General features: G+C 32.3%; 3 protein-coding genes and 1 long non-coding RNA gene across 6 annotated transcripts; all 4 read right to left on the bottom strand.

Moving 5' to 3' along the window:
* Positions 1 to 7,261: 7,261 nt before the first annotated feature.
* Positions 7,262 to 14,431, bottom strand: LOC139488438 (uncharacterized). Of its 3 annotated transcripts, none has more exons than XM_071274025.1 (2): positions 14,280 to 14,431; positions 7,262 to 8,419 (listed from the first exon to the last, which is right to left on the bottom strand). In XM_071274025.1, the coding sequence occupies exon 2, from the start codon at positions 8,405 to 8,407 to the stop codon at positions 7,484 to 7,486; it is 924 nt and encodes a 307-aa protein (XP_071130126.1). In that variant the 5' UTR covers positions 8,408 to 8,419; positions 14,280 to 14,431; the 3' UTR covers positions 7,262 to 7,483. The 3 variants fall into 3 exon arrangements, with proteins under 3 accessions (XP_071130126.1, XP_071130137.1, XP_071130115.1); XM_071274036.1 differs by lacking the exon at positions 14,280 to 14,431 and adding an exon at positions 14,050 to 14,203; XM_071274014.1 differs by lacking the exon at positions 14,280 to 14,431 and adding an exon at positions 9,423 to 9,539.
* An 8,635-nt stretch (positions 14,432 to 23,066) lies between these two features.
* LOC139488427 (protein arginine N-methyltransferase 6-like) lies at positions 23,067 to 56,890 on the bottom strand. The gene is made up of 13 exons (XM_071274001.1): positions 56,746 to 56,890; positions 48,253 to 48,339; positions 43,901 to 43,966; positions 43,234 to 43,343; positions 41,428 to 41,528; positions 37,466 to 37,513; positions 36,430 to 36,498; positions 35,855 to 35,925; positions 35,168 to 35,250; positions 33,755 to 33,864; positions 24,743 to 24,852; positions 23,479 to 23,589; positions 23,067 to 23,168 (listed from the first exon to the last, which is right to left on the bottom strand). The coding sequence occupies exons 1-13, from the start codon at positions 56,781 to 56,783 to the stop codon at positions 23,084 to 23,086; spliced, it is 1,089 nt and encodes a 362-aa protein (XP_071130102.1). The 5' UTR covers positions 56,784 to 56,890; the 3' UTR covers positions 23,067 to 23,083.
* Positions 56,891 to 65,209: 8,319 nt separating this feature from the next.
* LOC139488422 (uncharacterized) lies at positions 65,210 to 68,700 on the bottom strand. The gene is made up of 3 exons (XR_011656000.1): positions 68,647 to 68,700; positions 65,985 to 66,085; positions 65,210 to 65,558 (listed from the first exon to the last, which is right to left on the bottom strand). It is a non-coding gene; the product is annotated as an uncharacterized lncRNA (long non-coding RNA).
* A 4,696-nt stretch (positions 68,701 to 73,396) lies between these two features.
* Positions 73,397 to 96,618, bottom strand: LOC139488413 (sodium- and chloride-dependent creatine transporter 1-like). The gene is made up of 14 exons (XM_071273984.1): positions 96,424 to 96,618; positions 95,567 to 95,698; positions 94,239 to 94,383; positions 85,574 to 85,666; positions 83,759 to 83,891; positions 83,101 to 83,235; positions 81,981 to 82,084; positions 81,373 to 81,497; positions 80,296 to 80,408; positions 79,174 to 79,311; positions 77,578 to 77,680; positions 76,427 to 76,527; positions 75,339 to 75,509; positions 73,397 to 73,791 (listed from the first exon to the last, which is right to left on the bottom strand). Exons 1-14 carry the CDS (start codon positions 96,551 to 96,553, stop codon positions 73,645 to 73,647), a joined length of 1,770 nt encoding a protein of 589 aa, XP_071130085.1. The 5' UTR covers positions 96,554 to 96,618; the 3' UTR covers positions 73,397 to 73,644.
* Between the last annotated feature and the right edge of the window lie 15,026 nt (positions 96,619 to 111,644).

Below are 111,644 nucleotides of genomic sequence, written 5' to 3'. Positions count from 1 at the left end.
TCCAAGTAAAATCTTGAAATTTAAATTTGTAAATGTTAGTATATATTAGATTTTATTGTGTAAGCTAAGAAATAGCAAGACATTTTACACTGTTTTTAAGTCTTTTTAAGCTTTCTACAAATATGACTTTCATAATGCTTAAAATCCATGCAGTACTAGTGTTAGTGTATGTTATTTTTTTAATTAATTTACGATGTTGCAAATATACATGTGGAGCTTATTTCTTTCTTATTTGTCTATACATTTACAAATGATAAGGAGATGGAGACATGAACAAAAATATATACAGATAAGATATATAAGATTCATTTGCAAGCAGTGAATAATCATTTGTCAAAAACAAAACAAGAAACAGATTCTTCTTATTATTTTATTTTATTCAAATAGAGAGGCAATAAGGGAACTATAAACATTACAATTTGATGGAAATTTGAAGAAAAAACACAATTTCTACATCATTTGGTTACATTTACGACAAAATTTATGTCGATAAAAAAACATGATGTTTTGACCATTCAGTACTTAATAGATGCATAGTTCTTGGGGAAAATTTTCATCAAATAATATGAATATAAATGACTTTTTTTGTGCTCATTTTTTACAGTGGGTTGTGATGATCTTCCAGTTAGGTTACCCTCATTTGGAGTGTTGTTCCCAACCTGTTAAAGGTCCATCTTTGTGCATAATTCAAAATTGGAAATTTCAACAAGCATTTAATATTCTTAATCTGGAAAATAAACCCTGGTCTGCTAGCTTCATGTTTATTTTTTCTACCGATTTAATATATAACTAGAATCATGCAAACAGACTTAAGGAAAAGGCATGTAAGTTCATCATACAAATATGACACTTTTTCTAGACAATCCAGATCTTGCAAAATACGTCGCTAAAAATCGTAACCTTTAAAATTGTTGTTGTGCAGTAAAAACCCATATGGGAACTTTCAAAAGTTGGCGGGTATGTAACAAGTCTTACTATTTTTATGCTCCATTTATGGGCAATATGTTTTCTAGTTTGTCCGTCCGTCCTGCTTCTGGTTATAAAGTTTATGGTTGAGGTACTTTTTGATGAAGTTGAAATCCAATCAACTTGAAACTTAGTACACATGTGTTCCTCTTGATATGATCTCCTTAATTGAATCCGTGTCCGTTCGCGCCCATTCACGTTCGCACCCACCCATGTTCGCCCCCTTTCACTTTCGCACCCTACATGTTCGCGCCCAATTTTATTCGGTTTTGTGTTTAATAACTTTGTAATGAAGTTTTGGCAAGTGTATTCTTATCAGTATATATGTTGTCATTATCTCAAATTAAAGTGAGACAGCATTTTTTTTTGTGTTGAATAAATCTTTATCATGTTTTGGATAGTGTATTGTTAAAAAAAATCCTTCTAAATAAAGTGAGATTCTGTTAACGTTTTATTTTGTGTTGAGTAACTCTTCGTCATGTTTTGGTTAGTGTATTGCTATAACTTTGTTTCATTGACTTGTTTCAAAATAAATTGAATTTCTGACTACGTTTTTTTTTTGGGGGGGGGGGTGAATTTTTTTTTAATCATGTTTTGATTATAATAGTGTATTGTTATATTTTATTGTTTCATTGTTTCAGATCAAAGGGACCAAGCTGTTAAACACAATTATCTTTTAAAATCTTCAATATTTTACTCATACCAAGCCAAATACATTCAATTAAAGCAATTTAAAACAACAATCATGATTTTCCAATTATTCTACTGGAATTTGATTAAAATTGGTCTCAAACGTGTAGAGTGCGAACGGACCTTGGGTGCGAACGTGCGAGGTGCGAAAGTGTATTGGGCGCGAACGGACCCGATACCTCCTTAATTACTGTCAAATTAAAGATTTTTCCTAAAAAAATAAATTTTCATAGTCAACTGAACATAGAAAATGATTGTACGGATGGGAAATCCATGTACTTATGACCTTTTCTTGTTTGAAGAAAAAAAAATACATTTTAACGATAATAGAACAAAGCAGCCTGGGTAAGTGGGGCTGCTTTTATGGTAATTCAAGTAACCTTTTATTCACCTTCTTCCACTTCAGAGCTATCAGCTCTTTGATTAAAAAAAGTAGGAAAATGCGTTGCATTCCTGTCGCTTCTCTCTTGGAGAGAAGCTCTACTGTGATAGTCGCTTTGGTATATTTTTACCTCCTTATTGATAGGATTTCAAACTCCTGTGCTAAAAGCTTGCATACACCTTGTTTCCTAGCCTCGTACAAATACAGCTGATATTCAAAGACACTTAACAGTTATTGTCTATATCTTCTTCTTCTTCTTCTTCTTCTTCTTCTTTCTTCTTCTTCTTCTTCTTCTTTCTTCTTCTTCTTCTTCTTCTTCTTCTTCTTCTTCTTCTTCTTCTTCTTCTTCTTCTTCTTCTTCTTCTTCTTCTTCTTCTTCTTCTTCTTCTTCTTCTTCTTCTTCTTCTTCTTCTTCTTCTTCTTCTTCTTCTTCTTCTTCTTCTTCTTCTTCTTCTTCTTCTTCTTCTTCTTCTTCTTCTTCTTCTTCTTCTTCTTCTTCTTCTTCTTCTTCTTCTTCTTCTTCTTCTTCTTCTTCTTCTTCTTCTTCTTCTTCTTCTTCTTCTTCTTCTTCTTCTTCTTCTTCTTCTTCTTCTTCTTCTTCTTCTTCCAAGTAAGGAACCGTATTCATACTGAATGTGTATGGTCCCGCGAAAACTTAGCGCATTGCCGGGCAAGGCAGCAGTCCTCTCAAAGTTATATACATTTAAAACATTCGCCAATTTACAATTAAAATTATGTACACTTTATGTTGTTCACTTCCTTCCAGAGCCTGCTTTCAGAGCAGCTCTGAAACCCTCTATCGAGTCGGCTGATGTTGTTTTAGCTGGAAGTTGATTCCAATCCCTGATGGTCTTTTGGAAGAATGACTGTCCATAGGTTTCAGTTTTTGTTCTTTCTTGGTAAAAGCGGCCTATACCTCTGGTCCGGCTGTCATTGGGTATCAGATATTGTTGTCTATCTATATCAATAAACCCATGCTGGATTTTAAATAGCATACATAGTCTGTTGGTTTTTCTACGTTCTTCCCGGCTTTCCCACTGTAATTGTTTAACCATGTGGTCCGAGACCACAATTGTCGTCCCTTAACGAATATAGTCCCTAGTGTTGAAAGTGGGTTACTTGCAATTAATTTCTATACCACTTCCAAATTTATTTCTCCATGTTTAATGCTTCCAATTGCAAGTAGGGGGTGAAATTACACTGTAAAAGAATTTGGGTCCAGAATTTTAAAGGAAAGTAGTGATTTGGTCCAGCTGAAAAAGGTTAAAAATTAGCACTTCGGAAGCTGTCAAAAGATTTCAAGACGCCCTAAACATAAAATTGTCCATATTTTGAGTTAGAGCCGATGAAGTTTTCTATATTTTTGATATAATTTGTCCCAAAAGTAGTACAACACACTGTAAAAATTTCTTTGAGAAAGCGCAGGTGGGATTTTTTTTATTTTCATTTTTGTTCTAAAAGAAATGCACTACGAAAAAATTGTAGTCTCGGACCATGTGTGTTACACAGCCAGGTGTTCGGTCTGAGCAGTTATTATGAACAAATCTTGCTGCTCTTTTTTGAACTTGTTCCAATGATTTAATCTTTTTTTTGGCTCGATGGATTCCAAACTGTGCAGGCATATTCCACTGAAGGTCTTACCATGGCTGTATATGTTGCTGCTTTTACTGGTTTTGTGCAGTCTTTTAGATTTCTTCGGATAAATACCAATGTTTTATTTCCTTTGCCTACAATATTGTCAATGTGTCTATCCCAAGATAGGTTGTTGCTGATTGTTACGCCTAAGTACATGTATTTGCTTGCATCAACATTGTCTAGTGTATGTCCGTGGAGTTTATATGATGTATCTCTCATTTCATTGTTCTTCTGAGTTATTCTTATAACTATGTATTTTTTGGAGTTAAAGCTCATTTGCCATTTATTCTCCCATTCTTCCAATGATGTTAAGTCTTTTTGTAAAAGGTCGCTGTCTGCCTGGTTGTTTACTGTTCTAAAAAGTAGACTATCGTCTGCAAATAGTTTTGTTTCAGATGATGTTGATGTTTCTGGCATGTCATTTATGTAGGTCAGAAACAATAGCGGTCCAAGAACTGTGCCTTGGGGGACGCCTGAAAGTACTGGGACTTGAGAAGAGACAGCTCCTTCTAATATTACGCTCTGCATTCTGTTTTCAAGGAATGATTGAATCCATTTTCTAGCTTTAGGGTTTACTCCATAAAATTCTAGTTAATGTAAAAGGCGGTGGTGTGGTACTTTGTCGAATGCCTTTGCAAAGTCAAGAAGGATGATGTCGACTTAAGATCCTTTTCCCAGTTTTTTAGCAATGTCGTTGATTGTTATTATAAGTTGCGATTCGCGAGATCGTTTTTTTTTTAATCCATGCTGTGCGTTGGTAAGTATGTTGTATTTGTCAAAATGGTCCATAATACTGCTGTGGACTTTGTGTCCCAAAACCTTACATGTGATGAAGGTTAATGATAATGGTCTATAGTTGGAAGCTAAATGTCTTTCATCTTTCTTGAATAGAGGTACCACGTTAGCATCTCTCAAATCTTGTGGGACTTTTACGGTGTTAAGGGATGTTTGGTACAGATCTGTTAGAAAAGGAGCGAGTTGTCTGCTGCTGTTTTCAGAATAAATGATGGAATTGAGTCTGGACCAGTAGCTTTGTGTGATTTAAGGTTTTTGAGTAGTTTGTGTACTCCCTTAGTGCTGATTTTGATTTCATCCATGGTGGAATATGGACTCTTTCCCTTGTTGGGAAAGTTATTTAGGTTTTCCTCTGTGAATACTGACTGGAATTGATCATTGAGTATCTCAGCTTTGCTTTTATTGTCACTTTGCAGAAATCCCAATTTATTCTTCAATGGTGCTACACCTGTCCATTCTTGACCTTTGCTCTTTATAAATGACCAGAATTTCTTCGAGTTGTCTTTATAATTGGTGCTTACTTCTTCCATATATTTTTTGACGGTAGCTGTAGCTAAACAATCCGATGTAACGAATGAAGATAAAATTTTAAAGCTCATTTGATTCGAGAGCAGAAAATTGATGTTTCACGATTGACGATAAGGAACCTTTCAACATACATGTACCTTTAATCGTCATTCGAGACAGAGATTTGTTGTTCATTTGTCAATAGATGTGTCTTTGTCGTTTTATTTTTTCTTGAATGTACGTATTGATAGCTTTAATAAGGCCATTGGTTATCCATTTTTTTTACATTTAAGGGATAACCGTTAGGATTTCAGGGGTGGGACTGTAGGGAGGATTTAAAAAGTTAATGCACTGGCCTGGTCAGAGCTTTAAAAAAGTCTTGCATAAGACCGGATGAAAATGAATATTCCGCAACACAAAATGCAGAAGAAAAAAAATTGTGTACAAAATTAACGTGAAAAATATTTATTCGCGCGTGGAAAATAAGTGACAACAGATGAAAATAAATGTTCAATCCAACACCTCCTCCATCTCCCCAAAATCTTAAAGATCGTCACTATTAAATGGGAACCTAATATTACACATTTCGTTAAGATTTTATGTCTCGTAAACGACCGATCTTATTTGTTGAGTGTTAGTGTTATAGTGGATGATTATAATACGCCATAACCATAATTTCAGATTGTTTTAGTCCGAGACACTAAAAGATGATGCTCAGGTGAATTATCAATTAACTTCAGCTAAAATCCCTTCAAATATTTTAAATTTTGTTTTGAAAATACAAAAAAAAACAACATTAGTTTTCCTAGTATGCAATAACAATTTCTACAGATGATCGACTGGAATACCTCTGCGTAAATTAAACATCTGGTAAGAAAATAGAAAAAGTGAAAACAAGATTCTTAGATTTATGAAATATGGTCACCTTTTAACCTTAAACGTGAATGTCCAAAGAGAGGCTGCATTTAACCTAAATCGTTTTGGACTATTGGCTAAAACGTGTTCACTGCATGTATACCACAGGGTGTTGTCAGAAGCATTCACATCATGTGAAAATCGTAAAAGAAATCTTCAGATAATGAAAGTCAAATAAAGTTCTTGAAATTTATGATAAATATAAACATAAACAATTGATTCAAAATTCTATAAAGATATGCTATATAATTCATAGACTAATTGGTTGTATATAAAAGGGTTGAATTTCGATTTTGTAATATTTTGAAGCACCTGCGTTTTAAAGAAAATGGATAGGTCGACTTATTTAGATTCGTATCTCTTAAAATTAACATAATTGGCCTTCAGTTTTTAACCCAAAATCTGCCACAATGTGTTTCAATGAATTCCTGTTTATTTATAAAATCTTACAACGAATATTTCCATAACATAACAAGTGTGGACACAGATCAGTGTGGATAGTATGTTTCTCAATAATATAATTTTAAAATACAAGTTTAAATTAAGAATGATGCAGCATATATATTCGCACATACATATACATGTAATTATTATTGAATTGATAACTTTAATAATTCAATTTGATTTATCACGTTCAAACCGTAGTCTTGCAGCAGAAAATGTATTTGCAATAGAGTGGCATGAGTTCTTTAAGATTTTTACATGTTCATCAAGTCGAAATTTAAAAACAAAAATTGTGTTTTTTTATGATAGCATAACAAATCTGTTGGTGTTCCATTTTGCTAAACGTCAGTTCATTCATCTTTAAGAATAGGTGTGACAACCAATTTCAAAATTAGAAGACTAAGTAGAGTAGATAAAAATAAAAAAAAGTCCTTACATTTTAGCGGTAAACCATTCTTTGAACATTTATTTACACTTTATACATTGTATTTCATATTTATATAGATTTTCAGGGGTTTTGTTCTCATTTATTTCGTAACTACGGAAACAATTTACAGATTTCGCTTAATTCACTATGAATTAAAATAAATGAAAATCCTCAATAGAGAGGGTTTACCTTTTAAATTGTTGTTATATGTCATTGTCGAGACGACCATGACAAGCAAGACCAAAACATTCAAGTCTCTATTATCCCTTTTCAAAACAAGTTCTGAGATAACTCCCATGAAAGTTTGAATGTTTGTTGTAAAATTCAATCCAGCCGGGAAGGGGGAAAAGGGGGGCCACTTTAGGAGGACTTAAGTTTGTTTCTGCTTTTGAAGCTATTGTAGAAATTCTTACGTAATTAACTTTTAATTTAGCAATTTTAAACATGCTTCAAATGACGTCAGCAAGTTGCAGGTGGGTTTATTAAGATAAATGACTAAATGTGGATTAATTATTTATTAATATTGCTGTAAAAGTTTCCAATTTTGTTATACACATAAGTTAAAATACATGTTTTACTGTCTTCAAATTATAATTAAACATCATTTGAAACGATAAATGAAAACATAATTTATAAGTTTAAGTTATCAATACCAGCTAGGAAACTAAGTGTAGTTTATGAAAAAAACAAATGTTTTAATTCCTAAGAAATATTTCTGATTTTTAATGTAGTATAGAATTTTGATTGAAGTGATGTGTCACATATTCAATCATTTTCCTGTGCCTTCGTTCTTCTTTCTCCTCTTTGTACGTTTTAAAGTCCTTGACTATTGCAGAAAACGTTTTATCTCTCCGAATGATGTCTGGTAGTTGTGCTCTTTCTACCATTTTCCTAATACTCTCATCCTTTTTATGCTTCGGTGCTGTCATTTCTTGCATAACTAGTTCTGTCTCATGTTCCATGAATCTCCTTAGAGCAGCCTGTGTTTTGCACTCCCCGGGGAATATATTCTTTCGTTGTGGCCTCTCAACCTCCAGTTTAGCCTTTGCTTTCATTGTAAGTTGAGGCTCTTTATGAGCTTTGACTTTTTTCTCTTTCATAAACAGTTTCTTAGTAGCACTTTTCCAAAGACAAAGAGCGTTGTAATGTGAGTTACTCAAACTTTTATTGTCCGTTTCTTTTTCTACTGGTTCCATTGTTGAAATTTGAGGAAAAGTTCTATTCAGTGCAGCAATTGTTAGAGTGCTGCGTTGAGGTGAAAGAGAAAGTAATGTTTCCGGGTCATCCTTTTCCGGATTTGCAATTGTCTGGAAAGTATTCGGTCTAGGTTTTTGTTTCCTTTTCCGCTTCCTACGTTTGGCTTTTCCTTCGAGAGGATCGTCTTTGAATGGGTCATACTTATCAAAACTATGAAGTTGATATACCCGAGCGTATGCTAAAGTTTTTAAGTGGTCGTCTTTGGCCTGTTGTACATTTTTAGAACAAATTTCTTCTGCAATTTTAGAATTTATGTCTATTTTATGAACAGCATTTTCATATCTCCACCTCTCGTGGTCCATTTTTTGTTTTGTTAAGTTTGCTGTTTCTGGTTTGGAATACTGGATCCCTTCAGAGAACGATTGGCAACATGGTGCCAGTTCTGGCATCTTTTAAATAATCTGAATCGAAAAATAAAATAAAAAATTGTAGAATAACAAATATGGAGGTAAATTTATGTGGTATGATTGCCAATGACACAACACTCCACCAAATGACATAAAAGTTAATAACTATAGGTCACAGTACGGCCTTCAACAATAAGCAAAACTCATGTCGCATTGTAAGCTATAGAAGTCCCCGAATTGACAAATGTAACACAATTAAAACGAGGAAACTAATGGCCTGATATTTTTAGAATCATTCTGCTTGTGTTCTTTTTAGTGCTTTTGTATATATATACTAGTATTCAACATCATGTTGATGCAAGACATTCTGGCTGGTCTACTTGATTGTTTTATAAACAGATAGTGGAAATTAGATAACAATGAATAATGGTTTCCTTCTGAAAAAAAATATTGAAAGTAAAGAGCATTTTCTAGTGAGGCCCCTCATGGGGGGGGGGGGTCATAGTAATCACATAATCACCATTTTTTTGCCAATATAATCACATAATCATTAAATATTTGCTTATCTTTAGTAATCAAATAATCATAAACTAAAAATACAGTCCTAGGTAATCAAATAATCATGAAATATTTGGCTTAATAATCAAATAATCATTAAAAAAACGGCCAAGTAATCACATAATCAAAAACCCCATGAGGGCCCTCTCTAGTGTCTAAACAGTTTCACTTCTAACATAAAGTACACACATACTGGTTTAACTTCCTTATACTCGTTTATGTTTTCTATATTATAGTTTGTTTGTGATTTTATAGGCGTGTACGTATATTCCATCAAGTACTATTGTATTTCCATATTCCACATACTTTGATGGCTAAATTATTTTAAACATCTTTTGTTGTTGACATACCACTATATATCTATAAGAATATCTTTAAACATATTTCACGTTCAAAACTTTTCCGTAGATGAATTTTCCAGCAAAGGTAAAATGGTTCGACTTTCACACATAATTTATGATTAATTAGTATTTATAAGTCAATGCTGTAAAATCCTTACCGTTTGATGTCGAGAGATCCATTCCTATTTTGATGAAATTCTTTTTTTAGAAAAATATTATAAGACAAATATCTTGGCATGTAGATACTTCAAAATAAACCTTGATATGTTCTCAAGTAAAAATGATTTCAAATTATTAGTTAATGAACTGAAAATCAAGATGGTATTTAAAGTTTGACCTTACTTATTTTGATTTGAGATTTAAGTTCTCTTCAATTTGGCAATTTTCATTTTAAAATTATTTCTTAAGAAGAAATAAAAATACTATAGCTAGCTCAAATAATGACAAATTCATTTAAATAGTTCGTTATCCGTGTATCCACTTAAGAAAGCTATTCACACTTTAATTAAGAAAAATTCACAATGCCAAGGATTTAAAAAAGTATTTTAGCTCTCATGAAGAACAATCAATAAATGTTGTTAAAAAATTTAAAAGATTGTTGAGAAAAAAATATTTTGAAATAATTGAAACCAAATATATAAAAAAAATGATACCTAATTAAATGTATTCGTGTTTGTAGTACCATATTGCTCCAGTCACAAATGTTCACGTATTGAAAAGGTTGGCATAAAAATTATTATTACATCAACTTGTTGAAAACCTCGTAGATTAACTTTTTTTCGTTTGATTGATGCAAGGAAAACATACGATATCAACTAGTATGCAACAAACTATATGGTTTACGGGGAACTAGGTCGCCATCCGGTTGACATAGATATAAAAATTCGAGCAGTATTATTTTGGGCAAATTTGATATCCGGCAAACAAGCAAAGTTTTCCTGTATATTATATCAACTTTCTCGCCATATGAATGTTCATTTTAACATGCAGACTAAATGGATTCTTTTTGTCAAAACAATATTTCAAGATTGTGGTTTCTCATATGATGGGAAACACACAATTTTATAGATAAAGATTTGTTAAAAACTGTTATGAAGCAAAGACTGTTAGACCAGTTTCTTCAGAATTGGAATTCGCTAATTCAAAATTCGCCAAAAGTTATTAACTACAAAATTTTTAACAAAAACTGGGAATTTGAGGAATATTTTAATATTTTGAACTTTAAAGATGCCGTTGTTCTTTGTCGATTTCGAACGACCAATAACAAATTGCCGATTGAAACAGGAAGGTGGCAAAATGTACTGAGAGAAAACCGTGTTTGCCATCTATGTAAAAATCGACAAATTGGTGACGAATATCACTAATTATATTGGAATAAACTTTTTTCTATCAAAAACGTACAGGGTATTTATCCTCCTATTTTGTACAACGACATAATACATTTAAATTTTCAGAACTAATGTCGAGTACACGAAAACCAGTCCTTAAGAAACTTTGTTAATTTATAAAAAATATTAATACTTGTGTTTGTCCTCCTGGCTAGAGACTTCTGTAACCTATCTCCTTGTTTTGTATATCTCACTGGACGTTAAGCAACCAACAATCAATCAATCATGTTTTGTATATATTGTAAATAGTTATTGTTATCTCTGTACTGATGTAATGCACTGGCTTTATGAGAATAAAGGTATAACATTGTGCAATAAAACTTTTTTCTTTAAAATTGCCGGCATCACTTCTAACTATTAGTTACTGTAGCTTATCAGCAATGCTATCAAATACAGACGTTTTAGTACGAAATAATTTGTGTATCTCGCTAAACCTATACCACAATGGAGAGCCGTCAAAGTGATGTCTTCTGTTGTAATTAATTCTTTGTGAAATATATTCCTATCGCACTTAACAGTGTGTTAATATTATCAAAAAATTATTGCAGAAAGTTTAATATTAAAATTCCCTTCTGAGAGTAAGAAATACCGTGATGCGTTTTCATTAGTTGTTGTTGGCTTTGAACTAGCTGTCAGTAACTGCGAGTACTCTCAGATATGTACTTTTTGTTGTTGGGATGTACAAGTACCGGGCCACATCCACTCTGTGTATTTTGTTTGATGTATTTCAATTTGTATCCATCTGATGAGTTAAGCATTTTTCAACTGATTATTGTGACACCACTATCACAGGTTAGCGGGAGGGTTGGTATCCCGCTAACATGTTTAACCCCGCCACAAGTTCTGCATGTATGTGCCTATTTCAAGTCAGGAGCCTTTAATTCAGTGGTTGTCGTTTGTTGCGGTGTTACATCTTTATTTTTCGTTCATTTTTTGTACATGAATTAGGCGGTTAATATTCTCGTTTGAATTGTTTTACATAAAAAAAATTATGTCATTTCGGGGCCTTTTCAAGCGGATTATGCGGTATATGGGCTTTGCTTATTGTTGTTCTGTGTCGTTTAGTCTCTTGTGAAGAGTTGTTGCATTGGCAATCATACCAAATCTTCTTTTTTTATACATGAGAAAGCTTATCTTTGGCAAAAAAAATTAGATAAAATAAAATATCAGTGGAAGTTATGATCCCAATTTAAAAGTAAAGTTTATGACCCTAACTACAATTTAATTAGCCACCAGAGCAGCTGAAAATATATATCAATTTAAAGTATATATTAGTAATTTAAAAGGCGATATCTACAAATATGCGATTGAATAGGTCGAATTTTGGTTTCTTTCTGTGCATATTGCAGGAGACTATACAGCATTTATCTCGAAATCATACAAACCACTACACCTAGTAATATTAATGATAAGTGAACGATCATGTAACTTCAAAAAGGGGAAGGGTTATGTTTTTTCCATAAAAAAAATATCCTGATTCCCACATTGATGAAACTAATATTCTGTTGAAGCAGAGGACAACAAAAATATTCTTAACTTCAATCAAGATTTCCCGCTTACCTTGTTGTGGTAATTGTAAGAACATGATTTGATTATTAGCGTTGAAAAACTAAATAAAATTGATCTTGGTTTACGTGGAAAAAAAATCTGACTCAAACAAGAAACCATACCCCCCTTTTTTTGGAAGTTAAATGGTTGCATCATTACGGAATAAATGATCAGATATACTAGATCTGTAACATGGCAGAAACCAGTGGATGACTCCTTAAGGAGTTAATGCCATTAAATTACTATTCTAGACTTATGTTTTATTATTTGTTATAGTTTTGACAATTAAACCGAAAACTATGACACGTAGGCAGAAACTACAAAATACAAATATCGTCAGCCATATAAGATCTACAAAAATGCAAAATGTGACAAAAACCCTAAAGGAGTTATTATCGTTGAAAGCAGATTTTTATCTCCTTTTTGGTTGCTTTTGGCAAAATCTATAGGTGAGACTACACATGTTTTGAAAGGAACATAGGAAAATCTGGTGACCTCATATTAAAACTGTTTTATTGTTATTTAAACGGTTTACAGCTACAAAAAAGTTTTATAGAAATATATTCCAGGTGAAAAAAAAAATGTTTTCGCTGCTTTTACTGACATTTTAATTGACATTTAGATAACTATCTACTAGCGACCAAAGGAAGAGTAAAGAAGTAAAAACTAAAGGTTAAAATCCACCTTTTAGAATAAACAAAACCCATACTATGTAGTTTAGGTTGAAAAAGAATAATAAGTTGTAAATGCGAAAAAAATATTTATTAAAAAAACAAGAAACAGCAACCATGCATACTACTTTGGACAAGTAAATAAAATATAGCGGGAATAAAGATGACAGTAGGCACTCAATCCTCCTTCTAGCTGTGGACATGGGTATAGTAGCACAACATTAAGCTGTTGTTAAACGAGATTTAAATTCATTTATTTCGTGAAAAATCGAAGCACAGCATCAACAAAATCTGTAAAAAGTCCAGTAGCAAGTTTTTTGGGGGGTTTGGTACAAAATCCAATTTCCGAAAATGTTTGAAAGCAATCAAAATGACCACCAGTTATGTAAAATTTAAATATAAATTTGATGTAGAAATGTTGGAATTTATTGTAATAGTGTTTTTGATATTATGTGAACGTTCTATATAAAAAAAAAATAAGAAGATGTGATATGATTGCCAATGAGACAACGATCCACAAGAGACCATTTTTTTTTATAGAAATTAACAACATTACGTACCGCACGGTCTTTAACAATGATAAAAGAAACCGTACAACATAGTCAGCTATAGTCAGCTATGAAAGGCTTCGAAATGACATGTGCGATTCCGAATGTAAAACAATTCAAACGAGAAAACTAACTGCTTGATGTATGTAGAAAATATTGTACGAAAAAAAAACCCGCCATACAGTAACAAACCACAACCACATAACTTATTACTTGTCTTAAAACAGACACGAACAGAATGTAGCGGGGTTAAACTAGTTAGATGGCGTGAACCCAGTTCCCTAATACAAAATAGGAGCCATTTATAAAAATCAAGGCATCGATAACATTTTCACATCCAATTTCTCCGAATTACTTTATACTTCTCTGTGTATCCAAGTTATAGAATGATATAATTGTGTGTTGTAAGGAAGATTTTATTAGCGATGAATTCCTTTGTTGTGCATTGCATCGACCTTATTGTTAGATTATCAGAGAGACACATTGTAGAACAAATCAGATTTCGAAAGTTTTTCAACTTGATATGCATATGTAGATGTAACATAGCTATCACCGCACTCATTTCAAAAGACTTAACGAAATGTGCAAAATTGAAAAATAAAGAATCTCATTCAGAAACTTGCGACTTACCTTTGTTTATAATCAGACAAAATACTGTGAAGTTATCCATTATCATGTTGTTTTTGTACAATTAAACTAATTACAAATATCAATAAATATCACGAATTATCGACGATGTTGATTTATATCTAAGAAAAACGCAGGTTCTTTCTCGTGTAAGAAACACATTTACGTGACTTAGTAAAAAATAGGCTTAAAAAGTTATACTGTTAATGAGAAAAGGTAACTTAATTATTTACCTCAAGTAGAACTAATTGCATGTAAACAAAAAGATATCCCAAACAGGCTTTTGTTGTTGATACATGTACAATATACGAACAAAAAGTTCTGTTATTGTGGCGTTTTTATCTCTTGTCGTATCTTTTCCCGCCTTCCTTTCACTTAAGTCAGAAAAACACTAATAGATCAAGCGATTTCAAGGTACCCTTGTCGTTGAAAGAAAATTGCCATAATCGTCTTAATTTATGAAAAAATATTGAAATATAAGTTTAAAAAACGATCCGAAGATTGTCTATGTAGACTTTTAAAGAGTATCTTTTAGTTAATAAGCTTATATTGACAGAGAAATTATTTGTCATTTTCAGAAAAATATGTCATCGGGGTTTTAACATTTTATTGTCTGGCTATCTTTATTTTTAATCAGTTTAATAAAAAGTTCATTTATCATAGTATAGTTAAGTGTCGATCAGTGTATTTAAATAGACCACGCTAAGGACAAATTAAATGTGTATTGCCTCTATTATAGATGTATTGTCATATTAAAAAACAAAATTAAAAATAATATATTTCAGAGTTTTTTGGAGTCCGCTGAAAATGTAGACCACTGAAACAGTAATTGCCTATCTGTAAAAATATGGGTACTAAATGTATAAGACAAATAAGAGGACATTAAGGATAATCAATGGGGATGTTGTTTTAAAGGAATTAGATGGATTTTCAGGTGTTTTAGTGCATAATTATCTGTTTAGTGTTGTTCATTGATCATTTTTGAAAAAAATAAATTGGCTAACATCCAAGGTCAAAAACAAATGTCAAGAGCTTACTCTGTAATAAATGTGTTTGCTTGTATTGATCAAGCACCAAACCAAGGGCGAATTGGGTATGTTGAAAGGCAGATATTGTGATTCTACTAATCCGGTCCGTACTTTAGAGTGGTAATACTATTAATTTAACCATCATATCAAATCCATGATCAAATCACCCATATCCAATACAATTTCTGTCTGAATATGCATGCGATTACAATCAGAGGTATATCAATCTTTTTGAAATCTGGTCTTAGCTTTGATCAATTTTCCTAATTATTATAATGGATGTCTTGTAGATTTTGCAAGGATGTTCTCATATCTTGTCGTTTATTATTAGAGGTTTTCAGCAACTGTTATTTGTTATCAAGATATTTCTTTTGTTTTATTATTACAAGGTCGGTTTAAAGCACATCGAGATTCCACAATAGCAAAATTGTCAATAGTAAGTTCATAACCGCCTAACGGCTGATATGTCAGGCATATTCAAGAAACAAACATATTTGACTTGATACTGACTTGATTTATAACAATTTTTTCTGAAATTTTTAGTTTTTAAATTTTGAAATTATAAAGAAACTAAGCTTAAACTCACTCGTGCAAAGTTTTATACGGATTTTGACTAATGTTTTTGTATGTCCACGCAGTCCTGTTTAATTATATAGCTCTTCAACTCTTTAGGTTTTATTCATCTCCGGCTTCAAATATTTGGCTGTGAGCGTTCGTATAATGAAGGTAAGTCCAGGAAAGCACTTTATGGCATTTATAACGTTTTGTTTTCATTTAACATCAAATGTTCTATATATGTCCCTTGGAAGTGAAGAGAGCCTAAGTGACCAACAAGGAAATAGACTGAAACCGAAAACATATTTGACCACATAATGTTCGTATAAATATATGTATGGGGAAGTGAGTGGGGGATACAAAGTGACGCTTTAAACGGACGATGTGTCATCCATTTGTATTAATGTTCTAGTTATGATTTAGAACTTTTTAGCTGATGGGATCCTGTTACTTAAAGATTAGATTTCTGCGGTGGCAGTTTAAAGCAAGGCTGTTTTAACTTAAAATTGAAAGATTTAAAAAAAAAAATAATATTGGAATAAATAATAATCGACATGACTCATTGTATAAATGTTGTTAAGAATAGGACAGCGACAAGAATAGGAAAGTGAACTACAGCTTAATACTGATTTTTCAGTAGGAGTAGCGTGCAATGAATTAAAATTCGTATTTATCATGCATACGATTCTCAGATCAGTACTTAATATATGTTATCTCTATGCTTGTTGTTTTTTTTTGTGTGCATCAGGTCAATCTGAAGAGCCATCATTTACACATTCTACGGTTTCATCAAATGTAATAACCCTTCCAAGCAAAGACATTAAATGTCATTTAGCTCTTGTTTTCTATCTATAGTATTTTGTAGACTTGAGTGTTTCTTTTTGTTGTTTGAGTCTGTCAAAGTGTCATTGTTTTTCGGGCTCCCCTCCTTTTTTTGAATAATTTGAGATACCGTATCTGTTCCAACCGTCAATAAAACATGTTGGTTGAATAAAAGAAACAGAACCAGACACCACTAGTTTATATAATCTCAACCTTCTTTTACCCTCTTAACAAATTAGATATACTAGTACTGTAAAAAAAAATTCGGCCCACTTTATACGTTTATACGAAAGCATATTAGGGACATAGAAAAAATAAAATTGGCAATGAACTTTTTTTTCAAAGTTGAAATTTTGACATTTTAATTCTAAAAATTTCGACTTTAACTCGAAATTTTAACTTTTCTAATCTTGAAATTTTGACTTTCAAAAATCTTGAAATTTTGACATTTTAAAAAGTCAAAATTTTGAGTTTCAAATGGAAATTTCGAGTTTTAAAAAGTCAAAATTTCAAGTTTTAAGTCAAAATTTCTGGATTTGCAAAGTCAAAATTTCAAGTTATAGTTATATAATTTCGAGATTTGAAATGTCAATACTTCGACTTAAAAAAAAAAGTTTACTGCCAATTTTATTTTTTCTATATTCCTATTACGCTTCCGTACGTTTACAACGGAAATCTTAATTCATTTTGAATTTGGAACAAGATCGTGTTTTCCAATATTTATTAAATCTACATACAGTAATGATGGGAAACTAAATGTTTGTAGCCAAAAAATCCATCATTGATACCAGAAGTAAAACATGCCTCTAAAGCATAACACAGTTGTTATTTTCAAAGCACCGTTGTTCCAATTTTGCAAATAACAGGGACTCTCTACGTCTATACCGTAAACAAAAGGTTAATATAAGCATAACTTAATGGACAAGAAGGCGTTTTGTTATTGAACTATATAAATCTAAATAAAAACAAATACGTTCAGTCTACTTGAAACATAAAAACGTAAATTTTTTTTTAAATGCCTACAGCCTTGTTATTGAACAAAATTTATAATAATTTTATATACGATGTATCAATATTTTTTTAAAAGTGGTCAATATTTTAATTCACCATAAACCGCTAAAGTTTTAATAACATTTTAATAATTTGAAGTGTTATGATATTTAGCTTCGTTTCAAGGTTTGATAAAGAATGCATTTGCGTTAGAAAATGAATAATTGGGAAATACATCATGAAATAAGAAATCACAAACCTAGTGGAGTGAAAGAAGAAACTTTCTGTTCAAGTTTAATTAAATTATTTGACCAAGTTATTGACGTCTCAAACAACTTCAGTTGCATAAATATGTTAAATTCCAAAAAAACAAACTTATTCATATGAGAAAATGAAGAAAAAATATTTAAAAGTTCGCTCAAGATGTCTCTTGAAAATGTAGAAGCTTCTGTCCTATTTTGATATGACTCATCGATGGTTTGACGGAGTTTATAAATGTCTAAAAAAAAGTCAGTATCTAAATGTCAACTGTTAAACTAGCAAGCCAAAAAACACAAAAGACGAAAACATTCAATAAAAAACAAATAAGAAAACAGTTAACAAAAGGTAGATGCGAACTCAGGTCCTGGGAAAGGGTAAGGTGTTCAACTGTAAACAAGAAAAGTCAAACTTAATTGTGATAAAACGAAACTTTAAAAAAATAATCTGATATACTAATTGTTCTGAAATCTAGACCATCGCTTATCATACTTATCTGAGTATATAGGTCACGATATCATTTGCAAAAATATAATTAAATGTTAGTGATATTGTGACAAAAATTAAATCGACCTCCACAAAATCGCTCATTATTTACAATCTAAATCCATTTACCCGAGATTTTTTGTCAAATTTAAGGGCTGAAATTAGAGCAGTTGCATGCAAGTAATCGCTCCTATAATTATTTTTACAGTTACTAAACCCAGCAATAATGATAATTGCTGTAATGTCTTGACAGGTAAATTCCAATGTCAGTTTGTTTGTTCCCATTTCGGTCCATTATACTATTATAGTGCATTCTTTTTATCAAAGTCAAAAATGTATTGTATATATATGCAAGTCTAATAGAAAAGCAAAGGATATGGGATATCCATCCATCACACAAAGTTAGTACATGTACAGCATAAAACTCACAAAAAACAAAGGAGTAGTTCCTTTTCTTTAAGTAAGGATATTGTCACGGATTTGAAGTTCAAGGCTCTTTCAAATTGTTATTTGTATAAGGTTCTATTAAACTGTTAGTAGTACAAGCTTCTAGTCGATCTATGAAAATTTTTATGTCCCACGCCTCACCTATGCTAGTAGAGGGGCATTATGTTTTCTGGTCTGTGCGTCCGTTCGTTCGTCGTACCGTCCGTCCGTCTGTCTTTCCGTCCGTTCGTCCCGCTTCAGGTTAAAGTATTTGGTCAAGGTAGTTTTTGATGAAGTTGAAGTCCAATCAACTTGAAACTCTTTACACATGTGCCCTATCATATATGACCTTACTAATTTTAATGCCAAATTAGTGTTTTGACCCAAATTTCACGGTTCACTGAACATAGAAAAACGATAGTGCAAATTTCAGGTTAAAGTTTTTTTGGTCGAGGTAGTTTTTGACCAACCAACTTGAAACTTAGTATACATGTTCCCTGTGATATGATCTTTCTAATTTAAAGCCAAATTAAGAATTTTTACCCCAATTTCAGAGTCCACTAAACATAGAAAATGATAGTGCGAGTGGGGCATCAGTGTACTATGGACATATTCTTGTTATATATTGTTTTGACGTCTAATTATATACACATATCTGTTTTAGTTTCAGATAACCCTTATAAAGAATACACTGAAGATATGGGCAATGTTGACTTATTTGTAGATCTTGTGATAAGAGTGCCTTAGTTAACTTCTGCTTGATCTACATTCCCAAAAAAATGTGTCGAGACGAGTACTGAAGATTGTCATCGACCAAGCGTTGTAAAAATGTGTACTGTAATAATTTCCACTGTAATAGTGAGCCTTGTAAGATTGTCCACTGTGATAGCTTCCATCGTGTATACCGTGTAATATTGGCTACTGTAACTGTCTACTGTAATAGTCAGGACCTTAATACTGTCGATTGAGATAGTATCACTGTAATGATAGTCTACTGTAATAATGAGCCTTGTAATACTGTCCACTGTGATAGTTTCCATCGGGTCTGCTGTAATAGCGTCTACTGTAATAGTCAGGACCTTAATACTGTCGATTGAGATAGTATCACTGTAATGATGTCTACTGTAATAATGAGCCTTGTAATACTGTCCTCTGTGATAGTTTCCATCGGGTCTGCTGTAATAGCGTCTACTGTAATAGTCAGGACATTAATACTGTCCACTGAGATAGTATCAACTGTAAAGATGTCTACTGTAATATAGAGCCTTGAAATACTGTCCACTGTGATAGTTTCCATCGGGTCTGCTGTAATAGCGTCTACTGTAATAGTCAGGACCTTAATACTGTCCACTGAGATAGTATCAACTGTAAAGATGTCTACTGTAATATAGAGCCTTGTAATACTGTCCACTGTGATAGTTTTAATCGGGTCTGCTGTAATAGCGTCTACTGTAATAGTCAGGACCTTAATATTGTCCACTAAGATAGTATCATCTGAAATTATGTCTTCTGTAATAGCGAGTCTTGTAATACTATCCACTGTGATAGTTTCCATCGGGTCTGTTCTAATAGTCTGGACCTTAATACTGTCCACTGAAATAGTATAAACTGTAATGATGTCTACTGTGATAGTTTCCATCGGGTCTGCTGTAATAGCGTCTACTGTTATAGTCAGGACCTTAATACTGTCCACTGAGATAGTATCAACTAAAATGATGTCCACTAATACTGTCTACTGAAATACTGTCAACTGTGATAGTGTCTACTGTAATAACGTCTATTGTAATTGGGAACCGTTATACTGTCTAGAAATAGTGTCAGTCTATTGTGATAGTGTTCATTGCAATACTGACTATTGTATTCTGGACTATCCAATCTAATCTGCAATACTGTCCTTTATCATACCGTCTACTGTCCACTGTGATACTACAGACTGTTTAATACTTTCCATTGTGATATTCCCCATTGTTTTCCTGTCTACTGTTATACAGTTCACTGCAATATTGCCCACTGTAATAGCGAGCCCTGTAATACTGTCAACTAAAATGTTAGATACTGTAACGAGGTTTGGACTGTAATAGTGTCCACTATAATTATGTCTACTTCAAACTTGTTTAGTGTAAAAGGTAATTGTAATAGTGTCTACTGTGATGATGGTCAATGTTTTATTGTTCACTAAAACTGTCTACTGCATACTGTAAAAGTGTGCTTTGTAATACTGTCCACTATTATTCTGTTTACTATAATACTGTCTACCGTAATAGTGTCTAGTGTAATTCTTTTTGCTAATAGTGTCTACTGTGATACTTTTTACTGTAATACTGTCTATTGTAATATTGTCCACTGTAATAATGTCCACTAAAATGGTGTTTACTGTAATGAAGACTAATGTAAGTGTGCACTGTAATAGTGTCTAGTTTTAAAGTCAGCTGTAATAGTGTATAGTTTGATGGTGTTCATTGTTAACCCTCAAATAAAACTGTCTACTGTGTATAGTAACAGTATGCACTGTAATTCTGTATACTGTCAACTGTGGTAAGTGTCCACTGTTATGATGATTACTGTAATACTGTCTACCTTTATATTGTGCACCATTCTACTGTCTATTTTGCCCTGTCATCTGTATTAATGTCACCTACTGTGCATGAGGTTTGATGTAATAGTGTGACAATTAAACTTTCCATTATAAAAATGTCTACTGTAATAGCGTCCAGTGTAAAAATCAGCTAAATAATGTCTATTGTAATGGTGTTGTTATACTGTTCACTGTAATAGTGTGCTCCATAACTGTCCATATTGATAGTATCCACTGTAATAATGTCCACTTACTGTGCACTGTAATGATGTTTATTGTTATACTGTCTGCTGTAATAGTATAAACTGAAGTAATGTCTATTTACTGTGCATTGTAATACTGTTCACTACAATACTGAATACTATTATAGTGTCAAGTGTAATAGTGTTCACTATTAGTATAGATTATAACATGGCATTTTTCATATCAAACCCTTTATCGGCCCAAGGTTGTGATATCAGCCCAAGAGCCGCAGGCTCGAGGGCTGATATCATGAACGAGGGCCGATATAGGGTCTGATATGAAAATGACATGTAATTATCTTTTTATCATATACTTCAGCAGAAGATATACAGACAAGAACTATTAAAATTTAATTTTGTTTGTCTTTGCACTTTCAGAAAATATTTACAGACAACCAAAACAAATTCTTTACTTTAATTGTTTTATTGATAAAAAAAAAAAGCATTTTATTTGTTTTTTTTTTATGTTCTTCAATAATATTGTCACCTCATTTATGTCTTTCAAAACAAGTTTAACTTAATTCATTTTTGCTCCTCAACTATTTTGGGAAAAGTCTCATCACTCAGTGCCGTTTTCCGCGTTCTGTTGTTTCAATCAAATTTCCGGAAATGCACGAAGTTGTATGTGATAAACGTCACGGAAATTAACGGAAAGGCATGTGATAACATTCCGGAAGCAGTCAATAAAGGTACCTTTATCAGCCCGCTATGGAAATTCTTAAGAATCTGGTCAATAAACCTAGTAATCCTTTCATAGCCTTTTGATATTTTCAAATGTTATTGAACTGTAAAATTTTAGTGATATTTTATACAAGTATATGATAATACAGTCTACTGTTAAGGTGTGCACTGTAATACGGACTACAGTTATATTGACCAGTGTAATACTGCCAGCTTTAATATTATCTACTGTGATGGTGTTCATTATAATACTGTTTGTTGTATATACTTAGTGTGCACTATAATACTGTCTATTGTAATAGTGCCAACTGTAATAATGTCCAAGGACTGTGCACTGTAATAATGTCCATTTTTAAACTGTAAACCCACTAATTTTCACGGAAACTTTATTTATTTTATCTTACAACTACTACAGAAAAAAGTTTTGCACGGTTCGAAATTAAGTGATATGTTACAGACAGGAAAATGTAAAATGTGAATTGTGACATTGTTTTTAAAAGTAGTTTTAGAAGAATCTTTTTTAAGTCAGTAAAATCAGTTGTTAGGATATGGATCAACTGAAATAAGTTAAAGAATCTTTTGTTTTCCATTCAACATCTCTTGGAGCAAAACCATTTTTTTTTTTTATATAAACACTGACCAACCATTATTCTGAAATTATTTTTGGTGGCTGTTTTAAATATATTAAACTGTTAAAACACAAGTTGTCTATTTGGTTTTTAAAAAAAAAGGTCCAAGTATTGTTTTGAAAAATTTAATATGTATCTAAATTGTCATGTAGATCTGGTTTTTGGAATCAATATTGCATATCATATTTAATAAACATTATAACAGAATATAAAAGGCAAAATTCATATAATTTTTGTAATTTGTACTTCAGATGCATCCAACCTTAAACATACCCTTGGCTGGGAGCAACAGTATTCTAATACAATTGGAAGTGAATAAACACATAAATAAAAGTTATACGTTTATTATGTTATACAATCGTTCATATAATAATACTTCTTAGTTTCTAATCCATTATTTACTCTGTAGTTTATGTTGATATCTAAAAACCTGAAAAATAATAAGGAATATTTAGTAATAAAATTATGACGTCATATATTTAGACATGTACATGTGTAAAGGCCAATCTGAAGAACTTGCTGTAATCAAACTTTATTTTAAAAAAACATAATAAAAAAGAAAACACACAAATAATATTACGTTAATTAAATGTAAGATCATCAATAAAATAATTTTAAACAAGTGTAGTCAATTTCATTTCTCCTCTCACAAAATAAAAATTAAAGGTTCCCATATCTTCAATAACTGCTATAAAAAAGTGGTAACAATAACCTTCTTTATTACTAACTAGATTCATTACCTGGATTTAAAATTATTTGGACAAAGAGAAAATTCTCCAGTGATAAGAGTCCCTTGATCAACATCAAATGGTTCTTCGAAGTAAAATATTGTCTGACCCCAATGTGTATCTCTAAAATAAAGAAAATAATTATCAAATATTAACAGACTTAACATTCAGTGACAATAACAGATTTATATGGATATTAATACATCATTTCAAGCCAATAATACAACAGCAATATTCTTTTTTAGCTGATTTTGAGGATGACTGTTATTAATAAAGAAATTTTAAAATAGAATAACCCTACTATAATTTTATGTTTAATTATTAGCTTATACCTTTTTAAAGTGCTAAAACTGTGGATCAGCTGATGAAAACATCATAAAGTTTCCTATCTAGTCTAATATAAGTGGCTGTACATTGGAGTATACTTTAATTATACAGCAATGTTAAACAGTGTATGAAAACTTGAACTTGTGCAATGGCAAAAATATATTTAAGAAATAATTGATGCAAGCTATACTTTAATGTAGTTTTAACATGGGTAGGCATTATATTCGTGATTATTTTTGCCCGAGCGATAGTGAGGGCTAATATAACACAAATATAATGCCTATCCATGTTAAAACTACATTAAAGAATAACTTGCATCAATTATTTCGATTCTGAGTAGGACAATTAAGGTAATTTCTAATTCTATGTCTGATGTGTATAAGTGTAGAGGACTTGTGAAGGCTCTTCCATGAAATTCCCTTGAAAACAAGCAAATGGCTGGCATTGTGATTTTTCAGAGGGAGGAGTTTGAACAGCCAGCATTAACGGATGTCGTATCTAGGTCAAATATGTCAATTTCCAATTGCAACACATTACAGTCATAATAAATTAATTAGTAACAACATGTGCATCATTTAAGAGTTTGGAAGTGTTTTAAGTTAATGAAATATATCAAATGCATGCCAATTTGATAAAATTCATTATTCTGCAGTAGTCAATATACGCATGTGCAAACACATTTTATTGGATTTAGAGCATGGGTTTATTCACAAAGCGAAAGAAGCACGTCATATTAGAATGTACAATATTTTCAAAGGTCTATTATTTAGACAGAAAGCAAGATGTAAATATTTTTTTATAATTCATTTCTAAAAGGTCAAGGACTTGTATAGTCTTACTTTACAAATCCTTGAAAAAATGAATCATCCCTATATGTCATATAATTATATACATTTATTTCTAGGGATTTTTATTAATGCATGATTTAAATCCATGCTGTAAAACATACTCTGAATAAGGTGATGTTGACAGAGTTATGTCCCCTGGAAACGTTACTGTAAACCATGTGATGAATCCATGTATTGTTGATCGTCCAAAACATTCTAGTTTAAATTGTTTCTGCAAATAAAAATCATAAAACATATTTGTTAAAGGATTTTGGCTATTTAACCTATAGCTTTGACTACCTCAGCCAGTTCAACAATTATAGCCATAACATTCTCAATCAAGTGCTCCACAGGGCACAGCTTTATACGACCGCAGAAGTCAAACCCTGAACAGTTGGGGCAAGTATGGACACAACATTCAAGCTTGATAAAGCTCTGAATTTGGATTGCGATCAAATTTTTGACATAATATGTGTTTCTGACACAAAACAAATGTCAAGATCTTACAAATCTATTGCGCATTATTGTGCAATTAAAGATTTCTTCTTTTAACTTTTCAGAAATTTGGAATTTAAGAAATTTGAAAAAAAAAAATTGAAAATAACTGCCATCCCCCTTTTATTTTGCAATTAGTCCAAACCTGCATTTCTTTATACATAATATACAAGTAGTATAAGGGAGGTAAATCCAAACATACCCAACATTGTATGTTAAATGTTTAAGAATTACCTCCCTGACACTGCCTTTAAATTGTCTTAATTGTCCATTGACCAGAAATACCTAGTTTTTCCCCTTTTTTGACCCTAATTCCAAAACCATTTTGAGCCATAATCCCCCAATGTCAATTCAGTCTTCATGATGAACTATTAAATCTACAGGCCCGGAGCTCAATTTTCATTTTATTTTAAGTTAGATTCTGTTGGCCTGTAGATATGATTTTTACAGGCCCGAGAGCAATTTTACTAGCCTGGGCTGCCTGGACTGCCACTCAGCGTGAAGACTGTCAATACTAACAATCTCTTCATGGCATGGAAACTTGTGATTTAATTTCAGAGAGATTCATACACTTACACATATAAAGTTATTGTTTGAAAACTACAATAAACAGCTGCGCCATGAGCGTATGATACGCCCAACGTCTTGTGTGGATGTTTTATGCAATAATCATAAATAGTTTCTGAGAAAGTTTTAAGCAATAACCATATATTGTTTTTGAGACACGGCGGGACATGTGAAACCCCCAACCCTGTTTTTTTTTACAAAAAACTAAATATCACTAAAATAAAATTTTGAATCAAAACCAAAAAAACAACCCTCCCCTGTTTAACAAAATACTCAATAACTCCAAAATGAAGTTTTGAATCATCACCAAAAAGTATACAGATCTTTAGATTAATATAACAAAGAAGTAAAAGTGTAAAGTTTTAAGCAATAATCATAAATCGTTTTTGAGATACGGCACAACATGTAAAAAAACCCTCCCCCTTTTTTACAAAATACTCAATAACTCAAAAATGAAATTTTGAATCATCACCAAAAAGTATACATATCTTCAGATTAATATAACAAAGACATGTGTAAAGTTTTAAGCAATAATCATAAATCCTTTTTGAGATATGGTGCGACATGTAAAAAACCCCTCCCCCTTTTTTACAAAATACTCAATAACTCAAAAATAAAATTTTTGAATCATCCCCAAAAAGTATACAGATATTAAGATTAATATAACTCAAAGTGTTTAAAGTTTTAAGCCATAATCAAGAATTGTTTTTGAGATCCGGTGCGACATGTGAAAAAAAACACACCCTTGTTTTAGTTACAAAGTGCTGTAACTCCAAAAGTTTTAATCTTATTTTCACCAAAAAGTATACAGATCATTTGACCATCATAAGAAACAACTATGTTAAGTTTCATGAAATTTAGATAAGTCGTTCTCAAGTTACGGTGCGACATGTTTACGCCGGACAGACAGCCGTATAAAAATTATTATTTTGGACCCCTTTTTGGCCCCCAATTCCTAAACTATTGGGACCATAAACCCCAAGACCAATTCCAACTTTCCTTTAGTGGTATTAAACCTTCATGTAAAAATTTATAGAGATCCATACACTTAAACACAAGTTATTGTCTGTAAACTTGAAAAATGCTTCTTTTTGGCCCTTTTTTGGCCCCTTATTCCTACATATTCGGGAAAATTAACCCCAAACTGAATCCCAGCCTTTCCTGTGTTATATGGAAAAATGTGGTACAATGTGAAAGAGATCCATACAGTTACTCACAAGTTATTGTCTTGAAACTAGAAAAATGTTTGTTTTGGCCCTTAATTCCTAGACTGCTTGCCCAATAACCCCTTAAAATAAATCCAAACCTTCTACTTAAGGTATTACACATTGTGGTACAATTTCAAAACAATTGAAATACTAATACACAACTTTTTGTCCTGAAACTAGATAAATGCTGTTTTTGGCCCCTTCGGGCCCCTAATTCCTAAACCTTTGGAACAACCCCACAATCAATCCCAAGCTTCCTTTTGTGGTTATAAACATTGTGTTAAAATTTTATTGATTTCTTTTTACTTATTCAAAAGTTATTATCCGGAAACAATCCGTCTTCGGATGACGCTGACGATGACGACGTGACACCAATATACGACCATTTTTTTTTAAATTTTTGCGGTCGTATAAAAATGAGCTGTGTCGAAAAGAAATAGACCTTATGCAAATCAATACCAATACATCTGTAAACCAATTTGAGTTTTCAAAAAAATGCAACGGTAAGTTAGGGACTTTTTCAAAGATGAATTGTTAATTAAATGCTACAAAACGGACCAAACTTCATCTGTTCTTTCATTGTATATCGTATATGAATGTTTCAAAATTAATTAAGTCTTATACATGTACATATTTATGTACACTTGCATAAGGTTGACTTTTATCCTATGCAGTTTTAATGTTATTCTTGTTTATGATATTTTAAAAGCAATGTTATTTTTATTTGGAGAATTTGCTGTCAATAGCATTTCTTTGGTAGGTTCTATTTTAATTGTTATTTAGCAGTTATTTGTTTTTTTTCCCTTCCAGAAAGTGATTTCTGCGCTTTCCAAGTTGTATATTTTAAGTGCATTTTGTTAGTTTATTTTATGGTATGTCATATCTAGGTGTAAAACCACCAAATCATAGTACATCACATCCTGTTACATATGAAAAAGGGTAAAAAAAATATTGACAGCTAAATTGACTTATTTTTCTATTTCTGTAAGTAATATGATCTAGTTTTAATAAAAAATGTCATTGTTTCCTTATAAACATTTGTTTTACCACAACAGGCTTGATTAAACTTAAATATAATCAAGGAGCTGATAGCTCTGAGGTGGAAGAAGGTACATACAAGAGGCTGTCACAACGACAGCAAACCGGATTTATTAACATTTATTTGTGTCCTGGCAATATCACAAGAACCATTACTGATGAATGGTGAAAGTGAAAATCGTCAATATCAAATTTGACCTCCATTTTGTCATCAGTATCAACATATTAAAATTTGAAAAGCTTAGATTGAATGGTTCATGAGTAAATGCAACAACCTGAATGGAAACGCCATTTTACGATCTTTCAAGAACCATAACTCCTGAACGGTAAAAGTCAAAATCGTCATTATTGAACTTGACCTCTATTTTGTCATCAGTAACAACATATTAAAATTTCAAAAGCTTTGGTTGAATGGTTCATGAGAAAAAGTTTCAAGTTGATTGGATTTCAACTTCATCAAAAACTACCTCCGCAATAAACTTTAACCTGAAGCAGGACAGACAGACAGACAGACAGACAGACCAGAAAACATAATGCCCATAAATGGGGCATAAAAATAGTAAGACTTGTTACATACCTGCCAACTTTTGAAAGTTCCCATGGGGGTTTTTAGTGCGCAACAACAATTTTAAAGGTTACAATTTTTAGCTAAGTGCACAATCTGGATTGTCTAGAAAAAGTGTCATATTTGTATGATGAACTTACATGCCATTTTCTTAAGTCTGTTTGCATGATTCTAGTTATTAAATCGGTAGAAAAGATGAACATGTAGCTAGCAGACCAGGGTTTATTTTCTTGTGTAAGAATATTAGATGCTAGTTGAAATTTCAAATTTTGAATTATGCACAAAGATGGATCTTTAACAGGTTGGGAACAAAACTCCAAATGAGGGGTAACCCTCATTGGAAGTACATTACAACCCCACTGTAAAAAATGAGCACCTTTATATTCATATTATTTGATGAAACTTTTCCCCAAGAACTATGCATCTATCAAGTATTAAATGGTCAAAACATGTCAAAGAATTTTGTGATGATTCTAAACTTATATCTTCTTTATTAATTTGAACCCTAATTTAGAAAAGTTGTTCCAAATATAATGAATTTTCCCGCTTTTGAGTTAAAAATCTTAAAAATGTTCTTTCTTAATTTTTTCAACAGTAAAATGACACCTTGTTTTATGGACAGTCCCTCATTTAAAGAACACCACTCATAATGGGGGAGGGGGTCCCAACCTGTTTGTTTGTCATCATGAAAAAAGAATAGTACATTGTCTTTTAAATAATTTAATTGAATACAAAAATAAAATATATTACAACAAGTATTATGTCAAAAAATTAGTGTAAAAAATAATATTTATCATCTTTATGGTAGTCCTGCATCATTGAATTTTGTCAATCAGTCATGTTTTTATCCTTCAGCTGTGTAAGAACCTGCTTGCAGATGAAAATTCACATGCCATGTTGAAGACACTCGCGATATTACAACTAGATAATAAACAGCTGCGCCATGAGCGCATGATACGCCCGACGTCTTGTGTGGAAGTTTTATGCAATAATCATAAATAGTTTCTGAGAAAGTTTTAAGCAATAACCATATATTGTTTTTGAGACACGGCGGGACATGTGAAACCCCCAACCCTGTTTTTTTTTCGAAAAACTAAATATCACTAAAATAAAATTTTGAATCAAAACCAAAAAGTATACAGATCTTTAGATTAATATAACAAAGAAGTGTGTGAAGTTTTAAGCAATAATCATAAATTATTTTTGAGATACGGCGCGACATGTAAAAAAAACTCCCCCTTTTTTACAAAATACTCAATAACTCAAAAATGAAATTTTGAATCATCACCAAAAAGTATACAGATCTTTATATTAATTAAACAAAGACATGTGTAAAGTTTTAAGCAATAATCATAAATCGTTTATGAGATATGGTGTGACATGTAAAAAAACCCTCCCCCTTTTTACAAAATACTCAATAACTCAAAAATAAAATTTTGAATCATCACCAAAAAGTATACAGATATTAAGATTAATATAACTAAGAAGTGTTTAAAGTTTTAAGCCATAATCAAGAATCGTTTTTGAGATACAGTGCGACATGTGAAAAAAACACACCCCTGTTTTAGTTACAAAGTGCCATTACTCAAAAAGTTTTAATCTTATTTTCATTAAAAAGTATACAGATCATTTGACCATCATAAGAAACAACTATGTTAAGTTTCATGAAATTTGGATCAGTTGTTCTCAAGTTACGGTGCGACATGTTTACGCCGGACAGACTGACGGACAGACGGATGGACGGACACCAGACATTTGTATACCATAATACGTCCCGTCAAAATTTTGACGGCGTATAAAAACAACACAAGTTCAAAATCTAGCATGTGAGAATAATCTTCAGAGAAAACATTTTTGATTGGCTTATTAATTGATCATGAGAAACACAGAATCTGATGGCTGAACATGATTGTCTTACAAGGAACACGTTTTTTAGAGTTTTTTAACGATACCCTTAATATTAATATTTTTTAATAAATGCAACAAATTATTATAAAACATCCTTGATAAGAGTAAAGAGAATGAATACAGGGCTATACGGGCGAAAGAACTCAGGACGAACAGACCAAGGGCGAACATGTAAACAGGGCGAGATGTCGCTATACTCAATTCACGCATGCGTACTACAAGTATCTACAGTTAAAACATCCGGTTACAAGTAAACAAATGACGTTCATGTAGATGAAATAATTTACATAAATAAAAGGGTACATATTTACAATAGTGATTGTCTTTCAATCCTAATTTACAAATTAAATGATTCAGATGCTTAATTATGTTAAAATCGGTGTCAGGAATCGAAAGTTGTTATGAAATTGTAATACACAGAAACCAATGTGGCATACAGAGAATTTAATGATTTTAAAGTCGGCACCATTGGCCTTCTTTCACCAAAAATCAATACATGCTGTGTACTTTAATATTCATGCATGTGTTGCATTCTTATTTTTAACAGCTTTAAATGATTTATTTTCAGCTAGTACATGTAAACTAAAGAAAATATTTTATTGCATTTTACAGATTACAATTTTATGTACTCCCATTTGGCCTATAAAATTCGCTAATTCTCTGTCTGCTTATTATTATAATCCAGATTAGAGCAATAAGAACACTTTAAAATAGAATTATAGTGTACTTTACTACTTTAAGTAGATAGTTCAGAATATCAATGCATTAATGCTTTTCTACTATAATAATTAAAAAAAAAGAAAAAAAAAGAATAAATTTATGAAATACATGTACAACTCATTAAGTCTTAAAGTTTTGTCCATAGTATTGTAACATCATAACTAAATAAATAAATTGCTTCGCTGAGCGCAGCTGGATACGACCGAAGAGGTCCAACCCTGAACAGTTAGGGCAAAAATGGATGAAATATTTGCACTTGATACAGGTCTAAATTTGGATTGTAATTAAATATTTGAAACATAATAGGTTTCTAACACAGGATAACTGCAGTCAAAGAACTTAGAATTGGTTATATGATTTGAAATTATACTCAACTTTTTGCTATTGTGCAATAGACTATGCTGTGGCATATTGACCACGCCCTTTTTTTTTTGCAAAAAATGAATATTTGAAGAAACTTTCTTTTTTTTTTATTTCTGAAATCTGGAATAAGAAAAATTGTCCCCTCCCACAATTTCTTGTTTACCCCCCCCCCCCTCTTTTAAAAAAAAATCTTTCCCTCAAGACATAGTCATAATCTCTATTCAATTTCCTAATGGAGTTTACAACCATAATTACCCATTAAAATACATCATAAAAGTCTTAAAATAGAAAATGACATACATAATCAAGGCTAAAATCAATATTTGTTAATAGTTATTTTTAAAAATAAATTGACAGCTAATCACCAAAAGACAAAACAACAATACAAAATTTCTCTATACATAATTTACAAGCAGTGTAAGGGAGGTAAATCCAAACATACACAACATTGTACTTGAAATGTGATTGGATTGCCTCCCTTACTCTGCTTTAAAATTGTCTTAGGGTGCAATCAGCAGTTTTTATACGACCGCAAAAATTTTTGTGGTTGTTTATTGGTATCACGTTGTCATCGTCCTAAGACAGATGGTTTCCAGATAATAACTTTAGTGTAAGTAAATAGAAATCAATAAAATTTTAATACATCTTTATAACCACAAAAGGAAGTTAGGGATTGATTTTGGGGGTTTATGGTTTCTAAGGTTTAGGAATTAGGGGCCCAAAACAAGCATTTATCTAGTGTCAGGACAATAAGTTGTGTATAAGTATATCAATTGTTGTGAAATTGTACCACAATGTTTAATACAAGTAGGAGGTTGGGATATATTTTAAGGGTTAAATGGGACAGTCTAGGAATAGAGGGCCAACATGGGGCCAAAAAAGCATTTTTGTAGTTTCAAGACAATAAATTGGAGTTATCTTTCTTTGTCCAGAATGGTTGTTGAATCACCTAAAACCAATGCTTTATGAAATCTTTTTGGGAAATTGGAGTTATCTTTCTTTGTCCAGAATAATAGTTGAATCAACTTAAATCAATGCTATATACAATATACAATGCAATATTCACTGGGGGTCTCATTGGGGGTTTCCAATCCCAGATCCCCCTTACTGTTTTGTCAGATTCCCATATCCCGCTTACACTATGTACTTAAGCAATTCTCATTTTTTGTCATTTCCTGGGTCCCGCAAGACCTCATTTCCTTTTTTCATGACACATTAATTTGACTTTCACGTGTCACGCTTACAAAAAAATCGGCAATCCTGCGTCACGCTTAGACCCCAATGAGACCCACTTCACTTTACCATTCAGTGATTACAAGAACTTTGATTACCATTTAGGGTTATACCCCTTTACAAGTAGAAAAATTGAAGATTTTTTCCGTTTCTGCTCTCGTTAATGAAATGTGTATATAATACTTATTACCTGTAAACTCAGTTAAAGTTAAATTTTTGGCAGCTTCACTAATACAGTTCTTGAGTTATGTCCCTTTATAATGTTATATTCTAGCGGGAGCATCATGTGTCTCCCTTTGGACACATTCCCCATTTATTTTATTAGAAGTTACTATTGATTAATATCAATTTGAACCATGACTGTATGAAATTTTATATTTTAATACTTTATGATGTATTTAAATGAGTAGTTATTGTTGTAAACTTCATTTGAAATTTGAATTGAGATCATTTGTGGAATAAGGGAAGGGGGGAGGTGAAAAAAAATTGGATGGGGGGGGGGGGGGGTCAATTTTTCTCATTTTAGATTTCAGAAAGTAAAAAGAAAATTTCTTCAAATATTTTTTTTTTGAGAGGATTAATATTCAACCGCATAGTGAATTGCTCAAAAGCAAAAAAAAATTTTAAGAACATTAGGCCACATTCATTCTGTGTCACAAACCCATGCTGTGTCAACTATTTAATTACAATCCAAATTCAGAGCTGTGTCCAACTTGAATATTGTGTCCATACTAGCCCCAACCAGTCAGAGTTCAACCTCTGCAGTTGTATAAAGCTGCGCCCTGCTGAGCATCTGGTTTTCTATGACGTTTTTTATACGAAACTGTTTATAGCACCCTTAATTGTGCAGGAAACTGCTGACGACGTGATACCAATATACGACCGCAAAATGAAATGTATAACTAACTACAATTCAATTATAACCATGCAGAATGTTATCAAATTATTAAGATTTAATAAAATAATTTTGAAACAATGGATTTTTACAGTGTTAAATGGTGTTAAGATAGGACATGTGGCATTATTCGTCAGCTTACTTTGATATTATGTAGATCTTGCACTGTTACTGTTTTCAGATCTATAGAACAAACTGTTTGACCATGGGACATAATACTCATAGGTGGTACACTTCTTACTTTTACATTCCCTGAAATAAAAATCATTAATTAAACACCTTGTGACAGATCTTATACATAGTGGAATACACAAATACAATAGGTACATATTGTGGCAGCACACTGTAAATTCAGAAATTATTGCATGCAATTATTATTGTGATTTTAGTACTTTAGATTAAAATGCTATTTTTATTTTGGCAATATTGAGAAAAAAACCTGTTTAATTCATATAAAAAATTATTGAAATTATAACCATGTGTAACGGGAGTGGAAGTTTCCACTGGCTTCGTTTTCCCGTTGTCTACCCAAGTTCTGGGATATTGGACAAAGTACGTAAAACTACGTAAATATAAACAAGATGTTTATGTTAAAGACATATAAATGGTTGAACATAAGTTTACATAAATAAATATACGGTGGTGGCTAGTCTACTTGTATTATAAATAAAGGTTCCATATTCCCAAGCCAAAGTATGAGCGTCTGCTTATTTCAAATCCTTAGTGTAGACTGCCCCGAACCCGGTGAGTGACGTCATACTTATAGTTCCTATGGACAACAAGCCCGGCCGGGCACGTGCCAGAACAGGAAGTCCCGACAAGGATAATTTCATGGCCGGTCTCGGAAGAAAGAGTTACGGAACTATAAGTCATACTAAAGTTAACCAATTTCCCCAGATAAATAGAATAAACAAGTAAACAAAGTGACCACCATTACACATGTCTCATTTTTTCGCAATAATAGAAACATCGCAATAATTTCTGATTAACTGTATATTGAATAAATTATATGAAATAAGATAATAACTAAAGAAAAATAATTTGTGGTGGTAAACATCATCAATCATACAAAATAAACATAGATGAAGGTTTCTACAATACAAGTCCACATCATCTCTCCAAATAAGCCTTGTTATAATAAATATGTCAATAATGATGAGGTTTTTTTTACGACCTTAACTACCTATCCATGAGGGTCTTGCTAGCAAATATGAAAATGTGTTCCATGGACACAATACCAACATGACAGATCACTGAGCATGTAAACAATGTAGTCCAAGCAGGGTCGGGGATCCTAATAAATATGAAAATGTGTACCTAGGAAACCATGCACTGCCCAGATGCTAAGTAAACTGCAAAATCTGGGTAAAATCCCTAATTTGGCATATATTTAAAAAGTAAACATCATAATGAGAAGCAGTATTGTTAAATTATATTGGCTGCTGAGTTTCTCTCACTATACATCCATCCACAAACAAATCTTTATACTTTGTAGTCAAAATATATATCAGCACTTCACTATTTGCTATAAATACAATGTAATGGTTCAACTTACTTGATATACATTTCTTTGAGCATTTTTTCATGGACTCCATTGAAACCTTGTACATTGATTTAAACTCATTCCATATATCTAATCTACAAATACAAGAGTTTGCATTCTAATTTTCTAAATATATTTCACATTTACTTAATACAGACCTTATAATAAGTTTTTAGGTAGTTACTTCATATATAAAATCTTAAACTTAGTGTATTCACCAAACTCTGTCCAGGAGGGTTATAAAAACTAGGAAACTAATTATAACTAAATTTAATACTAGTCTAATGGTATCATTTACTATTACAAGGTTTAGTGTGTATGGATGTCTTATGCTAATACATGATAGTTCTGGTCAACAACTGATGGGCACTGAATTTTAAAATGCCAAGAAAGATATCTCAAGGTCTTTAAACTCTTTCCTCATTGGACATCAAATAAATCTAAGGCAGATATTCTAAGAATATCCTTTTCATATTGGATACAAATTTTATTTTAAGTCTGATGCAGACATTATGTAGTCAAAGGCTTTCAACAGAGGTTCTACACAGGCCTCAATATGGAGTCAAGAGGGTGGCATCAAAAGGCGTCATAATGGAGGAAAGGGTTAAATTAAAGGTGCAATTATATCAATGGTAGTTGTATTTGTTTGAGGATATACATTTTTTTATCTTACATACAGTTTTTACCTGTAGAATTTACCTTGCGTCATATTCTTCATCGTTATATGCAGCTATGTACAGTGTTGCCTTGGCTGGAAACATTAATCCTTCCTACAAAATGAATATGAATAATATATAATTCTCCAATTCTTATCTGTGAGTATGTACTTTGCTACTCTTGTTTGACATTTAATCATTATACATTGTACCATTTTTTTTTTTAAATTTATTGAAAAAGATATTCTCAATATTTTATAAAATGTTTATCAATAACTCAATCATAACAGAAATGTTCTATATTTAATTACAAATTACAGACATAATAAGAGAGTTGTAAACCAATCTAAAAAAATTAAATCTCCACACTCTCTAATTTTTTTAAGCTTGGTCACATTAATGCTTGGCCAATGCGACCAAACAATTCCTCATACCTTTTTTTTTCTTTTTTTCTTTTACACTATAAATTATCCATGCTTACTGCAGCAATCTGAGTTCATCATGATCAATAGACAAATAGTCCCAGTTCTATCATGAATTAATTGTTAGTTGCTTAACGTCCAGTGGCAATTATTTCATGCATGTTCATGATGTGCTCTAACAAGTAGATGTACATACCTTTTTCAACCATTTATCTCTAGTATCAATAACTGATTGCAACATAGACTCATACAACAAACAGTAACCCTGCAATATACATATATAAAATAAATATATCGTCGCTGGGCTTCTGAAATGTCGTATATGACTTTTTTGGCTAAAAATACTTTTTGACACCAATGGTCTGGGCGGGAGGAAAGCTTTGGTATTACAAAATAGCATACAGTTAGACCAATCAAAATGTGTGAAATAAGACATATTACAAAATTTGCCAATGTCAGTTGTTTGTAAAGTTTGCTTCCAAAATGTTGTATGAAAACTTGAAAATCGTTGTAGAATGGCTTTGGGAAAAAAATAATTGTACATTTCTTTATTTCTGTGAAAATAATTTAAGGTCTTTGATAATCCAGAAATGTCAAAGTTTTATTTCACTGCTATTTACAAAAATGTTCAAGTTCACATACAACATTTTAAAAGCATGCATTTTGCCAAAATTTTCAAAGCCTGTTTGTGAAGTATTTTTTTCTTGAAAAATTTGTAATTTACAACATTTTAGAAGACCTGCGACAATATATACATGATACATCCAATATTGATTTAGATATTCTTCTAAGGGTGTATGTGACAAAAATTAAGCAATATTTAAATCTTCTGATGTTTATAATTGAAAAGTTGCATTTCTTCATCATATAGTATTACGTGTTTATTAAATTGTAATAGGTAAAATTAAAGAGAGAAATGCTTTTTCGCCACACAAATTCATAAATTAAATTTCTGGTCTTTTCAATTAACATACATTCCAAAGTGTAAGAATACCTGTAAATGACAAATTGACCAATGTGAATCCTAGACAACAGTGACGTTCCCACAATGCAACATCATTTTTGAAATATACTTTATTATTTTTTCGTTTTCAGTTACAATGATACATGTCAGAAAATTATTTCCCATCAGTGGAAACCTGAAAACCATAAAATTTACAATGGCCTTAAAGCTTATATCAGTAAATTAGTGAATTGGCCTTTTTTCAATTTTTGACACTATTACTACTCACCATCCATTCACTGACAATAGCATCTAACTTTTCTGGATAGGCCACATCCTGATAAAAGAAAATTGTTAATACAATGAAGGATCAAAGCAAATAAATCAAGAAGTTGCATGCATTATTTTACTTAGCATATCCTCACACATAATCCCAAGCAATGGAAAAACAAAAAGTTGTTATCAAACAGATCTGAAAAGCTGATGACAAAATATGAAGTAATTCTGTTTAGTACCTTATGAGAAAACTGGGTCCAAATTATTTTTAAATCTATTCAACAAATTGAAAAATTGACAGTATCGACCAATAGTCAAATTTCGAGGTATTAATCCTTCATCAGAAAATTCGTCAATTGTGTGCATTTTATAAAGTCAGATATAGGGGATCGCCTGTTTCCCTGCACTATTAAAGTTCATCAAGTGCCTTTGTGCTCATCATTATGCAGAATAAACTAGAAATAACATTGGTACTGAATCACAATTCCCCAATGACAGCAGTGCTGATTATCAATTATAAGAATTTAATTTGTATAATTGGTGCAATATAGCATCATATTTTTTCAACCACTCACCCAACATGGGAAAGAAGGGACAATGTATCTAACCTCTTAATGCCCAAGCAATGTTTACTAAAACCAAAATTTTTGACGAAAATGCCATGAACTCATTAGATGTCTATTAGATGTCTGAGAGATCAGAAAAATGACCACATAATTATTAAATAGAATCTTTTATTTTTAGAAATAATAACATTTATAAATAAGTCAACATGGTCAAAATCTTCAATTGATCAGGCCCTTTACATATATTATACAAGTTATTATTGCCTATAAAGATGATTTTTACCCAATTTTTTATTTTTTGGCAAAAACTATAAAAGATGGATACAGAAGTATTTGCCCATAAATGAACATTTTTAACCACTTCTTGCATTTTTATAGTATTACAACTAAGAAGATAGAGAGAAACTCTTAGATGCATACATGATCAGCCAAATAAGATCTTAAAATGAATCAAAATAGTTGCAATTGACATGAATGATTCCCTTTTGAGTCTTATATTGTAAATTCAAATCTATAATAAATAGAAATACTTTGTATGATCATGTAGGCAAGGAATATGCTGGTTATAACCTCCATTGAAACAAATACATATGCCACAAACTAAATCCTAACTATATTTACCTGTATATATTATGAAAACCAGTTTTTATTCAAAAGTGGTTATGTTCTATTTAGGGTTGTTAAATATTTGCGATGGTGTTTTGCCATGGCTTTGTTTGGACTTGTTTATTTGCTTTTTGGCCTTGAATGTTTTTTATATACGGTAGATCAGCCCGTTGGTTTTCCGGTTTAAATGGTTTTACACTAGTAATTTTGGGGCCCTTTATAGCTTGTTGTTTGGTGTGAGCCCACATCTTCCTATATCTATATACAGTCAACTCTCTTTATCTCGAAGTCAGCCGGACCAGAGAAATATTTCGAGATACACATAGTTCGACTCAAACGAAAACCGGAAGTTTGACAGAACAAGGGAAACAACTCTTGCTTAGCTTGGTAAAGCTAAAATAAATCCGGTTGAATATGGGAAGGGGATCGATATTCTGGTATCAGATCGATGTATTTGTATGTTATGGTCCTTCTTTATTAAAATAACATTATTTTTACTTATTCAATTGTTTCAGTTACATTTTTTTCCAATGGCTTTTATCCGAGACAGTAGTTTCCAATAGATAGTTTCGATATTCAGGTCGTTTATAGTTGACAAAATTGTTTATTCTCGGATACAAGAGGTTTTAGAAAATTTAGATTTCTCTTTATTTTGTTTCATCTCACTCTCTCTTTTCAAAAGAAAATACAACAAGATTGAAGACACTGATTGAGTAGTTTTTAGGTGATCATCAACAGAAGTCATAATCCTTACTTTATACACACCCAAGCTCATTAGTGTAAATCACAATTAATTGTTGTGTAAACATTTTAAATACTTTTTCGTGAACATTTAAAGCGTATCACTATAAATATTCTATAAAAGATATTCTTAGGTAAACACTCGTTTAAATAGCATGTCATTAAATCAATACAGTGGTCAGTGACTGGAAATTTAATTACACGTGTATTGTCAGATTAACTCGTCAATTTTTTTTAAATCCAAAGGTCATGTTTTGACATATGTCAGTGGCGGATCCAGGGGGGGGTTCCGGGGTTGCGCACCCCCCCCCTTTATTTTTGCCGATCAATGCATTTGTATCGGGACATATGTTTTGCACCCCCCCTTTGCCCTGGGTACCCTGGGTTAGCACCCCCCCTTTCGAAAATTCCTGCATCCGTATGTGTATTAGTTCGAGATAAAATAATGATCTTTGAATGCTTTTGTTAACCTTGGGATCGTAAGTTTAATTCGACTCAACCGAAATTTCGACTCATCAGGAGTCGAATTACATACATTTAAATGGAACAAAGTTCGGGACCACGTGAAAACTTCGACTCATCCGAAATTTCGAGTCAACCGAGTTCGAGACAACGAGAGTTAACTGTATATGCACTTTACTTTCCATTCATTTTTATTAAGAACAAATTTATCAAAAGGAAACAATTAAAAATACAATTTAAACTACTTGTTTATCAATACAAATTATGTCTAACATGTGTAACAAGCTCTTAAGTTTCAGCATCAATATTAAAGCATTATTTCCTATAAAAAACCAGCTTGCCAAAAAAAAAAAAAATTCTAAAAACCAGATCAAATAGAAAGCAAATATGAAATTTAATAATGGCACTTTAATACTCGTCTATGAAATGAGGGTTAGATTTATGCAATTTGTTCAATTTACACGGAAAACAACTAACATTGATTTTTTCTTCATTTATTTGATTCATTTCACCTAAACAAATATTATTTTCAAATTTTCCATATTTGTTTAAACCTTCAAACGGGACTAAGTAGAATAATATTAATTAATCAATTCCAAGTCCCGTCAAAATGATTTTTTGATAATTTTGAACAAAATAGGATTATTTATCCGAAAGAAACTCAAAAATATTCCTAAATCCATACATAATCATTGGAGAATAATTGGTGTACTGCTAATGTGGTCGTTGACATAAATTATACTAAATAAATAATCAATGGAAATGGACGTAATTATCTTCTGATAAATTTGTCATCTTTGTGATAACATGTATAGACATTAGTCGGAAAATATTGTTCAGGTTTTATAATACCTTAATTACATATATCACTTCGATTATCGTAACTAATTATTATCTATTCAGATATTATTTCTTAAACATGCTAAATACATTTTAGATTTATATTATTAACATGGAATAAACTCTAAAAGGAAGTATCAACCTCGAGAAAGGGAGTATCAACCTTTGATAGATCAAGGCTACAGCAGTCAGATGCTGCATGATATGAAAGATGAACAAGGCATTATCAAATGTATAATATCTTTTCAAAGTAAAGAATCTTTTATAAGTCTTTTAAAAAAAAACTTGGGCATGTAAACAAGTTTGTTTATAGCTTTCTAATGTGTCATTTTTTTCTGTCTCGACAAATGAGTTATTAATCATGGTAGGAACAAGGCAAGTACTGGTACACCATTGAAGAAGCGGAGTTGAGTGTGGTTATTCCCTAATATGGGCAAAGGCTTCTCTATAGCTATTTCTCTTGCTTCTGTGGTTAAGTATGTTTGTTCCCCTTGATAGGGAGAAGTTGAGACTGGTTATTCACTTAAACATGGAGAATGTGTTTGCTGTAAGAAGGGACTATAACCACCAGTTTTAAATCTCTTGGATTATTCTGTATAAATTTAGTTTTTGTAAATATGGTGTTTCCTACTTGTAGCTTTTACATCTAGTCTTCATGGTCTACATTAAAAATAATCTGAGAATTTCAGATTTATTATTCCATTTTTGTAGAGGTGGTGTCCGGTTATAGAAGTACTACTAAGCTGTATTGAGAACCTACCTCTGCCTTTTTGTTGATTACTGTTATTCTATTAGATAACTTATTTTCTTCTACTATTGATTCTGTTTGTTCTGCCATGCTGCTGGCTTCTATTGCAAAAACTGCAAAAAATATATATGGAATTTTATCCTGAGCGTTAGCGCAGGCCATGTGTAAATTTACAACAAATCTATGCCTTCCATGAATTATTTCGATTCGAATAGGAAAAATAAGTTCATTCTAAATACTGAAGCGAGGATGGGTATGCCGTGTGTGTAGCTGCTTTTTTACTCCTGGTTAGATAAAGCTGAAATATTCTCATAAATCTTTAGCTTGCATTGATTAATAACCGCTAGAAAAAATATGTTTAATTTTCAACCCAATATTTGTAATTTTTAATTTACATGTTTTCTCATAACTTCAAGCTACTGTCAAAACCAAAATTAACATTTCGTAACGAAGGAGCTGCCATGTTGACTCGCTGAAATCAATTAATATGCGAATAATGCAATAGAATAGAAAATAAAACAAAACCTACCTCAGAATTTCATTTTAATACAATATTATATGAACTTCTTTGGTTACAAAAAAATATATATATTGTTTTTATACTGCAACTTAATTATATTAGTATATTGCTAGCTTTTAAAATCGTAACATAAATTTCAAGATAATTTTCATCCCTTAATGAACCCCTGATTTTGGAGAAAGTGTTCCATGATGAAATTGACATTGAACAAAATATAGCTGTGTTAAAATTGAGAATGGAAACTATATTTAGGATAAACACAACTAGTTATAGTATATTAATTACTTTTATTATGCATCTGAATAAGAATAAAATTTCTTTTGTCTTTTGTTTTATTACAATTTCTAATACAATAAAATCGGCAATGCGTTTGCAAATAGGTTCAAATAAATGTGGATTTACGTGGGATGAATATTGATACATCCATTATTATGTATATTTCTGAGTCTGAGCTAAGTATAGATATATCGAGAATTTTCACAAGGTGTTGTTTACAAAGCGAAAGAAGCATGTCATATTAGAATATTCCGTTAACTATTTTTTCTGCTTTAACATGTTTAACATACAGTCAAACCTGTATATAAAGGTTACCATTGGGTCCAAGGAAACTAACCTTACGAATGAGGTGACCTTTGAATTGATGTTCACAATGCATAGTTATTATTTAAAACTGGGAAATGAAGGTGACCTGCTTAGACAAGTTTTTTGCTTAAAGGGAATGACCTTTATAGTAGGACCTGTATTTTACTCTAGTTTTCTGCATTTATCGGTACTGTTGAAGTGTCTGCTTCTGTACACTGAAACATGCATGGTGTGAACACTACCTACATGATTTAAAACATAGTGTTTAAGTGTTTCTTTTCAATCTTAAGTTATACATATATTGTGTAGTCATTTTTTTATCTATGTACAAAGATCAAATATTTCTTTAAAAAAATATACTAATAGACAGCATAAACTTGTTCTTTTGCATATACTGTAAGCAGATAAACAAAGTACTCAAGATCAGACATACATTTAACATAGTCATCTGCACATCTGCAACCAAATATGAGACAAATCCTCCAAAAGACATTTCTCAGTGATGAGAAATATTACAAAAAGACCAGGACAGAAGTTTATCATTATTACTTTCCTCAACCATAATATGAGGTACAATAAATGCAATACCCATTTCTTAAGTTAAGTAATCAAGTGCATCATTCACTTTGGTTTTCAATTTGTATTTGTTTGAAAGTATTGGTTTTTATAGAGCAACTAAATGGAATAGTGTACAATTTTACAAGTCTTCAACAAACCTTTTTTAGCACCAGCTTGTACACAAAACACACTGAGAATACCTGTCCCTGCACCGATATCTGCCACAGTCTTTCCTCGTATCTTCTCATAATTCTTCAGTATAGCATATCTATAAAGTAACTAAAAGATGAGTGGATATAATGAAATGATTCTGCAGGATAAGCATGGAAATTTAAGCTATGTTATGATTATGGAAATTAGCTCTAACGTTTATCAAATTAGAAACTTGCCTAACCATGCTCAGTCATTATGTAAATTATTTTCATATAAAAAAGGGGGATTGCAAAAAATACATCATGGAATGGTAACTACTAATTTGAACATTTATAAATATATACATCCCATTTTTCCTTTTGAGAATATATTTACCTTCTGGAACTTTGAAAAAATAATGGTTATTACACAAATTAAAGTATACATATTAAGCTTAAAATAGTTAGCCAAAGATTATAATTCAGAAAATCGTGCTTATGCCAAAACCCCATTCTTATTTAATTAATCAAACTCAAATTACGCTAAGTAGATTTACAAAAGCAATTAAAATAAGACAAGATCATGATAATACAGCAAATTAAGCACACGGCAGACATTACTGGATTGATTGTAGTAATAAATCTTAACCTTCAATGAATTATTAACAAGACTTCTTGTGTGATCTCTACAAACCTGTAGGCATTTGTTCGAACAGCGTCACTTAACATCTCTTCATGTATTGATATATCAGCATAACTTCTGAAATTATTAAGGTAAACATTGGAGTACAGATGGGAACTTGTAATGAATAATTAATAAAAGGAAATTTAATGAGCTGTGATTGTCAAGGACAAAATATCAGGTAAAAATAGGAATATGGAAGCGACTTAGTGACCTGAAACAAATAATGTAGAATACTAGTACAATGTATTTCATAATTTTTTTGTGGCTTATTAAAATGAACCATCGCATAGGTTCCCATTATGCTATATATTTGTCCATCACTCTTCTCACACAACAAGATATTTTGGATACTAAATATCATTGTCACCCTAAATGTTGGACCAAAAATAAAATACAGATTATTTGATGTTGTCTACTACCCACCTAAAAAGCAGTCTACCCATAAGCAACATCAAGCGAGAAATGTTTGAAAGATGGTCTTGTGATCTAAAAAGTTGTTTGTTGAACCAATAACTTTGATAGGTCTACATAAATGGTACAACATATTTAAGTATATTGAAGGCTTTATATTGAGCCATGTTCTGATTTTAAAATTTTTTTTTTTAGATTGCTGTCTCAGAGATGTGTATCCTTATCTCTTTTTAATCTTTAGTTGCAGGAGTTACTTTGAAAATGTGCACTTTATTTACCATTGATCATGCATTTTAGAATCATATCTTAAACAATAAAACCATAATAATTTATTATTTAGTAGTACTATTAAGATACATGTAATACAACATCAATATGTTATTGATTTTCGGAAACTGCAATAAATAATTATTTTCCTTTTAACACGAAATACAAACCCGAAATTCAAACCTGTAAAAATGAATCTTTTTGAAGTTAGTACACCAATTAACCCAAAAATACAACTACCAATTACCAATTAAAGATGCATTAACTTTTGCACCATGGGACCATGTTTTCACTTTTAATTTCTAACATTTCAATTACAAGAACAGAGTATGACATCTTTCTGGTAATGTGGATTTATTGAAATGCAGCATTATATCATAATTACAACAAATTCAATTATGAATGTTAATACACTAAGCAATTTATAAAATATCTTTGCTTCCAAAAAATTTAATTCTATTGGGGGAAACCAGGAAATTGAAAATTTATTTAATTTCAAAATTTTAATTTAAAATCGATCTAGTTCCTGAAACTTTAAATAATGCATTATATATTTTTTTTATTTTTAGAAAAACTATTACTTTGAAATTTTCTTAACGAAAGTATTATTCTTCTTTTTTATATATATAAAAAAATAATTCCGGCTTTGAAGCTTATTATTGTTCAGGAACCTGAAATAGTTATCAAGATACATTAGAAAAGTTTTTTTCCCATACATATCTTACATTTAAATGAGGGTAGTAATATAATGGGCTATTTTTGTACATCAAATGTGTGCATTTTCATTTCAAGTATTGATGCTGAAAGGCTATTTCAATACCTTTTAGCTAGTGTACATACAAAATGTTCTACTTAAAACTATCACTTTTTTATTTTAAATTCCAAATTGCACTTATTCCCCTTTACAAACCTTATCTATATTTCATGCTTTCCTTGTAAGATTCAAACCCTAAAAATCAAAATGATTTTTACATCTGAATGTGTCTAAAAGGTCTACCCCTCTGTCTTAACTAGAGACTCAAAAGAGCCTGTGTTGCTTATGCATCTGAATCTATGTGCATCTTCATCAAGGGCCACGACTCAGGAACATTTTAGATTGGAATTTAATCAATGACGCAAATTTGTTTTATGTTGATATTGTATTGCTTAGAGTTTTTTTTCTGTATACAGTTTATCTCTAGCTATGAATATTATTGCCCTCCCAGTCATAATTAGCAGAGCCTGTTTTGTTGAACATTTTTGTAAAACATGTATTTTACCCCTATGTTCTAGTTTTGGTCAAGTCGGTTATGGTCAATCATAAGACACATTTACCTAAATAGGTATCCAATGATAGTTATGGCTAAATTTGATTCTAAATTAAATGTCCAAGCAGTTTCAGAGGAGACAATTTTTGTAAAAGTGACTTTGGACGACAGTTGACTGAATCATTCTACCCAAATTTCCCATTCAGGTGTGAACTACACAATTTTGATCGATTGATTGATAGTTAGTGTTTTAATGCCACTTTTAAGTGCCATCTCTTGACTAATTCATGGTGGCCAGTTTTTATTGGTGGAGAAAACCATGTTAATCATCGTTTTTACCTGTATAAGAATGATTTTTTTGTGGATCAAATCAGTCAGTCACATGATTTACCTTTGTTTCACTCTCAATGTTGACATTCTTTTCCTTTAAATAATTGAACATGTACAATGCGGTATCCATCTCTAGCTAAGGGGTTAAATTGAAATTTACATGAATACGGATTCAATGAGGTCGAATTATTCACTTGCAAGGGAATAATTCATCATCAATGTTTCTTAGCTAATATGTTGACAAAATTGAACCATTATAACTGACTGTTAAAAGCAAATTATTATTCCACTATTTCACTTTCATTCACCATCAGTTAACGATTGTACAAAACAAAAAAAAATCATATTTCATATTTTTTTTATGTATACCTCATAGCTGTAGTGCCCCTTGAAATATGTAGGGTATGTTTACATAGTTATAAAGTATTTCCCAATCTCTTTAAAACAAATTTTATGATTTTCATGCAAACTTTCACTAAACATTTTCAGATTCTGAGAGATCTTATAAACATGATAAAAATGACTCACAAAAGACACATCAAAGAATGTTTCTGTAATGTCACAATCATAATTACAAAGAGTATGATAAGAATTTGATTACCCTTTAGATGTAATCACTTCCTTCTAAAATTCATCCATGAAATACACATTATCTCTGGATCTTCTTTGAAAACAGTTCTTACTTAATTTTTTTTACATTTTTACTATCAAGTCTAATCAGGCCTAATTTTGATTGAAAGCATTCATGACATTAAAACACAGAAATTATGTTAGCATCAAACAATTGTTTTTGTACAGAATTATTATACACTTAATGGATTATTATATTTTTGTTAAGTTAATTAGGAACTTATTTGCTACTATGGAACACATGATGTTAACCCCTGGCTTTTGATGGGGTTCATTTTCCTCGATCTTAAGATTTGAATTTTATTAATGTTTTTTTCCCCCCCTTTTCATGCTTTTGTTTTTTCATCTTTTGAACCAGAAGATTGCATTGAATAGAAAAGAAATTTAGACTTATAAAAAGCCAAATTTGTAAACACCTCTGAAAGTTGGTTCAGTGGTTGTAGTTTGTGTTGATGTGGTTCATCAGCATGATAAGTGTTTCTTGTTTTTTATATAGATTAGACTGTTGGTTTTCCTGTTTGAATGTTTTTTTACCTTTATAGCTTGCTGTTCGGTATGAGCCATTAGGCTTTGTGTTGAAGACTCTACTTTGACCTATAATGGTTTACTTTTACGAATTGTGATTTGGATAGAGAGTTATCTTATTGGTACTTATTATACTATATAGATTTATATCTATCCACTCACTCTACACAATCATTAGTTTTAACATTAAAACTCTGACCAAGTTAGGCTGAAAATTAATACTTCCTCATAGCAAAAATGACTCTCCACTTTTCAATGGTTTTACTGCCAATCAGATCAAAATTGACTATATTTTTTTATCCAAGTTAACAATACTGCTTTCATGAGCAAACACCCTAATCTTATAGTAAGCTATAAAAACCATTGATTGGAAAAATACAAAACAATACAAAATAAACAAGAATGTGTCCGCAGTACACAGATGCCCCATCCGCACTATCATTTTCTATGTTCAATGGACCATGAAAATGGGCAAAAATCTCTAATTTGGCATTAAAATTAGAAAGATCATATCATAAGGAACATGTATACTAAGTTTCAAGTTGATTGGACTTCAAATTCATCAAAAACTACCTCGACCAAAAACTTTAACGTGAAGCAGGACAGACGGACTGTATGACGGACCATAGATGTAATGGTGTATTACATCTATGGATGGACAAACAGGCAGACAGACCAGAAAACAGAATGCCCATAAAAGTCTAAATTGTCTGATAAGACAGACAGACAAACACAAATTGATATCAATACATTTTTGTAGCTCACAAAGCCCTATGGACTAAGTGAGCTAAAATTAAAAAAAAAAAATAACGTTAAATTTAAATGCACAAATGCAGCTTACTGTCTGCCCTTATGAACATGTTAATTGACCATTTTTAAGACCTTATTTTCTAATACTAAATTTAACATTTAAATGGAATTAAAATGCAGCTAATCTTCTTAAACACCTACTTGAAATATTCTTCATCTTGACTGTTATTCTCTTTATTGGTCTCAAATCCATCCTCTTCTTTGATCATAGCCACATGTAAACGAGGTCTAAAACAATTAATCAAGTACACTAACAACTCCATTTGAAAGTCAACAAAAAGTCCAAGCTTAAATTTTAGATTCTAAATAGATCTATATGTTCCAATACTGGCTGCATGTAGTATATTATGTAGTATATCTGAATTCTATATATATATATGCTTTGGAGCACAAGATTAATGCTTAAACTGCATGATAAAAAAACATTGTAATTATATAATTGTAATTACAATGTTCCATTAACAGATACAGTAATTATCTATCTAAATCTATAATTCTCTGTTTGAACATCTCAATTTTCACCTTGTTTCGCCATGCTCGTCGACACGTTAATATTAAAGTAAATCACATCCAATCCATTAATATATATTAAAGGTCCATAAAATTTCAAACAAATCTTTTACACCTTCTTCCAAACTATATATTTTCTGCTAGGAAATATATACAAATTACTAAAATAATTGGTAATTGATAGCAATGTTAAAACACTGTCTTTAGAGATGAAAGAAGACAATATAAATATTTGTTTTAGAGTGATTAGTATCACATGTTACGCAGTTTCACCTTATCTGTAAATTCAAACATCAATTTGTACTTGTACAATGTAATGTCAGGTGTTCTGGGAATTTGTCTATCTGTTTAAATAACTCAGGTTTAACCTGATTCTGATAATTATGCAAGAATCAGAATAGTTTTTGCTCCCTTCTTCATGTTCTTCATGATATAGATAACTAAAACAATTTAAAAATGAAATATGTATTTTTGACATGAAATGATATTATAATCTCAAAAATACAATTTGAAATGTTTAAATATTAAAAAAAAAAATGTTTTGATATAAACATTTTCAATTTTTCCAACTTTTTTAGGAAATAATGTCTCTGTGACATAATCATACATTATAAAAAAGTCAACAAAGTTATGATTATGACCCATTTTTTTCGATTTTCAATCATATAAATTTAAAGAGATAGAAATAAAGGGGGAATAAAAATCCCTTCCCTTTGATCCAACACTGCAACAATATAAGTTATTTGTAATTAACTGAGAGTAACATATACGTGCCATAAAACAAATTGTCAATTTCAAATTCCTCTTTCAGGTGGTTCTGGAATGAAGCTTGAATGCGATTAATAACACTAAAATATTTTTCCTTTTTGCCTTACACTTCAGTTGCAAAATGGCCCTCTCTTCTATATTGTAAGTCATACTAAAATATCGAAGCAGACCTGTATCTGTATCTGTTGTTACTAATATTGTAAACTTTATTTCAAGTTCACACAAATGGTTCAATACTTGAAAAATTTGAACTTTGACATTTTATAAATGTTTGAAGTAGTCAATTAATCAAAGAGTTGTCTCATTGGCACTCACACCACATCTGCCTTTATCTATCTAATTAATCAAAGGACTTTTCATATAAATTAGGAAAATAATACAGGTAGTGGTTTTCAACACATCTTTTGAATTACTTAATGAGAATATTATTAAGTACACTGTTTGATAAATTAAGTAAAAAAGACTCTAAGAAATGGAATAAGATTGCATCATATTACTATACTATACATGAATGATGTTGTCATATAATCTCAAAACCCTCATATAAAATTAAGAGTGGAATGGGGAATTGGTCAAAATGACAGCACACTGACCAAAGAGCAGAAAACTGCCCAAGGCCACCGATGAGTTTTCAACACAACAAGAAAATCTCATACATGGACGCTCCGGGGTTCAGCTGGGGCCACACTGAAAAATATTTTGGTTTGTCCAAACCCTACCCAAAGGTTGAAACCGTGGGTAGGTAGGGAAGCAGGTAGGCATTTTTTCAACAAAGAGTCAAATGATTTTAGTCTTCATGCTTATCTGATTAAAAAAAACTTTTTCACATCAGGCCAATAAAAGATTGAAGAGATAGGCAGCTATTTTTCGAGTAGGTAGGGTTAGGGCAAACAAAAATAATCTTTTTTATGGCCCGACCCCTAAACAAAGGAAATTATGTATTTACATTCATTAAAATTGAGAATGGAAATGGGGAACGAGTCAAAGAGACAACAATATCATGCCATAATAATGTGTTTTCTGGCCAGCATGGTTTATTTTAATTCAATAGTAAAGACAGTTTCAAAATGACTGCCAGAAAAATAAGTCGTAAATTATAATCTTGCAGTTATTAGATGTAGTAACATGACATTTTTTTTGGGTAAATTGAATTGTGGCTATAAGAATTTAATTCAGCATGGACCGAAAAACCTGAAAAGTTGATTTTTATTAAAACGAAACATAACAAGAACAACCATTAGTTATAATTTATCTTTAACATTCTCAAATTGTTATCAACTTTAAAATAATAAAATCGGCTCCAATAGTTTTCAAACTTAATTTTACATTCTCATGATCAGTATTAAAAATATTGGTTGTTTTTGTGAAAAAAAGGCACAGTTATCTCAATTAACATTAATCTCATGTGCCATATGACTTATATATCTTATGAAATTATTAATATAACTTGGCAAAAAGCTTAGATATTTAATAGGTTATATACAATGTAGGTACTGGTTAATTTGATCTAATTGAAAACATATGCACCATGTGCAATGGTAAAAATATCTAACACTTAATGCCAAACCAGCTAAATAATATTTATAACTTTTGTTTAATTCTCTCTTTAATTGAATTAAATTTATTGCAGAAAAAAAATCATGTGATAGGCTCAGGTGATAGGCATGCATTAAATACATTAAACTATGTCTGTGAATTTTATTTGGCAGCTTCCAGTTCTCACAAATTTTGATAATTATGCAAGAATTGGAATAGTTTTTCTCCCTTCTTCATGTTCTTTATGATATCTATAACAACATATATTTAAAAATCAAATAAAAGTTTTTGACATGAAAAATATTATAATATGAATTGTGCAATTTAAAATGTCTAAATACATTGAAATTTATACTCATTTATAAGAATGTTTATTTATGACACGTAATTGTTTTTGATTTTTTTCCACCTTTCTAGTGAATTTTGTCTGTGACATTAATATACATTTAAAAATAGTCAACAAAGTCATGATGCTGACAGAAAAACTTTTAGACTTTCAATCATATAAATTGGGGGAGAGAAAAAACTAGAGTCTCCAAGAAGCCTGTGTCGCTCACCTGATATTTTTATTTACAATTGATGCATGAAATAATGCAACCGTTATACTTTTGCTTAAGTTTCAGAGATATTTATAAGTCAAAAACTGCATTTTTCCCCTATGTTCTATTTTTTAGCCAGCATTTGCTCAACTTTAACAGGTCGGGACCACTACCTTATATAGAAATGCATAAATTAGCATACTTATGTTCTCGCACATGTAATTGTTTATTTACATGTGACGCAATTTATTTTTACCTAGGTTTTTGACCAATCCACTAAATGAGTCACAATGCATGATGGACTACTACGTGTTTACAATCAACCAAGAACACGTGTTATTTACTGAAATACAACACATTTTTTCGTGCAATGCGGGATTCACAATTTCGCTTAGTTTTTCATTTTGTGTATCCTCATTTATAGTTCGTGATATAAAGTATTACTTCCATGCTCAGATTAACGAAGAGTTGTTTCTATGCGAAGAAAAAAGGGTTTGAATTATCCGATATATAGCCATTAACATGTTTGATGATGGCACAGAGATTTCATGTATTTGTCCACCAGAGGCAACGAAACAACAGCGAAAAAACACAACTACCCATGAGACAAACTTACTGGTGTAAAGTAAGCCGTCGATAACAGCCGGTGCTGATATTCAAGAGTACAGCAATGTTCGTATAGATAATTAAAGGCAAATGTGGGATCCTTGAATTTTGTGTTCGTAAAAAAGGCGAAGAAATATTTACAAGTATTTTTGTTGGTCACATTTCAGTATATGGAACTTCCAAACTGTTCCCTTTTTTTGAAGGTAGCGAAGTCAGTAACTGTAGTTTCAGTTTGTTCGTTTTTTAACGGGCTCGGACATTTGCCAAACTGAATAAAATCATTTCAGCTGATTTCTTAAACCTGCAAAGTAAAACTTTGGTTGGCTTGCTTGCTTTGTTTGTATAGTTGTTTATACAAGCTTTGAAAATAAGATTGACATCTTTAAACAATATATATATATAGGAATAGTTTAACTTGTATATTTTATATTTTGTACAATATACAAACAAAGCAAGCAAGCTAACCAAAGTTTTGCTCCACATGCATTAGGAAATAAGCTGTAATGATTTTATCCATATGTATGTGCGACAAGGTGGAAAATTTGATATGTTTTGTGAAAATTGCAGCGTTGGATCTATAATAAAAAAGAAGATGTGGTATGATTGTCAATGAGACAGCTGTCCACAAGAGACCAAAATGATACAGCAATTAACATTTATAGATCACCGTACGGCCTTTAACAATGAGCAAAGCCCATATCGCATAGTCAGCTATAAAAGTCCCCGATATGACAATGTAAAACAATTCAAACGAGAAAACTAACGGCATTAATTATATAAAAAAATGAACAAAAAACAAATATGTAACACATAAACAAACGACAACCACTGAAATACAGGCTCCTATACAATATATTTTTTTGATGGGATAGATTTCTTGTCCTTTTAATATTTAATGGGGCCGTTTTTTTGTTTGTTTTTTTGTTTGTTTGGATTGTTTTACACAAGTAATTTTTGGGTCATTAATAGCTTACTTTTCAGCATTGGACCTATGACTGCTTACTTTACTAAATTATGTCTTTGTTGGAAAGATGTCTCATTTGGCACTCATACCTCATCTTCTTATTTCTATATACAAAGCACGTTTTAGAAGAAGAAAAAATAGGTAATATGGCACCCACTATGATCCAGAGACTTTTAATATTGGAGATATTTTACATATGTCAATAGGACAGCAGCCGAACGATAAAAAAAACCTCTGAGGTATATTTTGTGATAAAATTAGCAACAAACGGATATTATCGATGGATGAAACTATAAAAAATGTATTGAGCTGTATACCGTACCCGCTCAGTGGCGGATCCAGGGGGCGGGGGGTTCCGGGGGATGGACCCCCCTTTTTTTGGACGATCGGTGCTTTTGGATGGGGACATGTAGTTGGAACCCCCTCCCCTTTTGTCCAGGGTTAGGACCCCCTTTTTAAAATGGCTGGACCCGCCCCTGCCGCTTTCATAACACTTCTTTTTAGCATACTGAGTATTATGATGTTCTTACTATTAGTTCAGGTCCTGATAAAAAATATACACATTCAGTACAGAAAGAAGTGTTTCAATGAAAGTTTCGTGTTTTTCTAGGCAAAAATGATTTTGCAATGACATTATACAGGTTTAAAAGAGCTCAAATGATTTTCTTACTGGACAGCGGTCACTTCATTGGATATTTCACTGTGTCATGTCGTGAAATTAATGCAGGTTCAATTCATAGCAATGCACAAAACCGGTTCAACTACTTTTGCAAGGCGAAAGTCAAATCGTGAAGCCAATAAACAATATTTTTTTAATCTGAGCATGCAAATTGAAGATTACGTTACATATTTTACATTAAATATATTTGCAGAATAAAAACTTTGGTAATGAGAGTCCCAGACAATATATTAATTGACTGTTTTCCCACTAATTCCACGTGTTTTAAGTAGTAGTTTACTCGTAGTAGCCCACAATGCATTGTAGTTCATTTAGTCGATTGGTCAGTTTTTCAAGGCCATATTGGCCTTGTGTTTTGGAAATTACTATGCAAATATATTCTGACGTCAGAAAATCTAGAGTTCTCAACCTGTTTAACATGTGTGTAATCTTCTGTAAAGTCTTAGGGATCTTGGTTGAAAACTGTAGAAGTTGACAACTTGTATCCTCTTACATAAATTTTGTTGAAAAAGGAATAAGTTCCAAAGTCTGGAAAATTGAGAAAAAAACTCAATCAATTCCATTATATAAGACACACAACTTCAACAAACATATATGTGCAATCTTCCTGTAAATTTCAGGGATCCATATACCTGCCAGCATCAAACAAACAGACTGTAAGCCTTTGTCCAACCCTCCAAAATTAGCACCAACGTTTTTGCCAACAATTTAAGTAAAACCTATTTATCATTAAGCCAAACTAAAAAGGTCATGTGTTTATAGGACTTCCTTCTCAAATTTTTTTTGAAAGTTAGATAGAAATTCCTTTCATAATACCTTTAATAAATGTGAAGAATTGCGAGTTGAAGAAATAGGGTTGGTAGAGAAAAATAAAATTTAGCCGAAATTTTTCTTAAATTCTGAAAAATCCCAGCTGAAGCAAATTAACTAAGTAAAAATAACATGGCAACAAAAGACTGATTATCAAATACCACTACACATGTATGTCAGAAGAAGAAATCTTTCTTATCAAATAAAATTATAGTACAAATTACTTTTGAATATATAAATCTATAATAATCAGTGGCGGATCAAGAACTTTTCTTAAGGGGGGGGGGGGGGGCCCGCTGACTGACCTAAAGCGGGCCCACTCCAGTCTTCCGCCTATGATAATTTTCACATCTCACATGTTGAATTTCATTGTGGGCTGTGCAAACTGGACAAAGGGAGAGAACTATAATTAATTTTGTGTGAAAATATCATAATAATATCATACATGATTGTTGCATTTCAACCAAGGGTACTTGTTTCTATCCATGGGAAGGTCGACTATCCATATATATTTTTGTACATGAATATAGAGCTTATATACACATGATAGATGCGCCTATCATGAAGAACGAAAATAACCCATCAGGCCCCTCTGTATACTGTTCAGTTCTAAGATAAAGAACAGCAAATAATTTATGCAATCATAGACTTGGCTACCTCATTTAATCATGTCTGGTCTACATGGTCTATCTGCAGAAGTATTAAAATTGGATGTGGCATATGATTGCCAATGAGATAATTCATTTCACAATTCATTAGCACATGTGTTGAAAAAATGTCCAGCTCTCCTTAAGGTTCATCATAACCTTTTGGCTAAAATGGCCGTATTTACACCCCAAATTTTACTCTGAGTACAGACTTACCTATACACCTGCAACAGTTTTAAGGGATGGCAGGAACTAGATATAAAAAATTTAAATGCATTTTATGTTTCAGAAAATTATAAACTTTTCTAGATTTTGCTATCCATTTTTTTTCTTTCCTGCAGAAGGTGCAAAAATTAACTAAGTAGTGAAAACGATTGAGAAGCTCCCCTCATATAATCAATGTTGTGAGTAGTATTGATTTAAATGGACAATAGATGGACAATAGACACCTGTAAACAATAGGTGATTTAACAGGTTTAAACTGTGTAACTGAGTGGACCGTATCAAATGAAACTCGGGTGTTTGTTTATTTTGCTATCTTCTGCAGACTGGAAAAAAATGAACATCAAAATCCAGGTAAGTTTTTAATTTTCTGAAACGTAGACTTCATATAACTTTTATATATCTAGTTCCTGCCATGCCTTAAAACTTTCCTGGATGTACCAGTTTGTCTGTACTCAGTAATTTTGGAGGTGTTAACACGGCCATATTTTTCAATTCCTTATGATGAACCTTAATCCTCTGTTACTGGAGTTGAGATAACATGTGATCTCTTTACTTTAAGATGACCGACCTGTGTCCTGTTGTGTGTAATGAGTGTCAAATGAGGGATTGTTACTCATTTGGGGAATAGTTCCCCATTTGGTCTGTTGGTGGTTTGTGTCCAACCTGATTAAGGTTTATGTGGACCCTATGGCTAAAATAGCCGTATTTTCACCTCAAAATTTACTCTGAGTACAGACAAACCTGCGCATCTGTAAACAATTTCAGGCATAGCATGCCCTAGATAAATAAATTTCAAATATGTTTTATGTTTTAGAAAAATAAAAACTTACCAGGATTTTGCCGTGCACTTTTTTTCATTCCTCCAGAAGGTGTCAAAATAAACTAAGTTGGGAAACAGGTTTGAGAACTTCCCCACAGGTAATAATTTAAGTGAGCTGTATTGCTTGACATGGACATGAGATGGACAATAGATACCTGACAATAATTGGTTATTTAAATTATTTAAACTGTGTATCTGAGTGGACCATATCAAGGTAAACTCAACTGTTTGTTAATTTTATCATCTTCTGCAGGGACGAAAAAAAGTGTGCGGCAAAATCCAGTTAAGTTATGAATTTTCTAAATCATACATTGCATTTGAATTCTTTATATCTAGGGCATGCTATGCCTTAAAACTTTCCCAGATGCACAGGTTTGCCTGTACTCAGAGTAAATTTTGGTGTGAAAAAACGGCCATTTTAGCCATAGGGTCCACATGAACCTTATCTGACTAGTATCTAGTACACATTTTTGTTTAGCTGCTGCGTTCAGTCGAGCCAAATAACATCAATATTAAATATAAATAAATACCTTTTTGGTTCGAATGGCTTCGACTCGTCAGCATTCATTTCCGAGATCTTTCTCAATGATAATGATGTCTGTCAGATGATAGCTTTCCTCCAAAAAGTTGAAAATATAAATGTGGTTAAGCACTTTATTATCTCCCTTTTCCCGCGAATCGGTTAAGAACTACCTAGTCACAGGAAATGTTAAGGCCTAGTTCACACGTACATTTAATTCGAATTGAATGCGAATCGGATTCGCTAATCGCGTTCACACACTCTTCCTTTTCAATTCGAATTGATTGGAATTGGCTAATTCGCATTAACCAAATTGCAATAGAAATCCGGTTTTTTTTTTTAAAGTAAACGTCGTTCGGACAGTAAAGCAAATTTGACGCGCATTGCAATTCGAATTAGAATTTACGTTTGGACGTAAAACGTTTCGAATGCGAATTAAACTAATTAGAATTAGTTAATGCAAATCGAATTCGAATTACGTATGAACGCAGCATAAAATAGCTGTAGACTGTATGAAAGTGGAAATCTTTTAGATTTTATGACAAAGATTGATCATGTTGATGGTGTAAGAAATTTAAACGTTTATTTGTGGGCAGGAGTTTAGTACTGCAACTGACATCGAAAAAGACGCTTAGTTACCGAGTTTAATGGTCCGGAATAACACACGGCTGCAAATTGTTTTAAATGATAGAATAATATCTATATTTTAATTTCCGTGGGGTTGTAAAAAGTTTCTATGGTCACATTTTTGTATTTTATCCCTTTAATGGGGGTACCCCTCAATTTACGGTTTTGGGTAGTTACCTTAAAATCCAAAAATATATTTTTTGGTTAACTTTCCCGCTATTTTCGGAAATATTTTCTATGCACATATCATCAAGGATCATCGGAATGATGAAGACATAAATATAATACCATCTCCATGTAAAACTTTCAAACTTAAAGTTGGCTGATTTTTTAGATAGAAATTTACCGCGTTTTTCTTTGAAAACGAGAAAACATGTGATTCAAAAACAGTATTTGACATTTGAGAGAACAAAACATATTATTGCGATACTGCATGCAAATTTTGTTGGGCAAATACCAAACAATTTTGTCAAAAACTCAAAAATAAAAACATCATTTGTACCTTTTTTAATTACGGAAACTTCCTATCCGTCAATCTGCTCCACCATTTATTTTTTCCTTCACAATCAATTTGATAGTTTCGATGTGATTATGTAGATTTTGTAGGAGAAGTTAATTTATTTTTGAGTGATTTTAATATATATAGTAGTTCTTTCGTGTATTTTCTGTAAAAAAGTTATATTTTTGTTAATAAAATTTTGACTTTATATAAAAGTTAACCAAATCCTTCAGATAAGAGGTTTTTCCGGATAATGACTATAGTTGACATTGTGTGAAAATGTCAATGTTTATTAAACCTCAGAGCAATTAATATGCATGCAAGTGGTCGGGGGAAAAAGTACTATTGAAGTTTCGCAGAGATTTGGTGTGTGACAAGGTGATGCTAAAACCAACTTCTCTTGATATTCTGCTTTCCGTGGGCGAATCATCAGTGATGTTATGAAACTTGTACCAGAAGGCAAACTTGGTGTGCATCTTTAAATTAGATTGATTGATTGATTGTTGGTTGCTTAACGTCCAGTGGCAAATATTTCATGCATGTTCAGGATGAGAACAAGTTAACAATAAAAACAATAGGTAGGTTTTGTCATAATAGAGGCCATTCGGGATGATGATCGGGAAAATTTAGACTGCCAATGGAAAATGATGGTATATTGGATTGGGACAGAAATTGTCCATTGCAACATGCCATGTACGGACCCCTCAAAGAGTTGATGCAAGGGTTTTTAACGTGCAAAGAACGTGACACTCCCTTTACACGAGGCATCGGATTTAACGTCCCCATTCTGACCGGACGTGAATGCGAACTTGAAACATCCCGCACAGCCAAACGGACGCCCCACTTCGTTTTACTGCCGGTCGAAGGAAGACCAAGTGACCATATGTCGTTTCCCCAGTCACCCTTGGGGAACTTTAAATTAGAAACAACAGAAATCCATATATGTGATCAAACTAATCGACATGTATCCTCACAACCTGACACTTTTATACGATCTCGCGCTCAGTTTGTTCCTTGTAGTTTGGATATGAAAACAGGGTTTTTGTGTAAAAGAAAAACCTTTAAAAAACCCCCAGAAAACTACGCAAAACTGAGTCCTTTAAACGTGTTGACAATCTTTTAAGTTGTGCTTATTAATGTGAGTAATCATTTATCCATGCATAACCAAGTACTTATTGAAGTCAACACCTGTGCAATTAAGTAAAACAGTTACTGAAAAATTAGAATTTGAACTTGCTGTCAGTTCATTAATAACGATTGTTAGTGATGTTATTTGTTCTTCCATAAGAAAAAGCCTTTCTCATGTAGCACGCATCCTCTATATATACCGATCAATTTTATCCAAAATTGTCTCTGATGCTTACCAAACTGCCAAACTCCAGAACTAACTAGATATTGTGACACCTTACAATTCAGACACAGTGGGGCCAAGGGATATGAAATATAGTTTAGCTCTGAACTCAATTTAGGGGATGCCATTTTGCTGCAGGAAAATTGAAGTCTATGTTAAGACTTTCAGAATTACACCAAGGTGTGTCTGAAAATATCAAGGATACATTAAAAGAAGAACAATTACTTCACCCTGCCACCAGTGCTCTTATGAGCTATGTCCTCGTTTTGGTATTTCTATGGAAAGGATGCTCGCATAGCTTGTTAATAGATATAGGAAGATGTTATATGTGTGCCAATGCTACCATTAAAGGTCACGGTCCGGTCTTCAACACGGAGCCTAGGCTCAAAAGTTCATTTGTTAGTTAATTGATGAAAAATAACACAAAGACGCTTCTGAACCGTATATTGTCCCTAAAGATAACAAAAATTCGTAAACGTATGGCTATTACAAAATCAATCGTTTCTGTAGCAACATTCGCCCCATTACATTTGGGATTGGCAGTACAGATACATCATGCATATGCATATGGAAATATGGGTCACGAACATTGATCGAAACTTTGTACTCACATTTCTTTTGTGTTTCCTATGCAAAGGTAAGACTATATCTGACGAGTTTGACCGAATCATGACGGCATTTACGCTCTAGATAGCATTTGTACTCAAAAACTGTGTTTACTTTGAACAAACTCTGTCCTGCGCCTAACTTGTTCTTATAAAAAAGGGACCTCGCATTCGCCTCGGGTGACTATAGTATATTTTGTGTTATAACTGCTCTGTCCAGACTTTGCAAAAACACAATATGTATTTATCTATAACTATATACTAATTTTCACAAAATACACAACCTTTAAGATGCAAAATTAAAAACACTGTTTCAGCGCTTGAATTTTGTTTTTTTCAAAGATAGAAAAAATATTGAAATAATTTGATAAAGTGGTGTTTTAAACTTTAGAAAATAATTCTGTAATATACTATAGTGAAATACTATACACAATATGAAAGTTTATGGATGTGAAAAGGTCAAGGCCACTTCTTCTTTTGTTATGTCTTAAATGGAAAAAAATCAGAAGGTTCCAAATCAACGCCATTTTGTAATGGCAGCTCTTCATATAAGTAGTCAAATTTGTCGATTTAACATCGTTTATATCATATGCTTATGATTGAATCGTTTTTGTAGCATTCTATTGAATAAATATCAGAATATTTCTCCTTTTTGTCCTTGTGGTTGAAATATTGATATTTTTAGGTCTGACCTTTGACCTCAATTTCACAAAATTATGACCACTGGATTTTTACGACCCAACTTTTCTTATTATACACGTTTTCCTCTTTCCATCGATATATAATTTAGGTGTGTGTTCTTCCGGACCATTAAAGTTTTAAAAAATGAACTCTGGTTGCAGTACTATTACCTATTTGTCCGTATAGTATTGCGAAATAAATCACAGGCGCTTGGGGAATGGACCCCCCTTTTTTCTATTATATATTATAATTATATGTTTGTGTTTTAATTTTTTGTCGTGTAAATATTCGTTAATATTTTAACTAATTTTCTTTTATTTGAATATTCTCTGGTTTTAATCCTGAAGAAATTACAACAACAGGGCTTTATAAGTTTAAACAATCTACTTTCTCAGTTCCAAGTTGATCCAAGTTGACATTCCCTATTCCAACTTGACTTTCTCACGTCAACGTAATTTTTCTGCATTCAAGTTAACATTTGTCAAGCAAAGCTTGACATTTTCCAGTTTCAAGATAGCAGTTCTCAGTTCCAACTTGGAACATAAATGATTCTGTGGAAATTTCCAGTATTTTTTTTTTTTTTTTATTACTGTTGCTAGGAAGATAGGAAAAGATCAACACTACAGTACATCTCTTAGAGATAAAGGCAAATATTGGAGTAAATGAGACATCAGATTCGAACTACAGTTTTCAAAGAGTGACATCACATACATTTGATTTTTTTTTAATAAGATCATCATTAAAAAGAAACGGACGCAGACGGCAAACCAGCAAAAATTGTTAGGGAGAGTAAATATCTTAGATTGTACATCAGCCCGCAACACAAGGCTTATAAACTAGTATATTGATGTGGATGTTTTTCCAGATAGACTCAAAGAATATCAAGTTACATCGCTGCATAAAAAGAATTCTCCTCTTTTAAAATCTAATTATCGCCATGCAAGTGTCTAAAGATATATTTTACTGGACAACTTACTACCTCATGGTGTATCTACACATTCAGTATCCCTCTTGCATTCATATCTTTCTAGCTATCAGAAAACAACAAATTAAAGTCAATGGTGTTCTGAGTAGTTGGGCTGACATCCAGAAAGATGTACCTCAAAAACGATATTTTTACTTTGTGAGTTCTTTACATAATTATGCTGATGATAAAACCTCAATTGTCTTTTGGCAGTCCAGTTTAAATTCACTTATATATACACTAGCATCTGGTTCTCGAGTGCTTATTGACAGGTTCAATGTTAACAAAATGTAGGTCAATCCTGACAAGTTTCAGGTTATTGTCATCTTCGCTAGCCAAGGATTACGATTCACTACCGAAGTTGGGCTATTGTCGTCGTAAAGGAAACATTTGCAAATAATCCTCGCTTTCCATTCCAAGGAAATGTTCTTTTTTGTGAGGAAACTTTCAAGCTGCTTCTTATTGATATCGATTATCATCTGAAAGTTGATGCTCATATCAACAGCTTGACGTGCAGAAAGACGTCACAACAACTAAATATTCTTGGGGTCTATTTTATCGAGACTAAAAAAACACAATATTTCATACTTTTATTTTTAAGAAACTTGAATTGTTGTCCTCTATATATAGAGACTACTCAGGAGCGTGGCACTTCTGCACGGACACCAACTCCAAGAAGTTAGGAAAAGTGCTGGAGAGATCACTCCGTTTTGTATGTGATTTTACCTGATCATATGAAACCGTTCTGCATGTGATAAAGGTGACAACTCTACAGGTGAGAATTCAAGACAATGGTACTTGAAACTTACAAAATTTTTAACAGTAAGGCAACAGTGTGTTTGAGTGATCTAGTCAATATAACGAACCTCAAAATACTATTCTAGGTATAGTAACATCCTGGACATACCACACACAAGAACTAGTACATACGATAAGAGATCATTCAAAACTACTGCTGCTTCACTCTGGAATAGCTTGCCAAACCATTTCAGTACTGAAAAGTCTCTTTCAGATCTTGCTTCAGTTCTTGAATGTTTCGAACTGCCGTTGCTCAGCTTGCATATAGTTAAAATCTGGTCACGTTTGCTTTTTGTCACACTATCTAATCTAAATGCTCTGCGCATAGCTATTTATGCGGAGACTCAGAGAGGCGATTGCCACATGGGTTCCCGCTTGGATCTATGCTCAGCACATCAAAAATTTTCTGGTCTGGCTTCGATAATTATATTTTTATTTTTTGCTTGCTGCAAACGCTTTGTTTACAGTTAAATCCTTATGCTTCATTCTATTTAGTTTTATATTAGCACACGGATCTTCTATATTATCAGATTATTACATGGCATTTTTCATATCGCATGTATTATCAGCCCTCGAGCCGCATGGCTCGAGGGCTGATATTGACCGAGGGCTGATAATACATGCGATATGAAAAATGACATGTTATGATCTTTTTATCATATGCTTCAACAGTAGAGGGAAATAACAGATTCACATATTTATCCTTCTACGTGGTTCCCGAAAAGAAGTTGAAAGAGTAAAAAGTTCACGGACGTCGGACCCAAAATTTGATTCATTCAAAATGAAATCTTTCTATCATATGCCTCAACAGAGAAAAAAAACAAAACATGTTAATATGGACAAATCGACAAAAAAATAATTCAACAATATACATAATGAACATTGTTTAGAAAAGTCAACTTTTTTAAAGTAACTTTCTAAATAATGTTTCAGAAAAACTTCAAAATGCATTTATTCAATATTTTTTTTTTTTTTTTTTTTTTAATTTAATTTAATTATTTTACACAACATACTTTCCAGTATTCAAATAATTGTTTTGTTCACTACTTTGTAATGTTTTTCACTGAAAATGTAGCATTGAGGTGTAGTTTCCGGAATTTGCCGAGTATCACCGGAATGCCATGTGATAACGTAATACGGAAAGGCATGTGATAACAATCGAAGCATGTGATAAACTTTTCATATCAGCCCGCTAAGCACCAATTCGAAAAATATGGAAAATACTTTAATTTAATGCTATTATCATACGGTAAAAATCATATGTTATTTAGTCTAAGTATATGATAAATATATATATTATAGGTGTCTCAATATGTTTAAAGTGGCTCATAGCCTCGTACTTTTATTTTTTAGTGCTAATTGACGAATTTCTTAGTTTTTATGTATCAAATTTTTATGACGATTGTTACCTATATATTCTAAATTTTTTAGTGCTTATTCCAAATTTTTCAGTAGATACATTTTTGTCATACTTCAAATTTGCTTAAACATGTTAATTTATTCGTTCAGTGTATGTTCACTTGTTTTTGTTCATTTGTCTTTTGATTTAGTTCAGCTATTTCAATTGATATTTTATAGTATTCTTTCTATATTGTGATGTTACATTATTGTCTCAGGTTGAGTGAAGGTCGGCGTTTAAACCAACTGCATTTGTTTGCACATGTCCTAAGTCAGGAACCTGATGTTTAGTGGTTGTCGTTTGTTGATCATAAGTGTTTCTCGTTTCTCGTTTTTATATAGATTAGACCGTTGGTTTTTACTGTTTGAATGTTTTTACACTAGTCATTTTTGGGGTCCTTTATAGCTTGCTGTTCGGTGTGAGCCAAGGCTCCGTGTTGAAGGCTGTACTTTGACCTATAATGGTTTACTTTTACAAATTGTGACTTGGATGGAGAGTTGTCTCATTGGCACTCATACCACATCTTCTTTTATCTATATATCAAGTCTGTCACATCAGAAATCACGGTCAACTTGGAAAAGAAAAAATGTTACATGTAACAACAAAATGTCCCTATCAGTCTTTGCCGTACGGATGTCGATATGCACTTCTGAGATGTAGACGTCAATGTCTCTGGGTTTATAGGAAGTGACGGTCTATAGCTAGATATTTGAACACTCAATAGTTCAAGGGTAGATATGACACATGCAGGATTTGTTAATCGGTACCGGACTACAAGAAGCCTTTTTCAATAAGTCTATGGAAGCATTGTTGAGCCTTTTGGCTCGCCAAACTGTCTTTTTAATTCATGAGCAGTTCATGCTCTTTTCTTCTGAGCCTTTGAGAGATAAATAGTTAAAATTAAAGAAATTCGATTAGGAACTTAAATATCATCTGCTGATCGTCAGTACATTCAATTTCAAGTCAACGGTACATATCTGTTTGTTTAGAGGAGGACTTGGACAGATAGCAGTAGGTAAGGCGAAAATACTTCCCCGAACTAAAATACCCTCTTTTTCCAGTAAGGTAAAAAAAAATTGAGACCAGTTTATTGAGGAAAATAAGAAAATGTGGTATTTTGAAGAAAAACAGTCCTTTAAAAATTGTTTGGCACATGATCTTTTCTTAAAATATATTCGTAGAATAAAACATTAAATAGGGGATGGATAACTTTGACCTTTGATATGTAAATTTTCTTATTACAAGAACACAAGGGTTCAATAGTGTTCCAATGTAAGATAGTCTTATAATATATTGAGTTAAATAGATGATTTCAGTTTATGTAATGCAAACTTTTCCCCAAATTGTACAAGTTTCTGCTCTATTACTATACCGTATGTCGTTAAAGTTTCGTATGTCTTGCGATAATATCGATTCTCACTAATGGAGCAGGACATGCTGACCCTTACGCAGCACTTGATTTTACCCACGATATGGTTGTTAATTTCTGTGTCATTTGGTCTCCCTTGTGGAGAGTATCATTGGCAACCATACCACAGCTTATGTTTTATAAGTAGCTTATGAATGATGTTTATTCTGCATTTTATTATTCAAACAATGGTAATGCTTATCTGAAACACACATACACAATAAAGAAAGCGTTTAATGTATAGACGGTCTTCGCCAATCAAGTGTTACCATTTAAGACATGAATGAAATGGTCAATATGAAAATGATATGTATACGAACCTCGGTTAAAGAACCTTCTGCTTTCAATAATTTAATGATACTATACGTTGGAATGCATATAATAGATACCGCTGCAAGCATAATTCCAAATGCTTGAGCCCAGTCTGGGTATACATTTGTTGTATTGTACTTAATTGGTTTGAATTTGATGATTTGAAACAGCAATATACCCTAAAAGGAAAAACATTCAAATCATGACCTGGTACAAAATATGACATATATTATTCATATTACATAATTTAATTTTTCCATCTTATATGATGTTAAAGGTAGCTTTCCACTAATACCTACAACATTATATAACTTTGAGAATACTTGAAAAAAGTCAATTAATGTCACAATTATTAAGACGTCTTGCAGTTGCCAGACTGAATTATCGTTTGTACTTCTGTACAATTTAAGCAGTTTGCAATATTGTTAATTTTAATAAAAGTGTTGATAGTTATTTCTGATCTTGTACAATTACAAAATGTATTAATCATTATAGTCGCTTCGAATACCTAAAGAACATAGCAATAAGGCTGTATTCATTTTGGAATTTCTTCGATAATAGTTTGACTTGTAAAAGTAAATAGTAACCAAATCCTTTATGCTTACCAAAGTTATTGCTGGCGTTATGAACTTCCAACATATAAACAGTCACTTGTTGATTCTGTATCCAATCATCAACTCGATGATGTCATAGAACTTATCTGCACCTGTATACATAGGACCTTGTATTAATCCAAATGCATTTATATATGGATAACACAATATAATATACTCAACACTTACAAAACAAATTTTGACTATGAAAGCCTTTATGTATTACTGAAAAATTATTACACCAGGGTTTTCGATATCACAAACTAGTCAAAACATTTACTAAATTTTATCATCGGTATAAAGACATTATTCGTAAATATAGCTTAACATGCAGACTTCTAGTACGTTCAGGTATTTCACATCCAATTTTTTATGGAAATATTCTTTATAAAGCACAAAGGTGTCAGTACTCACCTCAGAAACTTACAAAACCTTTGAATAGACTTATTAAAAAGGGATATAATTACGATACTGTTGTCAAGTCATTAAAGATTGCATATTTTGGCGTTAATATTGAGTCACTGATAAGGTCTTTGCATCGGAACTAAACACATTTATTCTAAAAACAGTTGTTGGCATGACACGGGTTATGTTCTTCTCATATATGTTATGATGGTATGATACTAAACCCCTAACGGGAAGGATTGTGCCTGATGTTCATATGATGAAATCATAATCTTTCAGTCAGTTTAATTGAAGTCTGGAGCTGGCATGTCAGTTAACTGCTAGTAGTCTGTTGTTATTTATGTATTATTGTCATTTTGTTTATTTTCTTTGGTTACATCTTCTCACATCAGACTCGGACTTCTCTTGAACTGAATTTTAATGTGCGTATTGTTATGCGTTTACTTTTCTAGATTGGCTAGATGTATAGGGGGAGGGTTGAGATCTCACAAACATGTTTAACCCCGCCGCATGTTTGCACCTGTCCCAAGTCAGGAGCCTCTGGCCTTTGTTAGTCTTGTATTATTTTAATTTTAGTTTCTTGTGTACAATTTGGAAATTAGTATGGCGTTCATTATCACTGAACTAGTATATATTTGTTTAGGGGCCAGCTGAAGGACGCCTCCGGGTGCGGGAATTTCTCGCAAAATTGAAGACCTGTTTGTGACCTTCTGCTGTTGTTTTTTCTATGGTCGGGTTGTTGTCTCTTTGGCACATTCCCCATTTCCATTCTCAATTTTATTTCATATGCAAAAATGAAACGATTATTCATTATCCGGTATATAAGGTTATTAATAATAAAGAATTGAAATGAAAAAAGTACTTATTTTATACTTGATTGATATAATAGTTATCTTTTGCTGGTATTTAATACTGTTGAGTATAAAAATCATAATAATATCAGAGACTATTTTAAACGTTGGACACCGCTTAGATTTTGCAAGTTTGATGTACCGAAGATCATTTACCCGTACATACACCAGACCCATTCAATAGATATAAAATTAACAAGTTAGTGTGTAATAAATCCTAAAAAATCGGACTTTGAAGTTTGTCTTGGAACCATAAAATTTTCGTTTATAATAAAGCAATTAAAAAAAAATAATAAAAATATTTTAGTTTGCCAGTTTATGGATAATGAAAACAGCATCTGCTCCAGCTGGCACCTGTCATGTTACTCATTACAAGTAAATATATGGTGTTTTGTCGGGCATTCATTTATACCACGATCGAGGGTAAAGTAGTTTGATATCTTCTCAAAAGACTCTTTTATTATCAGTTTAATATTGAAATGAAATAACTGCCTATAATTATTCACAAGGAAGCGATGTACTAGATATGATGAAAATAATACGGAAGTTGAATTTTCTGTTTTAAAAAATGTCACAACATCAAGTCAATATGTATGCTTAGTTTTCTTCTTTTATACTAAAGACCTATCTTATTATACTTTATTTGAATAAAACATACAGACTTGAAATTCTTTATTGAAATCTTTCAGTATGACCTCATAAAAATGTGACGTATTTTTCACTTTGAACGTCCTCTTTCTTACAATGACATTACACCTCTATTCTAGAAGCTTGGAAATTTCATGGTGTGTCACAATTATAACACATATGAACTAGAGACTCACGTGAGCTTAAATCGCTCACCTGGCAAATATATGATGTGACATATTTATATTTATCAAAGTTGTACATATATCGATGCAAGTTTGTTTTGTTTGGTAAGGTACACGTGTTTATGCTATTCATAAATAGGTCTGTTAGAATGGATATATAAGGAATGCGGGTAGAATTTCATGCACGGGTGGTTTTAAAGTAGTTCAAGTCATTCGAGTCATTGCAGTCAAGTGTTCTAGAGGCTTTTTTCCAAATAAATAATTATAAAAAAATATTTATTTACAGGTTGATAGTCCAGGATGGGTCGCAAATATTGATGTGCTAGTCAAAGACAGACAATTAATATATCACAATTCTCATTGATATAAAATGAATTACGTGTATTTATTATCTGAAAAAAAGCACTTGACTTTTGCAAGTGGCTACTCCCAATTGAGAGTTTTGTATTATATTGATAAATGCTTTTTGTTCGGTTGAGGTTACAAATTAGAACATAACTGTATTTTCTAGTAGATTTTGGCTTGCTTTTAAGTTTGCTGTTTGCAGTTTTTATGTATCTAATATAATAATTTCGATGAAAATTGAAAACAATAACCATACATTACCTTTGATGAAAAATTGGTATACACCATTGATATTTAGAGACAGTTACTCCAGACAGGGGCGTAGCTAGAAAGAAATGATGTGCAAGCAACTATCGCCGAGCGGATCGAGGCGAAATTTTTTTGGGAACCCTTTTATGCAGAAAAATGTTTTTTTCTTCGGTTTTCGGTCGAAGGACGGTTAAAAGAGGAGCTATATGTAGATAGGACTTATAAAAGCATTATGAATGTAAAACTATTAATAAATCTTCTGAATAGAGTAATACATAAACAACACATATTTGTGATACAGAATTTACTCAAAATTGTCCAAAATCTGCTCTTCGGGTCTAGGCAGAAACACACTTCTCTAATACTTTAATTGTCAACATTCACACTGAAATCCCGATGAATATGCAGTAATGCTTGTAACTGTCGTTGTTCATTGTTGATCATACATTTGTTTTCAACATACTTAGTAGTACACTGATAGATCTCCATGGTAGCACTTGAGAGATGTTATAAACCAGCGTACGTGTTCGCCATCAAGCGACCTCCCAATTGAATTCGTCAAAATTACATGCCAGGTCAGTTTCGTAATGTAATGGGTTTTACATCTATGCTCAGACAATGTTGAGATTTGTTCGTTGGTTATATTTCTTACAACACGTTGAAGCAGATACAGTGCAAAGAAACGATTTTCTGATAATACTAGACGCGACTCCACTCTCCAGTTCCCTAATCATATGGTCTATGGACGCAAAAAATAATGAGACTTTCCAATACTGTTTTGGCGTGTTTGTAGGGTCATTGGCTCTGGTAGTCTGTCGACCACATCGCGTCGGCATATTTACAACGATATCGAAGGGTTCTGATAATTCTAATACCGATTGGTACATCTCATTCCAAACTGATGAACCGTACACTGTAAAATGTGCTCCCTGAAAAATACATGTCTAAGACTGAGTATTACAAATTCAAATCTTGTGAAAGATACAAGTTACTGTCCGATTTTGTCATAATCTCCAATAAAACTTTTATTTTGAAACCAAATGTCGTTATTTAATGATATTTCATCAATTAGAAAAGTGACAACATAGGTGTTTCCTTTAACATTCAATCTATAAATTTTTATTTTGCCATTTTTTTTTTTTTTGCATGCCGAATCGATGTGCACGCAACTGCGTGTTAGCGTATAGGGAGCTACGCGCCTGCCAGACTATAGAGGGTTGATCAACACATCCAGTTATGTTCATCAATTTTTTTCAATGCTATCAGAATTAAGAATAAGTATTCATTGCCTCAGGATAGAAATTAGAAGATGTAAAAGAAACAAGTGAATCTGTGAGATACTGCTCACTAATGATACCCCGCCCGCTAAAAGTATAAGGTAAACAGGAAGTTGTTGAGTGATGAATCTGAAAACGCATCACATGGTATGTTATAGATAATGCATATTTTAAGGTTTTTCTTGTCGTAGAACACACCGAGGGGTGTCAGGATTGATCAAATGAAAGACCGACCGGAGGGAGGTCTTTCTATGAACAATCCTGACAACCCGAGGTGTATTCTACGACAAGAAAAACCTTAAAATATGCATTATCTGACTTATATACCGTCAAAAAAATATTAATTTCATAAAGATTTGTAAAATTTAGTATCCTATTTTACCGACAACACTTCAGTGGGATATTCCTTTCAAATGCGTTCAGGTTTTAATACACCATGCGGCACATTTAGAATGTGAAATAAAATTCACTAAATAATTTAGATATAAACCTTTTAAAAATTATTATCCATACACAATAAAAATATTACTGTTACTGCATGAAGTAAGACACAAATGTATTGTTACCATCCGATAACGGTGTATGACAAATACAAGACACATTGTAAGTAATTTATTGTACCACTTAGGGTATGGAAAAGGGGGAGGGGGTATTTTTTTTCTATTCGTTATGTTATTTCTATCGCGGAAAAGTGGTTATTTTTTTAACAATTTTACTTGAATTGAATGGAAAATTTAGAAAGATTGTCTTTTGAATAGCAATACATTTTATTAAAAGATAATCAGGATATAATTATATACACTCCGCACCCGACCCTTTCGTGAGTTACGTTTATGTTATTCAATAGGTCCGAGAACACAATTATTTCGTAGTGCATTTCTTTTAGAACATAAATGAAAATAAAAAAAATCCCACCTGCGCTTTCTCAAAGAAATTTTTACAGTGTGTTGTTCTACTTTTGGGACAAATTATATCAAAATTATAGAAAACTTCATCGGCTCTAACTCAAAATATGGACAATTCTATGTTTAGGGCGTCTTGAAATCTTTTGACAGCTTCCGAAGTGCTAATTTTTAACCTTTTTCAGCTGGACCAATTCACTACTTTCCTTTAAAATTCTGGACCCAAATTTTTTTACAGTGTAATTTCACCCCCCCCCCCCCCCCCCCTACTTGTAATTTGAGGCATTAAACATGGAGAAATAAATTTGGAAGGGGTATAAAAATTAATGGCAAGTAACCCACTGTCAACACTACGGACTATGTTCGTCTTCATATACAACGAACAAAAATCAAGGGACGACAATTGTGGTCTCGGACCAATAGAATATAAGTTTATCTTATTAGTTGATCATTTGATAGAGTAAAAGGTATACATAAATTTTAAAAAGTTAAGAACTGACACGAATACGAATATAAATACATGTACATGTAGGTCACAGTATGATTTCCTATTCAGTGTGTATCGTTCTGAACATGCATTAAATATTTGCCACTGGACGTTAAGCAAGCAACCAAAAATCAATCAACCTATTCAGTTTGACTCAATAAGATTTTCAAAATCTTACACACGAATATGTTAAATCTGGATTTATTTTATGAAGTCTACATTAAAATTCATCTGACATATATGATAATGTTTCTTTATTGTAGCGATAAATTAACAAAACTTCACGTACTTCACGTTATTTGTTTCTAAAATTAAAATGCGGGACTACAATGACGGTTTCTTTTACACCTTTCATCGATTGAACTTTAAAAAATTAATTTCCAAATCGGCAACAAAAAACTATTAGACGAATAAAGTTTTGAAGTAAATCATAGATTGCATGTTTATCAAGGAAAATAATGACCTCACACAGGTCATTATTTTATGCCTTGGAGCATATATCATTGAAACATGGTATCTTCCGGGTTGATTCTGAAAAAGAATGACCTGTCGTTCTGAAAGAAAATAACTCCATATAGGTATATAAAGCTGTATAAACCCAAAACCAAATTTCAGAAATCCTTGTAATGTAGTTCCTGAGAAAGATGCGACGAACAATATTCATGGGATACAGACAGACGGAAGGACGGACAGACGGACGGACAGACAGAGGTAAAACAGTATACTCCAACTTTTTTTTAAAGCGGGGGGTATCATCAACTTGGTAAAAATAGAAATACAGAGTTATCTCTCTTCACCCAACAAGGTAGACCTCTCTTTAACACCAGTTAATTGTAAGTTTTACTATACTAGTGTGCTATACCGAATTAACATAAACAGAGTGAGCAGAGTGTTAAGGAGTTGTATGGAAGTGTGAATGAACTTGTCGAAATATGTTAATATTCTCAAAAGGGCTCTGTGATTAGGAAAATAAATTTGAATTTAAATTTAAATTTAAATTTAAGATAAAAGCCAATAACACAAAACTTGGCCTATGTAACATTGACAACAACTCAAGGAATCGACTGACGATTTCAATCAATATTATAGTAAACTGTGACAATCGTCTTGATGGCAATGACTCATATACGAAGTCGGTTATCGATTTAAGATACATGACAAATTGATAGCTCTTGTCTAGTTGATCATTTTTGTATTTTAATTTTTCTCTCCATTTTCTATAATAGTTTTAAATATAATAGCCCAAAACTGCAAAATTTTCAAAAATGAGATAATACTCGAATATCATTTCGGACTCATCAAAAACTTAATTGCTTTGAATCCAAGATACCGGTTATAATTTAGTACGTGACCAGACGAGCATTTCGTATCCCAGTGGCCAAGCCGAATATAACAGTAGGGAATTAAAATGATTTATAAAATGAAAAAGTCTAAGTCTGACCTACTTTTTGTTATTTATGTTTTTATATTTCAGCTTCAATAATTTAAAAAAGTTTAAAAAAAATTACATTTCAACTTCCTCACTAGTTTGACCTAAATTATAAATATCTAAATGCAATTCTCAGAAAATTGTTCATATATATACATTTATCATCATACTTCAAATTTGCTTTAATAATCCAGTCTTTCACATATGAATGTCAAATTTTGTGTATGTAAATGCATGTTGTTTGTTTTTATGTTATCTATCACGGATCATGAAAATAAAAATCTGTAGAAAAACGGATCACGATAGCGAAAATTCGCCGATCACGAAGAACGAAAATGACCCATCAGTCCTCTCAATGTTCCAATCAGTCCTTCGTACCGGTGTCATGCATTTCTTATATAATCATATAGACCACAGTACAAACAATCTCATTTGTCTTTTCGTTTGTGGGAAGTGGCAGTCAAACGAAATATTTGAACACTCAACCATTCATAGATTGAAATGATACTAGGCAGGATTTGTTTGCCGGTAACAAGATACAAGAAACCTTGAAGACTTTTTCAATAAGTCTATGCAAGCATTGTTGAGCCTTTTTGTTTGCCGAACTGTCTTTTATTCATAAGCAGATCGTGCTCTTTTTTTTCTGAGGCTTGAAGAGATAAGCAGATGCTTTGAAACCAGTTTATTGAGAAAAATAGGAAAATGAGGTATTTTGAAAAAAGTCCATTGAAAAATTGTTTTGCACATGACATTTTCTTAAAACAATTTCATAGCAAAACCATCAAGCTATAATCTTGAGGAAAACTCAAAATGTTATTGTACATATATATAATATCATGATAATATATAATTATTATATGAATTCATCAACATTTGCGTTATCTTGAACAAATCATTTCTTTGTACACGTTTTGATTAAGCATCGACAAATATCTCAGATAACGGCATCGAATTGTCGTCCAAGTCATCTTCACAAGCCCAGAACAACTGGCTTTTATCAGCTTTCCATTTCTGTGGTATTCGACTAGCTTTAAGTATTGGTGTTTTCGTGGAATAGAATCGCTGCAATTTAGAACCATTCGCATTAAATTATCAGTATATTAACATTATAGATACATAACTGTGAACACGATGGTTCAATTGTATTCCAATATAAGATAGTCTTATAATATCTTGAGTTAATATGAATAAATTATTTCACTTTATGTTATGAAGACTTTTACCCGATTGTATAAGTTTTTGCTCTGTTACTGTACTTTATGTCCTTAAAAATTTGTATGTCTTGCCATAATATCGAGTCTCACTATAAATGGAGCAGGACATGCCGACCTTTACACAGCACTTGATTTTACATACGATTTTGTGGTGGTGTTTGTGTTGGTAAATATATTGTTTTATATTAAATGTTTAATGGGGCATAAGTGGTCAAGTTGAACATGGTAAACTCTTTTTTATAGTTTTGTACTGTTACACCACTGTCCCAGGGGAGGGTCGGTGCAATCGTACTTGTTTAACCCCGCCCGCCACATTTTGTATGTGCTATCCCATACCAGATATCAGGAGCCTGTAATTCAGTGGTTGTCAATTGTTGCTATGTATCATATTTGTTTTTCTTTCAATATCTTGTTCATGAATCAGGCCGTCAATTTTCTCGTTTGAATTGGTTTACATTTGTGATTTCGGGGACATCTATACAGCTGACTATGCGCTATGGTATTTATTTATTCATTGTTAAAACAGTACGGTGATCTCATAGTTGGCATTTCTGTGTCATTTGGTCTCCCTTGTAGACAGTTGTCTCATTGAAAATCATACCGCATCTTATTTTCATTAGTAGCCTACTACATCTTATCCAGAGGCGGATTTAAGCCCCCCCCTTTGGTTGGTTATATAAAGAATCACTGAAGCATGACGAGAGCGGGCACCTCTTAGGCAGTCAATGGGCCCCCACTTATGAAAAATTATGGATGCGCCACTGTTATCTTCATAAGTATCCTATCTACATTAATCAGTGAAGTTCCCTATTTACACTGTGGTTGTGAGTTCGAACCCTGCTTGTTGTGGGTGCTTTTGAATCCTATCTTAGTTGATTAAGATAAGTATTGCCGATGGAAGGCCTGTGGTTTTTTCCTAGTATTCTGGCTTCCTCGACCAATAAATAATGATCACCACGATACAGTCAAGAGTTTTGTAAGTGGCGTTAATAAAAAAATAGTCATTCAGTCAAATTGAATGTAATGTATAATCAACCGTCTTTTCGACTCATTTGGTCACGGGCTTCCGACGTATAGCTGTAAATTGTGCCATTGGTATTTTCTTATCCTTTTTATTGACATACTGTTGCAAATTTACTCAATATGACTGAGAGAGGAAACCGTTGCAGTGAAAACATGCAAACAACAGCAGATTCATTATATTGGTGTCTTAATGAAACAGGAATTGATGAATGGTATTTATTCTGAATTTTATTTTTCAAACGATGGCAATGCATACCCGAAAAACACATACACAATAAAGAATGTGTTTAGTGTAGACGGTTTTCGCGAATAAAGTGTTATCATTTAAAATATAAGTGAAATGGTCAATATAAAAATAATATGTCTACATACCTCAATTAAAGAACCTTCTGCGTTCCATAATTTAAAGATAATATACGTTGGAATGCATATAATAGATACCACTGCAAGCATAACTCCAAATGCTTGGGCCCACACTGGGTATACATATGTTTTTTTGTACTTAATTGGTTTGAATGTGATGATTTGAAACATTAATATACCCTGAAAGGAAAAAATCCATTTAATATGACATTAAAAAGCATGTGACATAAACCATTATATAAAAGTGTTCGGTAATGGCATGCAAACACGGAATGTGCTTTTTATGCCCCACCTACGATAATAGAGGGGCATTATGTTTTCTGGTCTGTGCCTCCGTTCGTTCGTTCGTCCGTTCGTCCGTTCGTTCGTCTGTGCGTCCGTTCATCCCGCTTCAGGTTAAAGTTTTTGGTCAAGGTAGTTTTTGATGAAGTTGAAGTCCAATCAACTTGAAACTTAGTACACATGTTCCCCATGATATGACCTTTCTAATTTTAATGCCAAATTATAATTTTGGTCCCAATTTCATGGTCCACTGAACATAGAAAATGATAGTGCGAAGTTCAGGTTAAATTCTTGGTCAAGGTAGTTTTTCATGAAGTTAAAGTCACATCAACTTGAAACTTTGTACACATGTTCCCTATGATATGATCTTTCTCTTTTTGATTCCAAATTAAAGTTTTGACCCCAATTTGACGGCCTACTGAACATGGAAAATTATAGTGCGAGTGGGGCATCCGTGTACTATGGACAGATTCTTGTTTGTTGTTTTTTTTTATAATTTGCTGTTATACAATTTTTAATCTTTCAAATTAAGGAATGTATCTGCTTCATACATAGGTCTGATTCATTGTCAGTGCTATGCTTTACTGTTGTCCCTTTTGGTTTTTCAGATCTTTTAAGTTTGTATTAGGTTTTGGACATTATTGGTCATGTAACTTCTGGTTTAAGCTAATCCTATCGAGATGTCATGCAGTATGCATGCTACAAATACCGAAAGAACATGCCAAGACTGTAGCCTTTTTATTTGTTTTCCCTTCGGAAATAATTGAGTCTTGTTAAAAACATTTTTTTAATATCAATTGATATTTTACTCTTACCATAGTTATTGCTGGTGTTAAGAACTTCCAACATATTAAAAGCCACTTATTGATTCTATATCCAATCATCAACTCGATAATGTCATAAAACTTATCTGCACCTGTAAAAAAGGACCATTTATTCCTAAAGCAATATGGATAGAAATATTTATACTCAGCCATGCATTACAACACAAATTTTGACTGTGAAGTAAATTAAGCATGAATAAAAGTTTGGAAACACGACTATCGCAATCAAAATGACAACAGCATTGGAATTATAAGCTTTTTAATGTCCAGAAGCATTCAAGGTAATTTACAGTTTCTCAAAGAGAGACAAAAGATACCAAATGCACATGCAAACTCACAACTCGAAAATACACTTTTATAGCTGTTTCAGAGAAGTACTATTACTTAGATTCAGTTGACGTTTCCAGTACCTCGGGTAAGAACATTCATGCGGGTTTATGGTAGTCCACGGCACCAGCTTGTCTGGCAAAAGAGCCGTTGGACGGCAGAGTAATCTCGGGCTAGTTTATGGGGGAAAGCTATCTTAACTGACGTTATATAATAGATATACCATAGAACTGGGGGAAAACACTTGTTTAAATGAGATTAATTGATATATATAAACTTCGAATGACAAATATTTCATTAATATTCAGGAAGAACACAAATCTAAAAAAAAATCAAATAGGTATGCTCGGCAAAATGTGGCAACCGGGAAGAATTTCAAGAATATCGACTACCATCAGAAAATGAGTGTAAGTATGTTGGAAAGGGACTGAAACATCCGCAAAAGGTTGCATAGAAGAGTTGTAGGAAGGTTTCTTGAGTGCACTGAACCCACGAAAGTCTCCCTTTATTTAAACGTCTCCATTTCAACCAGACATGTGATTTGTCTGCGCATTCACAAATTCCACATATCCGAACGAACACCTCTGTTTAGCATGATATTTTGAAAAGGGCTCCATAAACTATCACTTTTTAGCTTATCTTGTTCCTTAACTGATGCTCTTTCGACTTATAGTAACAATTTTAAATTCATGATTTGTTTTTAATTTCACCTAAGAACATGGTTACATCGCTTAGAATGCAGTACACCTTTGATAAGTTTAGTGTTGTAAAAGTATTCTAAACTGTACCTGTCTTGATTATAACAAACTACTTACCGAAAACCCATCCAATGACAATTGACTCCATAAAGCATACAAACAACAATACCATTCCACTCGCCGAATAATAATCAAACAGTTGGAAAACGTACATGCCACCCTATATAAAATATACAATTGGCATATTGCACGAAGTAACTTCCTTAAAATGTGTTTACCAATTAATATGAAACTCGGGAAATTACATCACCTTCTTTGTTGGCATTACACCGCGTTATTTGTTGTCATCAAACCTTATTCTAGTTTGAATCATACGTTGTTATTTCTTTGCAGTTCATTTTACACCTCAATTCTTTTTTGGCATCATAGTTTTACTTTAATTTGTAATTTGTTTGCATTACACTATAAATCCGATTTTAGCATTCCTAACTGGCCACCATTATTAAAGCATCGTATTTGTTATATGTTGGCTCCATACCTTGTATTTTGCTGGCATCATGCATAGTTATTTGTTTGAATAGTACCTGGTTAGATGTTGGCCATACACGGTGTAATTTTATTGGAATCGTACCTTGTTACTTGTTGGCACTACACTCTGTTTTTTGTTGGAATCACACCTTGTTATTTTTTAGAATTACAACTTTTTCTTGTTATTTGTTGGCATCATACTGTGTTATGTGTTAGCACCATATCATGTTTTTATGGTTATCATTACACCTTGTTATTTGTTGACACTATACTTTCTTTTTTGTTGGTATCATACTTTGTTATTTGTTTGCATAACACCATGTTATTTGTAGGAGTCAACGCTTCCGTAAACTTTAGTTTAAGGTTTTTGTATATTTTTCTATATAATTGTAAAGAGGTATGTTTTGATTGAGGCTTTTGCATCCGTGTAAATCTGTTGAAAATGAAACTGTGTACTATGATTAATTGTTTGGGCTTTTTGTATCAGACGAGATGTTTTTCTTTTACCAGAAACAACATTATAGTCGACTTATCAAAATGTTAAGCTGGTGAATATACATGTACATTACAAGAAACACATGATACTGTTTTGTGTTCGTAGATAGTAGATGTTTTTGTGTTCTGTTAAATTGTTCCTTTTAAAATTGTTAAACGATGATGACTGATGTACCCATATTTTGACTATTTTATTTATTGTGTCTGTTTATTTAACGCATCAATGTAAAAATATCGGAAATTGATGAGACTGTCATTAAAGTGAGAGAGTTAGCGCTATAGAACCAGGTTTAATCCACCATTTTCTACATTTGAAAATGCCTGTACCAAGTCAGGAATATGACAGTTATTGTCCATTCGTTTTTGATGCGTTTTGTTATTTGATTTTGCCATGTGATTATGGACTTTCCCAATTGATCTTCCTCCAAGTTCAGTATTTTTGTGATTTTACTTTTTGCACAACCAAGTGAACATGTTTTGATTTTCATAATGTTGGGACAGAAACAGCAGAAGTGTTTTTACACAACCAAGTAAATGTGTTTGAACTATCATTATGTTATGACTAATGAATATGCCAGAAACAGATGTAACGCATATAACAAATTTAGATTGCTTATACTTTTTTTTCTAAATTGGTGTCTATAGATATCCATCCCATGCTCTATTGTGACTCTGTTCTAAATAACTTACCCTCGATGTCATACATAGACCGATCAGAAAACTGACAAAACAATAGGCTGCCACTATAACCATTCTAGACTTCGGAGTATTGAAACGTTTAGGAAGAGAATCCATGACATTTGCAGTAAATCCTTCTACCGCTACAAACTAAATAAAACAACAATACATCTAACATGTTAAAGACCACGTTTAAAATTTTATTTCATATATAGTTAAATTATGTACAGAATTAGTATAGCAACGTGAATTTTTAATATTACCATTATTTACAATTTCTATATTTGTTTTGTACGTTTCAATTATTTGTTTTGAAACGAACGCCGTCATTACGAGATTGTTAACGGTTGAATAAAACCACAAAGGAAAGAATAAGAGTAAAATTCTCTTCGTATGACACAAAAAATGCGATGGCTTTATTTACTTTGACCGGTATATTTGTGTTTTTTGTATTATAAAAAGTACACACTGAAGGTATAACCGCCATTATCATGTTTTTTTTTATATAAACATGTTGGAATGATATTTAATGACAAACGCTTCTTTAACTTTGTTATAAACTTAAAATATAATGTGTATACCCTTGTACACTTAATAAGCTTATTGTCTGGTTTGTTGCCAAATCGAATTTTGGAAAGTTTGCTGAAAACACTTAAAAGTGGATAAAACCCCCTGTTTTGCAATGTTGTAATAACATTTAAAGGACGCCACCACGAGTTGGTGGACGGTTATTGAATATCTGTTTCACAGAGGACGACGGTAATACTATGTTCAATTTGCTGTAACCACAATCCCCGTCCTCGAATGTGACCAACCGAGTTAGTCTTATCACCGGGTTTGTACTTTCATGAGCTACACAAGGAGCAGGAACTGCCTACCCTTCTGCAGCATCTGAGAACACCCACGGGTTTTGTTGGGTTCGTGTTGGTCATTCTTTGGTTTTCCATGTTGTGTTTTGTGCACTGTTGTTTCAAGTTGTCTTTTTATCGTATTTCGTATTATGCCATGGTATGTCAGATTGTTTTCGATGTATCAGTTAATATCCCTTTGGTATTTTTCAGCTCTCTTTTGTGATAAATTAGTTTTCGGCCTTGAAATGATAGAATTCATGAAAATATACGTCATAACATGCACCTGACTATCAATTCCAATCAGAAAAATCATGAAGAAAAAAAGAGCTGCCCATAATTGCGATACAGGCATCTGTGTAACAGCCTTCGGATAAGTTATAAAAGCAAGTCCTGGACCTGTAATAAAATTAGTGATGTAACAATTGTTGTACATGTAGAACCATACATGTACCACCAAGTTAGTGTACGACTACAATTTACATATCAAAAAGAGAAATTAAAGTATTGAAAGATTAAATCAAGTTAAAGAAAAATCAAGAACTGATAATAACTATCATGGATGGAAATAGCCGCGTAACCAGTTGGATATCATTTTTGTGATTACATTGCATGACAAACAGACGGATGGACTCCGGTATTTCAATGTCTCCCGCAACGCATTACGCGGTGGACAAAAACAAAGATTTACTATACTACATGTATCTTCGAAATCGACATCTTTACAATGCAAAATTCTGATTAAACGTTTTTTTAAATTGAGATAATGAAAACTTTGATACAGGTCAACGCTATAATACTGATGAAATAACTTACAAAATGTAACATACATACAAGTCACCTCTTCAATTTCAATGAACGTGGTTGATGATTATTTTAAATGTACATGTATTTCCCACAAGCTAGTAATAGTTATAGTTCATCAACACATAGAGACAAAATGTTTAGGCTTAACAGCTGAGGATAAAAGATATTTTGTAAAGTTGATACTTAAAGTCATAGGAAACATCAAATTAAAAAAAATAATGCATATGTTTTTTTATAACTCAAGTGATAGTTTTCATTATAAAACTTATGTACATATACTTTTTTTCTGAAGAAAATTCTTTAATTTATTCATATTTAGAAGAAGTTTACTTTATTTTAATTGCTTCCTTCCAGGCAATTCCCCCGACATATTTTCCGTATGCAAAGAGACCTTAGTGTGACCCATCTTGTAAAAATCCGGTGATCGCAATACGCATGGATGACAAACATGTGACAATTGTTAAACTTCGGCTTCAAAACACGAACTTTAATTACCTGCCATTTTTTCACAACAACACTGACCGATTAAGTTAAGTGATAATGTTGTTGCACTTACCTGCATCCACCACATCTGATATATCAACATTTTGTTGTTTGGCCATAAAACCCAACACCGAGAAAACAACAAAGCCTCCGAAAAGACTGGTACCACTATTCACCGATGCAATCACCATACACTGCCTGAATAAAAACGGACAACATATTTAAACATCCACGAAAAACAATACCAAAGGCACTTACATATACACCTTTAAAGTATATATAGGTTATATTAATTTAGAGACACGTTTATTGTATATAATATAGGTCAAATTAATTCAGAGACAAGTGCCTGTGAAATAACCCATGGCAAAGTGATTCTACATCGAACGGAATCTGTGTTGCACAGAATTGGTTTAACGATTTCTAACCGACATTGTCAAGTGAAACACAATTGGTTTAAACATCTACACACGACATTGTCACGTTACACACAATTGGTTTAATCATTTCAAAATGACATTGTCATGTTATAATACACAACTTAGTTTAACCGGTTCTAAGTGACAGTCATGTTACACATAATTGGTTAAACTTTTTAAAATTAACATTGTCATGTTATTACAAACTATTGGTTTAATCATTTTTAAGTGACATATATTGTCATGTTACCTTCATCTTTACCTGTAAAAATTAGTATGGAACTTGTTATAGCTGCCAAGGGTGATCATGCAGCCAAGTGCAACGGCATATGAGAAGAAGATCTGTGTCCCGCCGTCAATCCAAACCTGTGATCAAAGTATCAGATTGGATTTAAATTTAACAGTAATTCTCTCATATGTTTATGACTCTATTTCTGATTTTTTTATCTTATATTAGGGTGAGTATAAACAATATGCATTCTTCATAACATTTGATATAAACAAATTTCTATCATATAAGCATTAATATCTTCAAAAATTTACTTTCGAAATGTATTTCGAATACTCCGTTCGTCAGTTTCACCCACGTGTGATAAGGTCATCAACTGGGAAGTTCAATTTTCTGATGCTGTTTGATTTGAATTGAAGCTACTCATTCTAATATTAAGATTTTTTTTAAACAATCCGTCTAAAAATAATACAAGAGGGTACGGGGTAGTATTTTACAATGATACTATCTTGAGGATACATTCCAGACAGGAAATTTCTTTTCATCTAGACGGGAGGAGAATGTTAAAGCCTAGTATGAAGTACTCTATATACATCCTATGGTTTGAGCTTCCTGATGAAGGAAAATGTTTGGACGCAACTGATTTATAAATAGATATAAGAAGATGTGGTATGAGTGGCAATGAGACAACTCTCCATCCAAGTCACAATTTGTAAAGGTAAACCGTAATAGGTCTTCAACACGGAGCCTTGAAAATGCTACATAACAAAAAATCATAAAGATGCGATTAAAATTGATGAGAGGTAAGGTAACAGATTTTCTACAACTTTTGTTCCAAAATTATGATTATCAATTATGTGATTCTATCATAAGGTTCGAAAGTTATATTGTCGAGATAAACCATGTGTCACAATATCCAACAAATGTAATGATTTGGCGTTGCTTTTTTTGTTACATTTGAGTATTTAACACTAAATAAAGGCAACAGTAGTATACCGCTGTTCGAAAGTCATAAATCGATTGAGAAAAAATAAATGCGGGTTACAAACTGAAACCTAGGGAAACACATCAACTATTAGAGGAAAACTATCAATTACAAAGTTTATAAAATCAATTTGAGATATTTTTTACCTTACAATACTATGCTATTTACCTGTGGGTCAGAAAGTCGACTAAAGTCTGGGCTTAGATAATATTTAATCCCATAGATAGCACCATCTAATGTTACTGCCCTTATTAACAATGTTGTCAGTATCAAGTATGGAAATAGAGCTGTGAAATAAACAACCTGAAATATGTGAAATTATATTTTTATATATATTAAACAAAAAAACGAAACGAAACTGTTTTTGAAAAATAATGTCATTTTGAAGTTTTGACAGTCCTGAATTTGACATTTTTGTTGTACTGCCCACTTTAAAACGCTGAATAGTTGTGGGTTTCCTGTACAGTTGGTCTTTACTTCGCTAGTGTTCCCGATATACTTTGTAGAACATCGTACTACCGTGTCCACCTATATCGGTGCCATATGATTTTATCAGATATTTGCATTCAGATCAAACGTGTGTTATACAAGAGAACAATATTCCAACTGAATTTGTTGGAAAAAAAGTCACAAATCGAGTCTTGTGAATTTGTGCAGATATAGTTAAAGTTAATGTGAGAACAAATCTCGATTGAAAGTAAATTTTACAACAGTAAACCGAAATGAATAAAATAAAAAAAAACGACATATGCCAGAATAACGGAGTTTATTTAGAACTTAGCTTCCTCTGATATACATGTAGATACATGTGGTAAGTTTTTATCACCTTGCCTGACCACTTTATTCCTCTCCAAACACAAAAATACACCATAGTCCAAACAAATAATAAACAAAGGACTGTTTCCCAAACCAATCCGCCTGGTTTATCGATGCCATCTGTTATCTGTAGAACACGTCTCCTAAAACGAAAGCAGTACCGACCCACATGACTAGTAAAGTACAAGTGTGGTCTACACCCTGATCTGGTTCAATATGGAAACATTTTACCCAATCAACGGCTTTATGATTAGTTACCTCACATAGTAACCTTTACCTGAATATTTTTGTTTCATCTATTAAATGATTACTCCTTCATATTAAAATAATTACTCCTTCATATTAAAATAATTACTCCTTCATATTAAAATAATTACTCGCTCATAATGATAAGTGAGCAAATTAAGGATACAACCCTTGTTTTATTGGACATCCGTTTACAAAGACAATCTTATAGAAATCGCAATGCTTGGAATGAAGCATCTTCTTTGAGAATCAATGCATCAACGGTGTTTTTTTTATTTCTTATAAAGTATGAAGTTTTGACAGTCCTGTAAACCGTTACAAAAGTATAATACGAGCTAGTTACACGATTTCTATAAATGAAGATGAATTTATTCTTTTTTGTTTATTTTGTGTTATCGGAGTGGGAAAAAGTTCATGATAGAATTCTCAACAAAACCGTTGCATATTGAGTAAACTTTCAAAATCAAATGATAATTTAAATGCGGAAGCACTATAAATAGATTAATATATTGATAATTATACAGTTTATCGATTAATAACTTTTGAATTGAAATGCATTTAACTGACACCAACTGATGCCGTTGATACTTGAATAAAATGTACAAACGAATAATGAACAATCATATTATATTCAGAGGAAGACAGTATTTGCGAACAATGGCTGTTAGAGGTAAAGAAAGTAATTTCTTTTAAAGATTGGTATTTTTTTTACGCAAATACCCCTACTAAACATGTTATCTTTTTAATTACATAAAATATCAATATAGAGTGTTATTATATATTAAGTGATTAAGTGAAATATTCGAATTACAATTTCATTATTCCATCGCTTTAAGACGTTAGCAAAAAACAACCTCACCTTTGAAAGAGCGCACAAAAGATCAAGCGTCACGCATCTTCTGCCTAAAAACGGCATATACGTTTTATCAGAACACAAAAAAAGTAAAAACGCATATATTCCGGAGATGATGAAAAATTTCAAAATATTTTGGAAATACATGAGTAATCACTAGCTAACAACCAAATCAAAATTCATGACACTTATATGAGATGTAAATATGTTTTCACTTTAAACATCTTTTATTTCAAAAAGTACATTAAAACACCTTTCATGTAGATATGTATTTAGGAATCGCACAAGCCACACAATATGGTAACATAATATGTATTGCATGTATTGTGGTTTAAAAAAAAGAAACTTGTTTCCAACTGTTTCATCTGGGTGAATGTTCAAAAATGTAAGAGTCCTTACCGTTTAAATATCATACCATACATTATTTTTTATCGAACGTGAATTTTCCTAGCCAAACGCTTTATATTCTCCCGCTTGCAATAATGACTGATTAGTATTTTTTTTAATCTAAAACCTGTGTCAATACGGAAAAAGAGTAAAATTCGGACTATCAGTGTTGCAGCTGAATAATATTTTGCTGTAAAAATATCCAATTTCCCGATTATATACCTTTCGGAGTTGATTTCAAGAAAACATTCGTTTAACAACTTTTAGTTGCCTACCTTGCTAAAATCGATATAACTCAAAATTGAACTGTATGGCTTAATTAAAAAGAACATTACTTACTCCCAAAATTCTACAGTTGAATCAACAGATGTCACATTTACTGTACAGTTATTTCCAGGACAGGTAACATTCCACTTCTCACCAGAATAACACCTAGAAAAAACGACGACAATGAGAATAGAAGGAAACGAGAGGTTTAGCTAGCTTTAAAACCAGGTTCAATCCACCATTTTCTACATAATAACATGCCTGTACAAAGTCAGGCATATAACAGTTGTTATCCATACGCTTCATGTGTTTAAATTTTTGATTTTGCCATTTGATTAGGGACTTTCATTTCTGAATTTTCCTCGGAGTTCAGTATTTTTGTAATTTTACTTTTTAATGTTATCATTTTGACAAATTTATACAATTATCAACAATGATCAATGGCCACATTTCGAACTCCAATGACGAATTCTCACTGAGCGAAAGTGTCATGGAGATGATTATTATTTCGTAGACTCGCAATAGGGAATACATGTCTATATGATTTTAAGGATACAATATGCATGCATTTGGACTCTGAATTTTCAGTATAAAAATAATATAAGTAATCCTAACTAATGTTGTCACTCGCTCAGACAAATTTGACTGAGAGTGTTTGCTCATCAATATGGCACGACCATTTAACTTGAGGGGGGGGTATGTTTTTTTCCCTAAAACATTTTTCTTATCATAAATTTTGATTCAAAAAATATTGTGGCTGACATGCAGTTGAAAAAATTTTCTGAATCCAGATTTTCGCCAATGGCCCAATAGTGTTATTTTTAAAGCAAAATAATTTGTTGATACAGTCGAGAAAAAAAAAATCCCCAAACAAAAAAACATAGCCCACCTCCTTTGAAGTTAAATGGTTGCTGCCTCCAGTTAACCGTCACTTTCAGTGTGCATTTACTATGTACAATCCACTATTTTCTAAACAAGCAAATGTATTGAACGCCGCAGCTGCCTTATAATGAGTATGATCATTTCATTAAAGGGTTGAATTTTAACATGAAGGAAATTGTCTTTACTACTAGGACATTTAAAAGAGGGACAAAAGATACCAGAGTGACAGTAAAACTCATAAATCGAAAATATACTGACAACGCCATGGCTAAAAATGAAAAAGACAAACACACAAACAATAGTACACATGACAAAACATAGAAAACTAAAGAATATGCAACACGAACCCGACCAAAAACTAGGGGTGATCTCAGGTGCTCCGGAAGGTAAAGCAGATCCTGTTCCACATGTGGCACCCGCCGTGTTGCTCATGTTATAACAAATCTGGTAAATAGTCTAATTAGGTAGGCCACATTCATGAAAGGGAAGGGGATTGTAGTTACGACGTAAGGAACATATCCGATATCATATGTTAAACGGTTATTCCATAACGGTCAACCAACTCGTGATGGCGTCCGTAAAATTTACGAAGAGATGATTTCAACTTCGCCATGGGAACTCTTGGTTTAATAGCTTCCTTGTGAGCAGCAACCCTCTATCAAGAAAATCATGATAGGAAAAACAAGCACGGGAATATCGTATCAATTGGGAGATATATACCCCGTTTGCAGGTGGTTATGGAATGTTGCTACTTAGAAATGGAAAGTGCACAATTGGAAAGCTGAACTCATATCTTTCGTTTTAAAGTTTTGTTGTCATCCGACCCCTATTGTCAATTTCTACATGTAAGTCAAGATACAAGGCCGACTGAAATGTATCTGTAGTATCCTTTATCTCTAGTTCGATGGGATAGATGCGTTCAACATAGTCACCAAATTTTTGAATTATTTAGTGAGAAAACATCATCTTTATAGCGAAAGTAAAGTTAAAGGATATTGCTAACTTCTTATCTGTCTTCATAAGAAGTTCCTGTATGAAGTCAGCCTCATTATAATAAAGAAACAAGTCGGCAAGCAGAGAGGCATAATTGGTTCCTATTTGGATGTCGACAGTCTGTTCAAAACCACGTTCTCCGAGCGTAACAAATATGTTGTCAATCAAGAAATCAAGCATCTTGATAATGTCAGTTTCAGAGAATTTTTTTGTTTGAATCAGAGTGATCCTTTAGAAAGTAGGATGTATCCCTCCCTAAGACAGGATACTTGTTTCTACGTTGGCCATTCTTTTTTATGAAGCAAAGCAATACCAACTCTTTCAATTTGTCTTTTAGTTTGGAATGTGGAATACCTGTGTAGAGTGTAGAAAAGTCAAATATTTTAATACTATTGAAAGATGAAAGAGGGTTAGATTGTATGTACTCTAAAAGATCTTTGGAATTTTTTAGTATCCAATTCTGATTCACGCCACCTCTAGAATATGCAGTTTCACAATTACTTTGAAGCCCGGCTTTGATTGCTGATAAAATAGATGTTAATAATTTAGCAAGAGGTTTCGTGGAGCAGATGGAAGACCCAGGAATATACCGTTCTTTGTAAGGACACTAATGTAGTTTAGGTATCCAATACAGTGATGGAAGATCCAGTTCTTCATCTTTGGTTGAAATTCCAAAGGAACATAGAACATACATTTGATTATCCAGGATTTCCTCTTTGGTAAGTATCGTGAGGGTATATGTTGAGTTTCCAAGTGAATTGTCAATACCTAATTCGTTTATCAAGCAGTTAATGTAATGAGTTTTACACAGTCACACAAAAAAAACGATGTTGTTTGTGGCTTTGTCTGCTGAGACAACAACATATTTGTCATGGAGGTAGGATAAGTGTTTTGCAACATTTGGGTTTTTAAAGATTGACGTAGCATGGGCATTGATAGACCCATTCAGTTTCTTAATTCTAATTTGTATCAACGACCTCACAGCCTTAATCCATTTGGAAAGAGTGTCTACGACTTCCTTCTCGCGTTTAGCCCATTGCCTGGCATAATCCTCGACTGCACTTTTCACCCGCCTCTAGCTAGAACTAGCTCTTATTTTAATAGTTTCATTCCTTCCACTATAAGACTTTGGAATAGTCTTCCTTTGAGTTTACAAAAATCACCAAGTTTGGGTATATTTAGAAGTGGACTGGATAAGTTTTATGGGACTGAAGATATATTTAAACCTTTCAATTATAGGATAAGGAAACTTAATATAAGTCATTGTCAACTCAGAAATAATGCTAGCAACCTTAAATCTCATTTGTTTAATCAGTTCTTACCCGAGAACACTTTTTGCGCAAACTGTAACCATCCTGTTGAGTATAACCAACATTTCTTTTTTATTTGCCCTACGTATAATGATGTAAGACAGATCCTTCTTGATTCCATTTACTTCATTGTTGATAATGTTGACAAGAATATTGAATTACTACTTTTTGGAAACAGATTATTTTCATATGATATGAATATTGCTATTTTTAAATCTGTTCAGAAATATATCAGTGACACTCAACGTTTTGTTTGAAACCTACTTAATTTTTGTTTTATTTTTTATTTGTTTTTCCTACACTCCAACGTCGATTCATTTATTCCACTAAGCAAGCTTGTCTCTTTCAATCCATATGTATATTTCTAATGACTTATAAAGGATATTTGCATGTTTCAATTAAGGTACTTTAAATAACTGACGATTAAGTATAAAAAGAAGATGTGGTATGATTGCCAATGAGACAACTGTCCACAATAGACCAAAATGACACAGACATTAACAACTATAGGTCACCGTACGGCCTTCAACAATGAGCAAGGCCCATACCGCATAGTCAGCTATAAAAGGCCCCGATATGACAATGTAAAACAATTCAAACGAGAAAACAAACGGCCTTATTTAAATAACAAGAATGTGTCCCCAGTACACGGATGCCCCACTCGCACTATCATTTTCTATGTTCAGTGGACCGTGAAAATGGGGGTCAGAACTCTAATTTGACATTAAAATTAGAAAGATCATATAATAAGGAACATATATACTAAGTTTCAAGTTGATTGGACTTCAACTTCATCAAAAACTACCTCGACCAAAAACTTTAACCTGAAGCGGGACGAACGAACGGACGGTCGGACGGACGAACGAACGAACGAACGGAGCCACAGACCAGAAAACATAATGCCCCTCTACTATCGTAGGTGGGGCATAAAAACAAGAATGTGTCCAAAGTGCACGGATGCCCCACTCGCACTATCCTTTTGCATGTTCCATGGACCGTGAAATTGGGTAATAATCTAATTTGGCATTAAAATTAGAAAGATTATACTATATGGAACATATGTACTAAGTTTCAAGTTGATTGGACTTCAATTTCATCAAAAACAACCTTGACCAAAAACTTTAACCTGAAACTTCCACTTTCATTTTCTATGTTCAGTGGACCGTGAAATTGGATTCAAAAGTCTAATGTAGCTTTCAAATTAGAAAGATCATATCATAAGCAACAAGTGTACTAAGTTTCAAGTTGATTGGACTTCAGCTTCATCAAAAACTACCTTGACCAAAAACTTTAACCTGAACGAACGGACGCACAGACGGACGAACGGAACCACAGACGAACGAACAGAGCCACAGACCAGAAAACATAATGCCCCTCTACTATCGTAGGTGGGGCATAAAAATGAACGAAAAACAAATATGTAACACAAAAACAAACGACAACCACTGAATTACAGGCTCCTGACTTGGGACAGACACATACATAAATAATGTGGCGGAGTTAAACATGTAAGTGCCTATATATTTAAATATACTTTGCATTTAGAAAGTAACACGGTTAACATATATTTGCTCGTGTTTGCTCACAAGTAGCATGCATGTTCCACTATATTGCATTATTTTAAACACTGTTGTTATAATTGAATTATACCTTTTACATGTATTATGGAGAGAGCTTTTATAGGCTGCGCCTGTTGCTCAATCCTTTTCATATCTAAATGAATAAAGTATGTTTAGAATCAAAATCCTCGACTGAATCCATAAAAATGTTGAAGTTGTATTCCCAATTGAAGGATTTAGGCTTACATTTAAATTATACTACTCTGTGAATTGATATATTATAATCCTGGTACCTTTGGTAACTATTGATATATTACTAAGATAAATTTATATATTATATAGATGTTTAAAATTTTATATAACATGGAGCTACCTTTTCATAATATTTTGTCATTTTACAATTCTATTATTCGATATTGCTATATCATAAAGATACATTTTATACTACAAAGACATCTATATACCTCGAATTTGACATAGACGGTAATCCCTGTACCACAATCTATAACAAACGAGACGATTTTAATTTTTAAATTATTAATTTCCTACACCTTTGTAGCAATATACCATTTTTTTTTGGTATTCAAGAGCTCGCAGCTCCTACTCAGACTTTGTTAAACGTCAGCAGTGTCTGGGCAAGAAGTTGATAAACCAGCGCGCAGGGTTGTGTCAAAGAACGTCTCGTCCTCTTTCTTAAAACTTTCATCGGAAGGTATCAAGACCTTGATTATAAATAATCAGTATCAACTTCACAAATGATACACGATGGTCTTCAAGTATAGATTCTGGATACCTACGTTGTTGTTTAATAACGTGTTATAGTATTCTTTTATTTGTCTTTATGAATATTACTTTTACTGTTTAGTATGTTATGGTGATATCTATTTGACTTGGCTCTGTACTTATACATCCCGTCATAGTGTTATTGTTCTATGGTTAAAAAAGATGTATTCGTGTCAATCATTTTTGCTAATATGCTTTGTCTTTATGCCTTTTGTGTTTCTTTGTCAAATGACGTGACTCTGTACTTATACATCCCTTAATTGTTTTATTGTGGTATGGTAATGGTATTTTCATGTTTTCTTGTCTTTCATTTCTTGTAATGTGCTTTGTCTATATGCATTCTAGTGTTCCTTTGTTACATATTTGTTTGTTTTCATAGTGATTAAAATTATAACACAATGTTGAACGCTGTACCCCTATTTTTGACATTTTTACCGATTATGTCTGGGTTTTTTTTCACACATTGTTGTCAATTTAAGGGGATGTAATGCGACTGTCAGACAAGTGAGAGGTTTAGCTAGCTATGATACCAGGTTTAATCCACCGTTTTCTACTTATAAAATGTCTGTACCAAAGTCAGGTATATGACAGTTGTTATCCATTCGTTTGATGTGTTTCAGCTGTTGATTTTGCCATTTGATAAGGGTTTCCGGTTTGATTTGTGCACAGAGTTCAGTATTTTTGTGATTTAACTTTAATATATTAACATTAAACAACTTGTTCATACTTTTTTGTCACCTCACTATTATTATATACTATTCTGTAATGTTACTATTTTATTACGATACATTGGTATACTATTATGATAATTATCAATATCGCATAAAAGCATTATAGTTTAGTAAAAAAAAACAGTACGAAAAGGTAGCTCCGTTTTATATCAAGATGTCTTTATAAGATATAAATTTATCTGAGTGGTATAGCAAATTGACAGAGTAGTATACATCAAATATCGTAATAGTATATTTGCTGAAGAACATTTTTTAACTCAATCCGTAATATAATATAATTATCGTCATCATAAGGCAGCAATGAAGTTCCATACAAATGCCTGTACAGGAATATGGCAGCTGTTTTCCATTCGTTTGTGCTTTTGATTTTGGTATTTGATAAAGGACTTTCTGCTTTTGAATTTTCCTTGGAGTTTGGTATTTAATTAGCTACATGTATCAAAGGTACCAGGATTATAATTTAGTACGTCAGACGCGCGTTTCGTCTACATAAGACTCATCAGTGACGCTCATTTCAAAATATTTATAAAGCCAAACAAGTACAAAGTTGAAGAGCATTGAAGATCCAAAATTCAAAAAGGTTGTGCAAAATACGGCTAAGGTAATCTATGTTTGGGTTAAGAAAATCCTTAGTTTTTCGATAAATTCAAATTTTTGTAAACAGGAAATTTATAAAAATGACCACATTTATTGATATTCATGTCAACACCGAAATGTTGACTACTGATACCCTCGGGAACGAAACTTATATTCCTTTTAAGTGTACAGTACATGAACTACTTTACTTGCAGAAGAATACAACTGGACGATTTTATATGTCATTGCCATTTTACACACCATTGGTTTTACCATTTCTATGTTAAATTGTCATGTAACACAATCTTGGTTTAACCATTTCAAAGTGCTGTTATCATATTACCTACAATAAATCATTCCCCCTTTGATATCACTACCATACATGTCATATGTAAATATAGAATAACCATACATTGTCTCGAAATATAAATGTTATATGTACAGGGCTTAGAAACAGGTAGAAAGCGAGGCTGTTCCTGTTTCGAGCCGAGTGCACATAGCATTTATATTTCGAGACATATGTATGGTTATTTTTTTTTATATACTGCAACTCTTATAACTATGCTTAATGAAATACATATATGTAATTCGTCTTTAAATATATCCCGTCAGTCGCGAAATGGTAATTTTAGACTATCGTGAGCATCAAATTAAATCAATTTAGATGTGTTCTAAATGAATCGTTGCATCGTTTCTTCGTTTGAAAGAAAAATAAAAGTAACTTAGGACGCATTAAAAATATGTATGTATTACATTTTAAATTGAATGAAGCACTAAAAAAACAAGTTAATAACGTTTAGATATTCTGATAGCAATCTGGTTGTCTCTTAATGTACACAGATTTAAATCAAACAATTTTACAAAATTAACGATTATATTTTTAATATTTCTAAAGAAATAATGTAGGCGTATTTAAAAAAAATAAAAATGTCAACCAGGTTGTCTTTTAAAGTACATAGATTTATGTGAACCCAATTTTAGATTGAATGCAAGGAAAACAATTTTTTAAGTATTAAGAAAATATATTAAATGGTTCAATAAAATTTACCTTAAAAAATGCACCGAAAAACAAGAAGAGAAAACATACACTGACCACAGGACTGGAAAAATGAAGAAAAAACGAGGAGTTTGCATGACGTTGCTTTAGAATATCTATAATTATGTACACAGACGCTCATCCAAATTTTACATTAATCTCTCATAATTTTTGACGCTGATTATATAATGTTTTATCCATTAGGTCTTCCTATGACTGCATCCAACACTAATTGGTAATGTCAACTACGATAGATAATTCAGCTGATCTGTAATATAATGTGTTACGATGCTAGATAAAAACTGACGAAGAAAATTAACATCCGGCAACCGAAAGCTTGATTTTTGTCGAGACAAGGTGGTCGAGTAATCTAGCAGGCCGGGCATAGTTTAGGGCGATTTAGGGCCAAGATATCTCAGTAGCCGGAGTTCGAATCCCGACCAGGGAAGAACTAAATTTTTGCATTTGCAGATTTACAGATCTGACATTATTTTTTGTGACGTTACATGTAACTTTTTCCCGTAATTTCAAGATCTGCCCTAGATTTGGAGAAAACAAAAAAACTTTGTTTGGCGTTTGAAACGTTATCTTTGCCCTAAATTTTGATTATGCCATAGATTTGGAACCTGTCCTAGATTTGAGTCGTACAAATATATGTGACTTTTTATTCAAAAGATCTCTCTCATAGCACAACACCATTTATGTTTGGTTGTTAACTTATCTCGCGATATTCCATGAATTATTACAGTGAGACCACGGTAATCAACACCATTTATGTTTGGTTATTAACTTACCTCTCGGTATTCCATGAATTATTACAGTGAGACTACGGTAATCAACATCATTTATTTTTGGTTGTGAACGTACCTCTCAGTATTCCATGAATTATTACAGTGAGACCAAGGTAATGTTGTTGTCAAACTCATTATGAAATAAAAAACGGCCCATGCCATAATGAAGATGTAATAAATGTTCATCAGAAAAAGTATTACTGTCATAGCAATACCTATACCTACAAAAAAGCAAAAACGTGTAAATAAACGAAGAATCGCACTTAAATATGCACCCTCATACATGTAGGTCAAATTGGATATAGAATATAACATATGCTCTAATAATCTAAAACCAAGTATGTGTTAAAAGAACACAGATGCCCCCACTCGCGCTAACATTTTCGATGTTCAGGGTACCATGAAATTTTGGTAAAAACTCTAATTTGGCTTTAAAATTCATCAAAAACTACCACGACCAAAAACTTTAACCTGAAGCGGGACTGACAGACGGACTGACAGACGAACTGACGGAGGCACAGACTAAACAAGAATGTGTCCATAGTACACGGATGCCCCACTCCCAATATCATTTTCCATGTTCAGTGGACTGTGAAATGGGGGTCAAAACTTTAATTTGGCATTAGAATTAGAAAAATCACATCATAGGGAACATGTATACTAAGTTTCAAGTTGATTGGACTTCAACTTCATCAAAAACTACCTTGACCAAATTTTTAACTAAAAACTTTAACCTGAACTTCGCACTATCATTTTCTATGTTCAGTGGACCGTTAATTTGGGGTCAAAACTTTAATTTGACATTTAAAATTAGAAAGATCATATCATGGGGAACATGTGTACTAAGTTTCAAGTTGATTGGACTTTAACTTCACCAAAAACTACCTTGACCAAAAACTTTAACCTGAAGCGGATCGAACGGACGAACGGACACATAGTAACTTAACTATAGTGATGGAGGTGGGTTTCTTCAGCAAATGAAGAAAACATGCAGAATTCTGCTCTTAATTTATTTTGACACAAAAATTTGAAGCAATAAGAGGATTGTTCTTAAAGGGGGTACCAATGATTATTAAAACCATACTTTGAAAAAAAGACAAATACTATGATGAACAAAAAAAGTATAATCCATTAAAAACTACAAAAATCCAGATTAAAACAACAACAATCCGATCAAAATCGAGTGAACTCTTGCGCTCTTGAAGTGTTATGTGTTTCTGCTCCACTGGTCACTACTGTTGTGTTCATATAGTGTACTAACAAGATAAGCAACACGTCTATTCATTAGGCCATATCGGATTTGTGAATATCTCTCGAAACCCCAAGATGTTTCCAACTCCATAGATAAATGGCAGATGAAATTTTATAATCCTAAAACATGCAGTATATATTTTGAATGTTTACCTTTAAATAATGGTGCAATATTCCAAGCATGCAAGCCACCTTGACTCATGTACTGTCCGAGCCCCACCTCCAACATAAATACTGGTATTCCGCCACATACCAACATTATAATGTACGGAATGAAAAAGGCTCCTAAAATAAAATAAGTGTAATGAATATAGTTTTACACTAGTTTGAAATTATTTTACGACAATCAACCCAAGTGGCAATTTTTATGGGTTATGCAATATTATAGTTATTCTAAATTATAAATCAACGTCCGAATTAGTTAAGATAATTTAAAAACACATTTAAGAATTGAATGCTTCTTTTTGTAACTTCATTGAGGTGTAAAAGCGTTGACCGAAGTATATTTTGTATGAAGCGCTTCATTCTAAAAATGTGAGCACGGACAACGCTTTTACAACCCTATGAAGTTACATAAAGAATCTATCAATACTTATAATTACATTTTTTAGCTCATCATAGATATCATTTACGCCAGACGCGCGTTTCGTCTACAAAAGACTCACCAGTGACACATCGAATGTTAAAAACTTTTGTTTTATCTTTTGGTGTTTTCTTGTTTTGATAATGAAATATGAATAAATTAATCTTATCAAACACCGTATACTCAGGACTCGTTTTCGCCGTGCTCTTTTTGTCAATGATGGTTGTTAGCGTTATATTTTGTTGTTCTTTGTTTGTAATATTTTCGTTTATGCTGTATAGTATGACTATCTTATCTTATTATTATCATTATTTTAAATCTTAAATATCATGCATGTTTTCTAAAAAAAAATTTTAACTGTAGTACCTTATAAACATAATAACAACATATAAAATATAAAACTTCGAACGTGCATAATTATTCATACCTCCGCCGTTTCTGTAACATAAATATGGAAAGCGCCAAATATTTCCCATACCAACAGCAAATCCTACACAAGAAATAACAAAATCCAATGATCTTGTCCATGTTACTCGCTCATTTCTAAATTTCTCCATATTTTGAATCTTGGCAGTTAATATATATCCTTTATTACCTGCAACGATATTTAAATTGATATGTTTATTTGACGGTGTTTATTTGTGCGCTATAATGTGGGTGGCATACAATGTGACATACGTATGTGGATGTTTACTAACACTTTTAAGTCACCGAGATGTATTATCTTCCGAAAATTATATATCCTCATGCGTTATTGCTTCATTTAAGAAAATGAAACACCAATCTTGATTAAAATTCTGATCAATCGTCACACACTTTAAACTGATACATGTATGACAATAACTAAATCAGGGCCCGCATGTATAAAGCTACTTACATGTAGGTCAATATTCAATTTGTCTTGTAGGATTGATTATCAAAATATTATTGTTCTTGGTCAAACAAATTAAAACTTTCTCATTTGCACAATTAATCTGTGTAACTTTCTGAAACATGCATGGAAAATTAAATCATTTATTGTAAATTAATTTTACCTTTTATTACAATGTACATTACTAGTACTATGGAAAGCCAACGGGGTCAAAATTCGTAAATCGTAACTTGTTAATTCGTAACTTGTAACTGTGTAATTTCTAAATTGTTAATTCGTAAATTGTTAATTTGTAACTTGTTTCTGTGAAATTCATAATGCTTAAATCGTAAATTGTCAATTTGTAACTTGCACCTTTGTAGTTTCAACATTCTTAATCGGTAAATTGTCAGTTTGTTACTTGTAACTGTGCAAGTTCATAATGCTTCATTCGTAAATTGTAACTTGTATCTCTATATCAAAATTCAACATTCTTCATTTGTTAATTGTCAATTTGTAACTTGTAGATTTCAAAATTCTTTATTGGTTAATTGTCTTTTTGTATATTGATGTTTTGTAACTTGTAACATGTGACTTGTCGATTCGTGAATTGTCGATGTGTGAAATGTCGAAGTGTTAAATGTCATCGTTGTATTATGCTAACGATCATTATGACGACAGATGGCGCTCGGCTTCTTCTTCTGTGTATAAGCCTCCTGTAAGTAGGATCACCGCCATATGGAATTTATTCCAAAGGAGTTTAAATCAATTAATGTACAGCGCATACATATAAAAGATAACAAATTGATAAATAAATTGTTTGTTTTATATGGCGGGTATGTATAAAAGGGACTCGGTTTTATATTGATGTAACCTCATATAAACATGTTTGTTTACTGTACTGGTCACCTAACCTGCAATGGGGTGTGTCACTTCCTTTATTAAGGTATATAGATGTGTCGCTGGAACGGGCTTCCTTATCAACTTCGCAAATATATTACTGTCACTTGGAAAGAAATTTCTACTTAATATTTAACCGGGTCAAAACAAGACTAAAAACATGAAATATAAGACGGTGCTGGAAAAATACTAATATTGTCCTGGGCCCGCAAATTTTGGACTCAATGTATAATGGCAGAAATGGTTTGACAACCATCATTCATTAATATTATAATCTCAACATTAAAATTTCAGAAAAGAATGTAATTATCTAATGATATGTTTAAATACAAGAAACAAATGGACTTTATTTATTTGGCTCCTGAGTATAAATGAACATAAATCAGGAATCTGATGTACAGTAGTTGTCGTTTGTTTATGTAATTTATACGTGTTTCTCGTTTCTTGTTTTTTATGCCCCACCTACGATAGTAGAGGGGCATTATGTTTTCTGGTCTGTGCGTCCGTTCGTCCGTCTGTCCCGCTTCAGGTTAAAGTTTTTGGTCAAGGTAGTTTTTGATGAAGTTGAAGTCCAATCGACTTGAAACTTAGTACACATGTTCCTTATGATATGATCTTTCTAATTTTAAAGCCAAATTAAACTTTTGACCCCAATTTCAGGGTCCACTGAACATAGAAAATGAAAGTGCATGTTTCAGGTTAAAGTTTTTGGTCAAGGTAGTTTTTGATGAAGTTGAAGTCTAATCAACTTGAAACTTAGTACACATGTTCCCTATGATATTATCTTTCTAATTTTAATGCCTAATTATATTTTTTTATCCAATTTCATGGTCCATTGAACATGGAAAATGATAGTGCGAGTGGGGCATCCGTGTACTTTGGACACATTCTTGTTTAATTATAGATTAGACTGTTGGTTTTTCCGTTTGAATGGTTTTACACTAGTAATTTTGGGGCCCTTTATAGCTTGTTGCTCGGTGTGAGCCAAGACTCCGTGTTGAAGGCCGTAGCTTGACCTATAATGGGTAACTTTAATTTATAAATTGTTATTTGGATGGAGAGTTGTCTCATTGGTACTCATACCACATCTTCCTATATCTATAAAAAAGTACTTTGCAAATCAAACTGAATGAAAAATTATTTAAAATGAGTCACTTAGTTAATGTATACTATATATCAAAACTGTGTTGAATATGAACTATTTTGTAATAAAATCTAAAGGAACCAGAAAACTAATCGAGGCCCTAAAATTTGAGATATTGTCAACCGGAATAAGAGAAAACCGCATATATTTTAATAGTCAGGACAATAATGGGATATCATATCGTCAATAGTATGGGACCAGTTCACATCTACCCAGCTAACACATAATATTTTCATGATATTATTGACTGGTTATATGGTCAAAAATATTTACCAAAAAATATTTTATAGACATTTTTTTTACATCAAAAATTATACATGAAAGATATTTTAACAATAATATTTCATCCCAATGTTTTATTGCTAATATAAAAACATTTTTTGTAAATGTTTTTTTATAATAAATAAATAAATATTCTTTGCTGATGTTTTTAAAACGTCAAATAGACAGTTTTATAAATGAGAACAATTGTATGTCGAGCAGATATTTCTTTGCAGTATTCAATCAATATCTGATGGACATTTTTATATATATATTTAATATATATATATTTTAGATGTGTAAAAGAAATATTTATAAAACATTTTTGATTAATATCTATATATGTAAAGCATAGGTTTGATGTATAATAAAATATCTTTTTGATGTATAATAAAATATCTTTTTGATGTATAATAAAATATCTTTTTGATGTATAATAAAATATCTTTTTGATGTACCATCAATATAATTTTCTTTTCCTAATTAAAAATATAAAAATGGTAATATCTAATGAATTATATTTCAATAACATCATAACAACATATTTGTTCGATTTTATTTAGAAAACATTAGTTAAAGACTGTTTCATCAACATTTTAGGATAATATGATTAATAGCTATTTGTAAGATGTTTGATAGAAATGTTTTCCAAATGTTTGTTAGTGATATTTGAGTGAAGCACATGTTTGATATGAAAAAAGAAATATTTTATAAAAAAATTTACACAATATTTCTAATTGATATTTGTAAGATGTACGACAAATGTTTTTCTAATGTTTGTTAGTGATATTTGTGTGAAGCCCATGTTTGATATGAAAAAGGAAATACTTTTTTATATAATTTTTTAATCAGATTAACATGAATGTCTCCTCATTTTTGGTAGAAGAGTTTTAACAATTCTAATCTAACTTAGATGAAAATTCCAATTAAGTCAAAAGAAAAATTATCTAGCGAATAGCGATTGTATTTGAAGAGCATTGAGGACTCAGTAAAAATTCAAATTATAAAGTTATACCAAATAGGACTACGATAATCTGTGCCTAGAACTAGAAAATTCTTTGTATTTTGTCTAATTCAAAGTTTTTAAAACAGACGAGTGTTTATAAAAAAAATATCATTGATATTTCATGCAAATAAAGAAATATAAGCCAACATTGTGCCAACAATATGCCAACTTATTAGGTACTTATCTCCCCCCTTTATACCATATAATTGAATATTTTTTTTATATATTATTCCAACGTTTTAACAAAAAAATGTGCTCTTCATTTTCTTTATCTAACATTTTCAAATCTGTGTAGTCATTTAAATGTATTTACCTAAATGATAGAATAATTTTATGCACAAACATAAAATATTTAAAACCAGCCCAAAAAAACAAATACAATTTGAATATAATTCTTTCATTGTTTTCATCTTAATACAAATGACAGGAGTGCATTTTCTTGACAGTTGTGAAATTACTGAATATATATAATATAATATCTACCAGTAAATTTCATGAGTTATCTTAAATGAGATCTCGCGAGAATGGACAAGGTGACTTATCCTGTCATTCTTTGCTGAACTGTAGTACTGTTAGTAGGACATTGTCATATTTTGTCGAATTGGACGAAATATTTACTTGATACGTGGAGAAGAGAAATATATGTAAAAAAAAAAAAAAAAAAAAAATCGACAAAAACATTGATGGAGAATCAATTTTATCAGGTTACATTTGCTTAAATGACTTCGGGTTTTATATCTACTTCACCCCAATACTTAACCGAACCCTAGTCTATTTGAGCAATCTTAATTATGATAGTATCATGTCTTATAATCATTCTATACAATGCATCAACATTTCATGAAAATGGGTATATGGTTGACAGACTGTATTTAAAAAACATTTGGTAGACATCCATAAAACATATCCTAGACACGAGAAGAATATTTTGTCAATATGTTTGAAAGATGTTGTCTGGGTATTTTCAATTGACACTGAATAATATGAAAACTCTGTTATTTCAATATAAAATCAAGATATTCAAAAATAATGTTCTTTAAACATTCAGAACAAATATTTCCAGAAAATATGCTTTTCACATGAGTAAAGCCAGACATATCACGTCAAAAACATGTTTTTGAATGATATTTTGGTGACATTTTGCAATATATTTTAAAAAATATCAATAACATTTTTTTGTCCTACCTGGGTACAAACATCAATAAGCTTGAAAGAATACAGCGACAACCTGTGAGATTTATAACAGGAGAGTACAAATCCAGAGAAGTTGGTTGCGTCTCAAACACGCTCACCAAACTGAAACTACAAGACATACAGACAAGACGCTCAAGTCAGAAGCTAATATTTCTGTACGAGGTGGTCGCAGTGCTATAGAACCAGACAATTTAAAAAACAAAGCTCGTCCAAAAAGAACACTAAATTGCTGTCAAGGGCCCGATTTAACAATTATCAGTCAAGAAATGTTGTGAACAAACATGCAGATAAAAAACTACACGAAGTGTTTTGAGATCTCAACGAGTAAAATACAACAATATTCTAACTCATTTTTTCGTAAAAACAGTATTCGAATAAAACCACATTGAAGAACCGTAGTGCGTACACCGAGCGTTGACAGCCGTTCAGAAACTACTCTCGTGTATCGTCAATACATCAACGGCGCTCTCTCTACCGTTGTATTAACAACGTTCTCCTACAGATACAGATCTAAAATGATCATGCATGGTACAAGATCGAAATATACTAGGTCCTACTAGGAGGAGCCCCTCTATATATTTTTTAATGACCATGATCGTTTAACTATGAAACTGTTTACTCTTTACTACACGCGTCACCTACATAAATTTGAGAATGGAGATGGGGAATGTGTCAAAGAGACAACCCGACCATAGAGCATACAACAACCGAAGGCCACCAATGGGTCTTCAATGCAACGAGAAACTCCCGCACCCGGAGGAGTCCTTCAGCTGGCCCATAAACAAATATGTATACTAGTTCAGTGATACCGGACGTCATACTGAACTCCGAATTATACACAAGAAACAAAAATCAAAAATCATACAAGACTAACAAAGGCCAGTGTTTTTTTTTAAATCTAAAACCCCCCTTCCTAATGCTCCCAATTTTAAACAAATTGACGCCCTCTCCCTCTGACTTGTCAGAGAAAAGATCTTGCCATATCGCCATTTGCACAAAACTGGCAATTATCTCTTATCAGTCATTCCCAAAAAATGGGTACAATTCGAATGTAGACACTGTTTAAAAATAAATTTCAACTGAGCAGAGAGAGAGTGTTGTTTTCTTCTGTGTCTATATCTAGTCTGTCATTTTTTTGATTTTTACTTACACCATTTTAGTTGTTTTCTAGTTTTAGCATTTTTTGTAAGACAAGGTAAGTATGAACGTATCGGAGGTTAGTGTTGTATAAAGTCATCTTAAAAATTGCATTAGAGAAAAACACAAGATTTAAATACAGGCTCATGTGAAATGGGTTACATTTACCACCATAGCAAACTGATTTATACGTATTATTCTGTATATATTGAAAGCAAATACCAATTTTAAGGTCTGAATTAATATAGTGTTTAAAAAATAATTCAAATAAGTAGTTTTCACAACTTATTTAGTAATAAATTTAAACTAATGAAATGTTATGCTGTATAATATTTTAGTTTCATAATACAGCTTTCCAGGAAAAACCCTATTATTTATGTTTTGAATCACTTGTATGTATTTTTTATGCTTATATTAATCCACACCCCCATCTTTGTTACGGAGGTTGATATCAAACCAGTATCTGAATGCTGATACATAGTAACACTTAACTCTTTAATGCTAGCTTTTCTAAACAATTTATTGACACTACAAACTAAAAAACTGTTTTCTATCAAGTTATATGTTTCTTTTAGTCAAATGGACTTGTTCTTGTCAAAATCTCCGTAACGATTCATTAACTTTCACTCAAAAATATGTTTTACCTAAACCGAATACTGTTCAACTTAATTTTATTAGCTATATACAGATAATGTCATCTTCTTTCACACCATAATGTATGTATTATACTCAACTATGAAGTTTTGGTGTCAAAATAGTTTCATTTCGAAAATTTCTATCCTCCGTAACGACATTTAAAACCTCCATAACAGACAATTCCAGTTCTTACCAACAGCAAACATATAAATGAATGTAAATATTGGAATTAAATGACAAACAAGACAACAGAATTAAACATTTTTCTTAGTAAATCGTTATCTAAAAAGAGTAAAGTCCTGTTAGAGAAAAAAAACTTTTTTTCCTTAAATTTCTATCCTCCGTAACGTAAATCAATGATGTCGTCTATGATTGACATCACCTTTTGATTTTTATTAGCGATAATTGATGAACTGATTTGGTATCTATAACAATGTAGAAGAATTTCAATTGGTATGATCGTGTTTACATGCATCTTTAGATTTTTTTTATTTGCATAACCTCCGTTACATTGATGAGTCCTAAATCACGGTGGGTATGGTTGTCCTGCGAGAGAACGTACTGTGCTGGTGATTTGGTCCTGACGGGTGCTGGTGGGTCCTGATTCTGTGCTGGTGGGTTTGTTTACATTGTATCAGAACGGCAATAGAACGACTGTTTTGTTGCTTAATTTTTCTCTGATGCGTCATAAGTACCATGCAAAGTATATTTCAACAATATAAAATTGCAAAAGTCGTGCAAGTTCGTTAAACGGAATTGTCCTGACGATGTGCTGGTGATAAGAAAAACGGTCCTGGTTCTGTGCTCCTATGTCCTGGTTCTGTGTCTTTATATTTTAGTTAAAAGTGGCATATATTCAAGATCATTGATGCTGTACTGTTATTGACTAATTAACTGTTGTCTGCTTTCTTGAAATTGACATTGTTGTGAATCTGTTTACTGTTATTATGAGAGAAAAAATCCCCTATTTTTAATTTTTTTTTTTAAATTAACTGTAATCTTATGTATTGGCCTGTTAATGGAACCCTTCTTGCCCCCTTTTAAGATAAGAAAATATGTTTACGATTTTCGGGATTACGATCATCTTGCAAGATCACCAAAATACGTTGTAATTTATACAATACTTATATAAAGTAGATGATGTGATATGTTTGTTGTCAATGGACAAATTTCCATAAGAAACCAAAGGAAGTATGTGTTAACAATCATACTTCATCGTACGACCTTCAACAGTAACCCATAAAATAAAAATGTAAAAGGTTTTGCATAAAAATGGAGAGCAAAAATATAGAACAAAGGACTTTCTGAGCGTTTGAATCATATGTCTTTAGCAGCTTAAAACACATTTGTTTGGGAACAATTTAGTGCTGCCTATAAGAATGACAATAGTATTGCGGGTTTGTTTGTTTGGTTTTTTTTTTTTTGGGGGGGGGGGATAAGTTAGAGCTAGGTTACAGTGAAAGTTTTAAGCTTGGAATAGTTTCCCGTAAGATTTAAAAGTTGTATTTGAAAAGAAAAATGTATCTTATATCTATTAAGAATCACTTGCTGTATCTGTAAGATTTTTTCAAAATAATTTTTTTGTCTGAACGGTTATCAGGAATTTTTCGATATAACACTAAAAAAAATCACTATTTATGAAAGGACAGACTAGAATATGTCAGGGAATGAAGACGAGATAACCTTTGTACAGAGATTTTTGTTATGTTTAGCATGGGATCAACACAAGCGTACATTATCCTTAAAGATCTATTTAAAAGTATTTGAAACTACCGTTTGCTTTGTTAATTGTGCCTTCAATTTCAAAAATTAAAATATCTCGTAGCTTCATACTACCAAACAAGTATATAAGTTTAAAAAAGAAATTCTTAGATTAAACACCTACATTTAATTTTAAAAGGTCATAACAGTTTAAAACAATACAAATCTACACACACACAAAACTGGCTTAATTTCAACTGGTTATCAACCCGAATCGCTACGAGATCATATATAAGCTCACCTGTGTCGAGGGGTCGTGTGAGGTTCATATATTGTCTTTGCGTCCGCAATTACAAAAAGATTTTTTCTGAAATTACTTGACCAAATGTTACTAAATGATTTTTCAAGAGTGAATCTAGGAAAAACAATATTCATCAACAAACATGACCACTGTCTGTTAAAATGTATTCCAGTTTTTAGTTACAGCCGATTCCATTGAGTATGTAGGCAAAGGTAATATCTTTGGTTAGCTTGCTTGTTAGCTAAACCGTGAAGTTATCGCTAGGTAAGGTATACTACCCTCCTTTCGAAGTAGCCTGGTCCTACAGACAGAAAGATGTGTCATTTGTCGGACTAGTCTACTCTTAAAGTAGGGTAGTTTACATAACCTAACAATGTATTTCCGTTCAGCAAGCAAGATAACCAAAGATATTCCCTTTGTCTACACACTCATTGAAATCGGCTTTAATATTGCAAAAGTTTAAGCAATTAGGGCAAAACTTACCGAGTAAAAAAAATCACAAGGCCAACTTCTATCTACGTATACGTTGCACATTTCAGAAAATTCAGATCAGATAACGAAACTGGGTCCAGCAACATTTATAAGCAATTTAAGATTTTGACCCTCACAGTTTCCATTCACCACAAATATTCTCATTTTAAATACAAAAATACCATGCAGTTGCAGCCTTTTGTTTATCTATCAATATATGTATACGGATAAAGTTATGAAAGGCAGCAGGGTCACCAGGGTGAGGAGTCCATGTCATCTGAAATAAATGCTAAGCATAGATCTAGAAAGCGACAGATAATCATGACATTAAAAAAACTCTCTTCTTTTCGACTTTTTTGAACAAATTGACACATAAAATGAATTATATAGTATTGTGGAATTTTTAACTTGTGTTCAATTCATTGGTTACACCTTTTAATACTAGGATAACAATCTTGTCAAGTATGAGCTGGGAAACAATATTTCAGAAAAGAAGATGGAAATGTCAAAGTTTCCGTAAGTCAGGTGCAACAGCATACGAACAGCTAACATGCCTCGTCAGGGTGGAAGCTAAAAAGTCCACGAAAATTTGATTTAAAACCTGTATTCGTTCCAACAAAGTTATTGAGATTTTGTTGAGAATTTAACCATCTACGACAACAAGATTTTTTTTTATAGAATTAACAGCTCTTCTATAAATATATGCAAAGCAAACCATTGATCAAATTGCGTGCTATGATTGTTTGGATGTTTGTAAACGACAGGTTAGTAGTCTGTTTACTATATACTAGAATTTGTTTGGACAATAAACATGAACTTCAATTCCTGTCAGTTTGTATTTGTCCAATCAAATCCCAGTATGTATTGAAACTCCGCCTACCTATTGTTTGAAAACATCCAAGCAAACATAGCAAGCAAGTCAATCAAAGTTTGTTTTGCATGCTTTTATAGAAGAGCTGTACTATATAATGCAAAGAAGCCTTTAAGTCTTTCGCCAAAAAATACTATCAATTTCTTTTTGTCCTATGTAAACTTTCGTACCATTTCCTTCCCTTCATGATCATTAAATTGAACTGTAAAATATTTCTTGGTACCTACTTAATTCCTTTATAAGTCTTATGTAAACATAATTATGACAATAACTGTTGTGAGCACAAGATTCACTGCACACTTTTAAAGTTCTACTTCATCAAACATTAAAATGCGAACTTAAGTCTTGAGACTTTTTTAATCGACACGATTGGAATTTTTGTATATGAGAACATGGTTTATCTATCAGTTGAAAATGCGGCTTTGAACTAGCTTTCAGTACCTGCGAGCATTCGTTGTTCAATAATGTGTCTTTGTGTTATTATTTTATGTGATAAATTGTTGTGTTGGTACACCACTGTAACAACGAAGGAGGAAGTGGCTAGGGGTATGCGGAGCGCTAACAAACATGTCTATGCGGCATGGGCTTTGATCATTGTTGAAGCATCAATGTAAGGGGCATTTAATATCTTAATAAAACTGTTCTTATTTTAGATACTATATATTGTTATCTGATATTGGACAAAAGATGTTGCCCTTTTATGTAATTATGTAATACAAGTTACGATCATTTGAAAACATATATTAAACAGCCAAATGGATGCACAAGAGCTAAAATAGGAGTCATAGATCCTATTGACAACAATTATCTGCCCAATTTTATTGATTTTGTAACATTTGTTTCAAATATGACCAACTTCTTATCCAAAATCACCAGCACCGTATCAGGACCCACCAGCACAATGACAGGACCCACCAGCACAGTATCAGGACATGAATAAATTGAGAAAATGCTTAATTTTAATAAATTGCAATGTTTTTTCATAAAATAGTTTTGTCGTGTGGATTGCGGTATAGAAAGCGGACTTTATGAGCATTTTTGTTTTATTTTTTCAGTTCTAGATTTTCTGAAAATGAGCATTTTTGTGTTACGCTTACTGAAACAGTTTAGAGGGTCAACTTTTTATTGGTTTACATATGAACCCATAAGAAACAAAATTGAAAAATCTCAACCGTTTTCTTCCATTTTTTATGAGTGAAAACGTCAAAAATCATTATTTTCGTCTTTGTTTACATTTTTTCATTGATCACCAGCACCCGTCAGGACCAAATCACCAGCACAGTACGTTCTCTCGCAGGACAACCATACCCACCGTGTAAATAATCTTGAAAATGTTTGCCATAAACCGCTGTTAAAGTTATGATTGTCGTCGTAATTACACAAGTTGTGTTGTAGACTATTTTAAATCTAAGAAAATGGCTGATATAACGTTTATTAAACGTTATAATGTTGCTCACATATAGGGAAAAAACAAGTTAACCTACCTTTCTCAAAACAACATTTTTTTTCTCAAAATCTGTATTTTGTTTGTCTGTTTTCTTTGTAATAAATGATGTCTGCTACAAAAATGACTTTCGGCAGTGTCGGCAGCCGATGATACTGATAAAAAAAGTCTGACAACTTAACTGTAAATAACTGCGTCACGGAGGTTATTTAAACGGAGGTTAGTTTTATTTACATTATACATGGAAATATGTAACAATATTGTTGAGTTGCTTTCTCAAAACTGATTATTGAGAAGCTTTATGGGTGCTTTCAATGAAATAATCATCATTCTGATTTGTTCTTGGTTAGTGCGTTCCAAAATACGCGTTACGTAGGTTGGATTCTTATATGCGACAATCGAAAAAAAGAGAAAGAGAAGATTTATTTTGATTTTTCGTTTCATTGCAATAAAAGTTAAAGGCAGGATTTTAAAATTTGATGTATCAACTTTGCTTAAAGTCACTTTGGGCATGATTTCCAATCATATAAATATGTTTTGACTGTACCTAAAGATACGTTACGGTAGGTTATACGTTTATCGGCGACATTGGTTTAATGGGTAAATCAAAGTGAATATTATAACTTTTGATTCTAAAATATTTTTGTGGATGAAAATCAATATAGTGTCAAATAAAAAAAGCAAATCTAATCATGATTTAGATGAAATAAAGTATTTTAATTCACACCGATATTTGGAGTTTTTCTTGGCGACATTCGGAATTCGTGTGATTTCCGTATATTGAATAGAAAATCACACAAATATATTTACGATATACATCACAAAAGAATATAATTTTATTTTAGTATACATATTAATCACTTAGAACACGAAAAAGATTATCTGTGACATATGTTAAGCTTGCATTTTGTAGTTGTTTGCCGGCGACACTGAAATTTTGTAATTGTACCCATTTTTTGGGAATGACTGTTATATGCTTACACTAATTATACCCCATGCAACGAAGTTGCGGAGGATGTAATGTTTTGACCCGTCCGTCTGTCTGTCTGTCGTTCCGTCCGTACGTCAGTCCACCGGTCTTGTTTCTTGTCATCGCAACTCATCTCAAACCACACAACAGAATTTCATGATAATAAGGACATACTAAGTAGATTTGCATATCGACAAGAAATTACAATTCAATTTTTTTTCTAGAAGTTACGCCCCTTTGAACTTATTTGCTTCGATAAACCTCTGCAACAGTTTATCGTCGCAACTCCTCTGAAACCACACCACAGAATTTCATGAAACCTTGTAGATAATAAGGACATACTATGTAGATGTATATATCGACAGGAAATTATGATTCATTTTTTTTTCTTATACAACTTTTTTTTCTTACAGTTATTTTATTTCTCCAGTGACAATGTGGGGACGTGGGGCATGTGAGCGCGCTCACTAAGGTTCTTTTATTTTATTTCTCCACGAAAATAGTTGCACATTATTTGGGGTTTGGCCAAAGGAGTATGTATTTTGTCATTTTAGAGTAAAATGATAGCCTGGGATCCAGGCTGACTGATCGACAGAAGAGCCAGGCGGAATACAACCTGGTTTGTCAATAGGATATTAGAATTATATTGTTACGAATTCATTGCAAATGATTTTTTATTTTATATTTGACATGCAAATTTAAAAAAAAATAGGTACAAATGTATATTGATTAACAGCGTGAATCTTTTCAGTTAATTAACGATTGACAACATGTTAGATTTAGTAAGGTTGCCGGGCTATAAGGAGGTGTGTGTCACCAGGTGGGGTTCATATCAGGAGTACGGGGCATTTAGCAGCTTTTGAAATCGAGGGAGTCGTGAATATTTTGGTCTTTTTGGTTGTACATTTTTATTGTAGGAAATCTGGTAGCGGCAATTTTTAAGCTTCTTGACCAGAAAAATTCAGTAGGCATATATATTAATACATAAAATTGAGAATGGAAATGGGGATTATGTCAAAGAGACAACAACCCGACCATGTAACCGACAACAGTAGAATAGAATATATATGCAAGCCCTTTCCTGTCAGAATAAAATGATCCGGTAATAGCATTTTATGATGAATGGAAATCGTTGACTAGTACCTGGGGTTTTCAGTAATGATGTAGCCTTTCAAAGCCGACTATATGGTATTAGGTTTTGTCATTGATGAAGGCCGTAGGTTGCCTATAGTTGCTTACATTGACTTTATTGTACTTCGCGTTGGTGGGTAGTTGTCTCATTGGCAATCATACGATTTATTACCACATCTCCTTATTGTATATACCTGAATAATCCAGTCGTAATATTCCACTGACCAACGACTATTTCATTAACCCCGTATTTAGGAGAGATCAATTACGTTGGGGGACTGAACTAATCGGGATGCTTTTTTTATATAGTTTCCGTTCTCGAACGAAAGTTCACGTCAGTAAACAAAATAAAACTGGGATCCTGTAAACATGAAATTTTTGTTTTGCTTTTTTTAGACGCATTTTCTGTAATTAATGGATTCAAATAACTTAGGTATGTATTCCACATGGAGGTACTCCGACTTACAGGAGGATTATACACCGAAGAAGAACCCGAGCGCCATCTGTCGTCATAATGATCGTTAGCATAATACAACGATGACATTTAACACTTCGACATTTCACACATCGACAATTCACGAATCGACAAGTCACATGTTACAAGTTACAAAACATCAATATACAAAAAGACAATTAACCAATAAAGAATTTTGAAATCTACAAGTTACAAATTGACAAATAACAAATGAAGAATGTTGAATTTTGATACAAAGATACAAGTTACAAATCGACAATTTACGGAATGAAGCATTATGAAATTGCACAGTTACAAGTATCAAACTGACAATTTACCGATTAAGAATGTTGAAACTACAAAGGTGCAAGTTACAAATTGACAATTTACGAATTAAGCATTATGAATTTCACAGTAACAAGTTACAAATTAACAATTTACGAATTAACAATTTAGAAATTACACAGTTACAAGTTACGAATATACAAGTTACGAATTAAGAATTTTGACCCCATTGGCTTTCCATACATTACGTGTTGTTCTCTGCAATCTGTTGTTTTGTCACATTGTATACTTGTTGACTAAAATTCTGATTCATTTACTTATTAATTGTCGGACACTTTGTAACTCATGACACAACTTTTATCTTTACAGCTGACTTCTCTCCTATAATCCCGATACCTATTAATGCTTGTAATTATGTGTTGTTCTCTGCAATCTGTTGTTTGTCACATTGTATACTTGTTGACTAAAATTCTGATTCATTTACTTATTTATTGTCGGACACTTTGTAACTCATGACACAACTATTATCTTTACAGCTGACTTCTCTCCTATAATCCTCATACCTATTGATGTTTGTAATTAAATTTTCTGAGTTTTGACCTATATTCTAATACTATTCTTACCAAACGCGACTCCAGTAATCGGAAATTTTGTAAACGTGTAGTGTCTAATATTAGTTTTTAAGGGTTTGTTTTCTTTTTTTTTCTTTCGTTCTGTCCATTTGCATTGCTTTGATTATGTTTTTTTTTCCAGAAATTTTGTAGTTAATGACATTCCAATTAGAACTTTAACGGCTCCAATTTTTACAGCCCTAGTGAATTTATTTGTTAATTTGCGTTTTGTTGATTGAGATAAGCCTTCCATTGATATTTTATAACTGTGTCTTTCTATA

Source organism: Mytilus edulis, chromosome 1 (genome assembly GCF_963676685.1).
Source record: "Mytilus edulis chromosome 1, xbMytEdul2.2, whole genome shotgun sequence".
Taxonomy (NCBI): Eukaryota; Metazoa; Mollusca; class Bivalvia; order Mytilida; family Mytilidae; genus Mytilus; species Mytilus edulis.
Note: the sequence above shows the minus strand (reverse complement) of the source record. Positions and strands in the feature narration are given on the sequence as shown.

Bases quoted from the DNA above. Each gene is read 5' to 3' on its own strand.
- LOC139488438 (XM_071274025.1), bottom strand. From the start codon at position 8,407: ATGCCAGAACTGGCACCATGTTGCCAATCGTTCTCTGAAGGGATCCAG.
- LOC139488427 (XM_071274001.1), bottom strand. From the start codon at position 56,783: ATGAATGCTGACGAGTCGAAGCCATTCGAACCAAAAAG. The intron at 41,529-43,233 runs GTTTGTTGAAGA...TATTTTTTGCAG, and splicing joins ACAAGCTGGTGCTAAAAAAG to TTTTTGCAATAGAAGCCAGC. The intron at 23,169-23,478 runs GTAATGAATCTA...ATTATTTTTCAG, and splicing joins CCAAATAATTTTAAATCCAG to GTTTTTAGATATCAACATAA.
- LOC139488413 (XM_071273984.1), bottom strand. From the start codon at position 96,553: ATGGAGAAATTTAGAAATGAGCGAGTAACATGGACAAGATCATTGGAT. The intron at 81,498-81,980 runs GTAAAGATGAAG...GTTTTTATTCAG, and splicing joins TTCCATACTAATTTTTACAG to GCAGTGTATGGTGATTGCAT. The intron at 79,312-80,295 runs GTGCATGTTATG...TGTTTTATTTAG, and splicing joins TGATTGGAATTGATAGTCAG to TTTGTAGCGGTAGAAGGATT.